This window comes from Lagopus leucura, unplaced genomic scaffold, assembly GCF_019238085.1.
Source record: "Lagopus leucura isolate 7727_CA_CO unplaced genomic scaffold, USGS_WTPT01 Super-Scaffold_100001, whole genome shotgun sequence".
NCBI classification, from domain to species: domain Eukaryota; kingdom Metazoa; phylum Chordata; class Aves; order Galliformes; family Phasianidae; genus Lagopus; species Lagopus leucura.
The window spans coordinates 90,663,590-90,807,768 of NW_024962262.1; the positions used below are offsets into that span (position 1 = coordinate 90,663,590).

A 144,179-nucleotide genomic window follows, 5' to 3' on the forward strand; every position below is an offset into this window, starting at 1 on the left:
TGGTCCTCTCATTCAAGTTTTTCAAAGCAGAGTAGATGCTGGGAATGTCCCTTACCAGATAAGTAATTTTTGTTTAGCTCTCAAAGGAGTCTGTGTTTCAGGGTGTATGAAATAGAGTTCATGCCATTGCCTGGCTGACAAGCCCTGCCAGACTGAACTCTTTGAATGTCCTGAGATCGAGCTGCAGTAATGGCTGCTGTGTGACATTGAGACAGAAGAAGCCTCATTCCATCCGGAAGTGCCTCTTCAAGGCCAACTTACAGTACTGGAGGAGCCCAGCTGCCAGCTACCACTGTCCATGAACAGTGCAAGTCCATGCTTTTTGTGAGAAGGCCGGACTTGCCTTCTACTAGGGATTACTCAGGGAAGTTGCAATTTCAGTCTCGCACCAAAACATTATGGAGTTGTCACTGCTCCAAATCAAATCTTGCCCCATCTGCTTCCCTAGCATCGGTTCCTGGAGCATTTCCTGACTTCCTTCAGTGAAGGAAATTGGTCTGCTGCATGTTGTTGTTTCTGAAAGGATGGGAAAAGAAGAGAGGAAACAAAATTGGAACTACATTAAGCACATAAATGTTGCTTAGGCTCCTTAGATCAAATCTGCTTTGCACAGGACACAAATCACTGACAATGATGAAATTTTTCCCTTTCTCCAAGATCTCTGTGAAAGTGCCAAGCATGATTCTCACTTGTCTGGTTCCTGTGCACAATAGCAACAATATATGATTAAGCTGTGAGAAGGTCATTTATTGTCATTTGAGAATAGAGTTATATGTGTCTCACTAAAGAGCTTGAGACATTTTGATAAGGTCTAATGGCATAACTACCTTAGCAGATGTCATAAATATGTCTGTAGGGAAAAAGAGTGAAAATTCAGAGATGTATATGAACAGCGATAAAGAAGGACAGAGTGGAAAATGTGGAAAGAAGCAAATGATTTTTTTAGGAACAAAAATGAAGGAAATAGAGATGAGCCTGAAATAATAAACTAAACATAGTGATTGTAGCCAGGAGCCAGAACATGTTTTTCAAAACTAGGTGAACTTATAAATGCAGACATGGTTTAATAGTGTCAAGATTGCATGGTGAGAATTATAAGAAAGCACAGAATGAAAACAAGGTCCCACACTTTTTCCCCCCTCCTCAGAGGAAACAAAATTCCTGTTCCCATTAAAACTGCTGAATGCAATCCTAGTGACACCCTGGTAAAACCAGGCCTAAGACAAGATTGACCAAAATAATCAGAGAAGTAGGTAGCAGCAGAGTCTGATGTAGATCTGGACCTGGAGCCATTATATAATTTAGTTTTCCCTTGCAATTCTGAACCAGGAGTCCAGGCACAACATTTAATTAGTAACTCAATTATCATTTAAATGTTTGCTCATAAAGTTCAATAAAAATCAAGCAGCTGAATTTTGACACAAGCGACTGTGTCATCAATGATTTCCTAGGGGGCGGCTTATTTGAAGATTAGCAATTCAGGCAGAGGGTTCTAAAAGAAATTAAAAAAAAACCCCAAAAGTATGTACTTCTGGCTGCAGACATTACCTCTATCATTTGATCGTAATAGAGTAGGATGTATTTCACACCTCATAGCAACAGATTGGTCCTAAGCTGCTGTCAGAGATGTCACATCCATCTAAAGAGCACTTTCTAACAAGCAAATCACAATTGTACTGCAGAAAATTAGCAAGAGATTTACTAAAATGACTACACCAGCTGCTGAAGAGAAGAGGGAGAAAGGTGTGCAGATCCAGCTGCTAGAAATCTGCTTCTAAGTGGAAACAGTCTTAGATTTGCCTGGTTTTCTTTAAATAGTCACCAGTCTATTTCATCAAATATCTGACCTTGGATATCATAAGCTAGATACATGAGAAATTTCTCAGGAAGAAAATACATTAATTATAAAACCAACAGTAGAATAATGTCAAAGCATTCCTTTCTAGTAACGAAGTTGCCTAGAATTGAAGTCTGTTATTTACCCTCTACATCTCCTAACAGGTACCTACACAATGGCAATATTCTGATGACAAAACATAGCTAAGCTTCCCAGAACATTTTTCCATGTAAGGAAATAAAGAGAGGATGAAAATCTTTAGTAAGTCCTTAAGACTGAATTGATGGAGCTCAGTTTTGCAAAGGCAGGACATAGCACAGGACAAATAACAGAAAGCTAACCAGATCTGATATGAATGTCTGATCCAAATGCAGAATCCACACCACGCTGCAGAAGATATGACCCTAAAGATCATTGCTAGGGTGTCCTAACAGAAGTCACCTTCACAGCTTTACTGTGAGGGTGACAGAGCATGGGCACAGGCTGCCCAGAGAGGTTGTGAAGACACCTTTTCTGGAGATATTCCAAACCTACCTGGACACTTTTCTGTGCGACCTACTCCAGGGAAATTGGTTTATCAGGGGTTTGGATTTGACAATTGCCAGTGGTCCCTTCCAACACCTATAATTCTGTAAATATGTGAATTCAATTTATTACAAGCTTCTCTAATAGTCTTTTTCCTAAGGAATTTACCAATTACAGAAGAGGCTCAGAATCAGCAATCAAATTCAAGAATAAAATGGCTAAAGATTGCATGTGGTGCTAATGAAAGTGACCTAAAACAGCTTGGCACCAACTGCAGTGGTAATATGAAATAGGGATATAGAAATGATTTTTCACCTTTGTTGTTAATTTAAACAATTTTTGTCTAATTAGACTGGTTATTATTTTGTCTTTTTGTAAAAAAAATGAAAACAAGCAAGTTTAGTTCTGTCTGCAAATAAAGTGCTCTGTTTCCATGCTGATGACTGCGACTCAAAACAATGCAATAAAAAGAATGTGAGCATTGTTCACCAAAGAAAGGAAAGAAGAGACTGATGGATGATGTCCTTTTTCCCTGCTGTAGGCAGGTTTTAAAGGACTGGATGGGAAACATGTGAGTCCTGCTGCATGCTTGAGAGGATACAAACTGAAGTTTCCCTTTGGCAAGAGAGCAATGGCTTGAGCTGTCTCTCGGTGGTTGCAAATGATTACAACATGTCTCTGAACTGGGAAGGAACTGTTTGTCCACCCCAAGTGCTTCATTGCATTGCCTGCTCTTAATTTTAAGAAACTCAGTTAGGAACCACTAACCTGTGAATCAGATGGAGGTCTCAAAGGTGGCAGTCTGTGGTACATCTCCAGCTCGGGCAATTACATATGGATGTGCATAGAGAAAGAGGTTTAGCTTTTCCAAGGAGAAAAGCAGCACATCAAGGCTTTCAACTTCTCACAGCACAGCCTGGATGTCTAACTTCACTTGTTTGTTTGTCCTGCAATTTAAGAGTCATAGATCCATGATTCAATTCCCAAAATGCTTCAGATACTGCAGGTCAAGATCATTGTTGAGTCACAGTCATTGCAGAATGCCTTTAACTTTTTTTGTGCAGCATTTTCCTTTCCTACTGCTGTATGTACTACCTACTGCCTAAGTGTTGCAAGCAAGCCTTACAATAGAGAAATGGTTTATCTTTCCCACCCTCCAGTGCACAGAAATAATTCTCTCTCCCCTCACCCACTTTTAGTACATTAACATACAGCTCAGTCAAAGTCTGACAGCTTGGCATTCTTAGCCACAAAGTAATGTGGAGCTGGTGGAAATGTACAGTGCTGTAGTTAGGAGGAAAGGAATAAAGGCAGTAGGAGCTAAACACAGCTAGACAAATACTTTGGCATCATAACTGTTAATGCTGTCTTAGCACTTGAAAACAAAATAAAATAACTGGAGGAAGAAAACTGGGAGAAATGTACTTCCATCTTCCCCATGCCATCACTTACCTGCCTCAATCTACTTGAAAATACCTTTACCTAACCAGAAATACTACAGAAATAACAAGTAGCTAAAAATCAATTGAAACCTTTTGCAGGGTGGAATGCTCTGTCTGGGTGCAGCCTGCTTTTGCATTTTATCAAATTGTCTCTAGGCAATTGGAAGTGGGCTCTGAGTCACTCAGTTCTACCCATCAGCAACTCCAAGACCAGCCCAGAGATGCCCTGGTCCCGGAACTGGACAGGGACACTTCTGCCCACTCACACCATAGCTTCTGCAAGGCAGGAGCCTGTAGGCTGCAGACATTGCTTTTTTGGTCACCAGCTGAGTCCTTTCCCAGGCTCATCTAACAGAAACAGCCCACATCTGAAAAAGCCAAATATTAGTCTTTGGAAGTAATAGCTTTTTAAGGGTAGACAGAACAGATGTCTTTGTGTTACAATTCTAATACGAATATCAAGCCCATCCCTTCTGTTTCCAGGCATTTGGACTGTGACTTCAGTTTTCTCACAAAGGATAAAGCATAAGCAAAGCACAGATGGGGAAATGGTATTTAAGCCACCAAAAAAAGCTACCAGAGTGGTTTTTTTTTTTTTTTCCTCTCCCAGAAGCAACAGCATTCTGGAAAAGGAACATGAACATAGCTCCAAACTAACTGATTAACAGATCAATATCTTTTAAAATTCAAATAGCTGAATTTTGTAATTAAGATTTTAGAGAGCATAAAATCAAGAAAGCAATCATTCCAGCTTTTGCATTTTTTTCAAATATTTTATATTATTGAGGTGATTTCCAGAATGAGGGCTGAACCTACTCCACATTTAAAGAAATATTTAGCACTTTGCAGAATCACAGATGAAATCTAAGCAGTGATTTTTCTTAAAACTCCATTTCATGAGAGGAATGGTTTTTCAAGAGCTTTCAAAACAGAAGTAGAATTTTCTATGTACTTTTTAAAACTGTGGTCTTATTTTTCTTTGTTGTTTTGTTTGCTTGTTTTTAAATGAGATAATTTCCCTGGACTGGTCAGTCTTCAAAGTTATCTATGAACAATTAAAAGATTTCTCAAAATAAGCATCAGAAATTACTTACTAGAAATTAGAGCAGTTCAATTGGAAGGGATACACAAAGATCGAGTCCAACTGCCTGACTACCTCAGGGCTTACCAAAAATCAAAGCACATTAATGAGTGCATCGTCCAAATGCCTCTTGAGCACTGACAGGCACAAAGTACCAACCACCTCTCTAGGAAGCCTGTTCCAGTGTTTGACCATCTTCAAGGCAAAAAGACACTTCCCAGTGCCCATCTGGCCCTTCCCTGGCACTGCTCTGTACCATTCCTACCCTGCCATCAGTTCCCAGGAGCAGAGCCCAGCACCTCATCTGGTGCTGCAGAGAGCAGTGAGGTTGCCTCTTGGCTTCCTCCATGCCAGGCTGCACCCATGTCCTCAGCCTCTTTTCATATGTTGTGCCTTCCAGCCCTGTTACCAGCTTTGGGGCCCTACTCAGAAAATTCTCAAGGACTTTAACACCCTTTTATATTGTGTAGCCCTGAACTGCGCACAGCATTCAAAGTGAGGCTGAACAAATGCTAAATTACAGTGGGAGATTCACCTCTTTAACCAGTTCACCACGCTGTGTTTAGTGCATACTAAAATGCTGCTTGGCTGCCAGGGCACACTGCTAGCTCGGGTAGAGCCTGCATTCACCAGCATCCCTATATTGCTTTCTGCTGAGCTGCTTCCCAGCGACTAATCTCCCAGTCTGTGCCTGTATCTAACATTCCCCCATCCCAAGTGCAGTACCTAAGATGAGATTTACCCTTATTGAACTTCATGCCACAGATTGCTCAGTGCTCCAATCTTTCTTGATTCCTCTACATGGCCTCTCCACCCTTGAGAGAGTCAACAGCACCTGCCAGTTTTGTATTGTCAAGGAACTTGCTAATGACACACGAACTTCTGCACCCAGATCATTGATAAAAATGTTGACCACAACTGAGTCCTGAGGATCACTGCTTGTGATTGCCTGCCAGCCAGGTGAAGCCCCTTTAATAGTACTCTTTGAGCTCTACCATCAAGCCAGCTTACCATCCAGTATATTGTGAACCTGTTCATTTCACAGTTGGATGATTTGTCAGGTAAGATGCTGTGAGAGACCATGTGAAAGGCTTTACTAAAATCCAAAAATAATACATCCACCACTTTCCCATTCATTAAGTGGGTGAACTTGTTGGAGAAGGATGTCAAATTAGTAAGGCAAAATTATCTCCCGATGAACCCATAGTAACTATGTCTGATAAAGCATTGTCCTTTAAATGCCTTTCATTAGCACCCAGGATAATCTCCATAACTTTTCCAGGGACTGTAGTTTGATTAAGGGACTTACAATTTCTCAAGTCCTCTTTTGTGGCCTTCCTACAGTTTAGCACAACTTTGGCTAATTTCCATCAGCGGGGATCTCCCAAGACTCCTTCAACGTTTGAAAAATTTTGAGAGGAATCTGCTAACTCCTTCAGTACTATAGAGTGAATCCCATCAGGCTCCATGGACTTGTGAACGTTTAGTTGATGAAAATCATAGAATCATAGAATCATAGAATCACTAAGGTCCATTACATTTTTTATGACTTCAAATGGAAAAGTCACTGCTCCTCCAGTCACAGTTCTTACCAAGTAACCAAAGATCCATCATTAACATTAAGAACTGAGCCCAAAAGAGAAAGAAAGGCCTTCACGTTTGCCTCACCTCTAGTTGGTAGGTGACCATTTTCAAGTATCTGTTCAGGGTTTTCCTAGATGTCCTTTTAGATTTCCTTTAATGCAGACATACTTCAAAAAAAGGCTTCTTTTTTCATTGTTGTTTTCTAACATCACACTGGATAGTATGGCCACATACAGAAAATGTGAATGTGCATCCCACAAAGCTGATTAGAAAAAAAATTTCTTCTAGTCCAAATGAAAAAATGCATGAGCATACATAAAGATCAAAGCATGCGGTACCCAGAGGAATAAAAACTCAACCCCCCCCCAAAACAAACAAACAAACAAACAAACAAACAAACTTTGACAAGTTTAACAAAGATGCCATTTCCTACATACCACCAACTCATTTGTAAGCCTTCAACACCTGCTGCTCATGCATGATAAAAAGTCTTCTACAGATTCTCTTAGTTTTCCACACAGGGCAGGTAATTCCAAATAAACTAAGGAGATTTATGCTGCAAAATTTATAGCCCCAAAGAACAAGTAGAGTCAGAAATCAAGGAAGAGTTTAGGAGTGCAAGTAGCAATAATCAGTTTTGGGTTGGTTATTTTTAATAAAAAATCAACATCTTTCAAGTCAGCCTCAACATATGCATCAGAACTAAAGAAGCTTTTCAAAATTTGTGAACAAGCTATAATGATTGCAAACAAAATAAAGAAAGTTACATTTACATAGAAGTCAAACTTGTTTTACTCTGAGGATGATCAAACTTTGGAGTATGTTGCCCAGAGAAGTTGTGGAGTGTCCATCTTTGGAAAAGCTGAAAATCTGACTGAGAGCACTACCCTATTCTTCTGTAGCTGTAGCTGACTAAACGATAACCAGAGATGCCTTCCAATCTCAACCATTTTCTTTATGATTCTTCATAAGTGGCAAAATCATATGCACAGGGCAACATTGGTGCAGGCTGAATCCAGAGAGTCTGGTCCAAACAACAGAAATATGTGTATTTTGAAGCTCATATGAGCTGCAGTCATTCCCACCTGGTTCCCTGAAAAGCAGCATGTGCGCACAATTTACTTCAGTCACTAAAAAGTCCTTGACTATTCTGTGAGGTTTCTAATAAGTAGATTTATTATCATAAGACACGCTGACACAAAAACCTTCTCACATCTCTCCCTAAAAGTGAGACTAACACACATCCCAAAGTCAAGCAGTAAATACTGCTGATTTGAGTCAGTTTTGCAACGCTAACCCTCTCAACAAGTTTTCCTTTTACAAGAAAGGAAGAAAGAGTGTATATAGATCCTGTAAGCACTGTGTATTAGAATAAGAAGATCAGCCATTGGCTGTACATTTAATACCATGATTCCTTTCAAATATTGCCTTCTACCTGAACACGTCCCTGATAACCTGCAGAAACCAACTGGTAGGATTGTCTGTACCAATGGGTAAAAATTAATGAAAACAAAATGTGCCTCCTATAAAGATTAAAAATAGCCAAGTCTAGAAACACATAGAAGGTCTCTGTTGTCAACTGTTCAGGACAGAAGATGTTACTTTCTTGAAATCTTGCATCTGAGCAATGATTAGATAAATGTGATTTCAAAATACATAAAAGTGCTTAGTGTTCCCATTGCAAGTTTATTTCTCAGGGCTTCAATCATCAGAAGAAAGGCACCCCAGGAAGTTTCAAGGATAGGAGTCAACTCACTGTGTATACTTGCAAATGGGAGCAATAGAAATCAAAGCCTTTGTTTTCTGCTTCATGACTTGATTGACTTTGCAGCAGATTAAAGCAACGAGCTGTGGAATTGTTAACTTTCTCCCTCAACATAGTCTTACTCTTTCAGGAGTTATTCTCCAGATCAGATTTTTATTTCAGTAAATACTTCTTTTCATCAAGAAATACTTGTCATGTAGTAAAGTGAGGTAAAAAGGGAGAAATAGAAATTATGCATAAGCAAATTACACATTTCCAAGAGCAAATTGGTACTATTTGTTCAGGTGGAAGAAAATAATGCTAGACACACTAAGTGTTTCATAGGATGTGTGCATGTTCATTAAAGAATGACTCATTACAAAATTTTATTCAAAGATTGCATTCTTTCTGTAACAAGGAATCACTTCCCTTTGTTCACAAACAACAGCTAGATGAAAGCATGAGTGGCCATTAGTTTGGATTTAAAAGCCAGTGAACCATTTCCACTAACTTGCTCTGTATGTACTCCAGTAAAAATTCTCCTTAGCTCCTTTTACACTACTACTTTTATATGCACATCGGAAGTCCAATATTCAAATGACTGTGCTACAAATGAAGACATACATATAGCAGCTCATCTATTGAAAAGAAACTCACAAATATATTTTAATTCCATTCATTTCAGTAAGAAAGAGATTCCTGAAATTCTCCAGCAAGATTTTGCTACTCAAATACTCTAGCACTCTGCAACTTTCTGCAAAGGAAAATGCATTTGTTGATTGCTCCAACTCCTTAACATTCATTAGTACAGCGAAAGGCTGAGTTTCTTAACAACAAATGAAACAATGGCAGAACAAGGAATAGATCACTTATCTTCCTTTGTGGCCAACGTTGAAGCATTTAGACATCAAGACAATCTCTATGTCATGCTCCCACATGCTTTGACAGCTTAGTAAATCATACAATCATTGACTGGCTTGGGTAGGAAGAGACCTTAATGACCACCTTGTTTCAACCCCACTGGCACTGGGAGGGCCATCATCCACCAGAGCATAGCCCAGAGCCCCATCCAACTTGGCTTTGAACACCTCCAGGGGTGAGACATCCACAGCTTCTCCAGGCAATGTCTAATACGTGGAGCTGATTTTTTTCAATCCTTGTAGAGTGATTAAGGAAGATTTTTAACTGATATTAATGGGATGAAAACTCTTATATAAAAGAAAATACTTTGAATTCTGCTTTTAAAATTAGAAAAATTATGATTCCTGACATTTTTACTGATTCCACCAAATTTAAAAAAAAAAAAAAAATGCTTCTCAGTTCTAATTAAGACAAACATTACTTTGAGAAGATCAACGGCTAGGACAGGGATTTCTGTGCCTAGATCAATCACTGGCCTTATAAGTTTGGAGACAAATTTTAGAGGCCAGAGAAAGAGCGCTGGGAAATGCTGCACGTGTCAATAAAGCCGAGGAATGCGGGTACTGTCCGAGGTGCTGCATCGAAGTTTAATTGTACCTACAGAAGGACTGTCTGACATATAGTCCTAAAATTAAGTAAGCTGCCTTCCCCACCTCATTCCCATCCCTGAAGCACAATCTTGCTGAGAAAGTGCATTCCTCTTCCAACTTGCCAAGACTGCCTTCTATTCACCGACCCAGACAATACAAGTACTTACTGTGTTGGTTCTTAGAACCAAATTAGTCCTGTAATACATTCTTATAGTCTTCTTTTCCATATTCAGCCTGCTTGGTTGGTCAACACACAAGATAAACAGGAAGGTCAGATGGGGAAAAATTACCTTCTTTTGAAAATTAAACAAGGAAAAAAATGACAGAAAAAGAAAAAAAGAAGTCAGGCTAGAAACTGTTTGCTTACTCAAATGCTGTTACACTTGATTCATGCCTGAGAAGGCCGAGGAGCAGTGAAGAAACAAGTATGAGTAAGTAACTACTGACAGCACAATGGCCGAGTGACTCACTGACCTACAACACCACCATCAATTGCTCATTTATGTTCATGACAAGCTGCAGAGAAGTCAGCTCTCAAATAGCAGAGGTTACTTGGAATGATAACATTCATCTCTGGCCCACAGCTACTCATGTACTTTTTCACCCATAGCCACATTCTGGAGTTGCATCCTCAAAGTCACTTGCAATTGAGGCAGCATCACAGAAAAAGCAGAGGCAGAAAGATGTAGACAGTAAAGGAAGACAACATCCTAGGTATGCATGGGTCACTTTTTCAGGTATAAGTCCCTTACACTTCTTAATGCAAAGTAGGACCTAGGAGTATTGAAAAGCTTTAGTTTCTTTGGCTTGCCTCACTTCCAACTCCTTTAAGGCTCAAGGACACCATTCTGACTTGGTCAAAACTCCAGTTCTGCCTGAAGTGGTACCTTGCACATGCTTGTGCCTGGCCATAATGCCTTGACAACCCCCTTAGGCATCACCTTGGGGCCACTGAAAGACTCTACAACTGCTCCCAGCTCAGCGTTCCCCTCACATCCTGGCAACTTTGCTCCCCTGCTCTCTGTCTGGGCCCTCCATCAGGTAGGTAAATAAGAATCAGACCATCAACAGAGAAGGAGCCAAAAAGCCCATTTTGCTGTCTGGAGTATCATACTCTCACAGAGACAGTTTATTCATCCAGCTGTAATGGAAGCCTACCTATGGACAGATTTTATTTTTTTTCCTGTGTTGTCACATCAGCCAACATTGATGTCACTCTCAGCACAGATTTCTTGTTCTTCTGAACATTTGTCATTTCACTCTCTTATGCCTTTATCTTGCTCATACTCCTTACAATTTCTTTTGCCTGACAGCCAAATGACTATCCCATTACACAGAACCCAACAGAAAACCCCCAAGACATCTGTCATGACCTGGTTTCTGATATTAGCCTTCCTCACTCACACTCCTATGATGTTCTCTGGATGGCAACATCTTCAGAAAAGAGCTATTTGACTATCAATTTCCCCCAGAGTAATGCCCTAGGACAAATATGTTGTTGTTATAATAAAAAATTCAAGAATTATTATTTTGCAACTAAATTAAATACCTGAAGTATGAACAAGTACAAATGAACAATGCCTAAAAGCTGTCAAATCCACGTAATGAATACTCTATTCAGAGCTAATGGAAAAGCCCAAGAAGCAGCAATGAGTTCCAGACTTCTTTATCATTGCTGGGAATTTGAAAGAGGAAACCTCACTCAAGAATTACTGACACCACCGATGTGTGCATTCATTACCCAAAACTTCAATATTTTTTTTTCAGATTTACTCACAAGCAACAGGCAGCTTTTAGTACCATTTTAGTTTATCTGCAGAAAAACTTGAAAAACAAAAAACATGTGGTTTTGCTGAAACTAAATCTACTTGCTTTCCCATTTTCTGTTCCCTTCCCCACAGTTAAAGAAAGAATAAAAGGCTTTCAGCTATGGCTTCAACAAATGTACTCAATCATGAATGACAAAACCTATTTCATAAACAATGTAATGATCAATAAACACAACTATTATTATACTTTTTTCTGCCAAGCTGGACTTAGAGTAGTATTTTCATCAACCTCTAAACTGTACGGCAAGTTAGATCAAAACTAGAAGCAGACAGAACTCTCCCTTTTACAACAAATAGTCAATTCCTAATAACAAGACTTTTATTCAAAACCACATTATTATTATTTTTTCTTTTCCATAGAGGATTTCGAAAAATGCAGTTCAGAAATTAGTGATTAGTAAAGGTGCAGCAAGACATGTAGATTAAGAAACAAGAAAGCTGCACTGTAAATTTTACCCCTGTTTGGCAGTATTTACTCCCATTTCACAGTCAAGGTGGTGGAGCTGCCAGAGAGGATGGAAAGCTTTCCCCTTAATACTGGAGACATTTGTCTATCAGATGCTTTTGTCACTGTGGAAGATCTGTGTGCAATGAAGGTACTTTGAGCAACTGAGTCTAGCTGCAGTTTGTCTCAAGTACAGACCCTGTTTGTCCACACTTTGTCCCATTTGTTCCCAAGTGCTGTTTCAGCAGCATACTGAGGCTTGCAAATTAGGCACATACTACCTGTTAATGGTGAAAGCACATTTGAAAAGAAATTATTAGCCTATTCTTTAAGTGTCATCTTTGTTACAGACCTTTCTTTATAGAAGGTGATTTCAAATTGATCAGCTGATATATGCATTGGCATACAAAATGTTAAGCACTGCCCAGGTAGAGCTGTGAATTCCATATGCCAGAAAGAAGCTACACAAACACACTTAACTAAAACAATTTTAAAAGCATAACTTTTAAAATCAAGGTGATGCAAAGAAAACTCAAATCCATCAGAGACAAAAATACCTAAAACTTCAGTGTTGTTTTTGTCTGCCAATGAACTCTCATTAGCCAGATTTAAAGGCTAAGGCTCCATACAAATTGATTGTTCTTCTAAAAGAAATTGTTGCAGTCAGTAATTTTTGCTGCATCCTCAGCTATGACAGGTTGGACAACGATGTCCCCCGCAGAGCCAAACCATGTGTAAGCACAGAGCCCATATGGCTGAGTTGCAGAGCTCTCTCTCTCAGTACTACAAACAATACCTCCTTCTTCTTATCTCTCTCAATAGAAAAAATGAGCTCAGAAATTCTCTAAGCTTTTCAGCTATATTCTGCCACTATGCAGAAAGAGACCCTGTAAAACCTGTCACCTCCAGCCTTACTAGAAGTTTCTTCTGCTCAAACAGCAAACTGATAACAGGACTTAAAAGATATCTTTCAGGTCACATCTTTTTAAGGAAAATGTGGCCTTCTACAGAAAAATCATATTCTCTCTCATGCCTTTCACTTGCTTATTTCAGGCTGTAGGCTTATTAGCACAAATATTTCCTACAGGCTTTCATGACTTGCTAAAGCTCCCAGTAGCATTAAGACCTTCACATTTTAGAGCTGCATAGTGTTACTAACAGAACATAGAAGGGTAATCTACAGATAAATTACTGTAATTGAACACAATCTACCAACCATGTTCTAACTGAAAAATACTTTCTATATAATAGAGAAATACTGTATCGAATTTTAAGAAAGGAGTGAAGGCAGCAAGACAGAGCTAACAACATCTATTAATTACAGATAGTCTAGACAGAATTTTGCCTGGCTTGTTTTCAACTTTTATTAAGTTAGACACCAAAAACATGTCATTTTCACCAGGACTTTTCTACCTTTATCATTAGCAAGGTTTACTCAAACCTATTCCAAAGCTCCTCTGTTGCAGTATCACCTCCCCAGCTATTCACTAAGGGCATGAGGGAATATGAAGGAATATATGAGGGCTATTCCAAAAGTAATGCCTCCTATTTTATTACGTTGGCCCACATAGTGATGTAGGAGGTAGACATCGGTGGTATGGCAGTTAAGGAAGAGCCTTCCCACCAATGTTCTGTTTCACATTATTGCTGTATGACAGATGGCAGCAGAAGGGCGGTCTGACAGAATGGCGTCTGACATGGAAGTATGAATGAAGTAAAAGGGTGTGACTGAATTTCTCCATTTAGAAAAAAAATGGCACCCAATGGCATTCATTGATGCTTGCCAAATGTTTAATGGAGACCAAGCAGTGGATGTGAGCACAGTGAAAGCTGGACTACATGCACAACATTTTCCCAGCAACCACACTGTTGTAGCAGTTGTGGGTCTGTGGGTCTGTGGGTCACCCTCTATTCCTATTGGTTGTCATGGTATTGGGATGGAGTTATAAAATATGTGTCTGATTTATATATATTCTGTTCCACACTTATTTTAAAAGGAAATCCATGACAAACATCTGGCATGTTTTGATAGGCCTCAAAGAATCACAGCTGCTGCTAACATGGTATTTTTATCTTTAGAAGATTAGGTGGAAAGATTAGTACCTTCTGCACTTCAAGCAAAGCAGACTGCATTAGAACATGGCAGTGATAGCTGGAGGAGCAGAAAATGAACCAGAAGGAATGACAAAGAACAGAACAAACACCTTACATAACATAATTTCTCAGAAAGAAACCAAGAGATTTTAAAATATCAAAGTTACTACAGTAAAGAATGAAGGTATTTCTGTTGATATATGCCCATCTCTTAGTCAGAGATTCCTTTGGCTTCTTACAGAATTTGCTACTGAGTTAAGATTGCCTCATGGTGACTGTACAGCATATCAGACTCTCAGTGCCCACACAGCAATATGTCCAGTAACTGTCATCTACTGGAACTTAAAGCTAATGGTCAGCCCTGTATTGAAAAATACTTCATCTTCCAAAACATCATCAGAACATAATCAAATGATAAATCAATGGTATCCCCAGGCTGAAGACAATTTTAGACCCTAAAGGTCTGTCTCCCTGTAAAGTAGATTTCTTCCAAGAAGTTACCTGCAGAGGGGTTAGATATTTAAGTTACTGCAGCCTCCAGGTACTAGTGAATACCAAATACATTTACTCCGCTTTATTTTTCAGTATATTTTTCATAAGCATTCCTTCATCATGTAACCCTATCCCTTTCCACTTGTTCAAATTTACTAGACAAATTAAAATGAGCCATTAAAATGAGCCAAAGCTTTAAGGCCTCCAAAACCATTATGAGAATATGTACTGATTTTTCACTTTGGAGCAGAGATAAGGGGTGTTGTGTTTTTTTGTTGTTGTTGTTGATGTTTTAATGTTTCAGCCATCCATCTCATCTGGATACAGAACTGTTCAATGCCTGCCTATTAATTCTAACATATCTGTGAATAATTCATGCAGTGGAGGAGATCAAATTACCACCTACCTTCACCTGTGGATGCCAAAAGATTAATAACCATTTAGAGTCCTTTTTCTCGTATTTTGCATTCCTGTAGCACCAAATAACACGATCACTGCAGCTCTTAATACCAAAAAGTGAAACAGATGCATCACTGGAAGGCAGAATTCTTATATGGATTAAAGAAAATGCATGAGGAGGCCACTCTGTAGATCACCTCACATCAGGCTGAGGTTGGCATCTCATTTCGTAGCAGAAGAGCACTCAATCACCTCAGAGCTTGGGCCCAGAAATCCATCTCTGCTTTGGGGAAGGGGGTGAGGGGAATACATGACAAACAAACCAGCTGTGTCATGGGGCTAATATATAAGGTAAAAACAAATCAGTGCTTTCTGGTTTGTTTTTTTGTTTTTTTTGTTTTGTTTTGTTTTGTTTTGTTTTACCTGTAGGTGAGGTGAATCTGTCTGGCCCTCCTAAAATTGAACAGATTCCACTGTGCAGAGAAGCACCATCTACTGCTGCCAAATCAGATAAATTCCTTTGTGCCTTAGGCAAATGCCTGCTTTGTAAGCAAAGAAGAAAATCTATATTCTAGCCCTTCTGTTCCAAGTGTAGAGCCTCAATCCATGGAATACAACCTAAAGCACAAGTATCTTCTCTGGATTTCTCTACTTTGTCCTGTTTGCTTATGCTGCTGGGGCATCACATTTAGGTCGAAGCACTCGGAAGTTCATGCTCCTCCTGGTGGATGCTTGTTTCCCTCATGCCAGAGGACAGCAATACTCCTAGGGGTCTCCATGCCTGGCAGCAAGCTCAGAAGCTACTACCACAACCAGAAGGGACCCTCAGTACTATTCCTAGCAGCTCCCCAAAGCACCAGACCCAGCTGAGCACTTGGTGCTATTGCACCAGTCCCCCCTCCCATATCTTGTTTTTCCCCTAAGCTAAGGGCTGCTGGAACAAGATAATACCACGTGACACACCCAGGGATACTGGGCAGCATGGCATGGGATCAATCTCACCTAAGCCTGCCACGCATCCCTGAAACTAAGCTGCCTTCCACCGCAGGACAGCCAAGTTCTCCACTCCAGACCACCCCAAGCTGTGTACACTACTGTTCCAAAGTTAGCAGTTGGGCCTTTTGCTACCCCAAAGCCTACCACAGCCAAAGCAGAACAAGGACATTATCCAGGCATCAGCTGTGCAGGCCAAGAAGAGACAGCCACCTTCTTAGAATCATACAGTATCTGAACTATGAGCCCTCCAAGAGCAACACCAAGGCAAGGTCTGAAGCAATGCTTATGAAGAACACAATCTAAACCTGTTTCTTCCATACCAGTGTGTTCCGGAAGAGACATGGGAGCTTTGTTTGTACTATGTCCAACCTCATTTCTCCTTCTGCTTGGCAGTTACATGATGGCTTACTGTTCTGCCTCTAGTGCTGCTAGCTTTTACTGAAAATCAAAAGCCATGAGAACTATTGAACTACGGAGGGGTTTCCATCACTGGTAAAATGAACAGTATTTTCCTGGGGGTGAACAGAAAACTGACTTGAACAAATTAAATCATTTTAGATATCTTTCTTTTCCTAAAATTTGTTTCAGAAGAAACTGAAGCTTCTTTCATAGATATCCAAAACAACAAAAAACTTTCTTTCCTAATGTTACCATGAGAAAATTAATTCAAATTAAATATTTAAGATTTTAGTGAACTAATATGAAATTTATTTAACTGCAAGCACCAAGAAAATATCCGCATATATGCAAGTTAGTCCCAGGTTGTGCTTTTGCTTATTAGCCAGCACAGTTCCATTTGTCTTCAGGTTTACTTGTTCATTTTTTGAGTTTTCATGCTATTGTTTGTTTACTTACATATTTATGTCTTACAGATAAAGCATTCCCCAAATCCAAGATCAGATATTAAGAATAAAAAGGCTGGTTTCCAAATACTTGCAAGGTAAACAAGCAACCTTTCACTCCCCGTGGCCTTAAGTCACACTCTACAGTTTTAGATGAGTGTCTCAGTGAAAGCCATAAAACCTGTGTAAAATTAATCTTCTGTGTAAAGCTTAGAGCGTTTTATTACATCCAAATAACACAACAGGCTTTCACTGCTGCTCAGGAATTGTCAAAAATTGTTTGGTACAACTGATCGATTACACAACTAATTTCTGGTGCCAGAATCAGGTATGTATGATTTAAATTGTCCTGAAGCATTGTGGCTATTATAAGTTGTATGATCATGCTTCCATGAAAAAGATATAGCCTGGAATTTCAGCAATTATCAAGAAGGTCAGATTATGTATAGATGATGTTGGATTGAATTTCCTTCATATCTCCCCACAGTCTTATTACACTATGGCACTGAATCTGTCAGATGGTGCTGTTTAGGTTTGTGGCTGGCACTACTTGATGCCAGCTTCAAAGCAACTTCCCAACTCCATCATATTGCTGAAACTACCCAGCTGGAAAAAAGTTACCAAGAATATACAGGGAACATTAAAGAAATAGGTCTTTAGTGCTTCCCCTCCTGCAAATGGTACAAAGCAAATCAACTGTGAACAAAACTAGCAGCAGAAATTGGAATGAATTATGCAAGCTATCTCAACTGAGCATTTCTTCCCCCTCATCATATTCCTGCTTTACCTAATGCAGGAAAATTCTTTTAGACAGCTGTTATTTCTTTTGGTTTCTTTCATACATCACCAGGAATACCTCCCACTGGGTTTCTCGGGAGACTGCTAAAATAACATAAGTAACACAGTGCAAGCATTCTGTCATTAGTCACCTCAGATGAAGATCATTCTGGCTTTGTCTATTCCTCTCCGTGATTCCTTTCAGCACATCAGCACAGCCCTTTGTTTTTCTGTGAACATGCTCATCGTTCCTCAATTCGTGTAGCACCTTTGTGACAAATTACTGCACTCAAAACGTTATTATGGCCAAAAGGAGAAATGCTTCATTTAGAAAGCCAAGCACTTATTGTTAGACTAATTAAAATCTTAACAGCCTAACAAAAATACAATAAATTGTTATTAGATTTCATTTATAACGATGCTAATGCATAGATTACAAATTATCTAAATAATTAAATGCTCATCACAGTAATACAGTAAAGGATTGCTACACAAAAGCATTGTTTGGTGCTATTTTCTCCCTTATCCTGCTCCTTCAGCTCCTAAGTGTGACAGTAACTCATCTTGAAGAATAAGCTGTGGGGGCAGCAACAAATTTGCTAGCATCCCGACTCCTTTGCTAGGAAGAGCATGATGCTCATGATGTTTTGAGTTTTTTTGTTTGCTTGCTTTGTTTTTTTTTTTTGCTGAGCATTATGTTGGTGGTAGTTTCTTCTCTCTCTCTGTATAAGCCTATATTTAAGAATTTTTCTATGTTTCCTAACACAACGTTACTTCTTAACCTTTCATTCTTGATTTTGAACTCAGTACTATAAGCAGACTCCAGTATATGCAGATCTAAAATATTTTGTGTACCTACCCTTTTTCTTTGTTACCACTAGAACAGCTTTTGTCAATCTATGCAGTTATTTAACCAAATATTGTTAAGTTGCTGATAGCTCTGAAGGCTCCAGACTCATCCTCTGACACTTCTATCTCCCTATGTGTCTACACCACTTCCAGTGCCCTTCCTGGTAGCATCTCCTATCACACAATGACTACTTTTCTCTATGCTACATTATGCTAAAGACAGGTACTTCATTTTAATAATTACTTGCTATAATCATCAATATAAAATTATGATAATTCTATGTGCTTATAGAAAACTGAGCAAGAGCAAATTATGCAATAGCCTCCATATCCTTAAAAAAATCTTGCAAACTAAACTAACACTCTATGCTGGCAAAGACAAATTCAAGTAAAGCCTGATGAGGATCAGTTTTGAGGTCCTGTAAAGCAAGCAGTCTTACAAAGCAAGTGGACTATGTGGCTGTAATGATCAGGTGATGCCATTCTCTCCAAAGCATAAAAACTCAAGCCTCAGTCTTATCAAGTTTTGTGCACAACCGCAGCCATTGAAATGTAGTGTGCACTTCTGAATGGCTTCCAATTCCACAAGGCCTATTACATCACTACATAAACAAATGTTTGGGAGATAATTAAAAGATGATTTAGAAAAAATACAGATCCAGCTGTTAAAGGATGCGAATGCAGAGTTCTATGATTAGAAACATTTGTTCCAGAGAATTGTTGGTTTTGTTTTTTCTACAAGCGTACATGAGACTGAAAGTGATGGAGATCTTAAGTTTAGCAGTTGGAAATGGGAGAATTGTGCAGCTCTTTAGAATTGTTCTAGAAACAAGAACAAGTTGATCAGATGTATGCTGTTCCTGACTGTACACCTATCACCACTATTACACAGCCGATTACACATTTCCTCTGCTGATGGGTGTGTTGAAACGCACCATGGAAGACTGAACTGCAGCCTTAGTAGAGCTCTTTTTAAGCATCCCCTCAGCATCCATCTCCAAGCATGATTGGGAGCGGAAGCAGCTGGGCTGTTTTACTGATTACCCTGGTTCTTCCTGGACAATATCTGAAATCTCTGAATTACTTGTATTTTTTTTCTCTCTTTTTTTTTTTTTTTTTTTTTTTTTTTTTTTTGCCTAAACTTACCAGCTTTCCCAGCAAATATAGTAGATCCTAGTCTACTGCGTTGTGAAAGTCTGTCAAGTCTGGAGAGCCTAAGCCAAATAAAATATATATTTTTTTTCCTCCTCAAACCATAAGATAGTTTAGAGAATCAGATATTACTACTTCTTGGCAAAGAAAAAAATGAATATTCTGGCAAAAATGGGTATTCTGGTAAAACAGAAAAAAATGCATATTTAGGCAAAAATCATACATATCAAGAGAGCTGCATAGTAGAATACTTGGTGCAATGCATGGAAGTCTAACTTGTAAAAACATATAATTGCCTACAACTTTCTCGTGAGATCTCCAAGGAGATAGCCATTGAAGAACATACTCTTCTAACACCCAGCAGGGGCTGCAGTAGAACATCCTCAGGTCAACTACCACAGAGTATCGTTTGTAAAAGAATGAAGATTGTAAGAAAATCCTCTACTGCTTTATATATTCACAAAACAAGACCAGTTGTTCTACTGTAAGCTAAGCCTATTGCTCCAGATGCATCTTTGTCAGTGCTGAATAGAAGAGAAGGTTCATTTCCCTCAAATGGTCATACTATTCCTGATAGAGTTCAGAATGCTGTTGGCCTTCTCTACCATGAGGGTGCATTGCTGTTCTGTGCTTAGTTATCCATCTAGACTTTCAAGACTTTCTCTACAAGTTGCTTTCCAGTTCGATCTGATTTGAGCCTATGTGTGAACACAGGGATGCTCTCATTTCTGTGAGCACTTTCACAGTGACCATGCACACTCAGAAGATGCAGTGTCGTATCTGGCAATGACACACCACAGCTGGATCAGCAAATATGCAGTGCTACAACTGACTTGTGTTGATTGTCATTCAGACATTCAGTATAATTTCTTTTCCTCCAAAGAATGGTAGAGAGCAGCTGGAAACTGCTTTCAGCAAGTCTGAGAACACTCAGACGTCTGCATGTCTGGCTTATGTACAGTAATGCATTGAAATAGCATAGTTAGGAGGGCTCTTCCAAGATCATCTAGTCCAACTGCCTGACCTCTTCAGTGCTAACCAAAACCACAGAATCATTAAAGTTGGAAAAGGGCTCTAAGATAATCTAGTCCAACCATCAAAGTTAAAGAATATTCAAGAGGGCAGTGTTAATGAAAGCACTGTCCAAATGCCTCACTAGGAAGGTGACTGAGAGCTGACTGACTCATAGAGCCCAAATGGTTGGGTGGAGAGGAACTTGATGAGATTCAACAAGGGCAAGTGAGAGTCCTACACCTGAGGAGGAATAATCACATGGATCAGAACAGGTTGGGGGGCTGACTTCCTCAAGAGCAGTTCTGCAGAAGATAACCTGGGTGCCCTGGTGGACAGTTGGTTGGCCAGTGGTATCATGGGGTGCACAGCCAGCAAGTTGAGAGAGATGATTGTGCCCGTCTCCTCTGCCAGTAATGGGAAAAGAGGCAGTGGGCACGAACTGGAACACAGGAAATTTCATCTGAACATGACAAAAAGCTTCTATATTTTGAGGGTGACAGAGTACTGGAACAGGCTGCCCAGAGATGTTGTGGTGCCTCCTCTGGTAATAGAGAAAACCTCCCTGGATGTTGTCCTGTGTGACCTGTTGTAGGGAATTTGCTTTCGCAAAAGGTTGGACCACACGATCTCAAGAGGTCTGTTCCAATCTCTATTGGATTCTGTAATTTCGGGAAGCTTGTTCCAGTGTTTGGCCATCCACATGATAAAGAAAAATTTCCCAATACCCACCTGAACCTCCTGGTGCAACTCTGTGCTGTTCCCACCCTGCCATAAGTTCCCATGAGCAGAGCGCAGCACCTTTCTCTGCATCCCCTTCTCAGGGTGCTGCAGAGAGCAATGAGGTCATCTCCCTTACTCCTTCAGACTAGACAGCACAAGTGCCTTCTTCCAGGACTTCTTCCAGTCCATTTTCAGCTTGTTTGCCTTCCTGTGAATGCACTCAAGTACTTCAACATTGTTTTAATAGCATGTAGCCCAGAACTGCTTACAATATTAAAGATGAAGCTGCACCAGTGTTAAATGTAGTGGAACACCTTGATGTAGAACATCAGTTGCAACCTCTAGAAATAGAAAAAGAGAGCACACCTTGAAAATTCCAACAGCACCACCTTCAATCTCAATCTGGGAACCCAGAGGGTGTGCATTTCAGCCAATAACTACTCCTGTTGGTATGAATTTATACCTGCACTGTATTTAGCTCTTGTGCTTCAGGATCAAACGCAACAACAGGCTGAAAACATCCATTGCTGACAAAAGCAGGATAATTCATATGAATGTGCACTTCCATTCATCCTTCACTGTAAGAGTCTCCAAATACTTGCCAAGTAAATTCCCTCTTCATTTCTGAGGAAAGTAATGGGGGAAACACACATCTTGTAATATTATAAGAGTTCATAGTATAAATTGCTCAGCTGGAAAAAACAAACAACAGCAACCTTGTGAGACAGTCAAGCTGTGTGGACCCTCCTACACACAGACAGCACTCACCCTCCAGGACTGCTTTGCAACTGGGCTGCAATCCATCACATGCTATGTGGTCCAGATCCCATGGTATGATCCAGATGCAAAAAGCTTACAGTAGTCCTACTTCTACAGTTTAAGAGGAAAAAATTATGCTTTTCCTGCCTATTGGTTGTGCTGAGCCACACATAAGCAAACTGGAACATTTCAGAGAATTTTCCTGCTAATGAGTTAACATTTCCAAAGTGGGATCAGACAGATGCAGCTATAAAGTACTGTAATTCAATTCATTGGCCCCTGGTGGAAATGAAGCAATGAATGAGACATTTGCTTAACGGTGACCCAAGACAGTTAAGAATAGCATTTATCTTATTGCCTTAACATTTTCCTTTTTTTCTTTATACAAGGCAGTGTGTGCTGAAAGTAACATTCAGAAGAAGTTTTTTAGTACATATTTTTCTTCCCCTTATCTACAATGCTGAATATTAAGTACATAAAACAAATGTCTCTGCGCTACTAAGGCATGTGGCTGTCCAAGGAGTACATTTTGTCTCCCTTCAGCAGAGAGCTGTCAAAATTATCACACCACCCACAAGTCCTTCATATGATACTCACAGAAGTTCCTCCATGATGTGAAACAGTTTGGTAGGAGTGATCATTCCTCCTCTCCCTCTTTCAACCCACTGGTGTGAACAACACTACACGGAATAGCTACAACAAACCATTGACATATTGGAATGCAATCAGTAGGCTGCTCAAGGAAATCTCCCATTGCTTTAGCATCTATGGCCCTGCTTCATTTGCTGTTTACAGACACATGTAGCACTTTATTCATAGCATCAGTTATCATCTATTTTGGGACTATCAGTTTTTCAGCAAGTCTGCTCCAGATTTCATGAGTGCAATCTCTGAGCGCCAGCCCACTGTGTTACTCTGTCATGCAGAAAGCACCCATGCTGTTGTAGCTAAATCATATTCCTATTCAGGAGGCATTGCACAGATAACTTTCTGGAGACCAGTTCACTTTTAGTTTGATTCTTCCCAAATTCTTCAGATGCTGTATCTCAGGTAAGAAAGACTTGGAAATGGCACTCTCAAGCAATAGAAATGGAGGCACAGATTCTGGAAAGTCCTATTGTCTAACTGAAGCTTTGAGGGATGTATCTCTTTCTGCACTTAAAGAACCACTGAACTGTTCTGTCAAACATGTTCACGTCAACTTATCTTGGGATATTTTCTTGAAGCAAGGGAGTTGCTCTGAGCCATGCCTGGGCTAAGCTGCATAAACCTTGCATCTGTGCTGGATAATTTGAGCTAATGCACTCACAGCAAAGTTTTTCCTACCGCTGCATATTTGTCTTACAGCCATTTAAGCAAGACTTAAGATACTGTTTGGTAATATTTTTACTTGTCAAGACAGTTTCAGATTTACTCTTGCTGAGGAGTATTATATTTTGTACTGAAGTCTCAAAGGTTTTCTCACTTGCCATACTTTATAAAGTCCTAAACGTACATGGAAACTAACCTTTTGAATTACTTTCTCCTTTAAAAAACTGTTGATTATATTCATCCCTTTAAGAACTTAAAACAGAAGTATTGACATGGCTGCGTCTTGTGAATGCCACTCTAAGTGCAACACACTCAGGACATGTTGCCCTTCTTTTTCTTGCTTTTCCTCTCTGCCCCAGTACTGGGGTATAACGCTCCAGTCTGAGTGTGCAAGCATATAATATAAACCCTGAGTGTGCTCAGTGCAGAGGAGCTGAGGAGAGGCCTCATGGTGGCTGCAGCCCCTCTGCTCTCTGTGACAGCAACAGGGCCAGAGGGAACAGCATGGAGCTGCGCCAGGGGAGGGGCAGCTGGGGGTTACGGACACCAGAGAGCAGTGGTAAGTGAATGGGGTGCCCAGGGCGGTGGGCACAGCCTCAAGTGCTGGAGTTCAAGGAGCATTTGAACCCTGCTCTCAGAAAGATTATCTGATTTTGGGTGGTGCTGTGTGGAGCTTGGAGTTGGACTCAGTGTTCCTTATAAGTCCCTTCCAACTTAAGATATTCTATGATTCTATTTTTCTATGATATACCCAATCCTTTTTTTTTTTTTTTTTTCCTCCCCTTTATAACACACAGCTACCAGCAGAGTAGCTTGCACAAGGAGTAGGTACAAATCCAGGATAACGCAGTAAAGGATGCTTTATGATTAGAGCTGACTTTTTTTTTAAAAAAATAATTAAGTGGAAGTACAAAAAACAAACCAGGAAAAACAGTTTGTAAGTCACCAAACAAATTAGTAGCAGATCTCTTAAGAAATAACTCCTGAAAACAAGGCTTCTCCTTGCTATTTATATAGCACCTAGCCAGCCACCTCTATTGCAACGATGCCAAAGGTTGACAGACTGCAACAACATCCAAAGCGACTGTGCAATTAACTTCAAAAGCCATTTATTCCCTTAGTTTCAGGAGAATGGTTTCCATATAAAGTCCTTGGCTTTTATGTGTGACACTAAAGAATCAGAAGTATCATCTGGATCCAAACAACCTCTTTACTTAGAATACTGGTGAAGAGATATTTCATTTTAAAATGTATTGATTTCTGTAATGTTTAGTCAGGTTAGCAAATATGCATTTGCTAGAGTAAACTGTGCATTTTTCATGTTCTAGCCTCTTGATCCTATTGCTTGCACAGGGACATTCTTGCACCCAGTAGTACATAGAAAAACATCAGTTCATCATTCCAGTCTGCTCCCTCTATTTACGAACTGGCCCAGCAGCTCGGCTGCTCCTACTTTTAACCCACTTATATTTGGATCTTGTTTCTTTGAGGATTTTTGCTTTAATTTTAGTATCTAGCACATCTTTCTTGCTCTTTATCCTGAGGCCATCAGGTTTTGTGTGACTGATCATTAGCAGCCACATTATCTGTGACCTACAACAGCTGATTAAGACCTATGGCTAGACCTTGTCACTGACACTAGAGAGCTACTTTCTAGATTCGGTGCTCCTTCTGTATGTCTAAGCCATACCAAAGCCAGCAAGTCTTCCCTCCCATGCATTGCCTTCACTCATGGCTGTACACCAGACACCCTGAGACATCCTCTGAGGTTGGGAAGTCTCAGAAAGGTGTCTTTATGCCTCTCTCCCACTAATGGTAAAAATGAGATAGAGAAGGACCTTCCACAGAAAAAAAAACAAAAAACATGTCTACAGCAAGTGGAAAACCCTGGCAGTAGTACAGATTGAACAGGTAAAATGTGTTTAGCATGAAGTCAGAGTTATTTGCCAGATTAACCACTGTAAGAGACAGCAGGATTTTTCATACTGTAAACAAATTTTATTATAGTCCTCCACATATTCCAACAGCTGTGTTAGCATGCCCTAGGTAGTAGACTTCAGATTTTTCAATTTCTTTGTATCTTTTATATTTCAATTTGTTGTTTAAACCTCTTGATCTGATTATTGGCATGACTCAATGATCATCTGCATATTATAACTGATCAGCATCTTCCAATTAGAGACAGTAGCTTATGAGTAAGTTTAGTTGACTGGAATCCTTTTGAGCCCGTCAGCAAAAGCCACTAGGAAAAAAAAAGCTTTACAATGTCTAATTTGGTGTTATTGATCTGTAAATGCAAGAGATGAAATACTGCTGGAAAACTTCCACAAGATTATGTCAATACACAGTGGGAGCATTAAAACAATCATTTTTAAAGAAGCCAGACACAATGATTCACCCTCTTCAAGATGTGCCTGGACTTTGGAATGACTTATGATTTCCATATTATTTACTTCAACTGAAAAGCTTTCTTTTCTCCCCCAGAAGTTAGTTTTAAGGTTGAAGAAGAAAATTCATCTTGGCCAGAGCATCAGTTCCCTGAATAGTTTAAGCGTCAGGCTCTATTTGACTTCATAATCACACAGGGAACCGCACGCATGAACACTAAGATCTGCATTTCTGGCAACTTGCTCCATGCTGCAATTTGTTCCAGATATAGCTTCAGAATAGAGATCAGTCACAGCAGCCTCCAGGCTCCGCTGCCACCAGCACATGTGGCCAACAGACTGTGACAAGATTGGAGTGACATTGCAGCAGTGGAAGCTGTGGCATGTGGGAAGAGGCAGCCGCCTCCAGCTTTCAGCCTGCTCTGAGCCTGGGTCAGAGGGCACACATTGCTGGTCACCTGCTGAGCTGCATTTTGCCTCTCTGATCTAACGGCTTCCTGTGTTGCTTACAGGCATGCTTCATCTACAACTACTTGACCAAAAAAGAAAAAAAGCCACTAACTGCAGGTAGAAGCTGTTTCAAGATGCTTTCATGCCACTATTTTCCCCCATATGGAGTTCTACCAGGGTATCATTTTCTTCTCATCTGAGCTAGAAAATATATCACCTTGCTATCTGTTTAGATTAAGATTGCTCAAATGGGAATTCAATTAGAATTATATAAAGAACCTCTGCACATAAGCCCAGCGTACAAACAGGTACCTCAAGAGCGCTGGTAAAATTTAACAGACAGCATCACCTTTCCCAGTAGGCCAGGGAGTCTTCAGAAAAACAGTAGGAAATCTGAAATACCTTATTTTTGACAGTATGCTTTTGATGCTATTGATTATTAAAGTCTTCATTTCAACTCCTACTCATGCAACAGAATATACTGCTAGCCAGCTTACTGGCTGTAACCCCATCTACAAGCATGCCAAGCAGCCCAATACCACAGCAGGAGGCTATTTCAGCCCCTACACCAGCATGGGCTGTCAGTCCAGGCCACCTGGCCTCTCTCAGACTCATATTTTAAGCCCACTGGGGTTGTGAACATGTCCAACCATTAGACACACTCAATCAGTGGCTTAGGAACTAGGAGAGCATCGAGCCTGCTGCTTCCCTCCATTTTCCTGCCCATGCCCTAACACTGACATTTAAGCTAGTCTTGTCCTTGTCTTTGGTGGCAGAAGTTTGCAGCAGGGTAATGAAAAAAGGTGCAGCCCATTCTTAGGCCAAGGAAATGGAAACAGAACTGACATTGCAGACTCACGGGTATACGTATATAACATGTTATATTAATGATAGGAAATAGATTTGGGAACTTAATAGGTACTTAAGCTATCACAATGTTTAAATGCACATTGAGAAAAGCAAGGGAAACAGTAACTGCACCTGTTTCCAGTCATAAACAAGCAGAAAACTAGAAAGCAGGTTCAGAATTTCAATCAAAAACCATGAGGGCAACCTTGTGGTAATTAAACACCAGATAGGATTCTCAACAGTAACATCAGTTTTAACTTAAGATTCTCCTGTTACCCATTTACCATAATAATTATATGCCACACAAGGGTGAGTTTCTGAATATCTGGTTTCATTCTTCATAGCTATCCCTTCTCTGACACTTCTATGCTACCATCATGATCACTCCACGAGATTGATGCACAAGAATTCACCAGGGCCTCAGCCTCGTGCACAATCCAACAGTTCCATTCTGACTCCAAGATCATTACTCTTCTGTGCCGTGTTTTCTGCTCAGTTTCCAAACTGAATTAAGAGACCCGTGATGTGGGACAGAGGAACACGCTCTTCCAAAACATCCTCCCTCCCAGGAAGAACACATGGTTGAACACTGAAAGTCTGAGTAGTTGCTCAGAGAGAACAAAAGACAGATAGATTCCTTGATGAATACATGAGACAGCATAGGACTTGAAATGAGCACGTAAATGCTGGAAGCAAATAAATCATTCAGTGAGAGAGGTGGCAAATGTACAATTCGGCTAACATTTATCTAAATTAAGAAGTAATAAGGCTCATTGGAGACTACAGGAAAATTTCTTTGGAGGTGTACCAAAGCTACCTGCACACTTAACATATTGCACTGTTGCCACAGGTATCATCCGTGGGGTCCACCATGTAACCATACAGAGCAATCACATACTTGGGTCTCTTGAGTTCTTAGCAGACCATTCTGCTAAGCTTTAGGAGAGATTATTGTTACAGGTTCAGGCCTACATAAATAAAACAGATTCATTTCTTTTGTAGGAAAGATTAAGTCAAATTCAGAGGTATTCAAATCCAACGCGTGTGCAGACAATGCATTATCTGTTGCCACTTTTGTCCTCTAAAGAGCTTTTCTGTGATTTCCAGTGAGTATTAACAGAGAATAAATCTGACCTGTCAACACATGCTTAGCTTTTCTGCCGCTCACTCAGAGAGTAAAGGAGCCAGAGTTTCCAGAAATCCAGAAATTTTTCAGAAAAGGAGTTCAGGGCTGCCCACATAAGCTTCCTTCTTCTCCCCATTTCATGGCCTTGTTTCCACTTCACTTCTAATTGCACTTAGTACAATCCCCAGCATTTCCTGGCTAGATTTACTTGCGTGCAGGAACAAAAAAAAACCTGACAAATGACCAGATCAATGACGTTTGTTTACTTCAGGAAGCAGAACATCTTTTAGTTGTTTAAGATTTGAAAATATAAGGAATATTTTCAAGTTCTATCAGAGATACAGATTAATTCCTGCCAGTTTAACTAGCTGAATTTAACTCAGACATTTATTGCTGAAGCCCATGTTCCATTTTTTTCTACCAGTAATTACACATCTCCTTAGTAGAAAGATTTTGAAGACTAGACATCCCAGTGACAGTGTCTGCTCTTTGAGAAGAAGTAGCAGTGAATTTTTTTTATGCTCATCTTACTGAGATGATTTTATATCGCTTAATTCTTGAGCGAATACGAATGCAAGGCTTAACTTTCAACAGCTTAATATTTCAGATTGAACATGTCTAATACACCCAAACAGGAGGATGCTGCCAGACAGGTGATGCATCTCACTAACAACACCCACTCTTACCTAAATATTCTCACTACTTCCCATTAACTGGATTCAGCAGCCAAGTGACTGCAGTGCATGCCTTTAACCCAGCTGAAAGATACAGCCCCCTATGGTGTCACAGTGAGCACAATTAGTTTGGGGTTGATTCATCTTCAGATTCCTGAAAGCAAGCAGGATCAACAGTTGGATTTCTCGCACTGAAGATGAAAATAACCAGGAGACCGGACCAGCTCTGCACAGCTGAGTTAAAGCTACAGTTTCTTCTTATGCCAAGTAACCAAATTGAGAGGAAGGAGAAGAAACTGACAGTTTGTTGAAGCAAAGAAGAGAGAAGAGTTTCAATTTGGGTCTGAACACTTGACAAGAAATAGAAGCACAGGAGAAGAGACTTAAGTTCTGAGTAGTCCCACAGAGCTAATCACAATTGTACCTGACAAAGACACATGAGCAGTGTCAGCAGTCTTACTTCACATCGTAATACCACATGCAGCTGCAGGACTTCTTTTGGGTGAGGTAGTGCTTAGCATTCCCATTACTATATTCTCCATGAGTAGCTCATCCAAAGGAGCTGATTCCTCACCCTGAACTCAGAGCGCTGCAGGCAGCACAAAGGCTGCATTTTAACACCTCTAGGTAACAGGCCTCCGAACACTTCCACCTTGCTTGGAAGCCTCTGATCTATTTCACAGTCAGAAACATTCAACACTTCCTATCCACAGATCAGCACAAACACAACTTCAGCTTTCCTATATTCATTTTCATTCCTTGCTGATTTGACTTGTAACAGTTCTTTAACCGCAAGCAGTTGCTTCTTGCAGATTAACTCCTCTGTTATTTAGTCATCTGCATTCAAGCGCAGTGGCCATAGCTGAACTAACACAGAAGCGTTTCAATGACTCCAACAGCTTTTCACTAAGACACAAGCATCACCCTTTGTGTCGTACCAGAAATGGTTACTCTAGTATTTGAGCTCACTGCTACAGACAATAAGAAACAGTGACCCTGTGCAAATGAGCTCCCTTGGCAGGGTTCCCTTCGGCACTGCTTCAACAACTGGGTAAACAGACAACTAGTAGAAAGAAGCATCTGCTGCTCTTTCGTTCAGTGTCAAAGCAATTTATTAGAAATAAGATAACCTACAAATAGGAAGGTCTGCTGCTGCGCAAATGCTAGCTCTCCTCACACGCCCCCACAGCTGTACTTCACTGCAAACACACGCATTTCTCAAGCACTAATACAATGAACATCCTTGAGCTTTTTCCTCCCTAGTTCAAGCTGCTGGTCAATCCAGTCCAGTAACCTCACAGTCAGGTCTCCCCACTACAAAGGAAGACAGGATTAAAACCAGTTCGTTCAGGCCAGTCAACGCACATGATGCTGAGCTCCCAGAAGCAGCTTACCAGTGCCAAACATAACAGTGCCCTTCCTATTAAACACTTTCCACACAGTCATAGTCTAATAAAGATGTCTGCTCAAGATGCTCACCAGGAAGATATCCTCCTCCAAGGCCCAAATGCTGTCCCTACCAGCATTCTCTGCAGGTCCAAGGTAGACAACGTCTCACTGCACACACAGCTTCCCTTCCCCACTACCTGCCCAAGGAGAGCATGAACACTGCCATACCCCCTCAAGAAGGGACCTGTTTTGCTCCCGGGCACAATCAGAAAGCTGAAGCAGGTCAACTCTTCAGCAACAAACATAGCTGGAAGCCAAGCAGATCTTACTAGGCTTTTACAAATTCACTTCTGAAATTGTAAATCAAACTTAAGCATCTGCAGAAATACACCTTTGGCAAGTCTGGGTAAACTCTCAATTTGCCCAGCACTTGAAAGAATGTTACTAGTGTCCTGCTTGACACTGTGAAGGACTTCTTGGATGCCTGTTTAGTCTACTACTCAAAAGTGAGCCTGGATGCTTGCTTTACAGGTTCTTTCAGGCTACAAATTCTGGCCCAAGTAACTATAAAATAATTGATGCACTTCTTATAGAGGGGTATAGGCACAGGGCATTTAAGCAGCAAGGCAAGCATAGCATGTGCCTACTGAGGCTAATATCCAGTAAGGACACATCTCCGTGCTCTTCTAAGAGGCATTTCTGAATGTGAGGTAAGAAATGCTCTCTGCCCTTTTTGATGCTGACTGATGAGCTTATGCGTTCTGAGCTGCAGAGAACAGCAAAAGGGCATCCCAAGTCCCCTCTGACACACTACTGATGTGCTGTTTGTGGCATCACCCATCTCCCTCTTCCTTCAGCCACTGCAGAACAAGGCAGGATGTCTCTCATGCTTAATTGCTCTCCTTAACAGCTACAGGTTGGTTTTCAAAGCCAAAACAACTTTATCTTCCCTGTCTCTAGCCTTCTGAGATTTCTGTTACGCTCTTGGTAAAATAGTGATCAGTGACTTCATGCTAACCAGACATAATATCTTTAGAATTCACACTTCATATGCAGCCTCTCAAATTAACTTCTTTATGAATTTTGGAAACTGTTTTCAATCATTTCTATTGAAGGTGCACCCCTATTTAAGCATGTTAAAGGCTGCTACTTAATACTGCACTTCCTCAAACGGCTTAGAGCTGGAAGACAAGACTAAGGACTCTTCTAGCCAAAGTGAACATGGTAAAAATGAAAAATTAGACAGAGATACATAGAAAGTCACAGGGCAATCATAGAATCATAGAATCATAGAATCACTAAGGTTGGAAAAGACCTAAAAGATCACCCAGTCCAACCGTTCACCTATTCCCAATAGCTCCTACTAAACCATGTCCCTCAACGCAACATCCAGTCTTTCCTTGAACACCCCCAGGGTCGGTGATTCCACCACCTCTCTGGGCAGTCTATTCCAGTGCCTGACCACCCTTTCTGAAAAGTAATACTTCCTCATGTCCAGCCTGAATCTCCTCTGCCGTAGCTTGAAACCATTCCCCCTGGTCCTATCACTAATGACACGAGAGAAGAGGCCGACCCCCAGCTCACTACAACCTCCCTTCAGGAAGTTATAGAGAGCAATAAGGTCTCCCCTGAGCCTCCTCTTCTCCAGGCTGAACATTCCCAGCTCCTTCAGCCTCTCCTCATATGGCCTGTGTTCCAGACCCCTCACCAGCTTTGTTGCCATTCTTTGAACACGTTCCAGGGCCTCAATATCTTTCTTGCAGTGAGGGGCCCAAAACTGGACACAGTACTCGAGGTGCGGCCTCACGAGTGCTGAATATAGGGGAACAATCACCTCTCTGCTCCTGCTTGCAACACTGTTTCTGATGCAAGCCAGGATGCCATTGGCCTTCTTGGCCACCTGGGCACACTGTCGGCTCACGTTCAGCCGAGCATCAATCAATACCCCCAGGTCCATTTCCTCTACGCAGTCCTCCAGCCACACCGCCCCAAGCCTGTAGCGTCGCCTGGGGTTGTTGTGGCCGAAGTGCAGGACCCGGCATTTGGCCTTGTTGAAACTCATCCCATTGGCTCCAGCCCAGCTCTCCAGCCTGTCCAGATCCCTCTGTAGGGCCTCGCTACCCCCAGGCAGATCCACACTTCCAGCCAATTTGGTGTCATCTGCGAATTTACTGAGGGTGCACTCGATGCCCTCATCCAGGTCATCAATAAAGATATTGAAGAGGACAGGCCCCAGCACCGACCCCTGCGGAACACCACTCACGACCGGTCGCCAGCTGGATTTAACTCCATTCACCACCACTCTCTGTGCCCGGCCCTCCAGCCAGCTCCTTACCCAGCCAAGAGTGTACCCATCCAAGCCTCTGGCTGCCAGCTTCTGCAGGAGAATGCTGTGGGAGACAGTGTCAAAGGCTTTGCTGAAGTCTAGGTAGACCACATCAACAGCCTTTCCTTCATCCACCAGATGGGTCACTAGATCATAGAAGGAGATCAGGTTGGTCAAACAGGACCTGCCCTTCATGAACCCATGCTGGCTAGGCCTGATCCCCCGGTCACCCTGCACATGCCGCATGATCTCCCTCAAGACGATCTGCTCCATAACCTTCCCTGGCACCGAGGTCAGGCTGACAGGCCTGTAGTTCCCCGGATCCTCCTTACGACCTTTCTTATAAATGGGAGTTAATCAGCAAGTTAGTTTCATTCTAGTACCATACTCAGGCCAATGAACTATCAAACAATTAACATTTCTTACAAATCTTCAGCTAAATGGCTTGTGAACCAAGCACATGCATGTTTCTGGGCGTACCTGAACCTTTCCCCCACTTACCTCTTCTAACACCTGTACAAGACACAGCAGAAATCCAGTGTGGCTGGTTATTCATACCTAGCCAGGCACGTGCATTCTGGGTTACATCCACTGTTGCCTTAACTTCCACTTGTAACAGCTGATCAGACAGAACTACATTTTATTCAAGGAAATACTGGCTCCCTAAAAATGCTTATTTGAATTTAATGGTAACTGTTCTATATCCCAGGGGTATTATCAGTGTTGCAGTTGGATTTCTACAATTAATTAGTTCATCGTCTGCCCTTCACAATTACATGGCACTTCTCCATGGCAACATTGATTTATGTACCTTAGCTCCACAAAGAGAAGAAATCCACGAACCATCAGATTTCAAATTTTCTGGCAGCAGCAGCAATGAGAGCGCTCAAGCTGCAAATTTTAAGAGACATTAGCTATTTGCTTAACTTCTGCTGTGCTTCAGCAATTGCTGAAATTTGCGTTGACCAGTGCTTAGTTGGCCCTTGCCTAGGGGGCTTGTAGCTGATTAGTCATCTGCTGGCTTGCTTCAAACGTACTAGAAAAAAGCTGAAATGAACAGCATGGGCTTTATAACAACCCGGGGTCCATCCTCATTTAATCAGATCTGGGATACTATGAAGGCACTATCGTAACCTCCTGTGTTATAACAGGATTTGTTTGTTTTCAAGCTTCTCCGTTGCCTGGTTCAATCATGCCTCTAACACCTCCTACTCTGTAGTAATAAGAAATAGCAGCATCTATGCCTTAGATTGTTTTCTAATATTGGAAGATCCCAAGACATTCCGTGCATTTTGTGAAATGCATTCAAGATATCTAATAACTTACCCAGCAATGAAATACGGACACCTCTGAGCTGCGAAAGTTGTGCTTAGCAGTGGATACTAAAACAGCCACAAAACATTAAGTGACACAGCAAAATCAGGTAGAGCCACCATTACCACACCTGAGCTGTAAAGAGTTTTTAATGCTCCAAAATTTAAGTTGCCAGTACTTTCTCATTTTTCAAAGAACCAAGGACACATTGCACACGTTGATATTTTGTAAGATGACAAAAACCCAGGACAGTCAGCAAATCAAGTAAGAATACTTAATACCATAAACAACCCTAAGTCACCACTTTCAAACTCCTGTTTCACCTCTGTTGTACACAGATGTTTCAACGTGGGAATTCACAGCACTTGTTCAGTCTGTTTAGGAGCAGTGACAGAAACCTTACTTTCTCCCCACCAAGATAATAAAGGCAGTGAACTTTCTTATCCAGTGAGCAGTTTATTATTCGTCCAAAACACATCTCTACCAGAAAAAAGCCTTTGGATCTCTGATCACTTTCCATTACCAATCCTACAAGACTCTCATAGTAGAAGCAGAGAGAGCACAGGTGACCAGAAGGACCTGGACAGGCTTGAGAAGTGGGCCCATGCCAACCTCATGAAGCATAGCAAGGCCAAGCCCTGCACTTGGATCAGGGCAATCCCAAGCATACATAAATGTTGGGCGGATAATGTCTTGAGAACAACTCTGAGGAAAAGGATTTGGATGTGTTGGTTGATGAAAGATTCAACCTGCAATGAGCCAGCAATGGGCTTGCAGCCCTGAAGGCCAATTGTATCCTGGGTTGCATTAAAAGAAGTGTGACCAGCAGGTCGAGGGAGGTGATTCTGCCCTTCTACTCTGCTCTCATTAGACTCCACCTGGGGTGCTGCGTCCAGTTCTAGAACCCAAAACACAACAAGGACATGAAGCTGTTGGAGTATGTCCAGAGGAGGACCATAAGGATGTTCAGAGGGTTGAATCACATCCCCCACAAGGACAGGATGAGGGCGTAGGGGCCCTTCAGCCTGAAGAAGAGAAGGCACAAGGGGGACATTATAGCAGCCTTCCAGTACCTAAAGGGGGCCCACAGGAAAGCTGGAGAGGGACTTTTAATAAGGGCATGGAGCAATAGGATGAGGATAAATGGTTTTAAACTGGAAAAGTGTAGATTTAGACTAGATATTAGGAAGAAATTCTTTACTGTGAGGGTGGTGAGACACTGCAACAGGTTGCCCAGAGGGTTTGCAGATGCCACCCCCTTCAATCCCCAGAAGGCATTCAAGGCCAGGCTGGATGGGACTTTGAGCAACCTGGTCTAGTGGGAGGTGTCCCTGACTATAGCAGAGGGTTGGAACCAGAAGGTCTTAAGGGTCTCTTCCAACCCAAACCATTCTGATTCAGAAGACTGAGCAGAACCTGGTGGCCCCGTGGCAGTCAAAGAAGAGTCAAAGTCCAACAAATTCAGGGCAAACTCAGATCACAGCAGTGCTCTGACAGCATCTATACACAGCTCTCCATGTCCCTGAAACCTACAGGTCTGTACAATGCTGGATAATCACTGCTCTTTACTCTACCTATAACATACAGAATGCCAGCACGGGTAAAAGGGAAAACTTATTTTAGCTCCACATTTAACAGTGCACATTATAACCTAGTGAGTTACAGTACAATAGGGTTCTGCTTTGTTGCGTTCTATTTAGCTCTCATCCAAAACCTACCAGAATTACTGGTTTCACATCCCTGTTGTTGGTAAAGCATGAAGTATTTATTTCAGGAAAAATAATTAGGCTTTTAAGAACAGCACAAACCACTAACACATCAAAGCTATCAGTTAGGAAAATACAGGCCATTATATCTCCCAGCAACATCTGACTTAAATTTGAGGTGTTCTGTTCAACTAGCAGATTTCAAGGTACTACTAATTGGTAGGATTTCAAGTGCAATAGATCACTTCCCTGCAGGACTTCCTGGTCACTCTGAGGAAATTAATTTTACCCCAAAGTCTCAGTGTTCATACTATGCAACCTCCTCCAAGAAATACAGCATTTCAAGTGGTTAAAACCAGGTTAATTATTCTGCCAGCCACTAGAAACATGTACAGTGCCACCATGCATTGCAAAAGAACCACCTGCAGCTAAGGAATCACACTGTTTCCCACACATCTGAATGCACTGAAGAAGCAACTCTTTGTATTTTAAATAAGCAACACTACTAGTTTAAGTATAGATGTTGGGTGTGAGATTTGATGGGGATATTCAGTAAGAGATTTGAAAGCCTAAGAAACACTCATGACAAAGGAAGAGAGGAATGGTCAGGATCTACGCATCTCTTAATTAAAACCATCTCTGTGGTTACATACAACAGTTAGGCATTATTAAAGATCTTGACTTTAAGCACAGTGAAGGGCAAGGAAGAAAACGGATGTTGCAGATGCACTGAAAGGATAACAGGGACTTCACAAAAGCTTCAAACTGACAACAAATTCATCATAAAATTAAGTGATATGGATTTACCAAATATACCTGTATACTGGAAATCGGAGATCCTTAGACAGCAGAACTTTCAAGCATTAAGTATTTTATTTAGAGCAGTGAGCACTAAACCACAGCTTCACAGATGAAGCAATGTCAGTACATTAAGGTGAATATAAGACCAATGAGATGTGACAGCAGGGTAACTTAATTTCATAGCCTGAGATATACCTCCATTCTAATATTGAAGTTCTCAAGTACTCCATATGTTCCAGCAGATTTCAGTGTGACATTTTACACATACCCACCTAAGTTTCAGAATTCAAGCACTGTTAAAACATGGAAACATTCCACTAGGCTTTTCAGCAGCCTATTACCTAAAACAGAATATGAAGGCATTTGAACTCTCTGGCATAGATGTAGGTAAGTAGTGACCACATATTTTCTGCAGTTAAAATAACGTAGGAGCAGACAAAAAGATTCAGAAGTTGCAAATAAGCACTTGGCAAGAGTTGAGGCAGACGTAGTACAGCAATTAACAAATCTAACACAAAAAAAGTTGCCTATCCTCCAATTTCATTTACAGCTTAGGTCATTCAGCTGCTTTACTTTGCCATTGTCATGTCAGACAGCATTTTTCACCAGGTTCATAAATGTTTCATAAGTTCAGTTTCTAGTAGAAATAAGTCTGTTGGGCATTAGGATATTTAATTGCTGATAAATAACTGTCATCTTTCACCGCCCACCACATTTACAATCTTGTTAACATTGCCAATTTTAGGCAGCCCCGGTAAAGTCTGGCAACTGCTGTTTTCCACAGTTTGCATTACAAATGTGGTGGAAGATTCTATGTCAGATTGTATTGAGCTGCTTACTCCTAGAAGCAAATAGCACTTAAGAACTTCGTCTTTCCTAGTAGGTCACAACTGCAAAGCAAAGTCTTGCATTTTCAGAAACTGCAGAATGGATCAGCAGCTAACAGAAAAACAGTTTAAAATTACACTGTACAGAAGCAGACCATGCTTTCCCCCTCCTTTAATTCCTACTGAAGCCAACAATTCAGTATTTGTTAGCAAATGCCATCATGCTACCATCTGGGGTTGTTTTCCTTGAGAGGAAGGCGAGAAGAAAGTAAGGTGGAGGGTGTGTGGAACACTGTTTCAAATTGTTTTGCTTTTTTTCAATTAGACTCGCCATACATGAAGAACTGGTCTACATCCTGACAAATAGTAAGCAGTATCCTCTCAGTCATAACCCTCAATATGACTTCCTTTTCCACGAGCCCTAAATCTGAGTGCTCCATTGATTCAGAGGGCAAAAATCCATCCATGCTTTAATCCCATACAGATGACATCAAATTCTTCCAATAGAGAGGGACAATTGCAGGACATGAGATAGAATTCATTATAACAGACTGCTGTATCTTATTAACACCTTTCCCTTCTAGTTCCAAACACAACAGTCAGGCAGATACCAGGATTGAATTGTACACATCCACTTAGGAATACCTTCCTGAAAACTGAAGATGTTAGTCCTCTAAGAAGTGTTTATTAGATTCATTACCCAATAGAAGCCACAGATAAAAGCAAATGACCAGTTAGATTCTTCTGTTGTCAGTATCATTACTAGAAGTTGGTCTTTATTACAAAATACACGACAACTCACTGAAGTGATTCTGTTCTTATATGGAATTTAAGGAGAAACATAATTAAGTCTTCCACTTCATATGAGAGACTGTTTTAAAATCGAGGTCAAAGTTTCGTGAGGACTACCTATCTTAATTATGTGCAGAGCACAGATTGTATTAAACTCAATACACTGAGCAGTATTCAATTCCTCAGCTATAGAAACTTTTAACTTGAGCCACGTCTTCACAAAATACAAGATGAAACTAAGATGAAGTTGGCCTCTACAGAAAAGTATTTGGGACTGCTGATGAATAACAACCTGAGCATGAGCCAGCAGTGTGCCTTTGCAGCAATGAAGACTAACTGCCCACTGGGCAGTGTTAGGAAGACTGTAGCCAGAAGGTCAAAGGAAACGATTACTCTTTGAAATTTGTGAAGCCTCACTGCATGCCTTAGCAGTCCCAGTACAAGAGGGAGGTGGCCCAACAGCAATGATTCCCAGGGAGAGCCACAGGGGTCAAGGGCTGGAGCACGCAATGTACAGGGAACAATTGAGGACTTGAGGCTGTTCAGGTGGAAAGCTAGCCCAGGGGTGGGTTATAGCAACGACAAATTAAATCTTTACATAGGCAGTTTTGCATTGTACAAGAAGCAACAGTAGCTACAAGTGAAAGTCTCATTACATTTAAGAAGGCCTTTTTTCTGCTATGACAACAATCAAACACCAGAACAGGCTGTACAGAGCCTGTAAAACTGACACCCTTGCACTTGCTCCAAGTTCTACTGAACAAGGCTCTGAACAACTTGATGCAATTCTGATGACTGCCCTGACTCAAACGGATAGTTAGACTAGATTATCACCAGTTATTCCGCCCATTTTAAGTTATTCATATAATTTATAAACCTGTGAACTTGGTCATTAGGAGGGTTTCTTCTTCCATTTGATTTCTATTTCTAAAAATGCTTTTATGACAACCAGTGCTATTACAGCATTAAGAATTAAACTACATTCTCCTCACCTGTTCATTTCATTTATTTATTTTTAAAGCTGAAACTTTTCACACAACCATTATCTTCCAGCAACACTCTACAGTAAGAAAAGAATCTTTGAAGCTTCCATTGCATATTGTTACAGAGGTCCAAGAAACTAGATCTGCAGACTAATTGCAAAGCCCACTGCAATATTTTCAGCTGCTGGATGTACCCCCATTCTGATGCAAAAGACTTTTTTCAAAAGACACTTCTTCCTAAGTTCACCCTTGCATCCTAAAGTGCATGTCACACAACAGCAAATGGAGAAAAGTGGAACTATCAACAGATATATGATTAAGGAGACATCTATTCTCTGTCTAGACTACTACTATCATTTATTACTAAAAATCCAGTGAAAAAAAACTCAGAATAATGTCCAGCTTATTGCAAAAAATCACAGCTGAATTACATTCAAGACAACTATTAAAGGAAAAAAAAAAAGTAACAATATTGTGAGAAAGAACAAATTTGAAACAGGACAGAAATAATACAAATTTGTTCCCCTTCCGGGATATTTTTTTCTTGTTATCTGCAGGATATGAACAAGAAAATGCAGGATTAGAACAGAAGCTTGACTGAGATGCAACAATGCTTCACTTAACAATTAAACAACCATGCATCTTCAGATTTCACAAAGGCTAAAAGGAAGCCTAGGTTTCTTTGGAACAATTTCAGATTGCTTCCAGGCACATTACAATTTCATTTATCTTTTTTCAAAGGGTCACAGCTCAGGAAACAGAGTGTTTCCATTTCTTCTGTCCCAGTCAACGTCACAGTATGTGCAGTGTTCTCTCAAACAGCAAATAACCAAAAAGCAGGGAGAAGTTATTCTTAAGGACACGAAAATCATTTGAAAGGATGCAGCTGCCAAGACATCACAATGGTCATAACATTTTTTTTTATTACTCAATGTATCCTGTAACCAATTGTACAAATTGAACACCACTCAACAGTTATATCACAATCGCAGACCTAATGAATGTATCAGTAGTGACCACTTACCTGTCAGTAACCTTCAGCTTTCTTTAACTGTTAGTCCTACTAGGAATACACCTTAATATTTACTGTTTCAACTGAAAATGAAATAATACTATTGGTAGAGCAACTAGCTGCATGTGTTTTGCAGCGAGTTTTATTAACAAAAAAAAAAAGCATTTAATAACAGCAGAACAAACGAGGCAAAAACAAAGCAAAAACAAAACAAGAAGGTGTTTCTGGTAACTTCATGCCTTATCAGAGATTTAAGATTAGGGACTAGCTAGAAGATAAACATCACTGTTAGGGTACTGAGCATGCGGAGTTAAACAAATTTATTGAACTGTAATAAACAACGTATTAGGCTGAATTCCATCTCTTATCCCTTGACGAGCTCTCTTCAGATACTAACCTTTTGAAATTCCAATCTTACAGAAAAGCTGGTCTTTTTCCACGTGTCTGTATAAATACTCATAAGTTTTCACTCAACCTGCACTAAAACAAGTGTGTAGTTATTCTGATTTCAGAGGCCAGCGCATGAGAAGAAAGAACAGAAGACATATTCTGTTAGCTTATGGGAACACTCAGTAATTAAAACAGTTATTTGAAAGGTTTCAATAATACCTCTAATGAAGAGAGTCTGTTCATATTTTAATTACTTACTGATGCGAATCAGAGCAACAAAAGAAGCTCTTTAATAGAACTAACACAACCCTGAGAGAGCAAGCACTACCCAGATGCACAGTCCTCAACAATTACTACTCTTTAGCCTCACTTCATTCCTCCAGCAGCACCTCAGGTAGCCTCAGACCGGGCTTTCAACACTTGTATGGAAGCTCCTATCAGCTTCCTACTTGGTCAGCTTAGACACGTGCAACTATCAATTGTTAAATGCACAGATGTATAGACAATACAAAGCTTGCTAAATAGACTTGAGGATCAAAAGTTGAGTTTACATGAGTGCTCCTATTAAATAAAACAAATGTTGACAAAACATTCCATTTCAGTATCCATCATCATTGACATTCACAAGTGGGACCGCTAGAAAAAAGTCTTAAGATTTAACTACACAACCAGAGATGAAGAAATATATCATGCCAAGAAACTGGCTGCATTTTTAACACCTTAATCTTAAATCCAAACAACAATAAAAGCTTTTATTTTGTATATTTTTTATTTAAGCCATAATCCAAAATACAAACATTTGAATATATACAAAAATAAGACATTTTCTAGACCTTAAAAAGGCAGAAACTTCTAAAGTGTGCAACTTCTGTGCAAAATCCTACCTATTATATACTTTCATATTTAAAGAGCTCTATGCAAAATCTCCACCCCACAACACCTAGCCACACACAAGACTGTAGGCAACATCTCAGAAAACTTATTCTAAACATCCCTGAATGGATTACAAAAAAGTCCTCACAGATAATAACCATAGTAATGTATTTTATGACTATTTTAGGGAAAAGTACATGCTAACAGGCAGCTTGCAAGACTTTCTATAGGTTCCCCCCACCCAGACCCCCCCATGTAACTTGAGGAACACAGGCAGACTACATCTTCCTTAAGGATACTCTCACATTCTTAGTATTCTTTTCAAATAAAATTAAAAATTTTGTTGACAACATTATTCTCCCCCTCACCCCACTGTTCCAAACTCTTCATAACAAAATACTTGCAAACAAGAAATAAAGTGTAAGTTCAGAACCACAGCCTGTCAACATAATAGGAAGTTATCAGCTACTGAGCATCACATTGAGCTAACAAATTTAGTGTAAGATTACTATAATACAAGTTTTGAACCACCTGTAATGCATATTCAAAACATTTTCGTATGAAGTTTTGCTCAGTGATTTGTCTAATTATCAGAAAAAAACTGACACTGGAAAAGTTTGTGGATGCAAAAGACCTTATTTGAGTCTCAAATATAGCAGGTTTCAAGTTGAGAATAGTTCAGAATTCAAATGAGCACACTCATTAGTCCATAAGAGAAAGTTTTCTGTGGTTCAAAACAGCTCCCAAACATCATCTTTACCAACAATTTACTCCATCACTCCTTTAGCTATCAACTTAAACTACATCATATATGAAGGCTGTACCAAAATAATGCCTCCTATTTTATTATGTTGACCCATGACATCAGAGGCAGATGGTGGTACGGCAGCAGAGGGGCAGACTGACAAAATGGCATCTGACGTGGAAGTTTGTATGGAGTAGAGGTCTATCACTGAATTCCTACATGCAGAAAAAAATTGCTCCCACTAACATCCATTGATGCTTACTGAATATTTAATGGAGACCAAACAGCAGATGTGAGCACAGTGAGGTTGTAGGTGGTTTGTTTCTGCAGTTGCCACAACAACATGAAAGGCAAGCCACATTCCAGACAGACATGCACAGCTGTCACACCATGAAATGAAGAGTGCCTCCATTAACTCATCCATTAGCTCATCCATGCTAATTAGCTAATGGTGATGACTGTTGACAAGCGTTTTGTATCTGAGAATTTGCTTTATCAAATAGAATTGTTCTGCTCTTTTTATCTGTCTTAATTCCCATGGAAATTAATGGGAAACATTACTTTTGGAGCAACTTATGCAAAAGCAAGCTGCTTATCAAGAAAAGAATGAATATCCAGTTCCAGAAAATGAACATCTAAGCCATCAGCTTCTAGCTGCTTCCTGTAACAAACTAGACATATTTACCTAACGCTATTGTAATTAGTGATGTCATTAGCTTCACTATAATGGAGATGAATACAAGTTTCATAAAAGCATTCTGCTTGCAGCACATTTAACTATACCTATCAGCTTTCAATTCTATTGCTTCTACAATGGTGACTCTTTCCGGTCTTAAAAATTTTGAATGCCTTTGAGAAAAAACACAAATATTAAGAAGCAGTGTTCAATCTGTTACAACAATTAGTTCAGAAAGAGACATACTTAATGTGTCTTAAAGTAATCTGACTGAAAATCATTGTTCCGTACTAATGTGCAAGTTTCTCTGAGTAATTCCAGTCAGCAACGTGAAGTATTTTAAAACAGCAAGAATAGGAAGTCCCATGAGCTCATTTTGGCATTAATACAAATATACACTTTGTTACTTGAAGAATATTTATTTTACTCTGAAAGTTTTTTGTTTTTTTTTTTTCCCCCTTTTTAAGAAGATCCTGAGCAAGTTTTTTCAACCATTACCCACAAAGATAAAAATTTATCTGAAATAATGTTAGCACTGGAGGCATCGGGACATTCAGCAGTTATTTCATAGTACTGGCTGAGATTAGAAAATGGTGCTGGAAACTTGAAGACTACTAAAGCTCTACTTATCTTGCTAAGACATGAGAATGCCTCATTGCAGTAGTTTTACCACAAAGAGCATAAAATGTATTAACTGCCAAGCAAGAAGAAACTCCACAACACTTCACAGAGGAAGAAGGCCAAACAGTAATTTGTAGTTAAAATACACTTAAACGTAAGACACTTTCAGATAGTTTTATCTCCTAATCTTCGTCCAGCAAATAAATTTCATATAGACCTACTTGATTCATGGCCAAGATCCAAATAAAAAGGAGAAAACCTTCTGATGACGTAAAGAAATCGCATCTATTTTTTACAAGGTGAGAAGACGCCTAACAATTTATAAAACAGTAATTTAGTACTTGAGAGGTAGTTTAGTTGCTCATTTGACTCAGAGAGGTAGAGGCAGTGGAAAAACCAGTTGCTAAGGCTAGTCAAAATGATAATTATCTCAAGTTTTCTAAGATGCAAAGGAATTGATTCACAGCCTGAGATTACTCATGTCACCACGGATCCAATTCCCTTGACAGTATTTACCTTACTTATGTAAAAGTTAGTAATTTCAAAATATCCATTTAAAGGGAAAGCATTCCCTATGGAATCATACATAACAAGGGCAGCACATTTTGTTGTCTGTCAACTAATTGAACTGTAAATTATACTTCTGAAGCCTATAAAGGATAAATAATAAAGCTAGATAGCTTTCTCCTCTTTCGACAGGTTGACATTGTGCTGTAACTACTAAAATACATACAAAATGCTAGAAGCAAGTTTAAGTCACAAATTCCATAAGGTTTACTTATACAAAACTGCCATGCAATTTCTTCCCACAGGAAAAAAAAAATTGTTTCAGAAATGGAAGCCAACAAGACTTACTGGTCCTATGGCCAGTAAGTATGTAAAACGTCACACCTTGAAGTATACATAATCATACATAGTGCTCCCTTGGATTGATGTAGACTCTCCCAGATCCGGAGTTTTGAGGGTGCCCGCTGTTCCAATTTTTGTAGTACATCTGCTGATAAACAGGGTACATATGCTGAAGACACTGTTGTTCCTGTAGCTCTTCAGCCTCGTAGATAAGTTGCCTTTCATTCACAGCTTTCTAAGCACACATAAGAAATAATCAGTTTTATAGTTCACGTATAGAGCTCACAGTACCTAATCTTGTTAGTTTTAATGAAAATGAAAACAGTATGATCTCCAAAATAATCCCAAAAATTCAGAAGCATGAACTTAAGAACTCCAACCACTAAGACTGTTAGATGACAAAAAATGTTAGTAACTATTTAGTTGATGTCAAAATATGTTTCAAAGGACATAAATTCTAACTCTAGTTCAAAACACAGAATTATGAAAGCAACTGTCAAACCTTCCTGTACTTTGCAATGTTTTTTCCCCTCAAACAAGAACTTGGAAGTTCTAGTGTTCATACATTTGAATTAGTCAGCAAAACTAGGACATACCGGATATTGAAGTGATACTGACCCATTTCACTGAGGGACGGCAGATCCACGTACCCAATAGTTACTGACTAGGATGGTCAAATATTTTGTTTTTCCTAGCAGGAAATATCTTCCTACCCTTATTTTAAGAAACATGATGAAATCAAGGCTTTGATTAAGAATTCAAGCTATCTGAATATTTACCATGTGCTGCAAGTTTCCAGTATCTTTCTCTCCATACTGACTTTGCAAAGCAAGATGTTCTTTCTGGAAAAAAACAAGTTATAGTGGAAGCAAGTCAAAACTCAACACTGTAGAACAGATTCATTTTACACAAAGAACACTATTCATTACAAAATGCATTCTGCGTTGCAAAGTGCCTTAACTGACCACCTTTTAAAATACTTCTTACCAACTCGTCTCTGTTGGGAAGCAAAATGCTACTGTCAGTTTAGAAATATTATTTTCATGTATTTTATTTTTACTTTCAACACAAGCACGTTGAAGAAAAATTATAAAGTTTTAATTTATGACATCGATCTTAGACAAAATAGGCTAATGTGAAATTCAAAGCATGGTAAAGTTTCCACAGCTATATGGTTAAATGCTGAGTTTGACAACGCACAGAAGTAGTTAACAGAAAAGCAACTTAACTGTATGCTACTGAAAGTTGAAGGGGACAACATATTTGCTTCTCAAGTTGATGAAATTAAGTAGAGCCTTCTCTTCAGAAAAACACAGTTTTCTAGTGGCAGTCTCCCAAACAAATTAAATTGTTTTTCGCCTTGTTGATTAAAGCAGCATAGATGTATTTGTAGCTCATCTACTTAAGTCTGTTTTGCTGACTAGTTTTCCTATTGGCAGTGCATGCTGCCTAGATCTTTTCTTATGATCTTGTTCCACAAAGCCAAAACTTGTCCCTTAAAGTCTGTCTTCAAATTATATGCTTAGGATTACCCCCACCCAGCCGCAGGATCTTGTACTTGGCCTTGCTGAACTTCATGAGGTTGGCATGGGCCCACAATTCAAGTCTGTCCAGGTCCCTCTGGATGGCATCCCTTCTCTCTATATGGTTATATGCAGAAGAACTTCTCTAACTCAAGAGCTCTCTGCTTAATTAAACTAACCAGTCCTTTGGAACACTGGTTATGTAACAGAAGAATATTCACAACTTTATCCACCTGACTGGGTCTGATTTGATCACTTGTCCTTACGTTCAAAAGTAGCTAAAATCAATTCTGCAGTTCTGCCCTTCATTGGTTTAAGAACAGCATCGTGACTAAGACTAACACAGTTTTTTACAGACAGCTTAACACTGAAGTTCCCAAGCTCATCAGCACCACAAAGACATTACAGCAATAAAGCAGTCTTATCAATCTACTCATCAAAGACTTGGACAATTACTATCCTATTAAACAGTTTTCTCCAAGACAAGCAGTGAAAACAGAGCTTCTCTGATAGCAAACAGTAATTGCTCTCTGCCCTACTTGTATCTCATACATTTCATAACACAACTATTGCTGCACAGGGGCTTTGTAACTGTTTTGTTTTGATACTTTCAGATGCAACATACACAGCAAACAAACGTTATCAACAGTCAGCACGCCTCGTGATTCAAGTGTACCTGCTAGCAGACAGAACAAAAGCATCAATAATTACACAAGCACAAAAAAATGCTAAAACACAGATTTTACACCTGACCATTAGAATATTCAATAAGGGATAAATGACATCTTAAAGATTGAAGATGTACCAATGATAGAAAATACTATTTTAGCAAGTTCCTGTGTGTTATACTGCTTTTGAAACAGATGGTGACTATTACTACTGCCGATACTATAAGTAGGACATAATTGTGGTTTATTTAGTATATGAGTTACATATTAATGATAACTAAAACCATAATGAAGTACATAAATTCTCCATAACAAGCTATGCTTAAAGTCATCTACACATCTGAAGAAAAAACTAAACGTAGCTCATTATCAGTAGTTAACATTGTACGGTTAACATGCACATATAGAGCAAGTAAAAGTTACTGGTTATCATCTATTATTAGAAAACCAGCACTACAGGCTGATATAGTGATATAGCATGCTATTGAAAACAAGCTAGAAAATGATAGAACTGAACTTCCAGAGCTCCTCCAGACATCTGGTTAAAGTACAATCACCTATATCTTGCCTGAACAGCTAGTGAAGGTGCTCTCTTCAAAACCTGCTTGGACTACAAGCAATTTTCCCCACAGTGGGCTATCTTATTTTTCTATTTGCAACCTTTCTTAATATTTAAGCACATTTCTGCAAATACATATTTTGTCTTAATCAACAGGCAGAGAACATTCTGTGTAATGCTTTGTCACTTCATAAGAGAAAAAACATCTGCCCTTCTGTATTCTCTCTCAGAACAGTCAACCATTTTATTCAGTCATCATTCATTTTGCTTCAAGCACTGATCATGCTAAACAATGCTCAAGTGCCTTGCATAACTTTTGATGTGCTGTGTTTAAAGGGGAAATTTGCTTGCATCTCAGAAGTGAGACTACTGTTAGATTCAGCAGATATGAATTTATCTGAACAACTCAGCACAGATACAGGAAGAAACAAGAGGCATGTGCATGGTCTTGATGTCTCGCCCACGCTAAGTCTTACAACTTCTACCATTAAACTCATAATCCAGTAGCAGCACTTCTCACAGAAATTGTTCCACCTCACTCCAAAATTTAAACCTTACTCTGCAAAGATCTAGATGAACATACATTCTACTCTTGCAGTCACTTTCTGTTTAAAGAATCAACCCTCTATCAATCTCTAGGGTTGTTTTGGAAAAGAATCATTATATAATGTCTTCCAGCAGTCTTACTATGCGGTGTAAAGAAGACAAGTAAAGGGAGATTTCTTCATAGTAACAACTAATTTGTCACTGAAAGCTATGTAAACTTGTCAAATTTATTCAGAAAAGAGACAACTCTGCACCTTATGACTACTTGCTTTAGTTCAAGTCTCTCACTAGTCCATTTCATAGCTTTACCATTGTTTGGCCATCAGCAACCTCAAGGGGACCAAGCAGGCAAACAGCTGAAAAAACATTATTGGAACATGGAATAAGCTATGAGGCCAAAGGCAACCAGAATGTAGCTTGAGGTTATGCAGTCAATGGCCTGAGAAAGGCCTTGAAAAGTGAAACTTCGTGGACAATCAGAGCACAATCTTAGTAATTATAGGATTAAATGACAAAAAGAAAGAAACAGCTGACAAAGATATGGTGCCTGTAATTATCTCCACAGGACGATGGCAACTGCATTGCATTGGGAGCAAAAGAACCATTAAAAATCAAAGCTAACAAATAACCATCAAACTATATAGAGCTAATATCTATAAAGGTGTTCACTGCAAAACAAAAAACAACGAGGCTATAACTGTGTACTGTTCATAAAAAACTACTTAGTTGGATACAGCTTCCTCTTCATAACTTCAAGTAAAACAGTTCACTGTTCTTAGCATCTGCCTATGAGAGCTGCTCTGAAGGTGATGTCTACATTATTATGTTGCCCCACTACATCAGAGGTGGGTGTCAACCACATGGCAGCAGATACTGAACCTTTCTGCCAAGATTCCATTATACGTCATTGCCATGTGACAGATGGCAGCAGAGGGGCAGTCTGACCAAATGGCATCTGACACGGAAGTGCATATGAAGCAAAGATGTGTCACTGAATTCCTCCATGTGGAAAAAACAGCACTCCTTGACATTCACTTACAGTTGCTGAACACTGATGAGACCAAACAGTGAATATGAGCACAGTGAGGTCGAGGGTGGTATTTCTGCAGTGGCAACAGCATGTCACCTCTGCTAGTACCTATTTTGACAGGATAGGCACACAGGCTCTTGTTCATTGCTAGCAAAAAATGCATAGCTAATGGTGCCACCTATGCTGAAAGAATACTATTTTGTAGTGAAGAATTTGCTCTGTCAAGTAGTGTTACTGTGCCCTGTTGCAGTTTCCATGGCAATAAATAGGAGGCACTGTTCAGAGCAAGCTATGCACATATGCAAGTTGAAAAATATTCCCATGCGGTTACTAGTTACAGCACTCATCAGCTTAAACACAATGTTCATAGAAAGTTAGTTTTGGACTAAGAAAAAGAGTCCACGTCTAAAAACGCCTGATTTACCCCTAAACAAAGAACAAAAGCACAAAAAAGGAAAGGAACACTTTATTCTAAGAGGAACATACAAGAAACTTCCAAACAAACTGATGAACTGACTTAACTTAGAATACCTTTTCAAGCGAAATGCCACTTCTCTTCTTGTGTATTTTTGTATACTTACCTTTAATTTGGGAGACAGAATTCTATTATTTTAGTAACAAATGCTTACTTGCCCCTTTTCTGCGCTTCACCAAATACATTGCACATGTTACAGAGAACACATTTGCCCAGATATTTAAGTCCCATGGAACCCCATTCTTCAAACATTTACAGATTTAAAATATAACAAGTGATACAGAGTATCCAGAAGTTACACCATTTTTTCCTTTTCCCTCTTAATCTTAGGTTTACAAAAATAAAACCTGTAATGCCCTTCTAAGCAAGCAATTCAATTCTCTATTATTTCCACATTTAGTGGAAATCACTCCTTTAGTGATATATGATACTTTAGCGGTATCATCACTCCTTACTAAGTTCTTTTGAGCTACTTAAATTATAACCTAATCTGCAAATGCATGGTGAAGCAAGCTGATAAATATCTCATGCTTTTTTTTTCCCCTATTCCTTCACTATTCTTTTCCACTGTCTTCACAGACCTATTTTTTCCCCAAACTTCTGTCAAGTTTCCTGCTTTGTATTTCCTATTAACTCTTCCCCTCCCACCACTGCAAAGTCATACTTTTTTTTTTAAACTTAAATTCTCAGATTGTAATCCATAGTTCAATGCAAACTATGATGTATCACTAACTAGGAAATGCAGTACTCTTTCATGTTAGTGCAAACAACATGAATTCACCACATAAAGAGTGGTTCTAGGAGGAGGAGAAGTCCATGTGCCCTAGAATTTCTACCAACAGTGGATTTAGACATGACTGAGGCTAACTCTAGGAAGACAAAACAAAGTTCCACTGGGATCATTTATTCAGTTAAAATCGTTGACAGAGGAAATATTCTCGAAGGGCATGAAAACAACACTCTTACTACAAACAGACTGGAATTCCACATGTTACTGCCAAGGAGCAAGTGACAGTTCAGAATCATATTCTGTCAAAGGAAACTAGTGCTGATCTACCCAACAGTGCTTACATACAGAAACACACTACACACCCAATGCTTTAAGCTCTTCTATGTACACTAGGCTTCCATTTGCTTATCTTCATGTATTTCAGTATTACATAGGAGCACTGAATTTTACTCTGGTTGTACTCTCTCAAACAGTCCTTTAAAGAACTAAACCAGTTATCTCACTAGCATCTTCATCTTGCACTGCTCTACCCCTCATCTCTTCTGATTTAGATTATAAGGATGTCCTATCTAATCCCAACAACATTTAACAATTTTAATTTATGGGAATCCATCCCATACAGCATAAATTGCCTTCATACATTCGAAGTCCATTAATAGAAGACTCAGTGCTTCATCCTACTCCCTATCAGTTTAATATTTTTCTCCTATTTTAAGATCCTTCATCAGTATAGATAACTACCTATTTACATTTCCCATTTTCTTCTATTCTATCTTGATTGCCTAAACAGTTCTTTCTGCCTAAAGCAATGCTTGCTTTTCCCTCAAGGAAGACCCACCTGTATTAAGACCATCAGGAAAAAAACTAGAAGAACACAAAAGAGTCAATCTATAAACGAATAAAGACTATGCTATTTAATTGAGACTACCGAAAATTATTTATTATTTTTTAAATTTGATCCAAAAATATTGTCACCCATTCAAGGCCATTACACGATTTTATGCTTTTAACTGTGTTATACAAGCTCACAGTCTGTTTTTAGGTGTCCTAATTCTGTTCCTTTCCAGCTCCTTGGGCCCCTCATTGAGAACAGCCTTGGCTCTGAACCACATGCTTAGCAGTTATAAACACCAATGCGTTATCAACATTGTTTTTTCTCCTAGAACCAAAACACAGCATCATGCCAGGCTGTATGAAGAAAACAGCTTTGTGCCAGCTGAAATTAAGACACTAAGCTATCCAATCAAAAGTTAAAGTTCTTTAATGGCAATAGAAGTATTCCTTTTCAAAACAGGGGAAGAGAGGTATTCCATACCATGACATCACACAGAAGGAGCTTTGAAGGGTCTTTGAAATTCACCTCTCTCTCAAGATGCTTGGGAGGCAATGGCTTAACATCACTCTGTGGGAGGTCAGCAACTGCTTTTGCATCACTTGCTATATCTTTATTTTTATTTGTCCTATAATTATCCTTTCCTCTATCTTAGTAAATAGTTTTTTCCTCAATCCACAAGTTCTACTTGGTTGTTTCCTCTCCGCATCCCATTGTGGAGTGGGGGTAGAAGTCAGTGAAGAACTGTGTGGTGCTGAGCCACCTGTCAGGCTAAACCACAATACTTAGCTAAGTATATTAGGTATTCTTAGATGTTTCAAGTCTCTAGCCAGACTCCTCAGGTAGAGGAGTACCTACTGAACTGTATTTCTTTATTTCTGTTGCTACAAAAAGCTCAAATAATTTCTTGGTACATCAAGATCTGAATATTCATGCATTGCATTATAAAATATACTTCATTTGTGATTTTGTATCTTTCTTTTGGAAAGGTCTGTCAAGACAGACATAGCTACTATTTTCACAAAGAAAAAAAGAGTTCCCGCCTCAGATGTGTTTTTTAAGTTTACTTGAATATATTGCTAGGAACAAAAAAAAAAGTCATTTTTTTCTTTGTTCCATTTAATATCCCTTCGATTTGGACTCCTCTCTCCCCCACTCTTTTAGGGCCAACCATAATTCCTCAAATTATTAAAGGTACATAGGAATATGTACAAATTGGTATTCACAAACGTCAGCATAGAAAAAATAACTTCCAATAATAATGCTCCAATATAGATAAAATGTAATTCAAAGACCTTCTATTGATACACAAAGAGGATAACTTCAGCTTATTCAGTTACATCTGAGACACTTCATGTGACCCAAAACACTACTGCGCTTGACTTGAACAATAACCATAGAAATAGTTTACAAAGCTGCACATTATATCAATTAGCTTAAATTGATGCTCAGCTGGTGGAGTATGCTGAAGACACCATTTCAATTCACTATCCTTCTATATTTGCACTTTTGTGTGGTCTATGATTTCTGCTCAGATTTCATGTGCTCTATTGCTGTCATCAATACAGCAACACTTAATCCACCATTCCTTTCAGCATTACTGGAAGCTTTCACCTGAATATATTTTATGTAGAGGCTCACCAGCACAATTCTTATGTCTGTCCAGATACTGCAGCACTTGGAACCAACGGCATGGCTAGCACAGACACTTTGTCAAACAAGACAAGGCACAGTAACAGGCTAACTTGTTTTTTTCCCCCTCTTGACAGCTATTCAACTATTGGCTTCCTAAACAAAACAATGCAACCAATCACGTCTTGACTACAGGTAGTCTTTTGACATGTCTGTTAGACTAAGCAGAAGCACTTGCCTCAAAAGCATAACAGACAGAACATGATTCTGAGTAGTATCATTAACAGCTAGGAAGACAGCCTCCAGCTTCAGTTTTTTTTCCAGCTTTACAGAATTTCATAAAAGAGAAACAAGTATGCTAACAATGTTATGCCAAAATCTCTTGCTTTTAAAGTCAACATCTGGTTTCAAAGAAAACTAGATCTCTCCTCACTACCCCAAAACAACTTAAAAGCATACCTAGTTTGAGGAAAATGAGGGTTTTTTTTTTAATATTAAAATGTATTTGAATAAAACATTTTGTTCTTTGAACAAAAATTAGTCAACTGCAGTTTTTCTTAGTTCTGAAATACTAACAGAATCCACAGTAAGCATCACCATAGAGAATGCAGATAGCAGACAGTTCATAAAAGGAGTATAAACTGAACTCTGTGAGTATCCCTGTAGAGGATAAAGAACTGCATTTCTTTGTTATCACTTCACTGTTTGGCAGCACTATAGATGGGCTGGTAACTCAAAATAGTCCATACCTTTGATTAAGTACACAAGATAATTTTCCACCATAATTCAAGTATAGGACTGTATTAACACAAGTATGATCCATCAGTATTGCATTCACTAAGTTAATGTCAGGAGAGTTACATCATTGTAAGCACAAGAAGGTACTCAACCTGACAAGAAAAAAGCATTGTTTTCGTTACCTTATGTTTTACACCATCATTAAGACCAAATGATAAAAACTCACCATATTTCTTGCCAATTAAACTTTCTGGACTATCATATCAATATAATTGTACTAGCAATGGTAAATTTCAGATTCCCACTTCACTCAGCAACAACACTAGCAATTGTTACTCTGCTTTTTATCTATAATGCACAATATTCTTTTTATGCATTACTTACAGTAGAGGAAAGCTTTTATTGGCAATTCATATTTGGAAGGTTTAGTATCTAGAAATCACTTGTAGATGATCTTCAACAGAATTTCCAGTGCTATTAAGAACATCAATAACTAAGACTTCCATGTCAGACTACAGCCACGTGTTTTAAAAAACACAGACCACTGTCATTTGTATAGCACTACTAACAATTCAAATACTTGTCATGGAGTTAATGTAAAATCTTTTGTCACTGATTTATATATTCAAGTAAAAAAGGAAGCAGACAGATAATTGCAGACACTTTAGTGATTTTGTGATTCCCAATGAGAATCAAAAAAGCATACTCTGAGTTAATGACAGCAAAGCCACAATACCAAAATATTCCAACCACTCAAACCATAGTAACTTATAAAAAAAAGCAATTGTTACCAGCAAAAAAAAAAAAAAAGATCATGGTGCTCAAGTCTTTTGTTAAGTCCAATATATGTTTATGCTCCTCATACAACAGGTGCTTTTTTTAAATCAAGCTACATGTATTACCTGAATCACCACAGAATCTCAAGCATAACTTCTACTTCAATAGTAACGAAGTCTACCAAACAGTATTAGAGATACAAAAAGGATCTATCCACCAGCTCCCAAATCTTTGAAGACTACATTAACACCGAAAACATAAACATTCAGATATCACATCTGTAGAGAAACCTTTTAGTTATGAACCACCAGTCTCTGTACATTATCAGCAAGGAAAATTCAAAGTAAAGTAACCCAAAGTTAACACTTTCTATCTCTATGTATAATCCCTTACTCACCTGAATCATAGTTTCTTTCTGTGGTAGAGAGAATGCTCTCTCCTCATGTGAAGATGGTTTGTGAGTGGGTGGAAGATCAATCCTGTATTAAAAAAGATCAAGGTATGAGAGGATGACAAGCCATATTTGTAAATCATGCTGAATGGTCAGAAAAGGCTTGTAACTAAAGTCTTGCACATAATTGGTTATGAGCTTTCTGAGCAAAAGCAAAAGGCTAATAACTTAAATGCCTAAGACTTCATGCAAATATTCTTTAATTATAAAATCTAATAGAAACAGACGCCAAGCAGTTATTTCTAGTCACTTTAGAAGTTTCTCATCTATAGGGTAACACCTGACTCTTCCAAGATCGAGAGATTCAAGCATATTATTCTAGTCCTCAATAAGCATTAAAAGAAGAGGGACATTCCTTTCCCATACAATTTAAGTGTTAACTGTGTACAGTATATGTGGAAAAAAACCCAAGAACTTATTTACAGATATTCACCACCATCACTTTTTAACGCATGCTCCAAATCAGGTCTACATGGTAGCCACGTGGACTAAATCCCTCCAGAATTTGTTAGCTTAGTTTTGCACGTCCATATCACCTATCTGGACACTTCCCTGTACTACCTACTGCAGGGAATCTGCTTTAGGAGAGATTGGACTAGATGATCTCCAGAAGTCCGTTCCAACCCCCACAATTCTGTGACGTCTGGTGCTTAACACAAGAAACCATGCGCTGTATCAGAAGCTTAACAACTAACGTGCCAGGAAGCACATTAAGTCAGTTGTTCCTGAGCATACGTACCTATAGGTGCTTGCTTCATTTCACATGCGCAGTAAGATAAATGTTAGCGGACCTTTACTTCTACAGAGCAAAAATTTACTTTCATATTTGGGCTACGGTTACAATAAACCAGTAGTTCTTATGTCTGTGGCAAGTCAAGATGGATCTCCCTCTACCCTCTAGCTCAAACTCTAAGCAATTAGAAAAATATAAAACAGAACTAAGATGAAGAATATGTAAATGAATATTTACTACCTTTGAAACAAATCCTTAGCTTCTTCATTACAAAAAGCAAATGGTTTTTACATGATTACCCTGAATACAGCCCTAAAGTCATGACCACTTACAGACTCTAAAGAAGCTCAGTCATTCGAATTACAATATCAACTAAGTATTTTCTACACATTGTGCTCAATTAAAAAAATTCAGTACATACTTACACTTTGTCAAGATAGGATGGCCTTTTCTTTCTTGGGGTCAGCAGCACTGTCACAAAGATGGTAATGATAAAAAGAGCAAGGACTGCTCCAATCACAGCCCCTGCTACAGCAACAGAAGATGTCTGCTTAAATGGCATATCTGCAATGTGATAGCATAGATTACACTTTTATGAAGTTCACATACTTTCAATGCTCAAAAAAGCTATTTCAGTGTTGCTCTGAGGAAGGCCTCTTCTCTCCAGCACCAAACAGAAAGCCACTTCCCGTACTAGCTAGCACTTTTGTGATCCTTGCTCCAGCCGCCCATTTCAAAAATTGGTGAAATTAAGCAAACACTTAAGTCATGAATATCAATTCTAGCACTTCACTGACTACTTTTAAAAAAATACTAGCTATGTGCTCCAATTTTAAATTTCAAGGCAAGATGAAGATGAACACATACTATTTACATGAACGAGGTATGAATTAAAAAAAAGTGGAAAAACTATAATATTATCAGTGATCTCTTCAAATTAAGTCTACAGGAAGGAAAAAGTGAAATATACAATCAAGAAAATAAATACTATGAAGAACAATTCAAACTCATTTATGCTTGGCTCACACTTAAAGCAACTGCTAGGGCTATGTTTCTCTACTACCTAAAACTAGGAAAAACAGCCATTTGTACTATTAAACTTGATGGGGGGGGCTATGTAAAGAACAGCAACATTTTTTTCTTTTAAAAAAAGGGTGTTTTTCATTTGACTATAGCAGTGCTACATCTTATGCATAACAAACCGTCATACTGAATGAGCACACGTCAGTCATTAAACATCACTTGTTTTGCTACACCAGGAATTCACTAAGTTGTAGAAGATTTCTAAAAGTAATGTGAACCTGCTAGCAAGCTCTGCTTCAACATTAGATTCAACATTCCCAACTTCCAGTAACTTATCCAAAAGTTGTGCAACAGGAATAATTCACACGGGCTTCATTAAAACCACTATTTGTAAATTACTAGTGGCATACAGCAACAACTGTTCAGATCTGTATTGATACAGAATCAGAAAGACAGCAATGAAGGTGTTTCAAGTTAACACAGCTCTACAGTTACATTTCTAATGCAACGTACCCCATTTATTTCCCTTCAGAAATGTTCATATCCTTTCTCTGAACATTAAACAATCCTCCTCAATTTAGCTTCCTAGCTGAGGGAATTCTAAGAGCCTTTTCAGCTGCCTAAACATCCAAGAACAAAACAACTATATAAGCTGTTTTATTAATTACTCTTCAGCAGTTCAAATGTCATTTTACACTGGACTAAAGCACCCCTTTACTCATCCCTGAGTTCAAAAGAAAAAAGCATATGAAAGTCCTGGCAACAGTAATCCCCTGGAACCACTGACATTTTTAAACAACAGGAAAAAACTGTATTAAAAAGAACTAAGATGGTGTTTGCTGTTGTGTGCTTTTTTTTTTTTTAATTTGTGAAGTTATGAGTTTATCCCTTAATTTTAACAAATACGTTACAGAAAAATCAGTGTAATGTATCGCTTTAGGTGACAACTGTTTTTACCATACAGCTTTCCTAACACAAGCCTTATTTGCCAGTCACATACTAGCATATATGCAAGAATCATATATATGAAAACTTTAATTCCCCTCTTCTCATAAAAAAAAAAAAATAAAAAATGGGCACATCAGACAACAGGAAGATCAATTGCTGCATTTTAAATGGCTTAAATTTAGATTACACTCAGTGCCATCTCATTTAAGGAAGTGTTGTCAGAAGTTAATACATAGGACTAGGTTCAGTAAAAGCTTAGACACAGAACTCTGTTTCTGCCGTGAGAAAAGTAGCCACCCATTCGCTTCCATCCAGGAAACACCGCAATATCCAAGTAAATGTCAAGCACACAAAAAGCAACGTGCAATTATTGCAGTGCTCACTTAATTTACTTTTCTGAACTGCTTTGACCAGATAACAGATTTTCAGTGTAATAAGATGAACAATAAGAAAACCCAGACTACTTTGAGAAGATAACAAGCCAGAGAGCACTTCAGATGCATAGCATCAGCTACATCGTTCTTTGATCACCAATAGGTGTAAGCAGATGGGAATGAAGTTACAACGCATAGTTAAAGAAGAACTACAGCAGCTGAGTAAAGAGGATGCCTTTTTTTGTGGTGGTTCTTTCCCAAATTCTATCCTACACAGTGCATCTACAGTGCTTGAAGTGCAATTGTATGGAAAGCAACTATCCCTTATTCCTAAGGTTCATAGTCTTCAAGTAATTTCTAAAGCAACTCATTTTGAAAGGTTAGGGTTTCCAAGAGGAGATGCTAAAAAGCTGTTTTAACAGTCTAATTAGAATAGCTCCTAATGCCTGTGGTTTTGTTTTAAAGTGTGTCTGTCAAACTTTTTAAACACTACCTATATTCGAGAATGTAATAAAAAGTTTATTCACACAACAGCCATTTATACTTACAATCTTTTTTTCTTTAAACAGCAGACATAATATACAAAAACATAGCAACACTTGTATGCCCTCTACCTATTATCAGTTTCAACACCAAAACACTTCAACTTCTTAACCAATGGGAATTAAATATATATCCTTTTCTTTAAAAAGCAACAAAAAACTCCACAGAGAAAAGATAAACCATGTGGAGAAAATGTTTATGGTTGTACAGTTTTTAAGTAACACCATCTTTTAAAGATGATATATCAAGTACTGTTGTTTGAAGAGAGGTATGGTCTCTTTATTCCAAAAATAATTTGCATCAGAACCCTTAGCTAGAAACAAACTCTGAGTTTGCTCTCTAGCTACTGATACACAATATAATTTTCTAATGTTCTTGAGACTTTGGTTTATGTATCAGTATTCCATTAATCCAGATGTGAACTTGAGTTGTTTAGGGAAGGTTTTCCATTTGAATTTCAAATAAAACTGTTTTAATCTTTTTTTTTTTTGAAGACATGCAGTCATATGCAATCACAGTGTATTGTCTACAACACTCAAAACAGCTATTTTTGTAAAGCTTTAAATGCTTTAAACTACCAAAGATCATGAGGATAGCAAAGTAATTCCAGCAACAAACTCCACTCATGAAGTAGCTGCAAGCATGTGACCCATTTCATTTCAAATTTAAGTGGGTTTTTTTTCCACTTTTTCATGCTTCAAATCCTAAGACTTCTCAGCTTCATTTTTTTCCATGCTAGACATTTTAAAATGGCATTTGCACGCCATTCCTTCTTATTCTGAATCCATTTTCCTACAATTCAAGCACACTGTTAAAACACTAAATTGTTTGCAGTGAAAACAAATCCACTGCAGTACAGAGACTGCACATTTTTATCTCAATTGCTGTCTTACAAGATTCTGTAGTTGCATCATTGCATTGCATGCTTTCACTACATGAAGCAGCTGTGTAAGTGTTCACTTCCCTAATAATAATCTAAAGTTCTAGATACTCTCAACAAAGGAAACATTCTAACTTACACAGAAGCAGAGTAAAACCATTGTTTTAGCTTCTGGTTGTATAAACTCCAGCAAACATTTTGACACCTCTTGCACACAATGTTTATTGGCATCCCAGAAAATATTCAAGTTGGTTTCTACCTGCAGCTTAGAAATCCATTGAACCTTTCTTACTAGCTGCATCCAGTTTAAATTTGAGATACCCATTTCAGAAAGGGTTCACTGTACTTGCAAAAGGAGACTGATGTTCAATAAAAGATTCTGACATCCCGACAAGTACAGGCTTAACAAAATACCATATTGTATGTATATATACACATAAGATTTATAAATCAATGACTATACAAAAATAATTTTCTTATTCAAACAAGCCTTTTACTAGTTTACAGTTACTTCTCAAAACCTTGTTCATAGATAAGTTACTTTCAGTGCAATGACTTCTATTAAGTACATCGTTACAAGAAGGCTCATTAAAATGCTAAGAGGTATTCATTTTTGTGCAGAAAGAAAATGAAAAATAAAGCTTTGATGCCACTGTAACTCATCGTAACTGGTAAATTATTTGTTATATAGAAGCATTAAGATTACCACAGATGGCAGCTAGATTTGAGTAATTCACTTACTACATCTGCAAAATAAATGCCCCACAAAATTTTATTCGGTCACTACGTAAACTTTTTTTTTTCAAATTTTAAATCAGAGACCCAAGACAGCCACTTCATATTCATTAACAAGTTTGATTGATAACTTTAATTTAGCTTTTTCTTTTTTAACCTCTGACATAAACCGTATTATAAGCATTCTGCTTTCAAACCCAAATCTAAGACAGTAGTACAACATAGGGAAAAAAAGCAGCTCAAATACATTTCTCCCAAATTCAATATTTGCAGTTGTCAAGTCACAATATAAAAACCTTCCAAAAAAAATCAGTTTCAAAAAGTTTATTCCTCCCCGTAAGTATAAACAATCTGAAAGTGATCAGCCAATGAAACGAACTGTGAATACAAGTTTTGTTTTCAGTGGCTACTACACATACCACTCCCTCCGGGATATTACCGAGCCATCTATGTGAGAAACAAAGTCTTCTTCATTGTCATCGTAACAAACACCACCCATATACTTCATCCCCAGTGTTCCACTTTCATAGTAATCCATCGGTCTTTCATAACGTTCCTGGTACCTGTTAATATTGTCTATATTGTTCCACTCTGGTTTTTCAGGGTCTTCTAAATAATCTTTAGATATTAAGCTGTTCATTGGATGCTTTATTTCTTTTTTTATACTGTCAGGGTAAGAATCCACATCATCTGACTGAAGAACATCTATTTGAGACTCTTTTTGCATATCTGATGGTGGAATGTAGTTCTTAGCAAAGTAGTCACCACGGAACGTCCGTCTTCTCCTATAGCAGATAATTCCAACCAGAACACTGACCAGTATGAGGAAGAGGGCCCCACCCACAGCACTACCGATGACAGTACCCCAAGTGTCTTCCTGCATTGCTGGCAAAGTTGATGATGGGAAATCTATTACTCTAGGTTCTGTTGCTAAACCTGTGATGCCATCAGTCGAAGGATGCCAGGGAACCGTGGGCAGTCGAGTGGTAGTAGTAGGAGGATCTAATGAAAAGAGCAAAGAAGTAGACAAGACACAGAAAAGGCACAGAATGTCAATGCAAGCTAAATCAGTTAAGAAAGCAAAGTTGATGGGTATGTTCTACAAGAATAGTTTTTCATTCTCAAGTTCATGTTACTATGAAGTCTTACACTTTCTACAAGCTTTGAACCACTTCAGTATATTTGGTTTGATCTGTGCTGCAGGGTAGGAAGTTTCCTTCAAGTGTGCCAAGAAAAATTATATTTAAGTAGCTATCTTGCACTCAAAGCAAGCTGCTTTTCTACTCAGATGTTCATGGTTCAGAATTAACCTCCCTTGTGGAAGAATGCTGTCTATTATATAAAACCCCCATCTCCTACCTTTCCAGACAGCAATTAGGAATATTCAATCAAATTGTTTATGCCATAGAATAAATTACTCTAAACTCCCCCATTACATATTGTTCAAGGTACTAAGTATTATAAGAATGAAAAACTATGAGTTGTGTACTCAGCAGCACATGAACTACTGATTTCAAGCTATTCTCTCCAAAATCTGTTGCATTAATACCTTACTCAGCTTCATCTTCGGGTTAGCATAACCCTAGGAAGCATGATTTAAAATTGCACGTATTAAACTCCATAACACTACGTTGAACAAGGAGCTTTCAGAATTTCAAGATAAAAACTAGGAGATTTACAGTGAAAAAATGTTCTCCCATTCCTCGTAGAAACCAATTTGACTCCTCAAAACAATTCTACATTCATTCAAAAAAAAAAAAAAACAACAAATTTTTTGTCAGACTCTGCAAGAAAACAAGAGACTGCCAGAAACTGAGTGCTTCTTGAGCACTAAGTTTTTCCTTTGCTCTTTAAGTCTACTGGAGGAGATGTATGCAGCTGTATTGAAGACAAGGTTTCAAGTCTTGGGCTGTTGACGCAAAGATGCTTTCTGAAATTATCCCAGCCAACTTTGAGGTGACATGCAATACCAGTTTCTACTTCAGCAGTGAAGTAAATAAAAATAACTTTCTGCCTCACCCAATGTAAGGTAGTTTTAAAAAAAACTAAAGCAATTAATTCTAAACATATTATTACAGCTTAAGTATTTTAGAGAGAATATTACACTGACAGTCAGGTAGCCATGTTATTTAAATGCCCATAAGCAAGATTCATCAAACTACTAAATATTACAGACGCACCCTCAATTTACCACCGCAAAAAGTAAAACTGCTAGAACTGGAAATTTGTTAAGCATCCAGTTATCTGATGAAACATAAGCTTAAGAATGCACGATTTGTAATTTTACTATTCAGAGACTGTGACAATTCTCACATTAGTCAGAATTGCCTTATTGATCATCATTGCATATTGTATTTCAGACTGCATATTGTATTTCAGACAGATCTCATTTTAATTTAACATTTTAAGCTTGACATGTTACATTTTATATAGACTTTCAAAGCAGATAACCATATTACCTGATTATGTATAAGTGGTGATTTGTTAGGGAGGCATACGTAAATGAATTAATTTGACAGAAGACAGGAAATTGAACAAGGAAGATGCACTACCAAAATGAACAAGAGGAGTTCAGATTGTGATTTTAGTTAAAATGGATTTAAAGTGAGTTTCATAATTTAACAAAGAAGTAGAGATTAAGTAATCCAAATTTACCAGGGTTCCCATGTCCTACAATTCCACAGATCAAGAAGTTAAATTTGAGCCTCTCCTTCTTGAAAAATGTACTTTAGATACAAGATGTTAGCTTAGCATACAATTTCAGATAGTACCAGCAATATTTACTTCCAAGATGTACGTACACAGAAACATACACTAAATTCTTTACCCGTTTCCCTCTGATAATGAGGTTAAGTCTTATCCTGCACATTCACAAGTACATGCATCCTGGAAAGTTTAATAACCACACATAATTGTTACTGCTGTTTCATACTGTACATTTGTTAGATCTTATTCACAAGTTATCAAGTTGTTGAACTGCATTATCTACAAACCCTAGTTAGCATCTTGATCTCCAGATGACTACAGTTGTAGAGGCAATTCAGCATTTGTTTATATGCATTCCTGGAGCGTATAATCATAGCAACTTTTATTGTCCATCTGCGTCAGTATCTTCTACCATAAGAGAATGACAGCTCTCCTTACTTGTAAGATTAATTACGATCAGGAACAAGCAGCGTTACCTTCTTATTTTACACAGAGCTTTCTGAAAACATACAGATAATTTTTCCATACTTTCCACTCTAAGCATATTTCACAAATACAAAACAACATCGAAAACAAGAATACCAAAGTTCCTTACCTCCACTCCATAAAACTTCATTTGTATAACATCTTAATTTAGAGAGCTTGCTTCAGACAATTCCCCCCAGCATATTTGACCACCACAACCTAGAAAAACTAGATGCTACATGCCAACTAGTTGTCTTCACAACGGTAATATTTCACCTCATCAGCAACTTGTTTCTTTGCATTCCTTATGCTTTTCCACAACACACTGTTTAACTCCACATTAATTATTTATACAGTAATTTAAAAACTATTTCCTACTGATATTTTTCTTAACCTCCTAACTTATGACAACATTTTACATTATCTCTTTGTCTCTTACTGTGCTGGGGGCCCTTGTTCAAATCCTTAAGATGTACGTGCTGAAGTAGTAAGGACAAGTGAAGAAGCACAAAAGTATTATTCTGTTATATATGGCTATTATTCTCATTAAAATAGGAACTGTAATTGATTAAACCAGGAAAAGTCAAAAGCCTGTATTCTACCACTGCTGAAAAAACTCACTCAATCCCTTGATGCATAAAACAGCATACTGTAACTTTTGCTTTAAGTTCATTTCTACTATGAAAGGTGAGATGAACTCTTTATATCAAGCATAGCTCTAGTGCCTTCTCAAAATGCACCACAGTCCTGATACAGTTATAGTTTGTTTCTTCTCCATTACTTGTCTCCAAATATTCCCTGAGAATATTGGTAACATCTTTCAGCAGTGGTTTTGCTTTATTTTGGTCATGCAATTGTTATTCTTCCCTTAAAATTAGGTTCTTGATACGGTTTTCCCACCTCTTCCAATACATGAACCGTACCTTAGACAGGTAAATTTATATAATGAAGTTCAGTAAACTACATGATTCACCTAATACCCCAAACACTGTATCTGCCCTTCTCAATCCCCTTGCAGCATATCCCTGTTCAAATGCTCTAGATTTATCTTCGAAGTCAACAGAAGCTAAGTCCTAAAGACATGTAAATAAAGAGGCAATCCTTAGAATCAGACAGATCATTACCTTTAAAAAGTTAAGTTCTGTTTTAGTACCAACCAGTATATCACTGCAAAAACAAACTGCAGAGCACAATATTTTTCCACAATAAGTGATATGGTATTTAGCACAAGGGTTGCTCTGAAATTAATGACTCCTATTTTATTATATTAGTCAACAGCATCAGAGGAGGATGATGGTGGTAGAGAAGTAAAAGGTTGAACCTCCCCATCAATGTTCTGTTGCTTTGCAGCAGGTGGTAGCAGAGAGGCTGCCTGACAAAATCACATCTGATGCATACAAAGCAAAGGGGTATAACTGAATTCCTCCATACAGAAAAATGGCACCCACTGACACTGATGCTTGTTGAATGTTTATGAAGATCAAGCAGTGGATAAGAGTACAGCAAGGCAGATGGTGGGTGGTACTTTCAGCAGTGGCGACAGTAACATGAAAGACAAGCCATGCTCTGGATGGCCACACAGCTGTTACCATGAAATGAAGAACATCCTACCTCCTTCAAAGAAGATTTGAAATTGTTAGAGAGAAGATTTGAAGGAGGTGACAAAAGAAGCAAGTATGAGCTTATCTGAACATAAATCTCACCAGTCACTTCTTAAATGCAAAGGAATTAGGCCACAACAATGTAAGCAAAGGAACAAATTGCCAGGAAAATAAGAATCCTGTTTTACATGAAGTACTGGAAGTCAGTATGTAAAAGTCAGTCTGGTAAAAGCCAGATTAGGTGGTTGACACATTAAGCTGTAAACCAGTTTTGGAAGTCTTGTTGTTGCAGTGCTAGATCAGGAACTTTAACAATACTTGATCACCTCCAAATCCCATAAGCAGCATGACTTCCTCTGTATAGTTGTTCAGCAAAGGAAAGTATCTTCACATCACCGAACAAAATACTGTGAAGCTAAGTGTGAAGCTAAGATATCTGTACCAGTAAATTAAAGAAACCCCCCTGGCTTTAGATACCATTTTAATGTTGCTCAATTCATCAAGACAGATCATTCACTGTAGCTACAATCTAATGTATCTACCATCTAATCCTTGTCAGCTACTCTTATAGTCTCCTGAATTCAAAGGTATTAAGCTAAAGGTCAAAGTAAAACAATGCCTGTAAACTATTTTGAAATACTAATGCATATTAAGGCAAAAAATATTTTTGCTCAGGTTACATTCCAAACCTATGACACATTTCAAATCAATAGCTATCTACTTTCTAAAGCTTTACAATTACCAGTACCATAACTGCTCAGAAACATTAACTCCACAAATCACCCTTGACAGGCTCGTTACTAAAGTTCGAAAGATAATATGATAACATAGCTTCGTCCACTAGCTTCCGAGCTTCAAGTAACATTCTTGCCAGGTCTTATACAGAGGAAGATGATTAAGATAGAGAAATAAAAAATTAAATTATGGCTCTACATGCTTGCATGATGAGAGAAGGACATTCACAGGTGTCACTCATCATGACTAGATAGTATCTGATCAGTTAAGTACAGAATTAAGAGTAAAAAGGGAGTAAGCAGCTTGCTTTAAATTTTACTATTTCAGTCTCGTTTTACGGTTATCAGATTGTCCCCTCCACAAAATAGCCAGGATAGTTATTATATAAGAGACATTTCACACAATCTACTTACCCTACATAATTTCAAGCACATTTCAGTTGTTTAATAATCCAGTTAACACACAAAAGTTACTCTCATAGTCACGGTTAAATGAGATTGATATTAATTTCTGAAAGCAATACAATTTTTGGACTTGATGAACACCTCACTGCTTCCTTAATCAACTCTTCCATAATTTGATACACATCGCTTTTAATTGTTTTGTTGTTCTAAGTAGTTTAGAAGAGATTACAGATATGTCAGATACTTAGTGTTAGTTAATGTGCATGCATTATTTGAACACTATTTGCACTGGTGTAGCACCAGATTCTCGTTTGCCTGAAAAGTCACCCATATTTTCTTGGATGTTCACGATGCTGTATGCCCCAAGATTATAATGATTATGCTTTTAAGAAGCAAGATTTAATTTGCCTCAACTAAAGTGTTTCTTATTACTGGTTCACATAACCTGTAGAACCATAGTCTTGAATGATCTCTAGATAGGAAGTTTCAAAATTGAACCTTACAAAAAAAACTGTAGTTGTTGCAAAAATAAGTAGTACTAAGTAAAACTGAGAAACAGGCACACAAAAAACATTAATGCAGCTTAACTATCTTTGCTGTAAACTAGTTCTAGTTGTTTATCATGGGCTAGAAGAAACCTTAAACTACAGCTCAACTGGCATGCATTTCTATTTCACTTTTTGAAAAACTTAGTCTGAGAATTCATGCTTGCCCTTCTGGTATGTTAGTAAATTATCATTCAAATTATATTTGCAGTCTTATATTTTTATGTGTGACAGTCATATGAAAGAAGTTCTACTGACAGCATACAGCATTCACAGAATTGACAACTCCAACAGTTACAAAGTTGGGTCAAGTTCTCCCCTCTGTAACATTAGTACAGGGCTCATGACAGAGTATTGGAATGCTACATTCCAGGAGCATATTTCATCAAATGAAATGACATTCTGCTAATTTTCATGATTTAATTCTCACAATAGAACAATATCTTCAGACTGTTGCATAGCCACGAATCAAGTTCCATGTAAAATGTAATGTTCTGTTTTTAAGTAATTCCATTGTCTGCAAGTACTTAGACATTTCTAGATAACTAGCTCATTAAATAGTTATTTAGAACAGCTCTCCACAAAGGCCCTCCATGGAGCAAAGACTGACATGCAGCATGATTACATCAGTATGATTAACTGAATCACTGTCCCTTCTAAAAATGCTGCTAGCAACCCAAAATGAATTTACAGACACTGCTTTAGGCATCCTCTATCTTCAGTTTTTATCTGAAGCATTCATTCTCATCTCAACCTTTTGAGCGCTTGTGTTTAGTTTTATGTTTTTAGGAAATCATTTGTTTATTTTCATGTAGCTTGTAACCTGTCAGAATACATTTTAATGCTCCTTCATATTGTGAAATAACTACTGTTGGGAACTTACTGAACAGCAATAACACACAAGAAGTGTAATACTAGTTTTTCCTGTCTTATTTCCTTAAGTGATAACTAAAATTACATCAATAAGTGCTAATACATTAATTTAAACAATCCATTGTTGAGTTTGGGAGAGCTTTTTCACATTTGCACAATGCTATTCAAGTATACCTTGTTAAATCATGGTGTTCTCTTAGAGAAGGTGTCACAATACTTTGTTATATAGATACAAGTATTTTTCACAACAGAACAAGTGCTAAAAAGAAGAACCAGTTTCCTGTATTATGCCACGCAGATGAGCAAATAGGAGTTCTGCATTGTTGACTTCTCTGAAGACAGCTGTTCCCCATTAACATTCATTATGGACCAGGTACTATTTATTGTAGTCAAAGTCTTACTAAAACACAAGGTAGAATTGGATAAACCAAGTTAATCTACCAAGAAGTAAATCTCAGATGCGCTACGGCAACAAACTCAACCATAAGAACTTCTACTCTTTGTTGCTATTATGAAGAGCCAGTTTGATCCCAAGTTTCACTGTAGCTCTGAACTCCATACTTACCTTACATACAATGAAAAGACTCATATTGAAGCGCCACTTGATGCCTGAAATTTGCTATTTCAACTACTATAAACATTAGAGTCAACACATTGTTGTCGCTAAGAAGTAAGACTTACCTAATATGTAGATAGTCTTCTGATCACTTCTCTGACCAAGGGAATTAGTCACCTTACAGATATAAGTCCCAGTGTAGTTGTAAGTCAATGGGCTGTTGAACTGCAGAGTATTGTTGACAGACAGCAGTCCTTCAGGCCACTGTCCATCCAGCCTAAAACAAAAACAGTTGGCTATACTTCAGGTGTAAATCCTTAAGACCAAAGTCCTAAAGTAATTAGGTTAAAATGCATCTAGTACTAGGCTGGTAAGGCACTCGCAAGATACCTACAAATTAGAACAACTAAGGAAGCCATCTCAAAACAAACGATGGAGGAACAAACTAAATCAAGCTGTAGAAGTTAATAGTTAAACTAGGATGAATTTATACTGCTGTCAAGATAATATAACTGTCTTTTTCAGCCATTTCAGCTATCATACTAAAGAATATTTCTGGCAGTGCAAGCTTAATTTACAGGATAAAAATTACTAACACTTGCCAGCAGGAGCTGAAACAGATTCTTCTCTCTCAACCTGCCTTCCCTAATATCTATCTCTTCTACATTACGGCATCTTAATTCAGTGTGATGCTTAGTGATCCACTTCAGGAATCAACTGGATAAAAAGCACTCAAAAAAATCAACCAACTTCTCCAAAACTACTATTTTCCCAAAGCATCCTAGACATAATTTCAGTAACAACTATGAGAGCACAACAAAAGAGAACAGACACAAATTGGAGCTATTTTAACATAGCTGTCAAGTGCCTATTGAAACATGCCTGATCTAACGCCTAAATCAATCTTGTTGCATCTCATCTTCCTTTCATTTAACCATTAAAAAGTTAACTAACTCCATAATCAAGCATGATCACCAGGCCTGCATACCATACAAGCATTTAGCAAATAAGATTTGATAAACAGCATCAAAACAAAAGCCATCTCAACACCATACTAGGTTTGCTATTAACCTGTGAAGTTTTCCTTCTTTTTTCTGAAGACTATTGCATAGAGTTTCTACAGCTGTATGAAGCTGATACAAATGATTAGCAATATATTTTAAATTATTCATTTTGAAGAATATTACAAGATAGTCAATTTGTTACAAATGTAAACAGTAGAATAGAGCTTTCAATATACACAGCATTTTAAAATATTCCTTACAACCTTAAGCAGCAAAGACAACATTGCACTTGCAGCAATTAAAGCTTCTAGGATACCACACCAAAAAAAAAGTTAGGATTTGAAAAACACTACAAAGCACACACTTTCAATACATCTAGTTTGCCTCCTTAAACAACTCAAGTTTTCCTTACGCATAATTTTTTCCTCCTTAAAAGTTCAACATTCATTAGTGTTACAGCTACTCAGGTCAATTTCATATTTGCTAAAGCAAAAAAGCACACTCCTTTTACTCCAGTAAATTAAGTCTTTCATGTATAAGTTGACTTACTGTTTGCCTTAGTGACTTAATAGTGACTTCTAAAGCTTCAAGTGCTAAAAGCTATACATATTTTTTCTGTAAATAATAATTGTATTGCCTAGTTCTTAAACTTAAATCAAAGTAGTGAGTACCTAGCTCATCTGAAGAAAAAGGCAGTAGTGCTTTCGAAGTCCTGGCATACTACTTTAAACAGTTTTTTTGTGTTGAAATCTCTCATCATACTAAATTTAAGTTAAGCATATAGATAAAACATTTAAGTGTAATCAAATTCTTCAGTACAACACCATTCTTCAATACTGACTCTATATGCCTATGCATACGTTTAGGCTCAAGTCTGTTACATGACTGTAATGCTTAGTTTTCCCATCAAACCAGCACTCAGTTATTGTCAAGTTATCATTTTCACTTTTTCTCAACACTACAATGATTATCATTTTTATATGCTAATTTTTAACTGCCACTGGGAATGCAGGGAAAAGGATTACAACTGAAGAACAGTAAATATTCCAATGATTTTACCAACAGAAACACTTTAACACTGCTGCATATGAATTCATATTGTCCTCACAGAAGTTCTTTCTTTGATTTCTGCAAGCATCAGATGAATTTCAAGTAGCTTTATTTCATTTATCCATCTCCATCCAGTGCCAACTTTGATCTATGTTTACTTCTATCATCTTTTTCTGTTTCTTGCCTGATATACAACCACGGCTGCAAAAGCTACACAGTAAATTTCAGAGTAGGGTCACCCCATCCACTTACTCATTAAATTAAGCTATTATTTCAGAACACCCATCTACTTTAAGTTTTATTTATTTAAACTAGAGATATACATTCAAAGCTTAGCTTCCATTAAGCTGAATATTGCATTTATCAGTCTTGACAATTACTTAAACACTCTTGAAAAACATGACAAGTTCCACAATTCAGTAAGAAGTACTTGCCTTCTCAACTGTAGTTTACAGATTTTAAAATGCAGGTATTGATAAGTCTTTTCACATATCTAGAATATACTTCATGTAATATTAAAATGGAGCTAATCAAATGGTCGATTCCCTACTAGATGTATCAAACTGCCCAATATAAAACAACATACAGGCTATGCTAATTTAACTACCAAAGATTTTATTGTAATAGTAACAATAAATTGTCCAGGCTCATGAACTTCAAAAATATATACCCATCCATATTCACAGAATCACAGAATCACAGAATGGCCAGGGTTGGAAGGGACCTCAAGTCAACTTTGATCATGAATCTCCAACTCCCCTGCCACATGCAGGGCCACCAACTTCCCTATTTAGTACTAGACCAGGCTGCCCTGGGCCCCATCCAACCTGGCCTTGAACACATCTAGGGACAGGGCATCCACAACATCTCTGGGCAGCCTGTTCCAGCACCTCACCACTCTCACAGTAAAGAGCTTCCCCTAGAAGTTTTTCCACCAGAAGACATCCAACCCAGATCTTCCTTCCTTCAACTTAAAACCATTTCCTCTTGTCCTGTTGTTATCTACCCTTTCAATGAGTTGACTCCCCTCCTGTTTGTAGGCTCCCTTTAGGTACTGAAAGGCTGCAATGAGGTCATCCTGCAGCCTTCTTTTCTGTAGGCTGAACAAGCCCAGCTCCTTCAGCCTGTCTTTGTAGGGGAGGTGCTCCAGCCCTCTGATCATCTTTGCGGCCCTCCTCTGGACCTTCTCCAACACACAAATCCTCTACCCTATTTTTAGAAGGCTGGATAACACCATTACATCCTACGAGTTACATAGTCTGTTTAGTTTACAATACCACTTCAGATTATACCACCATAATCATGTCACAAGTCCTTCTTTCGTAAATATTTACCTGGTCCACATGAATTCCATAGGTAATGGATTTGCGTCAGCATTACATCTGAGCTGAACATTTTCTCTTCCAATGAACCAGTTTCCATCATATCCAGTTACTGAAACTTCTGGGGCATCTGCCAAAAAATAGTTTACCTATCAGTAACCACAATATTTTCTTTCAACACAAACTGAGAGTAATGATCAACTTGATGCAAAAGGTTTTCATTTTTGCTGTTTTAGTTTTGATTTTTAAGAGCCACAACCACCAGAAAAAAATAAAATACAGTCCTAAACACAAGCACAATACATAACAGTAAATTAGAAAGGGCATAATACAGTTGTTTTAACTGGTGCAGCTGTTCCACTCTTTTTTGTTTTGTTTTCTTAACAAAAAAAAAAAAAAAACAGCACTTAAGTAGAAGAAATTCTAAAGGAAAGAATCAATTTTGCGTTCCTTTCATTTTCCTTGGTAATTCAAAGCTACTTCTCACTAGTAAGATACAGCAAATAATCAGAAACAGTGTTTTGAAAAGGTAATTAGGAAACCAAGAAGTTCACACCTGCCAGTTGAAAAGGTTAACCATTATCCGCTGCCATTGTAACGTGCAACTATGTTGTTTTGCAACTAAAAAGCAAGCGGACCACTTCAGACAAGTCAGAGAGACCCTGAGGAATTGTTAAAAAAAAAAAAAAAAAACAGCAAAAAAAGAACCATCGTTATGAGTTTGTAACAGCTCCTACAGCAAAGGCATAGCAATATTTCTAAAAGCCGCAAGCGGAAGGGAAGATTACAACACACAGAATCTCCAATTCTCGTTTGCTCTTAAGCTGCTTATATGCAGTGCATTACAGATTCTGAATTACATGCTAGCAGTAACTTTCAGCTATTAAGGTCCATTTGCTCCTCTTAAATACAGAGCCTCAATCTCATTCACTGTCAAGGCAAGTAGTCCTTACTTCTGCTTTTTTGGTCTCACTTAAATCTGAGACATCATTTCAACACTGATAATAAAACAGTGATTAGAACTGATCTGTATGTCCAAATGAGCAATTGCTCATTTCTGCTTAGAAAGAGAAGACATTTGTGCGCACAAGACAATATGCAAACGTTCATCCTTTACAAGTTCAAAGCCTTTATCTATCAAGTCCTAAACTACCAATGCAAGAAAGTTGTTTCAAGTTTTAAGTCCCAAATAGTAAACATTACTTTCAGAAAGAGGGGAATGAGGTGCAGCAGCAAAGGCTACCTCAGTTCAAAGCAGTATCCTTACATGAACTGAACAAAGCTTTGCCAAATAGAATGAATGTGTAAGAGACTTTAGTTACACACCGATGTAACTAAGTTCATGTTTTCCAGTCATGAGATGTCTTCCCACTAAACTGTCAGCCTTCAGCTGTATGCTGTTTTGAAGTCCTTAAGTCAGAACAATATCAAAGAAAGAATTAAAAACAGCTTATTTTGCTGTTTAACAAAATTGCTTAAAAAAAAAAAAAAACAAAACAAAAAAAAAAAACAGATCACACACATAAGGCTTATTTTCTTCAGCAGTTTTAATCTAAGCAGAGTTGTAAACCAACTTGCTTCATATTCATATCTTCTAAAGACAATTTAAAACAAATTTGTTAGACAAACCCGGTACCCGAACAATTTAAAGTTGAGTAACAAGTACTGGTACTGAATATATTACAATCTTGTTTTCTTGTGCAAATTAGAAAGGAAAAAGCTTTATGTACAATTTTAAACCTACTGAATGCCCTCCTCCCTTAAGTCATACTTTAAACTCGTCATTACAACCATAAAGTGTTATTTGATTTCTTTAATACAGCTGAAATCATAGGACACCGTGAGGTGTTTATAGACCAAACTTCATCTGTAATTTTTTCTTTATTGACTACCACCATGAATACTAAGTTCACCCATGAGCCACAAACTCAAACAGCCATAATGCTATTTTAGCTTTGTTACTAGACTTTTTTTTTTCTTTTTAATTACAACAGAAACCCTAGACTTCTATTCCTGGCTGATCCCTTATTACATGCTTTTCTAAGCAATTTTCTCTTTTTCTGAAGAATTACATGTTCAACATGTCCCTATCAAACCTAAACACAGATAAAGACAGTAGTTACAGTAAATTCATCAAGTAGCAACAGCTACTTAAAAATACTTACACTGTATATCCAACACATGAGAGAATCTTATCTCCTTTTCCAAAGCTGGGTGCCTCACAATACAAGTTATTCGTCTTCCTCTTGCAAATCGTGTAGGGACAATATTATACTGACTTATGACTGTCACTGTTTCATTTGGAAACAAAGTGGAGCTGGATTCCATTTCACCAAGACCTCCTTCCCAGTCAATCTCCGCAGCAGGTTTTCCAGTGGCTGCTGTACAAATGGCTGCTATTGTTTGATTTGCACCATCAATCAGAGGGTTTGGTCCTTTTGTTAAGCTGACAATAGGTTCAACTACGGGGGAGAAAAAAGGTAAATTTAAGCCAGAAAGAGTTCAGAACTTTCACCTAACTCTCTTACATAGCAACACTCATCTAACTCATTTTACAGAGCTCACACTGAACAGGCAATATATAAATAAGATCAAATGATTATCAAGGATAAGAACTCTGCAGTGCTTTGGCCCACCAATATTGCATTTGCTCATGACTTGAAGTTTAATGCTGCTCATTCCTTACGTATAAAGCTCTGACAGAGAACTCCAGAGTTGTTAGGCTCAAAGCACAAACCACAGTGCTTCAATTCCAATGTCTGACAACAAATAGATTTTTTTTATGTATTAGATTGAAAATACACTCCTATATTAAAGAAAGCCTGAATTGTACTGCAAAGTACAGTACTGTATTTAAAGTATTAATCTACACTGACAGTTTTGGTCATTTCAGCACTACTTTATTCAGTGTTCTAACATCAGATATTAAAATTTTAAGTTTCTTACAGTTCTTAAATGCAACAACAAATTCCAGGCTAAAAGTAAGAACAATCAAGAATTGCCTTTTTAAAGATTTAAAATGTAGACATATACACAGTAAAAACTTTGCATTAAATTATTCATGCATATAATTTACAGAATTTTTATATATAAAATTAAAAATGTATATACAGATGTTATCAGCTATAGACATTAAAAACTTGACCTCAACACTTTGTTCAAGACTCAAGAAGCTCAACCAAAAGAACCTGACATCCTTGTAAATCCATTGCTTTGCCACAGGTTTAGGATTTAGAGAGCAAACTTGTCTCTAAAAAGGAAGCTATGTTACTGATCCACAGGTCTGCCACAGGCTGTAAAGCCTTTAAGTACTTCTTCCTGTTTTACTAGTATAATCTTGTTAAGCTGGAATAGACACCAGTTACGACTTAAGTCCCCAGACCATCTTCTGCTTCTGATATGAACTAAGGCTTTGTGTTTTAGGATGGTTCATTTCCCTTTCTAATACTGGGACATCTGGGCTTCTCAGTAGTACAGTACCCTATTACAAAATCCTTGTGCATTGATTCAGTTAAGATGAGCTCTCCAAAGTAAAGGCATCACTACACTTCAGAATCCATCTCAGTGGATCAGTCCTCAATTACAAAGCAATGGCAATTCTTTCCACTTATACACTTTTCAATACCCCATAAGAAGAGATTTAGTTCACAGCATTTCTTCCAAAAAACCTGAAGCTAGCACACATTAAAATGTAATAAAGCACACTTCACAAGAGCTGGCAAGATACTCTCAAGATCACAATACCTTGAAAGAGATAACAGTAACAACTTATTTTTGTGTGAGTGGATTCTAGAATCAGTTTGGCTGATTTCTGGTCAGTCTATACCACTTCTCCATCACTGAAAAAGTATGATATTTGTCCAGTTATACTTAAATGAAAGATCACAGCTAAATGGATAACCTTATAAAAAATCTGTTCTCTTTTCTATGCTCAGGATATAACAAGTGCTTGAAGAATATACCTCAAACTGAAGGCTGGCTGTTGTTTCAGGAAGACCATCAAGACTGTATTGCTTTCTGCATCATTTATCTGACAGCCTTTCCTGCTGTGCTATGTAAATGACCCTACTGTAAATAAACCAACAGCAACAGCTCTTCCACCAAATTCTACATTCAGTGTTTCTAGATCTGCAAAATCTGTAATACAGCTCCTCTTTCAGTTTGATGCCCTACTCTCTAACACTACTGAGAACTGAAGCTTTCTTTAATGTACTTTCCTCCAAGCCCCTCCCATCCCCCCCATCACACCAAAATCAAAAAGCTTCACCATTAGTATTAGGTTTCTTCACCAGAACTTTCAGGTGCAACAAAAATGTTCACCTATTTCATCTCTGAACTTTTCTTGAAGGTAAAAACTCCTTCAAAAAAAATTTTTCCCCACTGTTTATGAAGGAATAGTTATTAGTTCACATGTCTAATAGTGTATCTCTAAACCCAGAACAGATTACTCAGTATGATGCTTCACTTAGTAAGCTCATTAAAATAAATTGTCTTTGAATATTAAGTGCCAGAGAACAGGATACAGGATTTTAAAAGCTTAGTTTCTCCTAATACTAACTTTCCTTCAAATGGTAAGTCTCCTTTCTCAGGTGACATCTGATATTTTTAAGATTGAACAGCCTCAGCTGATAGAGTAATTCTTAGACCTTCACTCACCAGAAAGAAAAAATTAAACTGATAACTAACTCATCTTGATAAAATATAGCTCCTTCTAGTCCAAAGTGCCTTGGTGCTTTATTGTTGCATACTTTTAAAGTGTTTAGTTACATCTTCCATAAACCATGGCTTTTGAACTACATATCAACTAAGAGATAAAAAGGAGTTAGCTACTCATTTGGTTATCTTTCACAATTACTCCACTCCAGCAACTGAAGCCAATTAACAGTAGAAACCCAGCTACTCATTCTGTAGCCTTTCAGGTTGTTTCACCTATAGCTTAAGAAAATTATCTTCTGAATGAATCCTTAATTACAAGGGTCTACTGCCATCTTCCAGTCATGCTTTTCACATTGGGAAACTTAGGAAAGAAATGACCAAAAGCAAATGTGGCACAGAAAAAGCTAAGAGAATATTAGAGAAGCTGCTTTCACCATTATTAGAAACATTATGCTCCATTATACTTGATTCTATGATCACGCTCTGCTCAAGTGAAACAGAAAATATGGTGGAGGCAATATTTACCTGGGGGAAAAAAAAAAAAAACATTTCTACAAAGATACAAATGCAGAATAGACTTGTTTCCAAAGTATAAGAGTGAAAGGGAAGTGGCAGCTCCCCATTAGCCCAGTTAAATAATCAAGGAGGTTAGAGACACTGATTGATAGAGGGCATGGGTTACCTTGCTTGTGTTGAAGAGTGGTCACAGATATTGGGAGCCATTGCACAATCTTGATTACATTTCAGTTATAAGCCACTGTCATATTTAAACTAAACTTGCACCTATTTAGGAATGCTCAACTCATTTGCACATTCATGTCAATCCTTCTCTCATAATTGCTACCTAATTTAAGCCTACCTACTTTAGCTTTGTGTTACATACACGAACCATCAGATACCATTAACCAAGCTCTCACACTTTACAAAAAGATAACATAACACAGTGTCTAGAGAGAAAGTGTACAAGGTTTCTTGGATTAACAAGGAAGTTGAATTCTTTGCTTTTTTTGAAAGAAATATTTCTATAACTGTATGCAGGAAGTCTGGATGTAACTGGCATGAATACAATACAAACAATATTATTTCGACTGACCATTAAACTCACTAATTAATTAGTCACAACATGACACTGGGAAATGTCAACCCATTTTTCATTGTAACCTACATGTACCTAGTAACTTTTCAAAAAAAATATTCTTAATATTACTTCCTGTCCACCTCCACATCAGCTAGCTTCCTACAGACATGCATCTTCCTTTAAATTTTCATCATCATAATTTGTACATCAGTGTGCCTGGGGATCTATCCAAGGTGGCAGATGTAAATTCACTTTCAATACTCTGTGCTGTGCAGCTCATTTGATTCACAGGTTTTAAATCCTGCCTGTCATTCTTAAGAGTAAGTCTCTAGAGGAAGAAGTACTTCATTACTCAAGCTTAACATCATAGAATAGTTTGTGTTAGAAGGGATCTTCAAAGGTCATCTAGTCCAACTTTTCCCAACATCAGTTGGTTCCAACTTCTCTGCTATAAGCAGGGACACATCCTGCTACATCATTCTGCTCAATCTGGCCCTGAATGCCTCCTGGGAGGGGGCATCAACACTGCTGGACAACCTGTTCCAGCATCTCATCATTCTCACAGTAAAGAATTTCTAATATCTAGTCTACACCTACTCTCCTCCAGTTTAAAGCCACTTTTCTTTGTCGCTACATGCTCTTATAAAATAAGTTCCTCCTCAGCTTTCCTGTAGGCTCTCTTCTGGTACAGAAAGACCACTGTATGGTCCCCCTATCATCTTCTCCTGTCTAGGCTGAAGAGTCCCTGGTCTCTCATCCTGTCCTCATAGGGGACGTGATCCAAACCTTTGAACATCCTCATAGCCCTCCTCTGGTTCCATTCCAACAAATCCATGTTCTTCTTGTAACGAGGGCTCCAAAACTGGATGCAATAATCCAAGTGAAGTCTCATGAAAGCAGAGTAGAGAGGCAGGATCACCTCCCTTGACCTGCTGGTCACACTTATCTTGATGCAACCCAGGATACCATTGGCCTTTTAGGCTGGGAGCACACAGTTGGTTCCTGTTGAACCTTTCATCAGACACCCACTGAATTCTTCTCAGGGCTGCTCTCATGCCATTCTCTACCCGATCTGTATGTGTGCTTGGGCTTGCTCCGACTCAGGTGCAGGATCTTGCATCTGGCCTTGCTGAACTTCATAACTTCACCTCTCAAGCCTGTCCAGGTCCCTCTGGATGGCATCCCTTTCTTCCAGGATGTCAATTGCATCGCTCAGCTTGGTCTTATCTGCAAGCCTGCTGATGGTGCACTTGATCCCACTGTCTACACTGCCTACAAAGGTGTTATTTAATACCAGTCCCAGCACTGATAACTAAGAAATGCCATTTTTCACCTCCATTTGGATACCGATCAATTGACCACAGCTTTGAGTGTGACCATGCAGCCCATTCCCTATCCAGGATGCCATGCAGGACAGTGCAAATGCTTTGCATAAGTGCAAGTAGATGGTTTCTGTTGTTCTCCCTATATTCACTGATGCTGTAACTCCATTGTAAAAAGTCACCCAGTTTCACAAGCACAATTTGCTCTTGGTGAAGCCATATTAGTTACCAATCACCTCATCTTAATTTTCCGTGTGTCTTAAGTAGAACTTTCAGGAGGATCTGCTTCACAATCTTGCCAGGCACAGAGGTGAGACTGACTGGCCTGTAATTCCCTGGATCTTTTTTCCTTTCTCAAAAATGGAGGTTATGTTTCCCCTTTTCCAGTCAGTGGGAACTTCAGACTGCCATGACCTTCCAGATATGATGGATAGCAGCTTGGCAACTTCATCCATCATTTCCTTCAGAACCCATGAATGGATCCCATGGACTTGTACACCTTCAGGTTCTTTAGATGGTCTAAAACCTGAACTTCACTTACAGAAGGCAGCTCTTCCTTCTCTTGGTTCTTGCCTTTGCTTTTTGCAATTCTGAACTCTAGCTTTGCAAGACAGTGGGATAAAAACCAAACCAATTATTTAAATCATCATATGTAGTATTCAATTAGCTAGCAACAGAAGTACCTCTGCTATACACCATCTCTTCTTTCTTCAAAGACCATTTTGGCCAGTTTAGTCACTATCTTGAGAAATGGAAAGCACAGAACACAGTCTGACATACAAATTTCTTTTTTGCTCTAGCTAATAGAAGATGAGCTTTAAGAACCATAGTTTTAGATAGATTAATTAGCCTCTGTGACCTGAAAAGCATTTACATTTCTTCATCTTACCTCTCCTCTTACAGTGCATTTCCTTAAAGCAACAAAGTACTAAGCTAAGCAAATAGACTAAGCGAAGTCACTGCATTTACATCTGTGAAGCTTAAGAACATAAGTTGGTGTTTAGAACCTCTATCTTAAGTGACCAATATATTGTGGCAAAATACGACATTACCTTGTAATTATTTTTTTCCTCAGCCCCTCTGTTTTACATTTTAATAGCACCTATTACTAGATTAATGTGCCTGCTATACATAGTAAGCAAATCAACTCCTTACTAAATAGGAACCAGGAGGTAAAAAGGTGATGTTTCTACTGGAAATAACCAGTTTCAACCTCAGCTGGACTTTGATCACTCATGGGACAATTTTTTAGAACAGCAGGAAAACAGTCAAATAAAGCTGATTAAGTCACATCAGGATTTTAAGTTCTGATTGGAGCTATTCTATGTCTTAAAACAGACCTGAGCTTCTGCTGTTGAACTCAAGCTACTGAAACCCCAAAGACCACTATGAAACACCACTCCCCTATTGCTTTTCCTACTTAACTCTAGATTAAATAACTCTGTAGCAAAAAACTGTCAGAAGAATAGAAAACATTGACGCAGTCATTCCCAATTTACCCAGCTCTATGTATAAGCTAAGCACCTGCTAACCAGGATGGAAAAGCAAACAGTTAAGATTGCAAATTAAAGGAAGAAAAATAATATTTAGATTCACTTCTGTCAGGAGAGGCTTGACCTATATGTTTTTTTAATCCTCCTAATACCCCTATCTCACTTCCATTCAGCTTGTATTTTGCTAAACATTTACTATTCAAATATGCATGTTTGTTACTAACTTGGAAAGAATTGGTTGAAGTTTTGAAGTTCAGAGGTTGACACCACGCCACTGACAGGCTTATAACTCCCAGTAGCTATCTACATCATTAAGAAAAAAGCCATGACCAAGAGCACTACACCTGACATACTATACTTCATCTATTCTAACAAACGTTGTTGTATACAACTTATTAAGCACACTGCAGTCCTACATTTTCAGATGTAGAACAATGAGCACACAAACCATGGATTTGCTTTCCAAGTTGCAGGGACTCTTCGTGCTTCAACAAAACCCAATGGGGCAAAAATAAATAGCTACTAGTAAGGTGCAAAAAAAAAAAAAAAAAAAAAAAAAAACAAAAAAAAAAACCTAAGACTAAACAGAAGAGATGAGGGATAGCAATGAGAACCTCCCAGTGTTTAGTGATAGAAATGAACCCAAAAGCTGAGAGACTGCTTTAGTAACCATGGATGTAACTGCTTGTCACAGACAAAAATCATAACAGGTGAAATAGAGGCAGGAAAGAATCAGAAGACTACGTGTTTTGTATCAAACAAAGCTTCCTTAAAGAAGTTAATGATATTAAATTGGATTAAATCAGTTGCTTTGATGCATCTATTTTGCCCCACCTTGTGGTGGAAGTCAGTTCACATACTATGTTACATCCATCTGATTTATTTCATAGGGCATTCTACAATTTTGGAAGACACCAGAAACCAAGAATATCCTAAAAATCAAAACTTATGTACAGAAAGAGTCACTGAAGGTCAGCTCTGCTGAACAAAACAGCACTTAACTACCTGCAAGGGATATATAAATAACTTGACTGTTAGAAGATAAAAGTTATGACAAACAGTTAAGTCATTAGGCCAAAGTAATTGTTTTACTTCATATTGCACAGCTATTTAAATTAACCTGGTATTCAGTACTGGTCCTTCCAACAGAACACAAGCACAACAACACAGAATTCTCAGTGGGGTAGACAAAATTACTTTTTAAGTTCAAGTTTCATATAAGTTTCACATCAGATAACTACGTAACTATACAAGGGCTTGAATTCCCAGAAATAGTCTGAATAATTCTACTTTACACTTGCAAGGTGTAGACTTTTTTATTTATATTAATATTAATTAACAATTTATATTACAAACCCAACCAATGTCATTAACTTACCATACTAACAGCAAACTTAGAAGGTAATGAAGACTAACGCTGTCTTCAACAGCTTTTCAGCAAGCACACACACAGATCCCTAAAATCAGTATTGTTTCCAAGTCCAAATTCTAAAAAGCATTGTCCAAAAAAAGCAATATATTAATAAGTTGATGCTACTAATTTCAATTCTTTTCCTTAAGTTTACTTACCTAATACTGTTACAGTTACTGACGACTGTGCATTTCCAAGAGGGAATGTAACTGCCTTACAGATATATTCTCCTGCATCAGAAAAGCTTACGTTTTTTAGGATGATTGTTGCATCAGTAAGTGAGTAGTTTTTAAATGACACTCTTCCTTGGTATTTTTCTTGAATAGAAATTCCATATTCAGGATGATGAACAGCAATAGTCTCTGAGATTTTACCATGGATCTTCTCCCAGGAAACTTGTGTTATTGTTTCATTTACATCAATTACGCATTTCAGTGCAACCTTCTTCCCCCAAACTGCTGTCACATGTGGATCAACAACTGGTCCAGCTAAGGCACCTAAAAAAAAAAAAAAAAAAAAACCACCACAAAAGTATTAGTTGGTACATAAGAAGGTCTTCACATTAACTCTTCATCATTTAGCTTACCTTTTACGAAGAGAACTCTACTTTTCTCTGAAAAACCATATTGTTTTACCTGATCCACAGCCATGTGGAAACACAGCTTGAACTTACAAAAGCTTGCCTTAGGAGAAAACCAAGCTGGATACAGATCAGTCATACTTCTGAGAACACAAATGTCAAAATCAGCACTATATCAAGCAACATGAAGATCACGTAACTAGTATACTGATTTTCCAGGAAGTTAACTAGTTATAAGCACTATATACGTTCATGTTTACTGGTAAATATTCCAACATGGTATTTTTGCACCTTGATTACTGATCTAGAGCATCAGGTAAAAATTTAAATACTTCAGTTACTTCTGCTTTCTTGAGATAATGCTAATGAAGACCTCCTGACAAGAAAGGCATAAATTAAGACTTTTATCACCTATGATGCCTACAGATCCTAGATCCTAATAAAGATAAGCATCATCATACAAATGCAATTTTTGTCCTACACTGTGGTGCTATGTCTTCATAGCAGATTTGATTTCTGTTTAAGGCCTTCAGTACTTTCAAAAGTAGCAACAGCACTTCAAGCTCCAGACAATGTAGTTTCTAACCACGCAAAGTACATTAAACCACAGGTTCAACTTCTTTTGCTAAACAGATGCTCCAGCAACTTCAGTCATCCATTCTTCAAGTGAACTAATGAAACCAAGCCACAAAGTCTTAGTCCACAGTTTATTTTTACTGAACTCAAGTTCTAAAGGCACTATTTTAACTACTCAGCATTTTTCAGTTTTTCTTGTCAAACCAGTACCTGGACTATATCTTGATTAACTTTCTCAGTAACAGCTCAACTTTTAATAGCCCAGTTTTCACATGCAAAGAAGTCATTCAAATGGATACAATAACCACCATTTTGGTCAATAAGCCTTTATAAAATAGAAATCCTGTTTCTGGAAAAAAAAACAAACATCTATACACCTATACGCAAATCCATCCTTGGAAGGATTCTATTTCCCAACAATTTCTCAGTGCTGAAGTCATAGCTAAGTCAACAAAGTAATTTAAACAAGTAATTAAAAGATTCAGATAAAGACTTCTTTCGGTATACTACTGACATTAGTCAGGAATTCTCTGAAAACACTGAGTAGCACAAATAAACTAAAACATATCTAGAAATCAAGACAGTTGATAGGCCAGTCACTGGGAAAGGATGGTAAAGGGAAAAAGTAGTCAGAAATCTCAAAACGGCAATAAAACAACTCTCAAGAAGAGAATATTCAATACTTTTAATCTACAAGTACTGAAAGAATGTTCTCTCTACTCTTTCCACACCTTCGTAACCAACATGCAGCACCCAGAATGCTGCCCTTTCTGAAGTGCCTATGCAAACACTTAATTGAAACTTTTCTTCAAATCTTTCTCAACTTGTCATTACATCTAAGCATGAAGTAAAATATTAGAAAGTGAAAGATAACAATTTTACCTTATATAGAAAGCTCACACTTTATTTCTGAAATCTCAAAATATAAACTAATGTATTTCAGAACATACATACCTGTACTGCCATTAATGTAAGAAAATATTTTTGTTCAGAAATTACCCATTCACGATTTCTAGTCTGCACTGAATCTTACTCTGTACTCAAGATTAACAGAATGATCAGCAGTATTAACTGCAAACTACTAAGACAGAAAAGCACCTGAAGGAAAGTTATATGAAAGCTGCTTAGACTTCCAGCAGCATTAAAAAAAAAAAAAAAAGACTCATTCTACTTGGTAGCAAACAAGCTGTTTTGTCTCCATTTAAATTGGGTTAGGATTTTTTGTTGTTTTGTCAGGATTTTTCTTTTTGTTAAGTCTACTTCTAATAATCAGAGGTATTAGTTACATAAAGATGACCATGGCACTTTAGGAAAATACATATTACATGTTGGTACTCAACCAGCCATCACTCCTTTGAAGTAGTGAAAAGGAACCCCCCCTTTTTTTTTTTTTACTACCAGTACTTCTAACAGCTCATTTGTGCACAGAGAACACTGCGTCATTTCTTATATTGATTGCACAGATATTTTCAGCAGTGAAGTTTTGTTGCTACTGCTCTCAAGATTTAAAGGCTTTCAGGAAGATACTTCAAATAGAGCTCCAGCCACAGAACATTCATCAGTTATATTTTGTTCTTCATTTACCTGTTCCATGAAAAGAGCCAACAGAACATCGCCCTCAATTTTATGTTTATTTTGTCTTTTGACACATTCTAACTCCAAATACAAGACCAACTCACCTATACTAATCCAGTTCTTCTATTAAAATTTTTCTAGAGATTTCACATACAAGGCTTTTTCTTCTTTTCCAGACTCAGCAATACACTGCTCAGTGCAATCCAGCACAAAACTTCTCTTTGTACTTCCACATGCATTATCAAACAATATTCAACTTTCACTGTAGATTGTCACTCACTTCAATTGCAAACACCCATCTTACAGCAAGAGCCTACGTGCATTTACTTTGGACACGCTCCATGTTTTCATGGCTGAGAATACTGAGTCCCAGGGAAGCCAGCAGGCTCTCTTCAATTGTAACAAGGTTCATCATTATAAACAAGTCACCCAAAACCTAACAGTTAATCCATGATTTTAGGAATATATCTAACAACCTTATATGGAACAAGGCATACAGTTGCACTGGAAGTTTTGATCCTTTTACTGGAAAACTGTTTAAACATGAAAAACTAAGTGTTTCTCATTTAAATAATCTTGATAGTGTTTGAATGCTGGGTCTGAGCAGAACATGAAAGAAAAGTCAGACTGCATGAGACTCGCTGCTCCCAACAAAGTAATAACTCATGTAGGAAAACCAGACTTCAGTTACTTCATCACGAGGAGGATATTACACATAGTCAGTTTCATATTTCAAGCAATTGTAACTTCTATTAATTGCCAAAAGCCAAATTCTGAAAGCAGCTTTTAGATACCACCGAGGTTTGAAAACACTGTAGTGTCATGCAAAACTTTTTCAGACAAAACTACAGATAAAGGAAGAGGTCTTTATCATATGGACTTAAAGTCATTTCTTACATGGTTCCCTAAAGTAGTAATGATCCATTGATGACCATGTGCACACTAGTTTAATTCTCAGTACTAAAAGACAAATAAGAGTAGACAAGAATCACACAGATTCTATTCTCATACTTCAGAAACCTCAAGGTTCTGGCCCACTTTTATTTGTCACTAAATATTTTCATAACTGTTCAGGGTCTTAAGTTCCTTGCCAACAGTATTTCCCTTCCTATTCTTTTAAGGTTATTATCTGATGATGTCCATCTCCTTTTAGCTGAAGAGAAAAAAATAAATGAAAAAAGTACTTCCAGTAAAATGAATCAAAGCAACTAAGAAAGTCATAAGTTTTGTTTAGTGAAGATGTCCTACTGCCTACTAGCAGGCAACTTGCGTTAACCACAGAAACACAGATTTGACACTACCTCAAGCATTTCCATGCAAGAAATCCCAAGTCTTACTGAAGCAACACGTTTTAAAATAATTTAAAAGGAAGACAATCACACATCCAAGTTACTGTCAAAGAGCACTTAAAGGTATCAGAAGCTCTTATTGTTCACCTTCTCTGTTTACAGAACAGATTAAAACAGAGTATGCATACTGAAGACAGTTTATTGAAGTCAACTGAAAAGATTCTGAAGTATGCCATCCTAAGTCTTATATGCATCACTTGATGTTTTGATACTATGCTTAGGATGGCTATAAAACTTGTTAAATAAACCAGTAGGCTGCCTCCCAAACAGACTGCACAGAGGTAATGGAAGCAATTACTCATTAGAGTTTATTAGAATCGACAAGCATTCTTTGTTGCAGTTTCTCCTAGGCCAAGAAATCACTTATTTAAAAATTACTTTGGTAGTTCTCAGAATCATCCTCTTTTGTATCTGTCAGCCTACTTTGTCCTTCCCAAACCCAGGTGAAAACAACCACATGGTCTATCTGCATTCATATCTCTGGTTATCATTATTTAACTTCTTTTGGTTGCTGAACAATCAAGGTAAGAGTTTAAACTAGCAAGTTAATTACTATGTTGATATTCAGGGCTCTCCATGACTCCAAAGTTCTTCATTAAAGGTTGTTATTTCCTTTGACACAAATACCTTCATTCAAGAATTTGTTTTGCTCAAAGACTGTAGCTAAATAGTGAGCAAGTCACATGTCTACTCCAAAACACAGTTTTAGAAGCTTATAATGCACAAGTCACTTTGAGGCCACATTTTTTTAATCTCCTTAATTAAATCCAAGATACCCACACACAAGACACAGTGTTTTAGTTTAGCTATTCTCCTTTCAAAACTTCAAGACTGAAATACAACCTTCTTTGCTCGCACACTTGAAACGCTGGATTTTCACCATTCCTAAAGAAAAAATTAGTACTCAAACTGAGATCTTGATTTGCAAACTATCAGCTCAAATCCAAATATTACTGTGTTTATTCTTTATGTTCAAATCTGTTGCAGCTAAGTTTTCTTTTCACTCATTAGTTCCTTTTCTATCTCCCTTCTGAGTTCCTCAATCATACATACTGACAAGTTGCACATTCCAGGATGTCTTTTGAGCACAGGATTTTTTCATGCAACTCATCTAATTGAGGACACTACCAAACAGATAACCTCTACTGGTGGGTTACAAAAAATTTCTTCAGTATCTTATTGTGAGATGGCATCCAGTGCTGTTAATGCAAAAATTTTCAAAGTAATTGCATCATTTGGCCTGCACAAGTGTTGGAAAATCCCTTGTTTGCACCAGTCAGACGTGCTCTTGCTAGCTAGACTTTTGCCTCCGTGTTCATCCTTTAATGAGTGTTCTTCCTACTATTCAGATTGCACAGGCAACAGACCAAGAGCTTACCTTGTTCTCATCAGTTAGAGATTGTCAGTAATGTTTTCCAGTACTGACCCATGCTGATCAGATTACCTCATGTCTAGCACAAAACTACCTTGCCTCTAAAACCAACAGCATTTAAGCAGCTGAGTTTCCCTCAAAACTGATCTACAACTTGAAGTACCCGCTTCCCCAGTCTACTTGTAAGTAGGCTAGTAAGCCTCTCAATCTACTTAACAGATAACTCTTAAGACACATGCAGGAATTGACAATCAACTGAGCTCCTCAAACTACTACAGACCCTCTGATCTCCAGTTTTACAACCTTTGAGGACTTACAAATCAGTATTCCTTTACTACTCATGGTTCTATACTTAATACTCCAGGACTGTCCTACCTCAGACTGAAGTCTCAACATGCACATTACTGCAAAATTGAAGCTACGGACTTGCTCCTTTGTGAAAGCAGGAACAGAAAGCATAAACTCCTTGTTTAAATACCTTCTGGAAGAGCACTTTGGCCCTTTGAGATCTGACACTGCTCCCTTCCCAAACAAGCTGCAGTATCTCTCTTCATTCTTCCCATCACATTTGGTGTCACATTTAAATTGAGGGCAGATTTCAAGGCACAATACTGCAAGTGTATTAGATCAAGTTGCATAACCTAGTTGTGTCTGGATATGTTTAAACCAAGATAAAAGAAAACCTTGACTGAATTTTAAAATTAAGATTCACATTCAGTTCAACAACTCTTCAGTTTCAGGCTGCTTAAAGAATCTATAGCTTGCTTTTAGTTTTAGGATCCACAGAACTTGAGGCTACCAAATATGGACCATAATGACAAAAGCTGATAATTTCTAAAATTCCTATCAGTTAAAAAAAAAAAAAAGACAGACAATAGGGTCATGAAAGTATAGCAACCGTAATACACCAAAGCGCTCATGCTATTACATTAGAGGTTAGTCTCCACATTTCCAACTTTGTTATTCATAAACAGAACAGAGATGTTTCTATATGGAATGGTCATACACAATTACAGAAATGCTCATTTTTCATTTAATCTGTTATAGAACAGTGGCCTATTACTTAGTAGTCTGACTCTAAGGAAGAGAGACAACCTTGCCACTTGCTAGCCACTTATTCTGCAGTAGCTTTCAACTGGCTGCACAAGACAGTAGACTCAAACACTGCAAGACCAGAAAACCTACAGTTTCTCCCCACATCAGCAAGTTATCCAGAAAGTTAAGGATGTATCCTGCTTTAGCACCCACTAACACATGGAGCAGCTAAACAAGAACTGAAGTCAAGAGTAGAGCAAAACAATAAAGACATCCTATTTCAGTGACACCAAGCTGCTAGGTCAGCAAAACTTACCACAGAACAGTTTCGAGGTCAGACTAAACATCATGAGGTCAACCTAATTTCAGCTAACATGAGAAAGACCAGTTTCATTCTTCCAGTCATTCCCCCACTGCATCACTGTTTATCAGCTACCTACGAAAGCTCACTCTAGAAAATAATTAAAAAGTCACTTCTTTTTTCTGAACCAGCTTCCCACACCAGGTTATCTCTTGTTTAGTCAATCACAAGTAGTAATGTAACAGGGGCAATGATAGCACAGCCACACATTCTGGTGGCGTTTTAAGATTTGTTTAGCTAGAGATTCAAAGCACTTAAGGACTCTACAGAAAGTAAGCCTAAAATCACCACTTGAGGCTTTATAAAATTATATGTTTAAATTGTTGGGAAGAAGTCTGTGCACATCTTCAATATAGAGAACACAAAGTACAACGTCAAAAAAAGATCAGAACTAAGGCAGCACAAAATTTTTCAACATCAGCTTGTGTTTCAAATTGTTAACCACGTCCTCAGGAAAAAAAAAGCCCTGAATGTAGACCAATGAGCTACTATTTTAACATAACTTTATTCTTCTTTCAGCATCACTTGTTTTGTCACAACCCCTTGCTTGAAGTAGAAAGCTACTTTGTAAGTGAAGTTTGTTTTTTTTTTTTTGGTTTTTTTTTTTTGTTTTTTTTTGCAACAAGGTAGGTAGAGAGCAGAAATGAAGGATGAGGTAGACTTCTATGACCATTATGTTCACTACCTAAGTTCACCTTCCCACCTTCCTCTTTTTGAAGAAAAAATTCTCTTTAAAGAATTCTTAAACCTTGCTCAGTGTTGATCAGAACAGTGCAATACACATGGAAATGCCTATTATAAGACAAAGACTTGGAAATTTGGCATAGGGGAGAAAAAGTACTGGGTTAAGGCAAAAGTAATTCACTCTGCCCTCATCTACCTTCACTAGCTATTTTGCCCCCTCCCCCCCCCTTCATTTTAATAGGGTTCAAAGGACCTTTTGAAAATAATGGCATATTCCTAGATCTCTCCTAAAGCACTGATGTATCAGCACTAATGCAGCTATCCACATTCTTCACTTTCAAGTGTGTAGATTAAGTTCTAAATGTTCATTTGTTTTACCTATAATTGGACCCAAACTTAACTCCAGTCTTAATTCCAACATGTAAGCAGCACTCCCTAGGAACTACAGCCCACATGCTTACAAGGGCTACAACAAAAAGGGGAACGTCATGTCTAATTGACAAGTGTAGCTCAAGAGACAAACTCTCAGTTAAATATTACCACAGAATGTTCTGAAGAATTTGTGGCTACTTTGAACCTCCACCTTCTGCTCCTAAGAATAGAGCTGACAATGCACCACACCACTGTACCAAGAGACTGGTGTTAGCAGCTCCTTCATTGCCTCCTTTCAGAAGGCCAGATAATGCAACACTGGACAAAAAACATTTCCTACTATACAAATAGCTTCATATACAGACTTGATGACCTTGATCTAATATTTTTCCCCCACGTCAGCAAGTTATACAGTTGTACCCCCCTCTAGCACTCACTAACCCATGAAGTATTTTGTTCATTAGATGAATATCTTCCATCGCGGGAAGCAAAGTAACCTACTGCTAAGTGCTGTTTTACTCCAAAGAAATACCAGGTCATTTTAAACTGTTTAACATAATATGTCTCAACTTACACAGTCATAGAAGTTCACATCTAAGCCACCATTCTTATTTCACAGGGTTTTTCTTCACATAAAACTAAAGCAGAAGCACAAGTTACACTAACTCCTCATACAGCCCTTTATACTGCTTTCTACCACAGTCTGAAGATCTTTTGTATCAGGCAGTAGAAAATTAAATGCAATCTAAGAAACTAGCTAAGTTCTTAAAAAAGGTTAAGCTCATGATTCAAATTGAGTTGTCAAGGACATTCTCAGTAAGCCAATTTTATAAGGTTAAAGCTTTAAGTTCAACTACTCATAAATAATGTTTACAGAGCCCCAGCAACTTGAAAACTTGCTCTGGAATTTCAACTTAAACTACATTAACTTCACTGTCTGCTTAACACACTCCTGAACTATTGTCTTCTGTGTATGTTAGTATACTGTAAATTCAGAGACTTGTGTTTACTCTGATACTAAGCATTCAGATATTTACAAAACTAATGACTGAGGCAATCTACAAGGCAGCTGCATGTTCTTCCACAATAAACATTCCAACCTCAGTTTAAAACAGGCACAACTTCCTATTCCACCACTTTTAAAGAGGAACAAGCAAAACAAAACACCCTTTTTCCAGGAACTGTCAGGCTCAAAAGCAGGACTAGAGGAAAAGATCTCATCCTTAGTGCTGCTCCCTCAAATACACTAATAAGAGCGTTGTTGTAGTTGTGTACTCCATTTCCAGCCCAAGAAATGAATACTTCATAGTCCCATTTTAAACCGATTTAATCTCAGGTATAGCATTTAGGTACAAACACTAAATAAAAAGCAAGGGGAATTACAAGGGAAGTTCTTCACATTACTACTCAAATCTTTGATGGCAATGTCTAAGTACTTCTACATCTTCAAAACCTTTTAAAAGAGCACGAGTTAACAGCCCTGACAAACCAATCAGAAGGCAATGGCTGAGGTTCTCCTACGTGGCATCTAGCTTAAACTGAAATGCTAACAAATACAGAGGAAGGTCAGAAGTAATGTTGTGCCTCTGTTCTGTATCTTTGTGGGGCTGCCAGGAAACCGTGTTAGAGACAAAACACACACATTAAGTTGCACATAACAAGTCTTTCTCAGCCAGTCTAAAGAAATAAGATAGAACTCCAAATTCTAATGGGGCCAAATTAAAACAGTAGTCAGCAGGAACAAATACAAGTAAGAGGGGATTGCTGGAAATTACAGCAAGTTTACATGTACAGTAGTTATTTTCAAGAATTGCAAGTGCCACTCCAGAACATTTCATGTAAACACTCAGCTCTGAGTAGCATCAGTCAAGATTGATCTGAAATTCACCTTGAACACGGTACTACAGGTATTAGCCGTTTAGGGAGTCTCAAAGCAAACAAAGCACGTTCAAACACCTCACATATTACCTACAAGAAAGCACTGCAAGAACTCATTTTTGTTCTCAGGGAAGGCAACCCAAGAGAGGTCCTGAATTACATACACTGCCAAATAAGAGTGTTTATATTACTGAGTATGCTCATAAAGGTTAAAAAGCACTGACACCATCTCCATAGCCTCAACTTCCTATCATTACGAGAAACACTGCAAAAACAGGACGACCGTTTGATAAAGATGGCAGACTTGTACTGTGACTGTTTCCATTCACTCCATGTGTAGTTTCTCATGAGTCAGCAGCTTAGTAGCATAGTTTTATGCACCTGTGTTTATACACTCATCCAAGAAAAATTACCAAGAACAGTCACAGACAGAAGCAATAGTCACTCAATATTTCATTGATACAACAATAAACCTTCCTCTCCTTTCTCCCACCTCTTCTCCTCAACTGAGAAGTCTTCATTTGCTTAACATAGGGACTCACTTTCATACTTCTGATCTTTCCCTGAAATAACTTCATAGAATGGTTTGGATTAGAAAGGCCCTTTAAGACCACCCACTGGGCGACCTGTTCCTGCATCTCACCACCCTCACAGTAAAGAGTTTCTTCTTGATATCTAGTCTATTCAATCCTAAGGTGTTTTATTTTTGCTTTTTGTTTGCTTTTAAGACCAAGGGAGCAAAACTGAACACAGTATTTGAAGAATGGACAAACAGCTTATTTCTATATGTAAGCATGTAACATACTGGCAGCCCTGCCTGCCAACACCCTTTTAATGGTAACGCAAAGCCACTATTTCAAGGAACTGACCATCACATTCTCAAGATCTTGTTTCCAAGTTCAAAAATAGTTTGAAAGCCATAACGTATGCAAGCCTTCTCCTCCACTCCATGAAGGCAGCCTCAGTTGCATCACTCAACATTCATCTATATTAGCCAACTTGTTTCATTAATCAATCACTGTTTCTCAAGGTCCTCCATAATTCTGTGCAATGCACTTTATACAAGTCTAACTACTTGTTGTCCATACCAAGTGAGTAAGGGCAACTCCAACTCAAAAAAATTAAAAAATACAATGAATGAAATCCCACTGCCTACCAGCACCACCCAGCACTACAGTTTCCATCATATGAATCTCTCTAGAAGAAACAAACAGCAGTAACTGCTAACTGAAGGCTTGGTCAGAAAAATACCCTCCCAACTTTCTTTTTTTTTTTCTTTCCCCCCCAAGATTCCAAGCATCTCCACTTCTTAATCAGAAAAGGTATTTAATGCCATTACAAATGCTTTTTTTTTTAAAAAAAAAAAAAAAAAAACACCTTACCATAAACATGAGAAGTCCTAGGTGCAGGTTTCTTCATAATATACTGTTTGTCAGAAAAATCAGACAACCTCTAATGATGATTTAAAGTTATTTCATATATGGAATCTCATCCAGTCAAGTTTTGCCTATTACCACAATCATACTCTTCAAGCACTTAGTGCATCTGCTTCAGTAACTGATTGTCCTTTGAGATCTATTTTTCCTCTTATATTGACTTAGAATTTCACATGCTTCAGCACGTCTATTTCTTCTCATGTCACATCTCTGAAGGGAGCCTGGATCCATCTCTGCCATCCCCTCCCACCAGGCAGCACTGAGGCTCCCTCCCCTGCTTATAAATTGTCTTTAGCATAGCCCAAACACCTCTGGATGTTTTTTGGCCAGCCATATTCTTCTTTTGGCACAGATTTACAATTCATCCTGTTTGCTTTCCACAACAGATGTGCTTGCACCTAGGCAGTAGGGATGGGGTCATCCTTTGTGCTGACTCAAGTGGGAATAAAAAAAAAAAAAAAAAAAGCCTCTCACATCACATCCCTCTTGAATTATTTCCTTTTTGTCCCTCATGTTAGCACTTCAGATTACAAAAGCATCATGTCCTTCAAACTCTTGGTCCAGAGAACAACCACAAAGACGATCAGAGGGCTGGAGCATCCCTCCTATGAAGAAAGGTTGAGGGAGCTGGGCTTGTTTAGCCTGGAAAAGAGAAGGTTCCAAGGAGACCTCAGTGCAGCCTTCCAGTACTTAAACATAGCTTATAAATGGGAAGGAATCCAACTTTTTTTTTTTTTTTACACGGTCTGATAGTAAAAGTACAACTGGGAATGGTCTTAAACTAAGAGAGGGGAAAACTTAGTTTACATGTCAGGTAAAAATTATTTACTCAGAAGGTGACGATGCTACGGCACAGGCTGCCCAGAGAAGCTGTGGATGCCCCATCTCTGGAGGCATTCAAGGCCACCTTGGATGGGGCCCTGGGCAGCCTGATCTGCTGGGTGGCAACCTTGGTCACAGGAAAGGGAGTTGGAACTAAGTGATACTTCAGGTCCCTTCCAAACTAAATCATTCTATGACTGAGGGTCATTCTATGCTTACAGTGAATATCTGTGAAAGAATCACTAGTGACCACAGGGATATCTGCAGTGAATGTTATCAAAAGTCTAGACATTCTCTCCACAACATCCTGGATCCGAAAGTGATGTCTCCAAAGGCTTCAGATCATGTCAGCAAATGCCTACAAAACCTACAAGAACCTCATTACCTATCATATTCCTTCCAGTGACACTTTACACAAAATGCAAAGGTATTATGATGCACAGAACAAAATTAAACCATAAAATGAAATCATAAACCAATTTTAATGTCTTTCATTTGACGATTAGAAGTTCTGTGATCGCAGTTTAAGATATATCCCTACCAAGACTAATCCCAGTTAGCAGCCAGCAAGTTAATAAGCTTTCTTAAGCAAGAAACAAAAGCTATCCCAACGCCTTTCAGTTGACATTTTTTTCAAAGGACAGGTGAGTCACCAATACTCTGACAGGTTTGTCCAATACTAATGGAGTTAGGCACGTGCAATACTCAGAACGCCAGCAGAATTTGGTGTTGAGAGAGTACACAGTACTTCCAGAAAGTTTAAGGATAATCTAGCAAAGAAACCTGTACAAACAGGATTTCTGAATTTCTTAAAATAATCAATTGAGTTTTGGCAGTAGCAACAGTTCTAAGCACTCAGCATTCCCTGTTCCCATAACTCTGCCTTCCACACGGATTAGAAAATCATTTAAAAAAAATGGTGAGGAATACTGTGTGCAATGGCTTTCTAGATGAAGGAGCAAGACTTGCAATCCTCAGGAAAGTCCCAATTCCCTTAAGGAGGAAACTATTCATCCAGTCCTTCCCTTTCTATACACAGTCTTGTCAGTTTATGGGCATATAACATCTATTCTAGGAAGAACAGAGGTCTGGGGAAAAAGAAATTAAGCTGTATTTTGTACTATATTAAGTAGCTAAATCACAAGTTCATGAAGACATCTAAGCATTGACTCTGCATTTCTACCTACTTAGAAAGTTGCAGCATTATCTGCCAGTAGTTAACAACTGCAATCCTATTATAAAACACAAAGTGAACACATTCAATAGCAGCAAATTGTAAAATATAATACCTAGATCTTCTCTGTTCATGAAAAGATCAGATGAATTACCAGTTACATTACAGAGCTATGAAAATGCCTGCTGCCCCCTACATCGCTGACTTGAAGCTCTTGAGGCCACTCTCTACTGCAAATTAGTCCTGAAGTTAACCCTTTTTAGACAGAATATACATCAAGACAGTAAGCTAAAGTTAGTAATAGCCAAGCAAATTAATGCTTTATAGCAACTGCCAAAGTGCATTTTCAGTATTTGTCACACTGCCAGTAATACTTGCAGCTGCAGTATGTCTTACTGGCTACTTACTGAGCTAACAGAAGAAATACAATCAAGTGGTGAAAACAACCCTTATAAGTTGTTACTTATTTTAGGGGTTAACAATGAGAACCAACCTTCAAGTAAGCTTTTAGCAATTCTTAACCTACAAGTGAAAAAGCTTTAAAAGAAAATCTTGTTTCAGACTTGCACTTGGACATCTCAAGCTTAATAGAAAGAGACTTCTAAGCGCTTCTACATTACTTCAAGGGCTAGCAACTACACTACACCAACTCCTGCCTACTCATGCACAAAATATGAGGCTCTTTTAGAAGGCAAGGGACTTCTGGAAGTTATCCAGCCCTATCCCCAACTCAAAGCAGGGCCAACTTTGAAGTCAGATCATGTTCTGTGTCATACCATAGTCAGGTTCTCAATATCCTCAAGGACAGATATTCCAAAATATGTTTCAGAGTTTCATTTGTGTTGTAGAAAAAAAAAAAAGCATTGCTAATAATAAACAATAAATAACTATTAGAATTTCTCTTGTAGATTGTCTGTTGCCTCTTCCTGTGTCCCTGGGCACCTCTAAGGAAAGCCTATTTTCCTGTCACTCCTTTTTTTTCCCCTCACACTCTGCCACTGCAGCCAGCAGTTATCATTTCCTCCCACCACATACTTTTAGACTTCTTTGAAGGTTGAAAAAAAAAAAAAAAAAAAAAACAACAAAACAACACACCCTCACTTTCAGTCTCCCTTCATATACAACACACTGCAGTCTCCTTAATGGACCTGCAAAGAGGCACCGGCACCTGTCTTGTACCTTAGCACACAGAAGTGAATACAAGTTCCAAGTTCAGCTGTTCCAAGTACAGCTTCAGAAGCTTAGAATAGTAGGGAATTATTATTTTTTTCAACTGACTGGCTATACTCAGTATGCTCTTCACCTTTTACACCTCAAACACACACTGCTGACCTAGAAGCACCTCTAGGCTCTTTCTTAGAAAGCTACTTTTCTGCCAGTATACACTACACTTCTGTTGCTGCATCAACTCATCCTCCTCCCTCTGAGAATTTCACATTTGTCTTCGCTAAAATCCATGATGTTTCTGCCAGTCATTCAGACATGAGGAAGACCTTTTTCTCTCAGAGAGTGGTCAGGCACTGGAATGGCTGCCCAGGGAGGTGTTGGAGTCGCCGTCCCTGGCAGCGTTCAAGAGGCATCTGGATGACGTGCTGCGTGATGTGGTTTAGTGCTTGTGGTGGCAATGGTGATGAGGAGACGGTTGGACTAGATGATCTTGTAGGTCGTTCCCAACTTTGTGATGCTATGATTCCTTCAGCCTGCAGTCTTCCCACCTCTTCACAGTTTAGTCTCAAATCACAGCGACTCCATAACTCCTTTTCTTCACTTCCCTTAGTTTTCACCTTATTTACAACTACACTGGGCTTAGCATACCTACACTAAGTGTAGCACACCTGCCTCTTAAATCTCTGGAAACACAATTACAAAATGGCTCGAGATTTATCAACCAAGGGAATTTCCACTGCATTTCCATTGGGTTCTACAGTCCTCACCTCTTTCTGAGAGACAGAACACTCAGAATTTTTATAATGTCCCACATGAAACTTACACAAAACAATTTCTTCAACAAGACTAACTTATTATTTGCCAGAAGGCACTGTAAATTATTAGATGTTTGTGAAAGCATTGACATATCAAATGATAATCAAGACATTTCACAAGAGTCAAAAGCCTATTTTATACTCATTGAACTTAACAGTTGTCTTAAACATAAGCTGGGTGCACACATTTAAACTACACCTGATACCATAAACTGCTGAAGCAGCAGAATACCACCTACCTTTAGTCAACTTTTTCCTACATACAATATCCTGAATAAGTTGTTATATTGCATGTGCTGGCTAGCAGAGGAGGCTGTTCCATGCTATCTCAGCTACTGACAACACACTGAACTTTCAACAGTGTGTCCAAAAATCTCATAAGAAATGATTAGCAGTATGCCCATAGCCAAATTCTCTTGTTTATTTTCTTTAGCTCTACTGATAAATGCTTACGTACCTTAATAAAGAAATACTGCTTCTGTTTTCAAGAGACTGTATCTTAGGAAAACAGAAATACATCAAAAATGTTAATGCACAGAAGTAGTACTATTTAGACTGCCTGGTGCATTTGTACAGTACAAATATTATCTCCAACATCCTTTCATCCGATAGAGTGTTCATAACAGTGCTTGTCCCAACAATAATTAGTTTTCAGCTTAATCATATGCAACATGGGTGGTACTGCAAGTAAAGCAGCAACAGAGGTAGGGGTAAAGAACACCCATAAAAAACTGGATTAAGAAAGAAAGTTCAGACTAATTGCAGGAAGATACTGAGGACAAGCTTGAAGTGTCACTTCAAAAATAACTTTGACACATAGAAAAGGGGGAAATGATCATCTGTATCTTAAATGAAAATTTGATACAGGAAGAACAGTAAATAATAAGGAAGAGCCATTTACTGCTCTAAGAAATTCTAGTACTCCAGTCAATTCTAGATAAACACCATTTGACTGGCTTTAGTTCTGAGAAGGTAAGGACATGCTATCTTATTCTATGTATTACAACATTAAAAATTATTTTACTTCCAATACTACTTGAGAAAGCTGAAAAGACAAAAATATTTAAGAATGGAGTAGTAATTAAAGAGGAGAGTCTGAAAGCTTGTTATTTCTAGTACTGAATTCAACAGTGACCTTCTTGCTAATGTCCAGATGTAAAAACTTGACTGCATTGGTTTCCCACACTTGGGAAAACACTGGGAGCTGGATAGAAGACAGCAGCATTTAAGAAGTGCTTTATTGTTCCTCGTATTTTTTCACTCTACCAGTAACTCAAACTTGACAAGCTTATCAGTAAGCATTTGAAGCAGCCCAAAGTCTAAAAGCTAATTAATGGAAAAGAAAGATGGAGGAAAAATAACATCTAGGATTCATCTATTTGATAGCTTCAGGAAGTTGTTTGTTTCAACTTGACTTGGAAGTTATTGGGCTGTGTGTAAAGTTCTTTACCATAAGACTACACGCTAAGTCATGCGGCAGCAATCACAGGCCTAGCTTTTCCAGACCCAAAGTAGCTACTAGCCATGAGTTCCCTAGGAGCCTGACTTATGCACACCTGCAGCACGTTGCCATCTGCTATTCCACACCTACACTTCTTGCCCTCCACATCCAGGAGAAGACGACAAGCTCTTCGCTAAGAACTTTTACATCTCTTCTTCCTTTATAGGCTGGGAAGAATTGTTTTCACTGATGTTGCATATTACTGCATGATTTGCTGTTTATCTCATTCCCACCTAATTCCCTCTATTTCATCTACATTCATATATTCCTACATTTCCCTTAACTCTTCTTGGAATTTTTTCCCCAGACTTACACAACGCTCTCTCCAACTCAATCATTCTGCTTCCTAATCAGAAAACAGGAAGAGTGTTTACAGTACTTCTAGCTTACAAACTGAAGTTTGATCAACCTCTCACGCGCCTAATTCAGTAACTCACCATCCTCTTGACAAAATATATTCCTGGTTATGGTCTCTGAGGCACTGAATGCCACTGCTGCCTATATAAGCTCCATTAAAAAACTGATTTTAAATAGGTTACTTACACAAATCCCCCCCCCCCCCCCATCCCCCTCTTCACACAAGAACAAAACCTTGTAACAAGTGACATAACAAAATAAGAGTAACGAATTAATTGCACCTACAGCTGCTCTTTAAGTGCAACTGAGAAAATCTGGCCAGTTAGCATCATTTACAAGGTCCTAAGGAAATTCCTCATGAGGAATTCTATATTAGTATCTATATGCCACAAAGTTAAGTGGTCATCAGAAAAAAGCATTTAAACAGCCTTTAACACAACATAGCCATTCAAAGCTGGAAAGCAGAAATCAGATTACAAATAGCACTAGCAAGAAACAGTCTTATCACAGAGCTTTTTTAAGATGAAATAAACCAGGATTACAGCACAAGCACACAACACAACCCACTCACAGAATGGCTTGGGTTGGAAAGGACCTCAAGGATTAAGTTTCAACCCTGCACCACATGTGGGGCCACCAACCTCCAGATCTGGTAGAACCAGACCAGGCTGCCCAGGGCCACAACCAATCTGGCCTTGAACACCTCCAGGGACAGGGCATCCACAGCCCCTCTGGGCAGCCTGTTCCAGCACCTCACCACTCACTCTATGGTGAGCTTCCACCTGATATTCAATCTAAATCTTCCCTTCTTGAATGTAAAACCATTCCCTTGCCCTATCACTGGCTACCTATGAAAAACGTTGATTCCCTCCTTTTTCTAATCCCTTTTAAATACAGGGACCAATATGGGCTCTCAGCTCATTCAGATTTACCTACTCAGTCTGTAGTCATAGATTCCAGTAGAGAATCTGGTTGGCACATGAAAAAACCAACAAAGGTTGCCTTCTATTACAAGACAGCATGCCAAGACTAACTCTATAGCAACAATATGTAATGCTTCTGAGATCTACTGCTATCCAATAGATAACTGAATTAACTCAAAGAAACTCCACCAACATTTACTTGGAGCACTACAAGCACTCACTGCTTAGCAAGACTACCTTTTTCCAGTTTGTATACCAAGTATCTCAGCTGCCTTACTGTGGATTCACTGTGGATTTTGTTTCAAAAATTGCAACTTAGACTTCAAAATTGAAAATTTAGAGCTTTCAACTTCTGAGCAGGCTCTAAGAACATCTTCTCATTAGCCACACACACTTAGTAAAATAGAATACCCCCATGCCCTCTCCCGAGCCAACGCACTTAAATCTGCAAGGCTGTGTACCTTAAAAGCTACTAGCACCTAAAGCTAATCAGCTGGTACAGATACTCTGTGAAAGCAACAACAGACTTCACTCCTCCTGTCACAGAACAGTCCTGTTTCCTAATACCATTCTGTGAGCAATGCTGCACAAATGGGTGGGCAGTGACAACCTAAACCTGATTATTTCTGAAAAGGTTGCTTAGTCTTACAAGAAAGAAGTCCTGCTAGAATCCTCTTTGTTCAACATAATCTTCATATTCCATGGCATAAGATTAAGTTACTTAAGCAGGCAATGAAGAGAAACACACTGAATCAAGAAATGAGTCAATCTTTAATGGGTAAACAACCATCACAATACTTTTAGAGTACTCAGTGTTCAGACCTTAACACCTCAAAATAACATTAAATTGCACTTCAACAAACTTAGAAGTGTTCTTGCACACCAGAAGCAAAAAATGATACTTGGTATCCTTGCTTTTCATTCATCCTAAAATCTGTGATTGCTCTGACACTGACAGATATAAAGCCTACCACTTGCTTCCACCCTATCCATACAAATTTTATAATCACTTCTTTTAGGTAGAATAACTCAGACCTACTTCATGAAACGTTACAAATATAAAAATCTGCCAAAATTTAAATAGCAGTCAAGTCAATATTATATATTCTATTATGATGTTAGCATCTACTTTTACTTATTTTGCATTCCTTTTTTCATGAGTTTAATTACCATGCTGCAAAAGTGTTCTTCAATAACAAACATACAGAAACAGAACAGAGCTCAGGACTATTCCAAAACTGTATACTGCATATGAAATAGAGTTCTCCCCAGGTAGGAGCTGGACAAACCTCTGTTTCCACCTTAACTGATTCTGAACAAACCAGATTATCTCTCCCTCTACTTGAGGTAAGTTACTTGTCCCAGCGCAGTTGTTGCTGTTTCCTCATGTAGGAGTTTCACACCTCCATACCTACAACATAATTGATCAATATTTCATCCTCTGCAGCCATTATAATCCCTTGTATGCTATCCTTACTCCTCTTAACATTGCCTTATTGGATCTACTAAAACACACCTCTCTCCACCTTCAAAAAAAAGCACATTCCAACAAGAATTTCTAGACTACATTGTCCTTTTCCCCTTGATGTACATAAAAGGCATTTCATTGTTTTCTTGAACTCACCTCAACAACTTACTGAAAGAGCAGTATTTACTAATGCAGCTCTATCTGTAATCAAAAATCCACAAGTTGTTTCAGATTCCACACGCATTCTCTCCTTTCCTTCCTATTTGAGGAGGTAATTTCTCTAAGGAATTGCAGATCAAATCATCACCTCTTACTGTCAAAGTGATTTCATAAAAATTTGGTTTTATACTGGAGCTTTTCCACTAGGTTTTTTTGGTGGTGCTCTTTCCAATTCTGCCTTTTGCAGGTACTAACAGCACTGACCAATGAGAAAAAAAGAACAGTGATCAAATGTAATCAGCAGTTTTGGCTTCTGTCAACACCTCATCATATTTCAGGTGTACTCGTGCAAGATGACATAAGCATCCTCAAAAGCTACATTCACTGGCGTAGACTTTTCTCCCTTCATACTTACCTGTGACAGTTAAGCAGATAACGAAAACCACTGGGGGGAATTTCAGGGGCAAGAAGAAAAGTTACCTAAGCAGTAAGAAACTGACCAAAATCTGTCTTCTCCTGCTCCTGACTTCACAGTCCACAGGTTGCTTGTACTTGAAAATTTCCCCTTCTGTCCACAGATCACACATCAAAACCCTCTGCTTCAAGAGTATTATTTCAAGACAACATTCCAACTTTTGACAGATGTTCTGAAGTGTTATCGGTCAAGTTCACATATGCCAAAAGCAATCTGGGAGGACTGACATCTCATTTACACTCATTAAGATTAAAATAGTAAGCTGCCACATGACACAGCTCTCAACTTCATTGTTACAGCTATCTTCACATTTTTACACGCACAATTAGTTTGGCAAGGTTATATCAAGCCAGCAGCTCCAGCTTTCTCACCTCCAAGGAGCACAAGTCACCCCAACACCTGCTAGTGATGAGTTGTTACTTGGATTAGATGATCTTGGTGGTCTTGCTCAACCTTCACAAATTCATGGAAGGGAGAGAGCAGTGTGCTGGTGCAAGATATTTACCAACTCTCTGAAAGCTAAGTCTTCAAATCTTAGAGTTTTTGAGATGTGGCATCTTATTAATATAGGAGACAATTTGCAACAAATACAAGCAAATACTAATAAAAGCGTCCACTATTGATCGAGTACTCAAAAGTCTTATATATAGAACATTTAACTGTTGAAGGCACTTCAAAGCAGAAGCAGTTGGGTCTATAGCACTTCTTACAGTGTTCAGCCAAGTAGCTCCAGAAAACACAGCGTAAGGCAGCACATCTTGTTTCAGTTACTTTTGCAGCAGCGTGGTACAACAGCTCATGAACCGTTAAAAAAAATAAGACAGACACTGATACAGACACTTAACTCCACAGCCAAGACATATTCACTGTGCGCAACACAAGGGAGATTTCTACATAAGCGCTTCAACTTTTAGACTACTTCTGAAAAAGCATTTCACCTTCTCTAAGGAGGAAGCATCCCAGTAATCTCGCCTGAGCAGTCTCCTAGCCATGCAGAACTCCTGTGTCGTGACGAAGCACTGCAGTTGTTATTCAGCCCAACAGAAAAGCATGCAAGCACGTTAAGTCTCAACAAACTAACGGCCACAGGCTCACCGTCAAAGCAAGAAGCGCTGGCAAACTGCTTTCCTTCCTCTGAATCAACCCACGATACACTGAGACCCACCCTTCTGTCTTTCCCACAGCCGCCTTTCTCTAGGGATAGAGAGAACACATGCAATTTCCACATAGTTTCTTCAGCAAACACATGTTTTTAGGCTTAAATTAGTAATAATCATCTATTTCAGAAAGCTACACCATTGCCAGAGGGGGGAGACTATTCCATGCGAGAGCACCATCTCGCAGCAGCACTGCCCCAACTCCCTCCTTGAAAAAGCATTTCTCAGCTCCTCCACAGCCGCTTTATGATGGCACGACTTGCAGGCTGCTCGCAGTATTTTTATCACACCAACCTCCAGAGGCTTCTTCCTAACTTGTTCCTCTTTCCTTCAAGAGGAGAAGGACACGGCACATCCTATAATAAAACATCCTTGCCAACTCCTCATTGCCGCGTTGGGAATACACGGCAGAACGACGGTTCTCAATGTGCTTTTGAAGGAGAAGAAAAAAAAAAAACGGCCCCGCCGCTCCCACTGCCATAAAACCACACCGCGCACACGGACTCCCATGCAATAAAAGAATAACCGCGCCGTGATTGAGTTCTCAACTTCCTCAGTGCCCGCAAAACGGGAGGGCACGGGGGGAGGGGGGATGTGAAAGGGGGATTCTAGAAGCACAGGGCCCCGCGGCACCTGCCCGGAGGGGATAAGCCGTACGCACACGGGATATCTGGAGCTGAGGGGATCGCCGACTCCAACTCCGGGTTGCACGCACCCAAGGAGGCCAGAAGCCACCTTACACCATAACCAGCACCGGCTTCACCGAGTGAAGGGGAAGCGACGCAAACCGGCAGCACGGGGAGACGAGAGGGCACCCCACGGACACCGACGCCCCCGCGCCGCCCCTAGGATGACCGCCACCGCCCGCAGGCAGCGGGGAACGCACCGGGGCGGGAAGTGCCGCTCCGAACAGCGGCGCACAAACTTCCCCACCGCGCCTGGGGCAGCGCCGCCCGCGGAGCAGACAGCGCCGCAGAGAGGCTGCGGGCAACCGGGAGGGGGCCGCGGCCCGCGCGAGTAACGGTCCTCACACTGCCGGCGGGGCCCAGCAGCCGCCCCGTTTTCCTCCCGCCGGGATCCCGCACGAAGTTTCCCCCAACTCTCCCGTAGCCCCCGACCCCGGAGCGGCTCGGGTTTCCCCGCTCCTCCTCTCTCTCCGCCCCCCCCCCCGCCTTGGGAAGGAAAAAGTTGCACTTACTGCAGCAGAAGCGGGAGAACACCAGTCCCAGCAGCCCCAACCCCGGGGGCAGCGCCGAACCCGCCCGGCGCCGTCTCCGCTGCCACCGCCACCACCGCGGGGAGGCACCGGCCGCTGGAAAAAGTTCCCCACGACCGAGAGGAGCCGGCGAGACGCGAGAAGCGGCTCCGATCCCTGCCATACTCCAGGCTCGGCTGCTGAGTCTCTCCAGGTCCGGCCACCGCCTCCCCGCGCCGGGCGCGTTTAGCGGCGAGCAGCGAGCGCTGCGCCGCCCCCCGCCCTCCGGAGCGGGCCACACCACCCCGCCGCGGGGACAGGGGGACCGGCGGGCCCCCACCTCCTCCCCCGCTTCCTTCCTCCCCGCCCCGGGGCGAATCGCCTCGCCCCACGCTTCCCGCCCCACTCAGAGACACCGCGAACCGCGCCCGTCTCAAGGGGGGTTCCCGTTAGCGATGCGGCGAGCGCCGGGAGCCGGTGGGAGGGGGTGAGGGCGGCCTCCCCCGGGGGGGTGTTGGTACGGCCCGCCCCGCCCCCTCCCTCGCCCCGCCCGCCCACCCGCCGCCGCCCCGAGCCGGGCCGGGGGCGCCGCGCTCCTCAGCGGGAGGGGCGGTTCCACTCGGCTCTTGCCCGCCTCCCCCGTCCCGCCCGGTCCGCTGGGAAAGGAGGAGGCTGCGCCGCGCGAACTGCCGGCTGCAGTCCGGGTGCCGCGCCTGAGGGTTGCGGTGCGGGCAGGCCGTGCGGGAAGGGAAGGGAAAGGCGCTTCCTTCCTTCCTTCCTTCCTTTCTTCCTTCATGGGTCGCCGGGGCGGGATCGCGCCACAACCCTCACGGTCCACCACAAGCCCTCAGCGTGTGCCCACAAGCGTTGGTCCTCTCGACACGAACTTCTCCCGGAGCACCGAGGGAGTCCTGAGGGGATGAACAGGCGGGAGCCTGGCAGAACGAGGGGGTCTGGAGTGGAGGCCGAAGCCCCCCGGGGCTGGGCGGGAGATGGCACCGAGGAACGCCAAATATGGCCCTACGCAGCCCTCGAGGCCCTCGGGGAGTTTCTGTCACACAAGCGGCAGGGATCCTGGGCTGTGGCACGGTGCCCGGCTGTCCCCTGGATCAGGCTGGTGACGCTGAGAAGGGGGAAAGGGCCTCGAGCCCCTGCCTGAGGTCCTCGGGGCCCGTCCCAGGGCTGGCTGCCACCGGGTCGGACGGCTGGAGGTGGCTCTTACAGGCAGTGCAGCTTCACTGCTGCATCCCCACACCAAACTGAATGTGGGCGCAGTGTTGCTGAGTGCACCCCTAAGTCTGGTAGCCATGTGCAGGAGCTTGAAAGAATGAGGCTGAGAGTGGGGTCTTTACAGTCTGGATATGCTTTTTCATCTCAAATGCATTATCATTGCAAGAGTGCAAGAAAAGTACTGAATCGCCAGTTATCCTATACCTGGTGCTAAGATATCCATTGGCAGTGGGTTCCCTATAAGCCCGAGAATCACAATCACAGAATAATAGGTGTTGGAAAGGACCTCTGGAGATGATCAAGTCATCTGCTTGATGCAGCATCCTTACAGGAAAGCAATTAGGTTTGTCTTGAATTCACCTCCAGAGAAGGAGACCACCATACAGTGTAATATTTGATCATTTTCTTCAGTGGTGGGCACAAACTGCAGTTTCTCCCCCAGCCATGCATGGCTAAGCTTATCAGATGCTCACAAAGGAATGTTCATCCAGTCCACAGCTATGCAGAACGTTTGCCAATTAACTGCCCTCATTAGTTTGTAGCTGTGAAACAAAACCAAATTCAGGCAAAGAGTTACTGAGGCAAACTGTTAGCAGTGATGAATGTTGTACATTCATCACCATTTTGGAGGGCAAACAAACATAACTGAGAGTACTCTCAGAGTTTTGTTGAATCAATTTGATTCCCTATGTCCGGAGCTCAGCTCATATGAAATTCTTCTCAAACCAGTTTCACCTGGGACTGGGGTTCCAGTCTATGCAGGTGGTGCATAGGATCTTGTCCAAAACTGTGTCAACAAGTTTCGGGGAAAGCTTGCTTAATGAAAGAAGGAATATGCAGTGGAGTGGTCTTCCCACTGCTGAAGCTTCAAAGTCTGATCATTTCATCTGTTGCTGGAATCTTTGCCGTTTTGATTCCATGGAAACCAGTATATCCCTCCACGCCAATAAATCTGGATAAATATAATACTGAATTAATCATTAGAGTCTAATTTGTTTTTATACTTAGAGCCTTTTTACTTGGGAAAATTGATGAGCTATCTGCTATAGCAGAATAATTTACGTTAATACAGCTTTGCTGATATAACATTCCAGGTAGACGTATTAATTGTGCATAATTATTCCATTTCCCTGCATAGACAAGTCCTATATAGATAAATCCTTAAATCCCCCTTTATACTTAACAATCGAATCAAATTACATCTCATAATTACATTTACACCAAGTTCAAGGCACTCTTAAGCCGGGCAGGAAATATAATGGGGCTGTACTATAATTGAAAGTGCAACCCTTAAAATCCTATTTGTGGCAGCTATAATCTAATTGTCATCTGCTATATTATTTTCATTTCTACTCATTCCAAAGTAAGAAAAGGTATAAATTCCATTAAAGCGAAATGTTTTGAAGGGCTAACATGAAAATATGTGCATCTATTCACCGTGGCTAAGGAAGCAAATGCAGTTTGTCATATTTCAGCAGAACTGTGCCCAGTCTGTAGGTAACTGCTGCTAGTGCCAGGTTCAGCGCAGTTGTAATCAGGCATCCTGGGGACTTTGTGATAGGAAAGGAAATTTGACTTCATGACATCAAAGCTAAATTTGGCTCTCCGATGCTTAGAACACTCCTGAAGGTATGATGCTCCAAACAATTAATCCTGCATACTATTGAATAAATGCATATAGGACACACTGGCTCACTTTTTGTAATTCCATTGTTAGTGGCATATTTTCTCATAAAGAAATGTTTTTTCCTAAGCTGGCAGCCGTCCTGTTCGAAAGCATCTTTGTGCTGCAGAGACACAAAGGACCAGACTCTCTTTCCAGCCCGCTTTCCCCCCTTCCCGTTGCCCTACCCCCACCATTGTACACCCACCTGCCCTTCCCCCCGTGAAGAAAAGCCCTTCCCCTTCATTTAGGCCGGGTTTTTGGCAAGGCTTCTCCTCTCTGTTCTTAACCCTTGTGGTCATTTGAAAACAAAGTTCTGAAGCAGTGTGAAATTAACTTATATGCATAACATTTGAAGTGACGGCACAAATTCCCGCTGGAATGAAGGGCCATTCTCTTCAGTGGGAATCTGTAAATAGATTTGTAACAGAACCAATGCGCTTTTCTGAAAACTCTCGCTGCCATTCTCATGGATGAAACCGGGCCTCCCTAGCAATGTTTCTGCACCACCACCCATTATGGCCTTTTAAAATAAAAATACAATGAAACAGCCCAACAGAAAACCTGCCCTTTTCCCCACACCGTCCACAAGATGAGACATTTTGCCTGCTGCTGGGTAGAATGTCTGTGATTTGCTATCAGGTGCTTGTATTTCCACAGAGAGTGAGAACTGCATCTTTACCGAAGTTGGAGTCATCGTGTCTGTCCATGCAAAACTTCAGACGGGGTTAACAGTGCTGTGTGGAGACAGACGTCTGTCCAATTCCTGCTCTGGGAAGCCACGGAACGGCATCTCTCTGCGGGCATGATTGATGCCAGTTCCAGAAGGGTCAAAGGTGCAGAGAACGTGGGCTGCATATTTATCTGCATGCATCTCCCATTTCTCAGTGTTCTGGTCGTCCATGAACTTGTTTGGGAAGGGGTTAGAAGGGCTTCTTGCAATGCACAAAGTTTTGTTTATTGCTTTTGAAATGTGCTCTTAATAGTGGTGGGTATGCTTAGGAATCTTTGGGCAAAGGATGCTCTATAACCACACTTCTTACTAAGAGATGACTAAAACTAGAAATAAATTCTAAAGTTGGATTATTCTTACTTTTTTTTTTTTCCTGCTTTCTGCATATAGTGTGATGCAGAATGGTTTGTTATGTCATCTCATAGAAAATTCAATCACAATATTTTGATTTAAATCATAAGCAAGCTTAGCCAAGAACAACATACATACAGTTGTATTGTATATGATGTTTAAAAAATCCATTTGCCAAATATTTTATTAATTGAAGATGGCATTTAAATCTTGTACCTTTAAGGAGAAGTCTGAGAGACTGATTCCCTCTGTACTGCTGAGTGCAATTAAGAAAACTTCGGTTCTCCTGCACACAGAGCAACCCAGCTCTCATCTGTTAGTGCAAGACCTTTTCCATGTCTCGGCAAAGTCTGAGAGCTCATTCTTCATTTCACAACATAGTAAAGTAGGTCTCAACAGTAATTATCCCTAACCTTACGTTTCATATCCGTGGTCAGATGTACACATCATCCCCTCTTCAATTAAATGGAGAGCTCCGTTGTCTCAGCCAAGAGGTTTTAGACTCCCAGCCAAACAAGCAAATTCCTTATCCATTTCTGACAGGCAAAAAAAAAAGTAAGCAAGGAAATAGTCCGGTTTGCAGTTACATCTCTCTGATTACCGCTTACATCCCTGAGAAAGAGGACAGAAAACATAAGGATTCCTCTTGGAAGGACGCTTGCAAGCCAGACAATGCTTCCTCTGTTTTCTTTCTGCTCTGCTTCCCTTTACTGTAATCTCTTGCGCTCTTTCTGTGAGCCTGTTTTTGGTGCTTTCTCTCTCTTCATCTTTAACTATTTAGGTGTACTTACACAGATACGAACATGATATTTTACATTAATAAGTACAGAAATACCCCTTGATTAATTTGTAGCTGTGTAGACGAATGCACAGCTTGTGTATATCATTTTGAAACGATCACATTTCCTTCCAAGACACGACCAGCAGATATTTAAGATTATCAAAAAGAGGACGTGGGAAGTTTGTCACTCAAAGTAGTCCCGATGCTACATGAGAGGATGCATGCCATCCCTTTCAGTGTTTTACTCGTGGCTCAAGGAATCTGCTTTCTTGCTGGGTCAAAAAGAGCAAAGATTAGTTCCTAGGAAAAAAAAAGTTTATCCCAGTGAGGTCACAATTTCATCATGCATGTCGACCTTTCACAGTGATCTTCTCATTGTTTCTATTCACTGACATGGTCCCAGCTCCAGCAAGAACTTAGCTCTTAATTCAAGGAAAAAGCAGTTTTTGCATTCATTTTAATGGGATCTTTTATTCATTTTTAGTATCATTACTGTTACACCAGCTTTACTTAATTATGAGAGAAGAAGCAGGCTTACAATTCCCCAGAGAAATTTTCTGTGTTTTTTTTTCTTCTTAGACTTAGCTTCTTCTCAGCTTCTCCTCCCCTAGTCCTTTTAATTTTCCTTGAGTACTTATACTTAGCTTAGAAATAAGCACATTTTCATGAGATTTTAACTGTTAAGTGGTGCAGTCTTATTTTTTTCTTTCCCATCATCTTTTCCTCTGTGTTCCGATCTCTAAATGCAACAGATATTCCTCAGGAGCGGGGTCCATGAACCCAAAGGTTGTGCCTGCATGCGTCCTAGGGACACAGCTTGTATATGTAATATAAGAAAAATGAATCAGGGTAAGGTCACAAGGCAACTGCAGCAATATATATATTCCTGCTGTTTACATCCTCATTTTATACTTGTAACCATATTCACTTCTGCAAATTCAAAGACTTGAAATTGCCATGGTTCACTAAGAAAATTTCACCTTAACCATACCTGTAGATTTCTGCTATATAAAGCTTAAGCCCGCATACCTTGCAGGTTCTACGATGGCATTTTTGAATGTATGTCAGAATTAGCGTTGGCCTGAAACTAAATTAAGGTTTCAGTCTCTGAATGATTTTTAAGTATATTTTCAATCCTTTACAGATCAGGTCTTTTAAAACTTTGAGTGGGAAAGAGAAGTGTGTATTAATTTTAGACAGCTATTTTTACACTTGCGTAATTGAATTCAGAATTTGCCCTTCTGCCTTCAACCTGAAAAGAGTAGCCTAGAAGGTGCTGACATGCCTTTCATCCTTTGAAAAAGATTAGTAAACTGAAGAAATCTTATTAAACTTTAAAAACTAGTCTCTGTGCACTGAGTGCTTCATTTCTATATAGCTTTATAATGGATGCTCTTATACACAATTCTCAATATGATATGATATGATATGATATGATATGATATGATATGATATGATACGATATGATAATCTCTACTTTAACATGAGAAATTGTTGGTCTGTCTCAAGGTGTGCCTTTGAACCAGGGGATGAACCAGGGACCAGATCACTGGTCCAGATAGAAAACATTACTGAAGTTGAGGTCTTCATCTACATTGTATCTTCTACCACTTAAATTATTCCCATGTAGAAAAGAAAGATGCATTTATACGGATATGAATAGCCCTTTTTTTTTTTTTTCCTGTACAGAAAAGCGTGCTTTTATTGATAATAACTGCATCTAAATTGCATTTATGTAATGCTTTTACCTCATGATCAAACCTGTTATGCAACAACCAAAAATCTGTGTAGATTAAGGTCTTGTGGGCAGTGGATTTTTTCTTTGGTGGTCCAGCCAAAACATGGAAAGAAAAAAAACCAACAACAACATTAACCTGTGCAAAAAAGAGAGTATGGCTTTTTTAATGAATGTTTCTGCCCTCTTCAAATTAGGCCAGTTTCTGGACCAAAGCACCTTTTAAACATGAAGTATCAGTGTTTCAATTTGGAAATATTTACTGTCTCATTGTTTCAATTCTCCAGAACTGGACACTTCTACCATTTGCTGGAAGCTGTCCCAAATTCACATTTTCCAATTCTGTAAAAATTAGGCTTGCCTATGGCAGCGGGGGTGGAACTAGATGATGCTAAAGCTCCTTTCCAACCCAAGCCATTCTGCGATTATTTTGTCAGAAGCAAGGCGGGAGGAGGCAAGGATACATCTACGCTTTACAGAAGGGTTCACAAGGTCTGAGAGTTTTTTTCTTTGAATTTATTGTAATCTGCTCAAAAAGGATTAAGTAACCCAAAAGAGGCTATGCTGCAATGAAAATACAAAAGTCTATTTTAAGCTGATGCTAAACAATCATTCTGAAGGAATATTTTATTCCAGGTGTACAATACTGAGAGACCCAACTTGCTTTTAATTCTTCCTTTAATAGACACGATCAAGGAAGAATATAGATTAAACTGGTAGAAAGCACACGTGTAGCTTTAGGTAGGAGAAGAACCCAACTGCAAAAAAAAAAAACTTGCTCTAAGTTGTATGTGCATGTAAATACCTTGCTAAACAAGGACTGTAAAATGTATTTTTCCTGCTCATAAGCTCACACCTGCTAAGACACCTTGTAAAATTAGTTGCATCCTCAATAATACCCTTCAACAATGAGTTCCAAGGTCTAATTATATGTTTGATTATATATTTTCTGTCAGCTCATTTACATCCAACTACAATCAACAGCATGTCAGCTGGGATCAATTCTTTGACAGTGATTTTATTATAGTTTCTGTGTAATCGTACTTTGGTGTATCCACCCTGTTCCCACCCGTGAGCATATGGTATCTTCTTTTATGCATCTGAATTAGAGACAAGCACCAGCATTAAATATGAATCTCTTGGCTTTTGACGGTTGCCAGTCCTCGAGTTGTTTGCAAATGTTTTTGATATCAATTTCACTTCTGTACCACAAGTGCTTTGTTAACATCTGCCCTGCAGCAGATGATCATTTTTATTTACTGACTTATTCATATATCTATATTGTGGTGTGAAAACATATTCATAACTCTTGGGCTTTAATCTGTGGAAGGAATACAACACAATGAAACGCAGCCTTGCTTTGCACTTGAGAGGAAAAATGCATTATTTCTTTGTTTTTCAAGGTAATCCCAGATATAATAGGTAGTATAGCCATAATGAGTTCAGTTCTTTGTTGAAATTCTCCTTCCCTAAGCCAAAGAGCCATGCTTTCTCACACATCTATAGTCTATCAAATGTTCTTGGAGGATCTTTTTGCACCAGATGCTATCTTGTTTCTCTTTGTGCTTCAGATTAGCTCCCTAAACATTTTGGCGCACACAAAGAATTACGCTAACTAGTAACTGACATGTACTGTTTTTCAGACTTTTTCTTCCAGAGTTGCCCAGTCGTGCAGAGCCACAAGAGTGGCTGAGTTCACTTTGTCATCAGTGAGAGCTTGAAGTCCCACTGTCTCATGCTTCTGCAGTGTATGTGTGTGGATTAAAGTGCATGACTTTGTGTTAGCTCTGTATACCTAGATAAGTGACAAAAGTCTATGAGTATTTACATCTTGGTTGTTTAAATGATTGCGTGTGGTCAAGGAAGGGCAGCATCCAGCCCGTAAGTTGTGTTTTCCAAGAAGACTCCATGATCCTACCAAAGATTTGCCATTAGCTTCGAGTGAGCTGGGATTTTCACTGAATTGTTTCAAGATGAAATGATCATTTTATATTAGTTTTAGTGACGCTGTGTAGTTTTTGGGGGTTTTTTTAGTCAGAAAATGAGTGTGAATTTAAATCAAAACTTCCCACTAAAATGCATGTACCAGTTTCAGAAAGACTGAAATTTCCAGTGGGAGTGGTGTCTAAGAGTGAACAGCAGCTTTGCAGGATAGCTGTGCAAACCCCTGGGCCTTTTTGCTGAAATACACTTGCTAGATGAGACCTCTTAAGCAGACAGACAAACATGAACTGATAAAGCAAGAAGCCACTGAAGTGTTCACGTGAGGATTCACATGCGGATGTGCTACTTGAAGTCCATGTGCAGCTTCTGGCTTGGGCAAGAAAGGAGCTTGAAGCTGAGTGGTGAAGAAACATGGAAAACAAGTGGCAGGAAGGCTGGCTTTCAGAGGCAGCACTGTTAAGTGTAGATATTCAGTAGAGACTGAAAAAGGCCTACTAGGTTACTTCCACTAAAGTGAAATACTGTTATTCAGCTGTTATGACTGTGTCTATTGTTCCTGCTCCATTTTAGAGTGAATATTTTTATATCTTTTATTGTTATAACAGCAAGGATAGATTTTTTTTTTTTTCAATTACTGGAGAAGCTACTGAAAGTGTAGTTGTAAAGTGACCAAAATTGTTCACACCAGTGAGTGTAATTTGGCAAATAATTATGACTGAAAAAATATGGAAGCAGTATAAAAAGATCTGAAATGTTTCATTTCAGAAACACCAACTGCTTATTTTGACATTTTTTAATGAATCATTTTGGCTTTTCCTTTCTCTTTCAAACAACATTTTTTATTGGTAAGTCGTCTACATTTTTTAAGGTAAGAAAGAATTAGGGGTACATTTTCTGAGAACAAAATGGAACATTTAAGTGAAAAACACACAAAATGTTCTTTTTTATTTCAGTGGAGCAGGCAATTTTATCCTTAGTTTTCTATCTAACAAAAAAAATCATCATTTTCTCTGCTGCATTATCAATGATTATAGATGTCAATAACCCAATGTATGCATCTCAATTTAGACCTACTTCCTTCCTCTCGGAAGGAAGAAGAAAAACAACAGAACTGTGTGTCAATGCCATTGTATATTTTCATAACGCTGCCGTGCCACACAGAGAAATAAAGGTAGCTACGCCATTTGTGAGTGCATGACTGTCCAAACAAGATCCTGAGAGCTGATGCGTGTTAGCAGAAGAGCTCTGAAGAAGCCTGGTTCTGCCATATGTGGCAGCTTTGCAGGAACAGCTGTCATAGCAAGGACCTCATCAAAAACCCAGAGTTCATTGCAAGACTGGCTTAAAGACGTACAATATACATAGTTATAAGGAAAGGCGTGGGCTTTTTTTATTTCCTCCAGTCTTGGAGATGTGCTGAAGAAGCAGAACGGGACAGCTGCAGAAGTAGAAAGCCTGATGTGCTCAAGAGTGAATTTCTGGAAGATGTGTTTGAAATACACCAGAGCCATGTTTTAGAGCTTTGGCATGGAAGCACAATATGCAGAACTCATAAACTGGGCAAAGAAGAGTTAAGATGCATGGCACAATTCCAGGGTATACAAGTGTTAAGTATTAAAGAAGCTGTGCTGATGCAGAAGAAAAAAGGGGGCTGGACCATGTTCTTTCAGTTATTTTTTTTTATAAATTGTTGTAAAGCTGATCCAGTGATGCTCCACCAAGCATCTGTTGGCTCCTGGTACAGCACAGAAACCCCCATGCAGAATTCTCATGAAATGGCGATGCTCAGGGACCCTGTGATAAGCCCTTGTGCAGAGTGCCTGTGTTACCCTATTCTACTGAGAGTCTCCATACTGCATTCTTCCAGCTCTTTCTCCTGTATTATTGAAAAAAAAAAAGATATTTTGTAACTGCTTATGCAAGCTCCTTTGTAAGTGGAAATGGCTCTATATCCCCCTGGGTTATCAGTAGTAAATTGAAGTTTGCATGTGCCAACTCTTTCACATCTGTGTGTAAAGAAAACTGAGGGGATTAGTCTTAATACCTTAGAGCTAGATAAATATTTACTGAGTTTGATTCTGTCATCCTTTCATGGCCAACACTAAGTACAAGGTGACAGCAGGACTACTGAAAATGTACAAACAGTATTAATTATGTTTTTTCTCCATTTTCCAACCACAGAATCCACTTGCATGGCATACTTTGATTCTACATTTATCTCAGGTGAAATAATGGCATCTTGTCACTTGTGACACTGTCATGTCTTGTATGTGTTTCTGAAATATAATGCTCAGTTTCCCTATTTAGATATGCCTTTTTGGAGAAATTTACTGCTGCAGCAGCCGCAGCCAAGCATCTTCTGCAAAATTCTTCCCATTCTGGAACTCCAAACTAACCATTGATCACTCCAAACAAGCAACTGAACGTTCAAAATCTGCTCTCCTGGCAGCAAGAAGAATTTACTTTTAGCTCCCCACGTGAGGTTCAGCTGATAGTCAGAATCATTCAGAATAGATACTAGTGGTATCCAAAGTCCCCATAAATGCATAACTTTCTGATACATGAGTAAAAATCACAAACTTACTGAAGAAACAGAGAACAGTGACTTTTGCATTGTTCACTTCCATGCATGATTACTATAATTCACTGAACCTGCAGCTTTATGTAAGGATGACAAGTAGAATTACTGTGTTGTAAATGTAGCACTTATGCTGATTAGGATCAGACTTTTGCAAGTAGAAGAGATTCTTGCCTCTTTCCTTCCTTTGGCTCCAGACCATCTCCAAAGTCAGCTGAAGGCCTCAGACATAATCCTCTGAGTAATTAATGGATCAAGTCTCAGCTACACAACAGATCTGGTTGCAGTATCTGAATGTCTGAGACTGCTACCTCCAATTACTCGGGGGATGCTGTCTGCGGAAGGAGAGCTGCTCTCTAGCACCTATGGACTGTATTCCCATGCCATATCCAGATGTCATTGGGAAGTCTTGCAAAAGTGCTTGCCAAGCCAATGTAGTTGATGGCTAACCTCCTTTTGGAAGGGAATGGCAATCTCCCTTAGGTGACATGGTTTAATGACAGCCATGTAACAGATAATCACTTCCAAAAAAAATTTTTTTTAATAAGCAGTGCAGCCTCCCCTCTTCTCCAAGTATTCTTGGACTTAAAAAGCATAAGAGGATTAATCTAATGAAAAGCAAATATATTTTCACCATGGTGGATCTTCTCCACAGATGCTGGAGAGGAAAAGTTTCTTCTGTGGTGGTGTTTATTTCATCTTGAAGTAAGGTAGATAGACTCACACTTAAAAGTGTCTGCTTCTTACTTTGAATAACTGGAAAGGCTGAGCTAACTAGCTCAGTTGTGGCATTTGCATTATAGGCATGCAAATTAGGGAAAAGGAAGTCCACTCCTTATGAATGTATTTTGGACTAAGACTCATCATAATTAATGCAAGACTATATCATTTTCTTAAGTACCATGTATGCATTAAGCAGACTTTATGTGACTGGAGGCACAATAGTGTCCTCCATACAGGAAAAAAAAGGAAACTGTGAAGTGCTTGAACATACTTCAACTAAAAACTGGCACAATGACTTACAGGACAAAAGTAAGAGACCTTGCACAGTCACTGAGTAAACTGTTACAACCACATCTGTTCATTCATTGCTGACTGTATCACAAGGCCAGCTGTAGGTACCATTCATGTTACCCAAACTGAGCTCAGAACAGCTTCAGAAAGGAGAGTCCAGAATTTTATTTGATATTGTTCCCAGCACTGTTCTGTACCGGAGAACTAACTCCACTAACACTGCCAAAAGTGACTTCTGTTTTCTCAGCTGTGAAAGAGATGTGGTAGAACTACCTCTTGTAAATCCTGAATTTGCTTACTTATTTCCACTTAACTTAACTTACTTATTTCCACTTAAAGTTAAACTGCTGCCAGATTTTTCTTTCTTTGCTGTCTCCTAGAGCGTATCACCAGCACCAGGGGAAGCTATTGAGGCTGACAAGATCACGGACTGCACAAGAAGCAACTAACAGCCTGATGTTGAAAGCTCAGAGGCTTTAATAGCAATCAGTCTTTATGTGTTGAGGTTTTCTCTGACATGTATCCCAAACATAGCTGTGTATAGGCAGTGTTTGTATATGCACCTTCTAAAATGAGAAACACTTAGGGGAGTTGGGCTTTGAAGCATGCACAAGCTTGTTTGGGTGTTGGTGTAATTAATGATGTCCACCGGTACTGTATTATCCATGAGTATGAGAACATAAGCATAGAAGTAAATGTCTGAAGTCATTCCTTCCTCAGATTACAAAAATGGTACTGCAAACCCATTTTCCACTCCAAGAATTCTCCCTTCAGAGGCTTCCATCTCAAATTTGAAATCTCATGGCTTTTTTTCTTGCTCTATGGTACTCTACTAGCGAAGTAACTTGCAAAACATACTCCCACATTTTTAATTAATATGACAAACACTTTAGTTCCACTGAAGGATGAAGTTCAGGAGATATTAAGATTTTGAAACCTACGCACACTGACATACAATCATAGTAATTTTTACTGACCTGCTGTTAATTTCTTTTCCAGCTCAGTGCCGTGCAAAAAGACTTCTGTCAAGACACCGAGTTACAGGTCCTGAACCTGAGCCATGTAATATTTGTCAAGTTATTCTGAAAACTTCGTAACTGTATCAAGGAGTAGCTATTCAGTGTTGACTGACTTCACTGCTGATTTCACATCTTTTCTGAATTTTCTGAAAGCAAGTATTTTATCCATTTTACCACAGATAAAATCTATACTGAGAGGAGCAGTGGAATGGCTTGACATTTTGATAGAGTGCAACCACTTGAAGAAGAAAAAGCAGCTACCAAAGAAACTAGCAGAAAGTCAAATAATGAAATTTTCACCAAACTACAATCTAACCTGTTGATGTTTTGCAGATGTCCAACTCCTCACCAATCAACACTGCAGAGTTAAGAACAGGGCATTTGGAAGGGGTGGTGTGGTTGAGATATTTTAAAAGGGGAAGTAAAAATTAAAAACCCAAGGGAGAATTTTAAAGGACGTCTTTGAGGGTGACAGAGTGCTGGCACAGGCATCCCAAGGAGGTTGTGGAGTTTCCTTCTATGATGATGTTCAAGACCCATTTGGATGGCTAGCTGTTGTCCTGCTGTAGGGAACTGCTTTAGCAGAGGGTTGGACTCAGGGATCTCCAAAGATTCCTTCCAACCCCCCCGGTTCTGTGATTCTGATTCTGTGAAATGTATTTTCCTGAAATACTATTGACCTGAATATTGAGATCTATACTTGCAATTAATCTATGAAGTGCTTTTTTAGTCATCATTGACCAGAAGCTTGAGTTCTTTGGATAAGCTGCTCTGGAAAGTGTGGCAATTTAAACGGAAAAGATCTTCTGTTGGCATGATTAATAATTAATTAAATATTGACTCTGAAAGATATCTTGGTTGAATTTCTTATAGCTACTTAAGTATGCTCTAAAATCTTTTATCTCATTACTATTTCTGGTCACTGCTTACTCAGAAACCTTAAAGGTAGATTGACTGAAAAAGTTTGATAGACTGGAAAAAAAAATATATATATACGTATTGATATTCAAGTAGATAATATTTTTATTTCAGAATTCATGCAAAATCATGCAAAATTCTGATGTAATAAATTAAAACCATTCTGTTACATGCATCACCCAAGATCTTATTTATGTTATGGCAACTTGGGTCATCAGGTCTCATGCATAGCAGCTAAAAACTTTATTAATATCCTTTTTTTTTTTTTTTAAACAATTTTTAAATTATTTCTTATTATTCAAAGTACTGTTCAGAATTACAACCTTCCACATAGTGGTGGTAAGCAAAACTAAGGGAGTGATTTAATTATGAATATTTAGGTGAATAACTGTGTAAAAAACTGTCTAATTTATGTTCCTCATGAGCAAGTAGTAAGTGGCTGAATTCCAAAAGTATGAGTTTGAAAATGTAATTCAGTGTCTAGTGTGGCATAATGGCCATATGTCTGAGAGAGAAAAGTGCAGTCCAAGAGCTTGGTTTATGTTCCCTTCAGAATCTTTGTGCTAAAACGCCAGGCCTAAAAAGCAGGTTTTAGAGTATCAGTATTTATCATACCTCTGAAACTGCATTGATATGATTTCAAATCCACATCAATAATAAGCATAATTTCTGTCTCAGATATTTTGAGTTATAGCAGACTGTAAATTACATCACTGTCATCATCAACTACAATCACAGTCCTCTCTAAGACTTTAGTATAAGGGCAGGAAACATATCTGCACACTCATGTGCTCTACAGAATAATGCTTTAGTATCTTGTCATTTGCTGAGACCCAGGAGATGTACAAAGCAGCTTATGCAGTTTGCAGCTGCAGTCATATTTGCAGTATTTCCTGTGTCATGGATGCATGGCAGCTGGTGGCAGGTCCCATCATGCAGTGGTGCTGGGGATGAGGAGAGGATGGCCAACAACCAAGTGCCAGAAGAAAGGCAAAGCTCAAAACTCCAGAATTTGAATTCCTTAGGAGCTGCAATTTTGTAGAACCAAGGGAAGCAGAGAGATGAAGGACCTCAGCCCTACAATGGACCATGATTTTGAAGCACTCTACAGCTTGCTATGGCCACAGGAAGGGCAGTCTGTCTCCTCATGCTACCAGTTATCATTCCAGTTATACATGTCACAGAAGTGGTACCTGCCGAAAGCAAACTTCTTCAGTAAATTCTTTGTGGGATGAAAATCAGCTCTGTTTTTGTCCCTCAGTTTCATGAGATTAGCTTTTCATGATAGAGTTATCTTTTTCACCTCTCTATGGAAACTGGAATGTGGCACCAGGTGGCCTGAATATGAGAAAAAATTAAAAACTATAAGAAAAATATAATGTGTAAATTTTTCTCTGCTTGGGATCAGGGGAGGAGGCTGCATGTGATTCCCATACACTCATGTGCCCGTTTATTTGCCAAGAAAAATTCAGATTTCTTTTTTACCTAGAAACATTTGTATATAATTCTCACTATTTTTATGTCATTGTAAAGCCATGCTATTTCTTATTTGATCTCTGTATCGTGAATCCTTTCATTTTATCAGACAGAAAAACAAAACTGACCAATGTTTGCATTTCCATGACTGAAATTACTTTGAAATATGCATGCAGACATCTCATCATTTTTGTTTTGTTGTTTGTTTTGTTTTTTGCATCCTCAAGCTCCTAGTAAGACAGATTTCTGTAAGATGCTCATTGTTTCATCTGTGCCATTCAGCACTGAAACAATATTACTCAAGCTTTACAGACATCTTTTGTGAAAGCACACACATAGACCTTCCAGGAATCTCTGATCTTTGTCTTCTGTTGCAATTTTAGCCTACACAAGTTTGTCTGACTTGTGAACTGCGCAAAATCTTTTCTGAGCTTTTTTTAAGCTCTCGTTTTGTCCATGGGAATGCATGGCATTTTATTTCTTCAAATGTGAAGGTGTTTGTTATAACAAAGACAGAACAGCAGGAGCTAAAGCTTGTTGAAGGAATGTTAGTTAAGATAACGGAGTAGCGGGGACTCAGATCGCCTTCACTTATACCAGTCTTAAGTGTAAGTCTCAAAGTAAGAAAAATGAGTTTATTCGTAGAGCAAAAGCATTAAAATAATAAAAAATATCTTTTCAGACAAACTTAAGGTCTGCTCTGTTTTACTGGCAGAATCATTATTCATTCCAGTAAAGTCCGTCTTTTTGTCTGAAGTGATTTAATAAATTACTGATTACACTTTCTTCATAGCTGGATAAATCCAGATGTGTTTAGAAAGTGTAGCATGTAGCTTTCACTGACTTCTTAGATCAGCATGTTGCCAGTGATTAAGGTGATGGATTGATGGATGCTATCTTATGGTGCTGTCAGTAAGTGAAACCAATAAGCTGATGTGAAGAGCTGTGAAGTCACACGCAAGACTCTATGCAGACTATTGCACAGTACAGAAGAGGACTGCTGAGAATTATTCTTACTTTTGAGTTCAGCAATTTCTTTTAATGCTTTATTAGCTATATATCCTTAATCTTTCAGGAAAGCTATAGGACATTATGGCATATCTTGATTATTCATACAGAAACAAAGCTGTCTGAATACCTATAGTTAAGATTCTGTTAAGAAAATATCTTGTTTTGATGCAAAGCAATCATATAATATGGAAATAGGCACTTGTTACTAAATTGTTTCAACATTATAGCAAAGGACCTGATTCTGTGAACTGTAGACCATTTCCACTGAGAAACTGAGCACTGTCTGTTCCTGGGTCAGCCGACCAATGTTGGGGGTGCTCAAGTGTTTGCAGAGTCTGGACCCAAGGGAAGAGATTCCATAACATTTTCTCATTAATTTCTTGTTTACGGTTACATTAGCAGGAAACTGTTCCAAAGAACATTTACTGGAATATCTACAGATGAGTTACGTGATTGCTGATCACTTTCAGTAAACATTGCTGTTGTGTGATGCAAATCCTGTAAAGCTAGGATAAAAGCATTGAAGATAAGAATTATCATGTAAATGTCATTACTTGGAGAGGAAGAATTAAATATGCTACCTTGAAAATCTTTAATGATTGTTTTACCTACATGCCTATAAAAGAAGCAAGCGCCAAGATCAGCGGATACTTGGCTTTTTGAGATTTTAGTTATTGATTTGGGTGATAAATACAGGCTTAGATTTGCAGCTATATCAATTCAACTAAGATTTCCCTTTAATGTTTTACAATGTAGTTTTGCAAATGCCTTCTTCCCTCCCTCTTCTACTTCACTCTCCTCTGTTCAAATCATTTTCCGAGTGGCTCTTTTTAGAAATGTGCTCTGTATGAAATATGAGTATCAAGAGTAATAGACTTTAGATGATACTGTAATTCTCAAATATGAAGAAGCTAACTTCATCCTAATAAATCACAGCTCCGGTAGAATAACGATGAGACTGAATTTGAATTTTCTTCCAATCTTGCTGTGAATTGAAAGATTCAATATGCTTTCAATTAAAAGCAGGCAAGTGGAAGTTCAGATCATACTCACAATTCTTCCTTTTTTTTTCAAATTGAAGGAGATAACACGTATGCTAAAACTGAAATTTTACCTTAAAAGCGCAGACAAAGTCAGAATCTGTATTTCAGCTTGAAGCTCAGAGTTCAGTCTCCACCAGTATGAAAGAGGGCAGACCAATATCTGAGTTATCACCTTCGGCTTTGATAGAAAAAAAATTATTTGAAAAAAAAAAAACAAAACACATTCTAATTCAGAAAAGAATGATAAAATTAAGGGTAGGAAAACATCTTCACATCTTTACCATCTCGCATCCAAGATAGCCAGGTCAAGTGACAGATAACGCAGTAAATAATACATAAATAACACGGTAATGTAAATATTGTAAACTATTCCTCTAGAAATGGTCATGTATGCCATTTCGTAGATCTGTAACTAGGAGACTTAAGATGTCTTTTTTACATGATTAATGTGCATGAGTACTGACAGATCATTAATGTACTGGGCCAATCATGTAGGACCATGTCCTGTTGGATTATAAAACCAGAGCAAAACAGTGGTTCAAGGAGTGTCTCTAAACCTTGTTGAAGACACTTCTCCAAAGACCCTTGCAATAAATACCCCCATTGCCTCTGGACTGTGACCTGTTGTCCTTACTTGGACACATTTCCTACTTGGAAAATTTGATTCCCCATCTGCACACCACCCTGCCAATATCCCAACACTTTTTTTTTTCTTTTCATTTTAACAAGGACTTTGTCCAGTGCACTGTCTCATGTTCTGTCTATGCTTTAGTCATGAATTGGAACTGGGTTGTTTTCCTTCTCTTTCCTCTCCCAGTGCTGTATCCCATTTCTGGAGACACTGGAATTTCAATGAACAAGTTCTGTGGTTTCTCTACCCAGCTGCCAAAGTGACTTTAGAACGAACTGTAAAGAAATGTGATTTGATTATGCAGGATCCTATGGCTTGTAAATATAGGACTTTGACCACTGAGCAACTTCCCTATATTAACATTTTCTTAGCTGCTCTGATCTCTGAGGGCTTGGAATCCATTTACTTAAGGACTTAAGTTGTCCAAAGGTGTATGTCTATTTGTAATGAAATCCATTTTCAGTCTTCAAAGTGAAGACAAAAGTCTGCTATTTAAGGTAACGCAATGCAGAGTTTTTCTTTAATTAAAAAAAAAAAAAAGTTGAGAAGCTTAAACAGTGAATGCAGAAAAGTGATCAGTGTGCTGCTATCAGATAACTTCAGTCTTTTGGCAGTGAATACAGCAGTCCCAGTTCTAACACTGCGGCCCTTAGCTGCTTCTCTCAGGAGCCTTGCTACTTCAATTGCAGGCATTTGTACGGAAACACTGTACATGTGCTTTCACAACTAGGGGCAGAGTAGGCCTCCTGTGTAGATGGTGATTACAGGTTATACATAGCTGCATTTGTCAAATAGTTTAGGCCTTTATGAAGTGCTGTAAACTCCTATTTGGGGGTCACACTTTCCTGTCAGAGCTCTCTAAAACACAGAAATATCAAATAGCCAAAATCAATAGCAGGGATTGTTCTTTGCAGAAACAGCAACTTCACAGAGATTAGCTCAGTTTGGCCTCTTTTTTTGTGGAGATCATAGTACTGCAGTATATTACAGTGATGAAAAGGTGATTGAAATTGAGAAGATCAATACATCGGCATTTAGGCTCAGAAATACCACACATCTAAAGATTTCGGGTCCACCCTGTAAAGCAGTGAACATCCTGAACCACATTGGGTTGTCTTGGGATTTAGCATATTGGTTTGCAGTGGAGAGATGAGTCAAGAGAAATCTAGAAGTTCTGCTCTCCTCTTTGCTGGAAGCTATTGGCATGTCATTGTTGAAGACAGAGGAGTATGAGCATTTAAAGTAAGAAAAAGTAGAGCAATCGTAAAGAACTGTGTAACTAGGTCACAGGAGGGGCTCAAAGGAGACACCAGAAAGGCATGAAGACAAAGCAGTAGTGCTTCCTCTCAACCAGCTTTAGATACTAACACAATCTGCACTGATGGCATAATAAAGCAATTGCTGTTATCTTCTAGAAGTTAGTTAAATAAAAAGGAACAAGGGAATAAACTAGAGTCAGGGCTCAAAAAAAAAAAAAAAATCAGCTAAGGGAAAAATCAGTGGGCCTAATTTTGTCACGTCCAGACTTCACTCCTCTGCAGTGTAAAATGTCCTCAGAATAAACAGGAGTTCAGCGTAACAATGCATGCATCACAGCTCCTGTGAAATGCCTGAGAGCTGGTCTTATTATGGTCTTCTTTGTCCAATTTAATAAATAGTGAGCTGCAGAATTCTTGGCACGCAAAAGAGCACCATCTGTTCACAAAGCATGGATCCTTGTCGCAGAGAAGGGAGTCGCTGCTATTTTTCATGGAGAGGTAGTTGCCTCACTGTAGGTGAGACTAATGGTGAGTTCTCAGAGTATCAAGTACAGTAACTGTTTTATTATTCTCTGTGCTGTTCCTTGTCTGATAAGCCTCAGAAGTTATTTACAGTTCAAATCATTCCAAGGTCACTGGTTATTGCAGTAGGAGAACACATTGTCAGGCAATGAAGATTACATGGCTTGGAAGAACTTTACTACAAGTAAATAGAAATTTTTCCAGGTCGCTCTCCTGCGTGGGCCAGCTTCATTAAAGTGAAGGCTGGACCAAAATTCCTATGGGGCAAGGAGCCATGAACTGAATTCAGTGCTGGTATAAATAAAGTAATATGTGTTCTTGAAGGGCATCTGCATTTACTCCATATAATCTCTTGTGAAAAAAGTTCTTTTCTACCACTACTAATACCTTTCTTGGGTACCAGAGTAATCACATGTTGCATAAACAGTCCTTGACTGCATTCACTCCCAACCAGCTCCTCTCTTGTTTAATCACTGTTAATTCTTCCTCTAACATCTCTTCTGTTGCAGTCTGTGCTGGGAAAAAGTCAGAGAGAAATTTTGGCTCCCAAAGGTCTCCTGAGCCTCGGGGATCTGCGTGCTTCCTCTTGCCCACATGGATGGATACTCACCTGTGTTTACAGACAGCATTAGTTCTTGCAGGTTTCGTCCTCTCCCCACAGTCACACCGGATCTGACTTCAGTATCTCCTGTTTCTAAGCTCAGGAGGTCATGTTCCTGGAACATACTTCATCTGTACCAGTGGTGTAAAACAGGATGCTTAATTTTTAGCTCCATTTCCTACGGAAACAAGATAATGTAATTCTGCCACATTTTTTTTCCTCCACAGAGTAGATTTGAAATAGTAAAGCAATTTCAATGATCATTGATAGAAAGATAGAAGTTTTAAAAGATAATTCAGTTGCTACAACTTTAAAGAAAATAAGTGTTCTAAGAGCTGAACGAGACCCTTTTTGTGCATTTTTATGGCAATTTCTATCATTTAAACTCTCATCAAACTATGTATCTGAGAATGCACACATCAGAGTGTGATAAATTCCCACCTATGGCAGAAATTTCGCTTTGAGCTCAAAAAAAAAAGCAAAAAATAGACAATAATGAGACAACTCTTCACAGAAAAATAAGCTTCCTTAGGCTGGTTCTTGTGGGATGTCCCATATGAAGTTTCTTACTGGGGGCCCTCTTCTACCATAGTGAGTTGCATCTTGAGTCCCATCTGTACATAAGAGTGAACAAATAAATGAAAAGATTGCAAGACAGTCAGCTCTACAAAAATACCAATAACAAGAAAATAATAATTAGTGCTGAAATGTATTGATTCTCAGGCAATTTTATTAAAGCAGTTGCCAAGGCACTGTCAGAGTCCTGTTAATGCAGCTCAGTGCTTCAGTAGTATTAATGCAACATAAGTGAGTGGGTCTTGTTTAGCCACCTTGAAGGGCTGCACACAGTAATTTTTAAAGTGTTCAGGAATGTACCGATTGCTGTGGTATCAATTGCACTGGAAGATTACCAAGAGCCTTGTGTCCTGAAGTTTTTAGCAAAATAATTAAAGATTTGAACCCCTCATGAGTCCAAAAATTCTTTATTGTTTAATACCATAATCTTCTTTGTTATAAATAAGGGGTCTAGTCATACAAAATAATCCAAAGCCTTTGGCAACGCATAATCCAGTGAAAAGACTCTAGTTTCATTTCAGAAAGCTATTTGTAGCAGGTAGAGACAATAGCAGGATTTTATAGCGGTCAGCGGTTTGAGAGAACCTCTGATAGAAATCTGTGAAGGAAAGCCGTAGTTCACTGTCTGGGGAAGACTTTGCAAAAAGCAAGTTGTTCCCATTTGTTTATTCAACAAGAAGCATCTCTGGAATGAGGTTTTTTTCAGGCTCCAGGTCAGGAAATGCAGCTTTGTGTCCAATTTGCGTCTGCATTTACCGATGTTTAAATACATATAAAATCCTAAATCATTGTAACAGCAGCAGCTGATGATGAAGCACAGATAAACCAGGGAAGGGAAGACAATGGTTATCCGTATGCTTTTACTTAGGTTGCCAAATCACACTTTTAAAATGAGGGTGAAACATCAAATGGAGATTTTTAATTGGGAAAATAACTTCACTGCTGTCCTGTGCGGCTGAAAGGAAATTCAAAGGTTTTCCAGACATTAATATCCTAATTAATCCAAAGGAAACCCTTGGATGATGAGAAATAGTTTCAAAATGGACCTCAGGAGTTACCTCATGTAAATTGCAGGACTAACCCAGAGATTCCTCTGTGGGTATCACATCCTGGCTATTAGCTACTTAAATGCATCATGTAGCTCAGTACATTGATGGATGCTCCACGTCTGTTGATGCATTTATGTGGATAACGTCTCTATCAAAATCCTCCACCAGCTATTTACATGACAGTCATATCTCTCTCCAGACTTCTATCTTCTGAGTGCTCGGCACTTCCTTCAGCCCTTTCACTAAGAGATTTTCAATTGATGATATGCAAAAGCAATATGTTAATCTGGACCTTTAGAGGCTGAAGGAAGATGTGCTCGGATGCAGTGACACCAGTGTGAGCCGTAGGATGAAGGCTGCCAAGTTTTCAGCGATCAATCCATCAAGAGCAACAAGGCAGCTCTGCAGCTGTATTCTAACTCCTGTGAGTTCTTTATAGTATTGTTAGGAACTTGTAAGTAAGGTAACTTGTAATTTGCCACAGATTTATATTATGCAGACTGCTCACTGGCTACCAAAGACCAAATTCTGATTTTTGTGTGTGTATAGATCCCCATCATGGCTGCTGTTGACTTCAAATGGCTCAGTGTTCTTGGGTGATTTTCAAACTGTAAAGTCTTCAGTTGGACAGTGCTCTCAGATAAACCATAGGAGTACCTATAAAAAAGCTTCACAAACTTTTCTGCAACTTGAGTTTTGTGCTGATTATGTGAAAAATCACGGGTCAACAAGGAGTTACAATCTCATTTTTCTCTCAAATGCATCCTAAGTTTTTTAAAAGTGGAAGTTCAATAAATAAATTAATGGCAGTTGTCTCAGAAGAATTAAATGATATATCCTATGCTCTGTGTGTTTTTAATCTTTTCACTTAATTTGTCAATTATTCAGTATTATAAAATACTTTTCCCTTTTGATTAGAAGGGAAACTTACAGGATTGTTAATTTTCCAAAGAGTAGTACAAATAAAATGAAATTCAGAAAACAAAATAAGCATTTAATGTACCCTCTGTTGGTACCTTGCTTGAGTGTAGACAAATAAAAATATATTTATCTGCATATAGAGCAGATAGTCCTAGCAGATAGTCCGTTGTGTTCCCAAGGGTCACATGCTTTGAGCAGGTGAAAACAACAAATGGAATGCTGTTGAACTTGGTTTTCCTCCAAGGCTTTTTTCTTTGGGCACCCAGACTGCAACAGCAGAATTTGTGGCCAAATTTTTCATACTATGTCTGGGCTCCCAAATCCTTATTTTGACAGCTGATTGGGAACTGATGGGGCACCAATAAATCTCACTGAAGTATTTACGTTTCAAAACCAGGCCTTCTTTATTTTGGTGATGAAAATGGATGTAAGACTTCATCTAAACACCTAAGTTTGGAAATATTATCAGAAGGTTTTACATTAACCATAGATTAAACAGAACTGCAGACAGCAACTGAAATGAAAAAATGAAAGTCATTCCCTTCCCTGATTAATGTATCTCTTTCTTGCTTACAAGAGACTCAGTTCTGATTTTGCCTGTGCCCCCTGAGCAGTTCATGTGTTTTTAGAGCCTGGGTTTGTTTTCCACCTGCACTTTTCATAGCAGTGTTGAAGCTGTTGAAGTGTCAAGGGATCAGTGAGGGCTTATGAACTCAGTGGCAAAGGCAGGCAAGTAGAATACAGTGATTTTATTTTTTCATCCTCCTGCCTTGACATCACTGCATCAGCTTTTCTCAGATCCACATTTGCCTGCATTCCTGTGGAAAGCATACCACAACTACATGATACTTTCATTCTTTCTTTAGCTCAGTCCAAACAAACTCAGCCTAGCTGTTCATTTATTCTCTCTAACCATTATTAACGTATAATGCTACCTCCTCAATTCTTTGCTTCACTTAGCCTCTTAGAGGAATAACTTAACAGCTTCACAACTTGCAACTTTACTTAACAGTTTTTGAACATATTGGGCAATTTTAGTCACGGACAGGAGGTCCTCAGGACCCTCAGTGGGTCACTTGGCCTGTAGAGTCATAGAGCTCCTGTTCCTAGGATTCGTTTGGGTGCTCATATTTGTATTTATTTTCTTCCGCTGAACTGAATGTTGTTAACTCAATTTCTTAACAAAACTCATAGCCTTGATCCAGAGCTCAACTGTGTGAATCATTACTGAACCATTTTTAGCATATGTTCCTAATTCAATACTCTTATTTTTCAAACATCCTAACTTACCTATGCAACTATTTAGATGTCATTCACTTTCATTTTTATTTCCCTTTTTCTACTCTCTTTTTCCCTATTAAGAGGAAAACATACAAAGAAAAGAAAAGAAAAGAAAAGAAATGTCACTTATTATCTAGTAAGTCTTCATGTGAAGTGGTCAATAGAAGAACTTCCATTTTAAGTGATGGCAGCATAAAGTGAAATGAAATAAAATAAAATAAAATGAAATAAAAGTGCCTTGTTGAGCTTGCAGGTGTCTACTTTTACATTTTTTTTTTAGGTGGGGAGGACAGATAGAAATCTGGATGTGAAAATGAGAATAAAAATCATATTTTGTTTTAAAATCTCATCTTGCCAGGAATGTTAAATATCACTTCTCCTCTGAAAGTAAGCTTGGAACAGGCAGACAGCCATTTCAGAGCTATATACCTTGTGGCAGCAGCAAATCTAGGAAAGTTCCTGCAGCTCTAAACAATATAACAAAATCTCTATCTGTATATGTTTACACAAAAGTGATGCTGAGAACAGCCTGCACCACCTTTAGCTTGCAGGGCAGCATGCCTTTTCCACTCCTCACAGAAAACAATACAAGGAATGAAGCAGCATCACCAGAGTGCAAATAAAAAAAACAGTAAAGCATGAGGAAATGACTGAGTGGAATTCTCAGAAGTGCCAAGGATTGTTTCAGCAGAGAAATGCACTTTGAGTATAGTGACATCTGAAGGGACTGGCTAAAGACCAAACAGACGGTGCCTGTTTTTTCTATTTTCTCCTGAGAGCTGCAGGGCACAAACATCTTTCCAGTGGCAGAAATACTTACCCTGAGGGCAGCAATAAATTAGACCTCCAGCACAGAGACTGCTGCAGGTCATCCCCAAGGCAAAAAACTGCCACAAAGCGTCTCTCGGAAGTTCCCCTAACTGCAAATGAGAAATTGCCCCTTCTCTCCCCATCATCGCAGTGATGCTCTGATAGAAAGATGCAACCTGGCACAGGCTCTCCAGCAGTGGGAGGGACGGGGCAAGACATTTCTTTCTGCCTGCGAAATGGTCTCCAAATCAAGTGTCACGATGAAACTGAATCACACTTCCCCTCTCGTAGTTATTTTTTCGAGTCATGCGGATTCATCAGCTTCATGTTGGAAAGCCTCTCAATACTCACTGGAGGTGGTACAGTGCTGATATGCCTCCATGCCAAATATACTGAAAGAATTCCCACTGTGAAAAAAATGAGCTAAGGCGCACACATATGTATTCCTAATAAAAATATAAACTCCACAAGTCTGTGGGTTGATATGTTTGAATCACATCGATTCGACGAGTTCCTGCTGCCAGTAACAATGAAGGAGCAGTCAGTGAAGTGGCATGTGCGTGCGCTTACAAACAATTCTTAACCCCGTCACATTGCCTCGGGCTTTTGTTCTAAGGGTGAATTTTTTTTTTAGACCAAAACAAGTCCAAAATCTTTAGCAGAGAGGAATAACTTAACAGCTTCACAACTTGCAACTGTACTTAACAGTTTTTGAACATATTGGGCAATTTTAGTCACGGGCAGGAGGTCCTCGGGACCCTCAGTGGGTCACTTGGCCTGTAGAATCATAGAGCTCCTGTTCCTAGGATTCGTTTGGGTGTTGGTATTTATTTTCCTCCGCTGAACTGAACGTTGTTAATTCAATTTCTTAACAAAACTCATAGCCTTGATCCAGAGCTCATCTGTGTGAATCATTACTGAACCATTTACCTGAATCATGCTGTACAGTCATTTCATTTTAAAGCCACTGAAGTCTAAATTTAAGAGAAAACAATAATAATAATAACAACAACAACATGATTTTCTGGTCAGTTTAAGCTGCCATAAATGAGCTTTTCAGCTGAGTGATAGAAACCATGCCACTTTGCTCCCAGCCATGGTGGCATTTTGGCATATGGAGTCGACATTCGTATCTCTGCTGTCTGTGACAAAGAGTCTGAGTCTGATGCCTGTTCAGGACGAAGCCTTGTGTGCAGCGATGTTGAAACCTCACAAAATCTCAGACAGGAAAGCAGATGTGGATGAGGACAGGATGAAACCTCTCAGAATTGGATTCTTTTCAGAATCCACTTCAGATGACAAACTCCACTTTGACAAACACTTCATATACGAAACTCCATTTCTAAATCCAAACTCAACTCTACGTGAAACAGAAGTGCACAGTGATATTCCTTTGTGGGTATTTATACTCATTTGTCCTTTTGAAAGATTTGTTTATATTCCTCACTGATGTAATTCATGTTCAAAATCCTCTGTGATATTGACACAACCAAAAGGAATTTCCCATACCTGGGTTCAAGGCTTGAGAATAAATCTCCTTTCCAACTTCAGAAGTGACCTGTAAAGTCATGCAGTATTTTAGAGAATGCTGTCATGGGTAGTTTTGTTAATTTTCATCTAAGCATCTCAATGAAAGCCATCAGGAACCTTGGCTCCTGCTCAGTGCCTGTGATTGTAAGGATGGGAATATTTCCCAAGCCAAAAGAAGAAAAACTGAGGAGTGCAGTTTTTCTGATGTCTTTGCGAAAGCCTCACCAGCTTTACCACTGACTGAGGCTTTGTCGATACACTGGTTTAATAGACATGGAACATTTTGTGTGTGTTTGGCTTTTGTTAAGCTGGATTTTAGATCTCCTTTAGGCTTCCTATTATAAAGCTAGCAAGCTGAACAACATGCACAGCAAGTGTTAAACAGCTAAGCACTATTTGCTCTGATAAACAAGCTTTATGTAAAGAAATGGTAATGTATACACTTTCTAGAGCTCATGTAACAGGATGCACTTTCAGATGCCAAACAAGTCATTGGAAATGACAAGTAGGCATTAATTACTCTCGTTAGCATACTGGGAACATCTAATACCTTTACAACACAATAGAAACATGAGATTTAAGTAACACTAGATAAGACCTGATAATCCCTTACATTTATATAACTTTTCGTTTTCTGAAACATGTTACATTAGAGATTTATAGGTCAAATATAAAGTGCTTTGCAACTCTCTATGTACAATATCCTCTCAGAGCATGTTCCTTCACTGCTGGATTTCCATGTGACCCAGAGCCACTGCTCAGCTTCGAGACTGCTTTTCTGCCACCAGACTAGTGGGAACTTCTTAACAGGATGTCAGCAGTAAGAGTTGATTCACTCTTCTCTGTTGTGAGTGGCTGATAGTAGCAGCACGGGAAACATTCCAATGGACTAGGGTCAAGATCAGCTTCTGGATAGGGCAGATCACAAAGCAGGTTCAAACCATTTTCTGCTTCCTATCATTCTATCTTCCGCACTTTTTAACTGCTATGGAGAAGTTTTCCGTTGAATTTCTCTTCCTCCTCTCCCCATACGAATGCAGCTCATTTTTACTGTGGGCATTATTACTATTCACCACTTAAAAGGCTGCTGAATTGTAAATTAAAATATGTATATATACCCAATGTGTGACTGAAATGGACAGTCCATACATACTTTTAGACTGGCCTTCTGGACAATCCTCCTTCAGATAGCTGGCAACAGCTGCCTTGAAAGCTAGACCGTATCTGACAGTTGTTGCTAATTGATCAGTCAGTTAGTGGGGTCTATTAGATCAAAGTCTGTGAGAGAGAAGCAACAACAAACACTGAGCAACAGGCTGGCCAGGCCCACTGTGCAAGAAGTATTTTTCCAAGAGGATTAAGAGAAAATAATATAGTTAAGACCTTGTAATACTTGAATTTTCCACCAAAAGAAACCAATTGCAAGGTGTTGCTTTGCAGCTAATAAGGCTTACGAGCCCTACAGGTAACTCTGATAAAAGGCCACCGGAGAAAATGAAGTACACCCTTGTGGATGAGTTCCTGGTATTACTTTATTATTGGGTAAAGGACACCTCCTTTCTACTGCCAAATTAAGCTCTTAATTCAATACTGACTCAGGGAAATGTGACACCTGCTGAAGCAAAAGACTATATAATGTGCATTCATAAAGATCTCCCGTCCAAGCTTGAATTGTGCCCTAAGCTGCCAGACTTTGAGATCACAGCCCATCTCACTGTGGGGGAAAGAAAAAGCTGTTGCAAAGCCTAATGCTTCTGCACACAGCAAATGAATCACACACTTCGGTCACTTGAGTGGGCTGAAAAAGGTTTGTTACATCGAGATATGGATCTCATTCTTCTGAACAAAGCAAAACATTTAATGAAAAACTGATGTTTTCTTAATATAAATGAGTAAGCACAGTAATTTGCACTTATATAACTCCTTTCATCTCCTCTGAGGCTCAGAGCTTCTTAACAGTGAAAGGTTATTTTTTTTCTTTTGTTATATTTTAGAGGAATAATTGAAGCACTTGTAAGTGACTTGCACAAAGAGTTGAGTCAGAACTCAGGTCAGTCTCCTGTTCTCACTGTTGCACTTTGCTCCATCCTCCTCCCTACCAGTTCAATAGTTTATTGTTTGCTTTTCTTGTTTTCATGTAGTTTTCATAATTTAAAGCAGTTGCAGAATGATTAGTTACTTCATTGTCTGGATTCATCCTGCAAGCTTCAGTATGTAAGAATAATCCCTGTGCTATTTAGTACAGTTAATTTTTAAATACTTTGGACCAGCTTTATCAGAACTGGTACTGGATAAGGCAGGACCATGGTTACATGGTTTTCCTTTGGTGTCAGCACTAGTGTATGTAGCTCTCACATTGTCCTCTCCTTCAGTACTTTCATGGCTCTATATTTTTTAATGCGGTTCACTGCGTAGTTGTTTTACTCACAATGGAGGGAGTGGGGTGGAGAGAGGGAGTGCCAGTGGACAACAGGAACTGCCCCGACCAGCTTTCTACTGAAAAGGAAATCCGTGAATATATCAGTGAATGCTGTGTGTCCTAGTCATAGTGAATATAAAACAACCATGCATTTAAATGCTGAACCAGGCTATCTCAAAGGTTCGATAAGAACGTACAAGGTCTTTATCTTCAGGTCACTAGTTCAAATCACAGGATCTGAGGTCCATTTCTTAATGGAAGAGTGTGAATAGCGCTGATTTTCACTCTCCTCAATGCTCTTAGTAAAGAGGCAGCAGCACAGGGAATGCATTATCCCCTCTGCCCTGGAGGCGGGTCAGGACTGAGCACACTGGCAGGTCTGCATGTACGATGCTGCTTCTCCCTTTGTCTCTGGTGAACAATTAGAAAATTAATCCTTTCGGTAGTGAACAGGACACCTTCCAACACCAGAGTTTCACAGAGGCAGATGGAGGGAAAGAATGCAAAGCGCTCGTGCACTGATTCACACTGTAGATCAGGCATATCCGACCTGAGGCCTGGCACAGCAGGCGATGCAGCCCAGCACTCACCCCACGCCACCTGCCCCCACTGCTGCTGCAGCTCTGCCAGGCTCTGGCAGCACACCCACTGCTCAGCAGCAGTCAGACATTGGGGTGCTATTAGTGCTGTCTGAGATGCAACTGGGGCACGTGGTTTCAAGTAGGAAATAAGTAAAGGAGGAGTAAAATTTCCTCAAAAATCTCTGATGAACACCTTGAGAGCTCACTGAGAATCACACCCACTGCCATCGAACCAGATTGATGCATTTCGTTTCAAAAAAATAAGGTCACTTAACCCACTAGTTCTGTGTTTTTGTTACTCTCTTTTCACGTTTTAATAAAAAGTCCTAAAGATTAAAATAAGTTTTGTTATTTACATATGTTAGACATTACATGCATTAGCTTCTCACAACCATTCCCTTACATGCTGTTGCCGTGTGACAGATGGCAGCAGAGGGACATTCTGACCAAATGGCTTTTGACATGGAAGTGCATGTGAAGCAAAGATGCGTCACTAAATTCCTCCATGCAGAAAAAATGGCACTCATTAAAATTCACTGATGTTTGTGAATGCTTATGGGGGCCAAACAGTGGATGTGAGCACAAGGAGGTGGTGGGTGTTGCGTTTCAGCAGTGGCCACAGTGAATCACCTCTGCTACTGCACGTTTCAGTGAGCATGGCATGCAGCCTCTTGTACACTGCTGGTGAAAATGTATAGTAAATAGTGATTATTACATTGAAAAATAGTGTTTCATAGCTGAGATTTTGCTCTATCAAATAGTGCTGTTGTGCTCTTTGTATCTGTTGCAGTTTCCATGGAAATAAATAGGAGGCATTACTTTTGGAGTGACCTTGTGTATGCTGCCCAAGTAAACTGAAAAGTTGGGCACCCATGGTGTAGATCAAAAGGTACTCAGAAGCAATTTATATCGGATAGATAAAAAACTGATGCAGCCTAGAGTCACACCAGCTTCCAACTGATTGAAAAGAGTGTTTAATAAAGCCACTGCAACTGTACAATTTTTAATTGCCTCATAAAGCTTTATGAAACTGAATCATCACATAAACAGTAATAGCATGCAAAAAAGTGCAAAAAACATACTAACAATAGCTTAATAGCAATTCTGACAGACTATATTTCATGTAAACTTGTTTACTACTGATACCCTTCATAAACTTATATTGGAAATAAAGGCTATTAAATTGCAGTCAACCCATGACATTATTACAACAAACATTCATTATTTTATGAAGCAGCCTATTGGCATTCCTTAGCCCGTGGAAAGAATTATGAACTCCTGTTACACTAATACACCATAGCTAGGATTTAGATTATAAATTCATCACAGTTTCATAAGCTCTTGTCAGTGTTTCATTGCTTATGTGGAAAATTTGTGTGTATTTACCCATCTTGCTAAAATCACCACTGGATATAAATGATTATGCTAAAATGCCAGGGCTTGACATGTACAGAAATTGATCTGTAGTTCTGTAGAAGATGAATTACAGGGCTGCATAAAGCCAGGAATACTTTTCTTACTGTACTGTACTCCTAAGGGGGACAAGTACATCCATAGTCTTGTGGATCATATTCATGGGTCAGCTTCACTGCCTGTGAGTCCAGGTATCCCTTAGGGCTGAGAAGTAAAATATGTATTTGAAATATTTTCTATTTTTCTATAATTGCTCATGTATGTAGATTGCTCTGAAAGTAATGCCTTCTATTTATTTCCATGGAAGCTACAACAGATACAAAGAGAACAGTAATGCTATTTGATAGAGCAAATTCTCAGCTACAAAGCTGCACTCTTTTTCACCATTAGCTATGCATTTTTCCAGTGATGAACAAGAGCCAGCATACCACGCTTGTAAAATCTGCATGGCCATCTGAAACATGGCTTGTGACTTATGTCACTATTGCCACTTATGAAATGCACCACTCACTGTTTCACTGTGCTCACATGCACTGTTTGGTCTACACAAACATTCAGCAAGCTTCAATGAATGTCAGTGGGTGCCACTTTTTCTACATGGAGGATTTCAGTGACACACCTTTGCTTCATACATACTTCACTGTCAGATGCCATTCTGTCAGACTGCTTCTCTGCTACCATCTGTTGCATGGTAACAGTGTAATGGAATATTTGCAGAAAGATTCAGCCCCTACTGTCATACTGCCAACGTCTGCCTCTGACATCATGAGCCAATGTAATAAAACTGGAGGAATTACTTTTGGAGCAGGCCTCATAGCTATGCTGTCAAAGCCTCACAATCCCAATCAGGCCATTAAGAGTTGCTCGCTTATGGCTAATCTCTCTGGCAGCTACCTAAATAATATAAAAATCTTTTTTTTTTTTTTAACAACTGTAAACAATAGTGTTTTGTCTGGCATCACCATGTCGAGCAGAATGTGTCCTGTTTCCACATGGACTAAAGCGTATCAGCAGAACTTCCTAAGTGTAGACTTAAGGTAGTGTAGGAAATGCAGATATAGAGGATCAGACAAAGGAGATTTAATTTACTCATGCTTTCTTTGTCTTGTTTTTATTTTTTTCCAAGCCCATGGAGTTTCTCTTGTTTTTCCTTGGCTATCTATTTCACTACAACAGTTGGCTGAAGAGCCAGGAAGCTGTTTCTGATTTCTTAGCTTAATTTACACTTTTGTTTCCATCCTGCATTAGTTACTTGGTCTCCTTGAAGTTTCAAGCTGAGAATACTTCAAGAACTCTCAACTTGGTGATGTTAATCTTTCCAAAGCTCTCACAGTAATCCATAAATAAAGTGATTCTAAATATTCATAAGTGGAAAGAAAGAGTCCAAATATGTTGAAGATTCACAGTGGCTCTTAGGGTCAAGTTGATGAGATTTAAAGCTGCCAGCCCTGAGATTTCCTTTCCACATCCCCTCAGAAGAAAAGCTCTTCTTGGACTTTGTGAGTAACCCCAGAAAACTAGTGTGTATTGCTATGCACTTTATCACTGGATGACAGAAGAGGATTCTGACTACTGTTAGGCATTGATTTTACTTTTCACCAACCAAAATCTCCAATAAACTATACTTGGAAGGGTTGTTTGGGCTGAGTAATTTCCTTGTCACACACTTGCTGCAAACAGATGAATTACTTTTGATGTACAATAGTAAAATACTTCTCTCATTTTGGAATCTTGCAAGATGTACTTGTGCAGATAATAAAAGACAGCACATTATTTCAAGTGTACTGGAGATGCCTCTGATACCTACTGATAAATCAGTTCTGATAAGAGCAACCAGTCCAACTTCCAGTCCAAGGAAATATTCAATTACATGAGATTTTCATTTGTCAGTGCATTCTGACAGATCCTTCTTATATGCCAGTATCTTTTCAAAATGGGATTGGACAGTACTGACAACATAAATGACACTAAATCTTTTTTCTGATTTATGTTCCGTATTTCGTCTACTGTAAGCCTTGTAAATTTGGGAAGTTGTGCTTCTGCTAATTTCAGAAATGAATTTGTATAATGTTTGTTTTTGAGGTTGTTAATCTAGGATATTAAAACGTGGTTGTTAATCTGCCTGAGAAATCTCTACATAGAGTGTATTTGGATGAGGAACATGATACGATACGAGTGTGAGCAAAAATTGCAGCTTCTTTCAGAGTGGAGAAAAATAACATTCTTCCTCTCCAGCACAGTTCTGCAGCAATCTGAAGGGAAAGGGCTGCAAACTCTTGTAGTTTGCTCTTGGCCCCAAGAGCAACCAGTCACCTGTCAGTGCTGTGCCTGTCTTTCCTACCAGCTCTGCCTGCCTGTCCTGCTGCTCTGTAACCCCTCCTTCGCAGAGACTGTACTGCAGCCTCACAAGAACATTGCTGTGCATAATGACGTGGAAATTAGCACCACAGATGACAGCCTGAGGGGGACATCAACTGCTGAGCCCAAAGTGAAAGGGTGTTTTCACCTGGAAAAGCTGGAAATGCTTTGGGGTTCCGTTGACAGCCAACAGAAATTTGTAAATAACACATAACATTTTTTCACAGAGGGATTTTAAGAGAAGATTAAGTGATGTAAGTATATGAGATAAAAGTAGTTTTGCATCACATGGGAGAAAATCAGCATGAAAGCAAAAGAAAATTGTCAATGCTTTGTTAAAAAAAGCTTTTGAGATGCGTTGAATAATTCAATGTAGATTCAAAAGTATTCCACAGACATAACATAGCGGATGTTGATACATCTATGGAGCATCTGTGAATATTTCCACACAGAACGATGCTCACAGATTCAACCTCATAATCTGGGCAGCCAGGTGTGATCGCTTTCCTAATCTCTCCATTGGTCTGAGCTAAAACCTCCTAAAAGGGAGAACATGACTGTATTCAGTAGTGCAAAGTGGAGATGTATGCCTCTCCCTGTCTCACTGTTCAGACAAGCAAACTTGTGTGTACTTTGCATAACAGCAGGGCAAGGACTGTCTGGACAGCAAAATGTAACAGTTTTGTTTCCACATGTTAGAAAGAAATGCCAAAAGGCTTTCCTTGCTTAAGAATCATGCTCAGTGTGCTAGGTTTTGTTTTAGATGCAGAAGATTTGCCCACTGCTCTGAATTTGGTTTTAAACAAACCCTTAGCTTCACTGTATGAGAAAAAGTATCCATTTGATTTGAAGGAAGTGTCCTCTTCTCATTTTGATTTATTTTGTGGTGAAATATTCCTTTTTCATTTTTCATAATCACTTTTCTGCTCTCAGATCAATGAATGTAGTTTGTGTGCTACTTGAAAGGATCTGTGTTTCTCTCTTTGTATCTCTACTCAAGGACATATTGCCTATTACACTTGTGTTCAGAGAGTTTTTATTCTAGCTGCATAATTAAGCAAAATTAAGGAGACTGCATATTTGACAGATAAAATATTTTGTTAGTCAATATTTGATAATACTAGTATTTTGAGGGGTAACTGTATGACTCTTTCAACAATGTAGAATCATGCTACTACTTGCTTACTATGGCAAATGGAAATCCTGTGTTTTTAATGTAAAATTTTATCATTGGTAGGAGGAAGTTAAGAAAACTTTTTTCTTCTGGCAATCACTTTCAGCTATTTACACAAAATACAGTACATGTTATAAAAATATAATTACAATGTTACATATCGACTTTCAATAAATTTCTATTTTCTTCAGAAAAAAAAAAAAAAAAAAAAAGTGGCATCCCTATAACGTATTTCAGTTAAAGTTTAAGTCATCATTTCAGGTTTGCAAGTAAAGATAAAGTTCAAAATATCAGGAGCAACAAGATACTTATGTAAGATGCAGAGTCCTGGAACCTGGGCATCTGACAGTGCCAGCAGAAGCGCCATGCCATAGCCAGGAGGCTCCCTGGGGTGCTGCAGCACAGCAATCCTGGAAAGGGCACCCAGCACATAAAAGACTGGCGTGTCTGATCTGATTGATGGAGACAGTAGACTGGAAATCATTGCTTACCCTAGGAAACCAGTCAGCTAAAATGACTGACAGAGAAATTAAGTGATGCTACATTTGCAGAATTATTCTCACTTGCTTCATTAATCAGAATTGGAACTCAGTTTTCCCATTTCACTTATTAGTTATAGAGTTGTAGTGGAGGTGAATTATCAGGCTCCGTAGTTTGTCTTCTAAGATGTAAGTATTTTGAAATCTTGCGGTGAGAATCCATGTTCAAGTTTGTTTGGGAGGTATGTGCTAGTTTGAGAAATATATCCTTTAAACAGATAGAAACTTCACTAGAATCAGAAACATATGTTTGTTTTTTTTTGCCCCAAGCTAACCATCTGTCTGGGGGGAGATGTGTGCGTATTTCATAGATTTTCACTAGATATTGTAATTGATTTCCCTCTAATACATTTAAAACATTTTCTTTTTCTCTGTAAACATGCCTGAAACAACAAAGTTTCTGGTGAGATAGCTGTTTGCTGAAAACTAGAGGTTTAAAAAAATAATAAATTATCCTCCAGTGGAATCTGAAAGCAAAAGCACTTGTGTATATTTCATCCTAAACATATTGGGCTGCGCTCATTAGAAGTTGACCGACAACTTTAGAATTGAAAAGTGTATCCCAGCGTGTGGGGGGAAGATGTACCTGTACTACCAAGAAACAGACACAAAAGGAACATCTGTCTTTTCAGTAAGCACAGTATGCTTGGATATAACAAAGTAGAACTACTACAAAGACTTCCTACTCTTTTTCTTAAAATTAATAAAAATATATTGACTCTTTTTTTTTTTTTTTTTTTTTTGGTCTGGAAGTTTCTAAGCCTCAGTGTTGAAAGAAAAGTGCTGAAGAACTTTGGGATAGGATTAATTTATTCCTGGCACGGTTTACAACTTCTATTCCTTTTGCTAAAAAGTAATGTTTAAGACTGTTCATTTACTTTTGTCCCTGTTCTTCCTCCAGTAAGATGTGATAGAATCATAGAATCATAGAATTGCTCGGGTTGGAGAAAACCTTAAAGTCCAACCACAACCTAACCATAGTACCCTAACTCTAACAACCCTCTGCTAAATCATGTCCCTGATCACCACATCCAAATGGTTTATGGAATCATAGAATTGCTTAGGTTGGAAAAGACTTTAAAGATCATCATAAAGATAAAGTGATACATTAGCTTTGGCAACTTAATCACCAATTCTTTTTTTTTTATTTTTTTTTTGTTTTGTTTCAGATCATGTTGGCAGTCCTCTTTAATGAAAAAGTTCTGATTTGTTTGCCTCTTATGGCATATGCTTTTCTCTCATGCTTTTTCTTTGTCTGGAATGACACACATGTCAAAATTTCCATTCACATTCTAACTAATAACGAATTACAAAGAAATTGAGAGGAGCTGTTGACTCCCTTGAGGGCAGAGAGGACTCAGGAATTGGAGGACTGGGCAGCCACTACCTTGAGAATTGGAGGACTGGGCAATGACCAATTACATGAAGATTAAAAAGACTGAGTGCCGTATTCTGCTCCAGCAGGACAGGGCAGGGGTGGGTATTTGTACTGACTCGAGTACAGGAGGCTGGAGAGCAGCCCTGTGGAATGAGTCCTGGGTTCTGGCTGATGGCAAGTTGAACGTGATCCAGCAGCACATCCTAGCAGCCCAATGGGCCAACAGTACCCTGGGGTGCATCAGGCCCAGCACTGCCAACAGGTGGGGCAGGGGTTGTCCTGCTCTGCTCTGTGCTTTGTGGCCTCATCTCCTACACTGGGTGCAGCTATGGGTGCCACAATATAAAAAGGAAATAAAACTGTTAAAGAGTGTCCAAAGGAGGGCTGCAAAAATGGGGAAGGGCCTGGAGTGCAAGGTGTGTGAGCGGTCCCCTGTTTTATTCATCCCAGAGCAGAGTAGGCTCAGTGGAAATCTGAACCTGCAGTTCCTCATGAGAGGAGAAGAGGGGCAGCACTGAGCTCTGCTCTCTGGTGACCTGTCTGGGCACCTACCTGTGTGATCTATTGTAGGGAACCTGCTCTAGCACTGGAGTTGGACTCAAAGATCTCCTGAGGTCCCTTCCAACCCCTGTGATTCTGTGATCTGATCATTTAAATATGCTGACCTTGGCAGATACATTGTTAGTAATGTGACGTCATTGGGCTAAATGGACAACGGCACCCATTTTCACTTTAAAACTCAACTTTGTCTATTGCACTTACCAGTTGGCTTCATATCCAAACAACCCACTAAAAGGCGGAGGAGGTAGAGTGACAGACTGACAGAGTTAACTGTACCTTTTCTGCATTGGGAAGGAGATAGGAACAGATAATGGGCTTCCAAGAAAATCAGGAAGAAAAAGGAAAAGGAAGATAGGCATGTTTCTTCTTGTTTTCTTTTTTTTTTTTTTTTTTGGTTCTTTTTTTTCATTTTTTTCCCCACTAGTTGTAACAGGAAGTTATCTATTGCCATTTAATTGTTAGCGGTTTTAAAAGTGGTGTTGAAACACTTTGAACTTCAACATTTTGTCATGGTATCACTGGAAATAAATATTGCAATCCTATTCTCGATAAAATGTTAATTTTATTTGGAAGTTGGCTTGCTTACTTGATATAATGAATAACAGTTAACTTAATACTAGGTATTTTGACTTTAAGCTCCCAGCTTTTCTTAGGCCTCCTAAAAGTAATACATATATAAATTTATGATATTATATAAATATTCAACAGTGTATAGTGCTTTCTTGGTTGTAGATGAAAAATGTGAGCTAGAGCTCATAAATATACTAATACTTCTGTGAATTGTTGTGTTAACAAATCTTAAAGGAAAAAAGTATTTTCAGTAGATCTCCCCCCTTCTGGTAACACTAACTCTTTGAAGTTCACTAGTCTGTACCACAGTGTGCTTCATAGTGCCATATACTAAACACAAGACTCCTACAAACTCAGGTATTTTTCCAGTACGTGATTATCTCTGTAACTTTGAATCTGAATAGTACTTTTCTTGAGTGCAAAAAAAATTGTTTTGTCCAAATCATGAAAGTTAAATACATTCAAGTTCTTGCTAACTCATAGTATGACCATGAATAAGCCCCAAAAGAGATTAAAGAAAGGGATGATATTGTCAGGCAGCTACTCAGCATTATGATATGCCGATCTGTACTGTTTGTCTGGAAGGTTATTGAATACTATTGTTAAGAAGTGCTTCCCTTTGATGCAAATATTGGATAATAGATGATAGCATTGCTGATAGACCATTGACATGAGTGAAAAATCATCTTTAGAGGGAAAGTAAATACATCCCACCGAATTGTTTTTGAACCAGCACAAGTAGCCTTTTGTTATTCAACTTGATGAGGTCTTCAGCAAGATGTTAGGAAGACAAAGTAAAATTTTATGTCTATTTAAGAAGGATGAGGAATACAAGTAATCTTGTCTTGATGCCTGAAGAGAGGACACCTTCCTAAGAAGCTCTTTAAAGTTCCCATTTCTTCTTTTGGAGCATGTGAGAACATGTGAAAAGATATTTTTTAGTGATGGGAGCTGAATTATCATTACTAGCGCTCTTTTCTCAGGACTGTTACAAGCATAACATCAACTAGCGCAGTTATATTTGACTTAAAGGTAATAAATTTAAATAGATGTCTTCAATGGACACTTTCAGCTTACACTGTTGGTCTGAAGCCTATCTAATATTGATAGTAGATAGGTTTAATTAAAGGAGTGGCTAGCAGAATTAGATAGATGTTAGTCAAGAGTAATAGTGATTAAGCCAATCTGAACTTGTAGAGTTGTTCATGGTGCCACTGTTTTTATAAAGGGAACAGCCCCTAACACGAGGGAAACACAGACCTCTGTCTTTAAATTTAGGGAAACTCGAACTTCAACATCTAGGTTTATTTCTGTAAAGATAAAAAAGATTTTAAAAAGACTCATCCAGAGAAGATTTATCATTTCAGTTGAGGATAACTTTTTTGTTGATGATAAGGGAAGGCAAAGATGGGTTAAAGAGTGAACAAATTAAGATTAAAATTTGATTACACCCAGTTAACACTGGGAACATGAAGACAAGCACTGTAGTAGATTAATTCTTTTCAGTATGAAAATGAGTCACACATAATTGGCCATTGATGTGACAGCAGAATGAAGGACTGTGGTCATGCAGATAAACCTGGTTGTGCCAACTCTATGGCAGCTTCACTGTGTTTACAATGGTGAAAAGTAGTTGCCAGAACCTGTTCCCAGAGCTGGTTTACAGGATCCTCTATGAATTTTAAGCCCGGTTTACCACATCTGTGGATGCTGTGTAAGATGTGCCTAGCTTTCCTGCAACCATATTTGGTTTGATTTTTCTGTGTAATTCCATTTGAGTAGGAATTCCATTCAGTAGGAAAAAAGTGACTCAGTCATTCTCCCAGAATTGGGACTCTTTCTTCCACAGCTGAGAACTGTGGCTCAATTGTTTGAAAGAGATGAAAAGCAGTTGGTTTCTTATCGCTTCTCACGTGTAAGAGTGAATTGTGGTGAGTTGAAATTTCAGTTATATAAAACTTTAACAAAAATTTTACTTTTTTGTTAATTACTAATGGCATGCACTTGGAAAATGGAGACCTGACTGCCAATTTAAATCTCTGCTGTGGCCAAAGAGCTTTAAAAAACAATACCCATCCTTGTCCATGCAGAAAGAGTATCCTGAAGCTATTAATGGAAATGAGCCATGAGACAAATTATTATAAAATATAAGGGAGGGATTGTTGGCTGAAGTTGGGCTGTGACTTAGGAGTGCACTGTACCTCTTACAAGCTGGCCAGGTGTAATGGATAACCCAACACTGCCTGTTCTAGGACTAGTAGGGCAACACAGCTATTGCTGCTGTTATTTGTTTTCTTAGAAATCAGTATGACAGTTTAGTTTTAGTATCAGAAAAAAATGATGCATTATGAAATGGCTGCTGCAGAAAAAAAAAAGATACTAGGAATTTAAATTAATTTCAAATGAAGTCAAAAGCATAGTAATATGATGATACAAAATGATGCCAAGAATGATCAGGATAAAATATTCTGTGCAGGAGTGGTTTTGATATAAATAGTAAAAAAAAGAAACAAAACTTACTGATATGGTCTTGATATGCTTTCAAACATGAACATGTAGAAGTAGATACGAAATCATGGTTATTTTATTTTATCTGAGGTTATCTATGGCCAGAGAAGGTCACTGTGATTAAGAAGTAATATAATGATGGACAAATTACATGGAATTATGTAAATGTAACCATTTGCTGTTATAAAAGTGTTCAATCACGGTTCAGAATCACTTATAGCTCAATGCCCACAGTAATGGGCCATAGTAGTTGCTTTGATGTAAAGGGATAATGTTAAGTTTTCCCATTCTAGATCTGAATATAGGGAGACAAAAAAACCAAACCCTCCAGTTTCTTCTAGTGCCAGATCTGCACTAAGGCTGCCACCAGTGTAATTCAGTGATGGAAAAAGAAGATGATTTGTCATAAATGAAGCCATGGTTGACTCAAGTATTTGAACTATAGTATAAATAAGGCAATATTTTAAAGGCAACATAGCTATTAAACAGTAATGAAGAACTGAAAAGCAACTCTGCATAATCATCGTTTGGCTAAATGATGATTTCACAGATGGAAGAGCAGATGAAATTCAGCCAAATGATTTTAGGGGCAAATGAATAGGCAATAATGTACTTAGGAAGCATTAGCCTCTCTTCATTCTCAGAGACAGTGACCCATTGTTCACAATTAACAAACACTGAGGCACAAAAGGGACAGAGACAGTGGCTGCCCAAGTTCAGATCCACACAATAAAACAGGCACAGAAAACTGTACATTATCCTGTATCTTGACATAAAACAGAACCTTCAATTACTTTCATACATTCAGATTAAAATGCAAGCCCTGCTAAATCACAATGAGTTACATTTCTCCTTCTGGATCTGATGAAAGTCACTTTTGCTATAAGTTAAAGGATCATTGGTTAGGTAGCAGTTTAGCTATCCTTTGCTCATAGCCTTCCTTGAGCACAAAGAAGCATG

The 144,179-nt window shown here is 38.9% G+C and overlaps 1 protein-coding gene across 4 annotated transcripts; it reads right to left on the reverse strand.

The window, feature by feature from the left end:
* Positions 1 to 41,211: 41,211 nt before the first annotated feature.
* On the reverse strand, positions 41,212 to 103,281 carry NECTIN3 (nectin cell adhesion molecule 3). 4 transcript variants are annotated; one of them, XM_042867832.1, is made up of 9 exons: positions 103,046 to 103,281; positions 80,770 to 81,108; positions 72,817 to 73,113; positions 70,664 to 70,781; positions 67,401 to 67,552; positions 55,313 to 55,415; positions 54,101 to 54,182; positions 44,973 to 45,035; positions 41,212 to 44,428 (listed from the first exon to the last, which is right to left on the reverse strand). In XM_042867832.1, the coding sequence occupies exons 1-9, from the start codon at positions 103,224 to 103,226 to the stop codon at positions 44,252 to 44,254; spliced, it is 1,512 nt and encodes a 503-aa protein (XP_042723766.1). In that variant the 5' UTR covers positions 103,227 to 103,281; the 3' UTR covers positions 41,212 to 44,251. The 4 variants fall into 4 exon arrangements, with proteins under 4 accessions (XP_042723766.1, XP_042723765.1, XP_042723764.1 ...); XM_042867831.1 differs by having other exon boundaries at positions 55,313 to 55,451; XM_042867833.1 differs by lacking the exons at positions 41,212 to 44,428; positions 44,973 to 45,035; positions 54,101 to 54,182; positions 55,313 to 55,415 and adding exons at positions 60,013 to 60,175; positions 60,255 to 60,392.
* Positions 103,282 to 144,179: the final 40,898 nt, after the last annotated feature.

Coding starts and splice junctions, on each gene's coding strand:
- NECTIN3 (XM_042867830.1), bottom strand. CDS start 103,226: ATGGCAGGGATCGGAGCCGCTTCTCGCGTCTCGCCGGCTCCTCTCGGT. Junction 81,109..103,045: donor GTTCTCCCGCTTCTGCTGCA/GTAAGTGCAACT, acceptor TTTTTTTTTTAG/GTGCCTTAGCTGGACCAGTT. Junction 73,114..80,769: donor AGTAACTGTAACAGTATTAG/GTAAGTAAACTT, acceptor TCTCCCCCGTAG/TTGAACCTATTGTCAGCTTA.